This window comes from Mesoplodon densirostris, chromosome 12, assembly GCF_025265405.1.
Source record: "Mesoplodon densirostris isolate mMesDen1 chromosome 12, mMesDen1 primary haplotype, whole genome shotgun sequence".
Taxonomy (NCBI): domain Eukaryota; kingdom Metazoa; phylum Chordata; class Mammalia; order Artiodactyla; family Ziphiidae; genus Mesoplodon; species Mesoplodon densirostris.
This window is the reverse complement of record NC_082672.1, coordinates 39,493,000-39,637,178: the sequence shown is the minus strand read 5'-3', so window position 1 is coordinate 39,637,178 and position 144,179 is coordinate 39,493,000. Positions and strand designations below refer to the sequence as shown.

Here is a 144,179-nt window from a genome sequence, read left to right as displayed (position 1 = left end):
TTCTTTATGTTTTTTTGATATTTTCCAAGTCTTCTACCACAACAGCACTACTTTCATAATCATAAAATGTCACAAAGGTAATATAATGGAAAAGAGTATAATTTAATTTATATGTAAAAGTAAGTAAATTATAAGTCAAGAAACATTACAACATATATTTGTTTAAAAGGATATATTTAACATATTACATGTTGATTTTGTTAAGCTTTGATATGTTATCTCAAGCATTTTAAAATTAATTCTAACTCTCTTGGTTTTATGTGTAATTAAACAAAAGGAAAGCTACTAGAAGGAGAGAGAATCAGGCTAGATATGACATTTTAAGCATCATCTAAAGCATAAAGGCCTGGATGGCCTTGAGGTCTACCTCTAGCATCTGCACATTCATTTATTTAGGTATTTATTCATCAAACATTAGACCACTTACGTGTGACGTACTGGGCCAGGCATGAGGCATATAAGAATTAAGATGAGGTGGTGCCTCTTCAGAGATCTCACAATTTGATGGGAAGACGATGACTACACTATAACATTATCTATGGGGTTATGTAATACGTGTTGTTAGTGCACAGAGGCAGGAGCCACTCCTGCCTTGATTAAGGCATTCAGCCAAACAGTATCATAAGTATATTGCACATTAGGACTCCTAGAAAAGTGGATTAAAACCTGACTTATGTTATTTTTAGTATAGAAGTATATGGTGGAATAACTTTTTCCTGGAACGAGGGAAGCAGGGTTGGAGAAAGGTCAAAGAAAAAGCAATAAATTGACAGATCCTAACTATGGACCTCGAATTTGGACTTATTTTATGTACATTTTGTTCTAGGAATTTACAGTTCCATTGTTTTTCAAACGGATTTGCAGAACAAAGGTGATCAAGAGTTTCAGTTTGTGAGTTTGAAGGATAAATTGGAAGATTGGGATTGGCATATACACACTGCTATATATAAAATAGATAACTAATAAGGACCTACTGTATAGCACAGGGAACTCTACTCAATAATCTGTAATGGCCTCTATGGGAAAAGAATGTAAAAAAGAGTGGATATATGTATAAATGATTCACTTTGCTGTACACCTGAAACTAACACAACATTGTCAATCAACTATACTCCAATAAAAATTAAAAAAAAATAGCTTCCATTTGCTGTCAGATATAAGTGAAAGAAAATACAGAAACCAGTACTGAGAAAAAATGGAATGCTTTCTTCTCATTTTAATGGGAAAGACAAACATTTATTCAAAATGCATTAACTGGAAAGAAACAGAAAAGAGCGTAGTTAGGGGAAAAATAATTTCTCTGTAAAATTTAGGATAAAGGGGTAAAACTTAGTGGGCAGGTGCACCATTTAGGATGGTGTTAAAAGAGAGGAGAAATGTGATTAATGACAAACTGAGTTAGAAGGAAACATGGAGAAAAACAGTAAGAGCCAGGAAGATTGATTTCTACTTCAAATGTGAGTGAAATGAGACTGGGGAGCTGTGGAAAAAATAAAAAATAAAATCAAGGTTTAAGCAAGACATTTTTAAAGGGTTTGGCAAATAGTTAGCATCAGGTATGATGCTTCAAGCTTGTTAGGTTGCTACTTACACCAAAGGGGGGAAGAAAAAGTGATACAATTTTTGACTTCACCCCCTTGATATCTTTCTAGAATCTTGAATTCTACTTGTTCAAAACGGAACTCATCAATTTCCCACAAAACAACCCATTTTCCTCTGGACTTAACTATTACTATTAATTATAATACTATTTTTCTAGTTACCTAGGTGCCAAACTGTTACTTTGTCTTTTCCATTTCCTACATTCACTTATTTGCCTAGTTTCCCAGTTTCCCTTTGTCTAATCTATCTTTCCTTCTTTCCCATTTCCAAGGTCACTACCCTAATCTTGGTCTCTGTTACTTCTTGTCTGGGCTCTCAGACTCTGCCAGCTTTTCCCACAATGCACATGGTTGATGATGTAATCTTCTGATGGCCAGATCTGATCACATCACTCTACCTGCTCAAATCCTTCCCGTGTCTCCTCATTACTTCAGAGTAAAGTCAGGAGTTCAAGGCTGACATAATTTACCTACAGCTTACTTTCTCAGGTTTATTTCCAATTCCTTCCCTACAGTCTTCTTATATTCTAATCAAATAGGGTTTTTCACTGATGTACTGATACAACCCATGTTTTTCCATTCCCACATCTTTGCATTTGTGTTCTCTCTATATGGAATATCCTTCCTTTCCTTCTCTAGGCTACATGCCCTAACCTATTCTTCAAGACCCATCTTCAAATCCCTCTCTGAAGATCTTCCTGGTACATCAAATTCCTTGGAGTTGTTTTCTTATTTGAATTCTCTTATTTTTATGCCACTTTTTTACTATCTTTTCTTAGAATAATATATGAATTATTTTTATTTCCCATACTGGATTATAGCCTTTTCCAGAGTAGGGATTTGTGTATAACTCATCTTTTTGAATCTTCACATCAGATTAGGCACTCAATAAATATTTATTCAATCGCATGAGTATTAATCAATAATTAGTAACAAAGCAAAGTACTATTTACAAAAATAAATGCATTTGATAATTTGTTCATTCAAATTTTAAATTTTAAGATGTTCTATTTCCTAATGAAAACTACTATACAACAAAATAAAGGTAATCTTCTGGTATTTTCTCTGGGCCCCATGTATCAAGGTCAGATTGGAAACAATAAATATTATTCCTGAAAATAAAGTGGCAGTCTCCCCATAGTTCAGCTTGAGGAAATCTGAATTGTTCTCACAGAAGTAGCCACATCCAATAAATGATATGAATTAAACACTACCAGATGTTTCTCATTTAGAGTTCAGGTGCAAAGAAAAGACATTGTATGAAGACAGGTGATGTAGTTAGCCTTGTTCTGAAATTATTAAAAATTGGTGTTAAAGTGTTTCTATTCAGTGAAATCAACACATTTCTTAAATATTTCCAGTGAATTTATACTGCAATTATTTAACAACTATTTTATAGTTGACCAGTTTTACTAGTCTAATATATTAAAGGTTTTAAATTTGTTCTTCCCTCTTTGAAAATAGAGGGCTCTATGTGAATGCAGTTAAATTCAACCACTAAAATAATTTGCTTGAAGATTCTTCTATAGGTGCTGAAATGGTTCAAGTGGAGTCTAAACATGGAAATGCATGCTCCTTCTATATTAAACTGTGAATTACAGAAAACAAATCTTTAGAAGCTGGACCTTGGTTGATTTTGATGGGAAATTGGGAATTCTGGAAAATGATTTTGGCATGAAATTATGTTATTTGTTTTCATCTCTTCTATTAAATGGAGATAATTAGTATGTTACTCAGTAAGTGAATTAGAAATATATTTCTCCCACACAACTCTTTTCCTCATTCTCTTCTTCTTGAAAAATTAATTATCTTATTATTAATTAGCCTGTTAATGAAGTGGATCGTTTGCCTGTGTAGGGTTTGCCCAGCTTCACACTGTTAGTTAAGCATCCCTGAGCACTTGGCTTTTCATGTTGCTGCAACATTTGGGACTGGAATTTTCCTGTATCATGTCTGCAGGCATCATACACTGTAAGCAGCAGAGACTACTATTTGGTCTGGTATCTTCTCGGTTCTTGGCACACCAACATTTTCCCTCTTTTTTTATATTGAATCTGTTTTAGTGAGCCTCCAGAATGAAAAATTAATGGATAAGTAGAATAGTAAGGTTTATTTATTTTTACTGAATTGTGCTCAATATCTTGTCTGACAGCACCTGTGGTAAGTCTGCTTTTTTACTCCCTCTAGAAAACACGTGAATAAAAGCTGATGGAGAAACAAACATTACCATAAATTATTGTTGTCTCGGCTACCATAGGTGGATGGCACTGATTCTATATTACAGCCTGCCATATGCCCAGGATCCTCCATCAATCAGAGGCTTAAGGTGTACCTTGGGTCACACTAATGCCCAAGACATTTGGAGATCACCAGGATATCAAGTCAATCCTCAAATAGTCTTAGTAATTCTGTGGAAATAAAAATCTAACTTCTATATCACCCTGTGATTTGGAAGAATTGAACCATTATAATCTTATCACAATTTTTCTATATAAAGAATAGAATAGAGTTTTCAGGACTGAAGCAGTTTCTTGGTATTGAAACTTAATATCTCCTGGGAAATGCAGATCTCTGTTTAGAGAATTTCCTCCCCCTCTGTCATCTCAGAGTTGTTTTTATTATATTCTATTACAGTGTAAGATTTTCCTTTCCTCTTATGATTGCTAGTTATTATCAAAACTAGGCAATGTTGGATGGATCTAGAGACTGTCATACAGAGTGAAGTAAGTCAGAAAGAGAAAAACAAATACCGTTTATTAATGCATATATGCGGAACCTAGAAAAATGGTACAGACGAACCTGTTTGCAGGGCAGAAATAGAGACACAGATGTAGAGAACAAACGTATGGACACCAAGGGGGGAAAGTGGTGGGGGGTGGGGGGGTGGATGAATTGGGAAATTGGGATTGACATGTATACACTAGGGTTTCCCTGGTGGCGCAGTGGTTGAGAGCCCGCCTGCCGATGCAGGGGACGCGGGTTCGTGCCCCGGTCCGGGAAGACCCCACATGCCATGGAGCGGCTGGGCCCGTGAGCCATGGCTGCTGAGCCTGCGTGTCCAGAGCCTGTGCTCTGCAGTGGGAGAGGCCACAACAGTGAGAGGCCCGCGTACCGCAAAAACAACAACAACAACAACAACGACAACAGACATGTATACACTAATATGCATAAAATAGATAACTAATAAGAACCTGCTGTATAAAAAAATAAATAAAATAAAATTCAAAAAAAACACCAAAAAACAAAAAAACTAGGCAATGTTGAGCATGAAAAACTGAACAGAAAAGAAGTAATGCAAATTATTTGGTCAGAGAGCCTCTCAAAGGACTTAAATAGATTTGGAATGGAAGATACAAGACTAGGTTAAATTTCAAAAACCTGCCATATAAATGTTGAAAAACAATTACCAAATCTTTAAAATTTCAAGAACCAAGATTAACGATTTAAAAGAAATTCATTTTCTCTCTTACACAAACTTAATCCTCCTTTTAATATGTTTGTTCTTATAATTCTGTGATTTTATCATTTGTGGTATTTTTTTCTGTTTTTCTTCCTTATTATATCTTAATCTCTTTTGTAGGCAGGGACCATTGCAAATCTTTCATTGTGCCAGATGTCTCTGACTACTGAGTAAATATTAGTTGATTGATCCATGAGGCTACGTTTTAATGATTGCCATCTTTCTATACATAGCAATTATTAAGTTTTTATTCTAGATTTCTATTATTAAGTTTTTATTCTAGATTTCTATCTTGATAGATAAGAACGGTCTGAATGTGGAGTGGGGAGTGGGTGTAGGTGTGGAATATAACATCATTCTGTATTTTTAAAATGTTAATGCCCTTCTTTTACATCTATATGAACCATACATATACATAAACACATATGTGTATATGTATATATATACTTGCATACATATATGTCTGAATATCTATGTATTGAACCATGAACCATACATTGTCCATAGTTGTTTTATATATATATATATATGTATATATATATATATATATATATATATATATATATATACATATATATATATATATATATCCCCTGCCCCCTTGAGTGGAGAGACTATCTTTTATCACTATGAACCATACAATGTATGGTTCACAGTATAGAGTAGCTGCTCAAAAACTGTTTGTGCCTCTTGATGACAGATGAGAGGACTCTGTGGTTGTTTATTTTTGTTATCTCCATGGAACTGATACAATGACAGTTAACATCCTTATAAAAAAGTTGAAGTCCTAGATTCATCCAGGGCATCCTTGAGCCTTAAAGTGTCTCCCCAGAATCCAGTAAGTGTTCTTCACCAAGCAGGACCTATCAGTCACACCACTGGGCTTCTCTTTACTTTCTCCTATTTGCCATGAAAAAATAGAGGAATGTGAAAAGTGAGAACATAAGAGAGAAATAAGGAAATGTGGTTACTGTTTAACAACCCACACAGTTGTTGGCTTGTGGCTTTCATCCAGATGAGAATGACTGGGAATGATTTCAAAGACCAAAAGACGGTTTTACATGATAATATGTTATTTCAAGCAAATTATGAATAAAAACTTTGGTTCTTTTTCTCAAAAGTTCATAAATATGCCTTTCAAAGAGGTTGAAGCTAGGAATGATGTTACCTGCTGGAGAAGCGAGACAGATAGATACGTGACCAGCTGGCTTTTCTAACCTATGTTCCTGGGATGATAGCTGCTTTCTTTGTGGCAATGGATGGTGTTTGCAGAAGGCACAATTGTTTTGTACTGCCTGTGATAAAGGGCTTGATGACCATATTAATATATTATTATATACAAACATTTTTAAGTAGAGACTGGAATATAGGCTCCACAAAATCAATGATTGTTTGGTCTGTTTTGTTCTCTTACGTGACCTAAGACTCAAAACAGTAATTAACACAGTAGTCATGAAGGAAATTGTTATTAAATGAAAGATTAGAAATTATTGCACTTTCTGTCTTTGGCTATGCAAGTTGTGTTTTGTTTTCCTGATCTCATAATCATCTACTGAGTATTGATTAATACTGTGTAATATGAAGAGATATAAGATATGGAATAGTCTTAGCAATCAAAGTAGAAAAGCACTTCCATCATGAATGTTTTATTTCTTTTCTTTTTTGCTATTTCTCTCAAATAAGTTGGTTACGTGGGTTGCTGTTTGATTTCATTGCAAAATGCACTGTAGTAATCAAACAAACTAAGCTTTGGTGAAGATTACTTTGAACAAATTAGTATAGTAATAATTTTATTTAAAATTATATTTCAGAAACATATTTATTAGTGGCCTTAAAACAGAAATATTAATCATATCTTCTACATTATTCAGACAGCAAATGGTGAAACGGGCATGCCAAAGCACTTCTGTGGAAAGACTTACTCTCTCTCAATAGAAATATTCAATTATTCCTAGAATTGAGAATTTTTATTCTAATAATGACATGGGTAATAAGCCAATATGACACATATTAAAGATGAAACTCATAATTCATCTTGCAGAATACAATTTTTCACAAGTGATTCTCTGAAATGCTTTTTCAACAGTTTTCTTTGCTTACCAGGTTATTCCATTGAATCTTTGCTGCTTTTCCTTTGGGTGCTACCTTAGCACCACTCCCTTTCCTACCATTTACTTAAAGAAAATATACACACACCCACACACGTACATGTATCATGCAGTTATAATCCTAGGGTGTTTTTTCAGTTTTCTTCTAGGAACAAATACCAACTCTAATGGGCACCATTAATCATAATGATGATAATATTAAATAACAATTATAATAATCCATCTGAATTATTTTCATAGACTTAAATTTATTTTTTATTATTTTGGGGGGAGGGATGAGAGAAATATGTGAGGGAGATTAAGAGGTAAAGACTTCCAGTTATAAAATAAATGAGTCATAGGTATGAGGTATACGGTGTGGGGAATACACTCAATAATAATGCACTATCTTTGTATGGTGACAGATGGTAACTAGACTTACCATGGTGATCACTTTGAAATGTATAGCAATATCGAATCACTATGTTGTACACCAGGAACTAATATAGTGTTGTAGGTCATTTATACTTCAAAAACAAGCAAACCAACCAACAAACAAACTCATAGAAAAGGAGATCAGATTTGTGGTTACCAGAGGAGGTGGGTGGGGAGAGGGCGAAATGGATGAAGGTAACCAAAAGATACAAATATCCAGTTATAAGATAAATAAGCACTAGGGATGTAGAGTACAACATGATAAATATAATTAACACTGCTGTATGTTACACATGAAAGTTGTTAAGAGGACTTCCCGGGTGACACAGTGGTTAAGAATCTTCCTGTCAATGCAGGGGAAATGGGTTTGAGCCCTGGTCCAGGAAGATCCCACATGCCGCGGAGCAACTAAGCCCGTGTGCCACAACTACTGAAGCCTGCATGCCACAACTGCAGAAGCCTGTGCGCCTAGAGCTGGTGCTCCACAAGAGAAGCCACCACAATGAGAAGCCCGAGCACTGCAATGAAGAGTAACCCCCACTCGCTGCAACTGGAGAAAGCCCACGTGCAGCAACATAGACCCAACGCAGCCAAAAATAAATAAATTTTTTTAAAAAAGAAAAATTAAAAAAAAAAGTTAAAAAGTTGGTAAGAGAGTAATTCCTGAGGGTTCTCATCAGAAAAGAAAATATTTTTTTCTTTTTTCTTTTTCTTTTATTTTGTATCTGCATGTGATGATGGAGGTTCACTAAACTTATTGTGGTCATCATTTCATGATGTATTTAAGTCAAGTCACCATGCTGTACATCTTAAAATTACAGTGCTGTATGTCAATATATCACAATAAAACTGGAAGGAAAAAAATCATAAATTTAAATTTAAATTATTTTTCTCGACTTCAGAGGTAAACAGTTCCTTATGCTCCTCTGAGACTATATTGTCAACTATAGGTTGACAATAAATATAAAAGAAGTTCTAATTAAAACGTTTAGAAGCCAATCAGAAAGAAAATATGTTAAGAATGGAAAGAATGTAAGAATGGTTACACGTACAAGATTTTAAGGTAGTATCTCCACCTTATTGCTACATATTTCTTTAAATAAGTATTATTTTTTCTCATCTCATGGGAGATCAAATGCATAAGTTAAATTAAAATTTACATCTACAAACCAGAGGTTAAATATGTCAGTACAAAAGTTATATCATTTGGAAATTATAACTAATCTTAGATTAACTGAACCATGAATAGAATTCTAACCAGGTGTTTTATTTTTGCATAAATGAATTCAATAAATAAATAGCCCAGTAGCAAGCTATAGGCCTGTGATACACTGATTAAAGATCTAGTGGATTTTTTTTTTGCTACATTCCACATTTAGAAGAAAGATGCAAAAATACTAAGTAAAAATATCTCCTGTCTTAGATATTATTAACTTGACACCACTGAGATTTATGTAAAATTTTAAAAATAAACAGAACCAAAAAAATATTAAATTACATTTACCATATTATTTATTCATGGTCAGAAAAGTGGCCTTAGTTTATTAAGAAAGGATTTAAAAATGGAAGGTTGAGATTAAGTATGAGTTATCTGATGAATTTACCATTGTCCTAAAATATTAAATCCATTAAATACCTTACTTGAAAAGTATTATGATCAGTGGGAGAGTATTTATCCAATACAGTGAGGTAAGATATACAAAGAGCAGCAGATGGTCTACCGAATAATTGAACACCTTTTAACCTGACACGGTTTTCACTGAACTGACCTATCTGGGCTGCCTTTATCTGCTACTTTTCTACACAAACAACTGGAAGCCTAATAGCTGACTCAGTTGTTGGGTTAAAGCTGAAAGGGGCCATAGATTATTTAATTCTCTTCCTCTCTCACAGCTAAAGAATGTTAAGTCTATAGAAGTAAAATTAAATTATGGAAGTACAGTTGCCTTCCTTAACCGCATCTGCAGATTAACTCAACGTGGTTGGTTGGAACTGTGGAAGCCGAAACTTGGGTACAGCAGGAATGCTGTTTTATAAAAGGGACTAGAGCATCCCCGGATTTTGGTATCTGCACAGGTTGTTGCTGTTGGTGTGTTCTGTAACCAATCATGCTAAGTCCTTGAAAAATATATATGTAAACTGTTTCTCTCTCCCTCTTTGTTTTTCTTTTCTTTGATTAAAGATGACACACTCAAATTAATTTGGTTTTGAGATTTGAGAACTTTGAAATATTTCCAATGGAAGGTAAACTCTTTTTGGTAGGGGTCATGTTTTGTCATGTTTATGTCCCTAGCAATTACTAGAATGCTTAGGGCATGATAAATGTCCTCTGAGATGAATTAAACTTAACCAAATCGATGTAATTGAAAAAGGCTTAGTGAAATCATGCTTTGAAATCACCTATTCAGAGAGGGTTTCAACTTTCCACTTTTTGGGTGGGTAAGTTTCAGCTGTCTAAATTGAAAGTAAATTGATCTGTTGAGCCAAGGATGGCATTGACAGACAGGAACTTATTTATGATTCTGTCTTGGTTAGGTTTCTCATTATTCATTTGGTAATTATTAAATGCTGTCTTGATACCGTCATATGTTTTCCTCATTTTAATATAACTATATTTTATACAATTTATTTCTGGCTGTCCTCTCAGTGGACTGATAATTCAATGTTATAAATTACATTGTCTGTGTTTTGATTCATCTTTTTTTGTGTCCTCACGTAGTCTTTTTGCCTTTGAAGCTACTACAACTTCAAAGAAAGCTGAAATAAATGAAGAGACGTACAGGTTCAGTGCTAAATGAGAGGAATCTTTAAGAACTGGATAAAAATGGTTATAGTTTTCTTTTTTGTCTTTAACAAGTATTAAATTCATAAGTCTCTTCTTCAGTAAGGCTCTGCCCCATACTTTCTCCTTCCTGACCTTTTCTTTATTCAGTGTGTGTATAGACTACATACAGCTGAAGTTGTAGCAGATGAGAGGACTTGTATTTAGGGGAAAATCTGGATAAATAAAGCAAACTAAATAAATGATAAGTGTTTATCTTTTGTACCCCTTCTCTCTCTTTTTTTTTTTTTTTGAAAGCACACATTTTGTGGCCTAGATACATTTATTTAAATGATACCTATCTGTTTATACATTGTTTTGTTTCCTGGTATTATTTCTTGTTAAGTCCTTATGGGAACATTGTACATTCTTATATATGCCTTGTTTATGTTTATTGAATGAATGAATAAATGAAGAACAGAAATATGCCATGTAGATCTGAACATTTCTGAGAAATAAGTCCTCTAGTCCTATCCCATCCTAATACTATAGTTGAGGAAATGCAAGTCTGGAGAGGTTGCATAACTTCTAATTAGCCGCAGAGGGGAGTTAGTATCCATTTCCTTTGATTTTCATACAATATGTTTTCCATTGTAAAAATATTCAATACAACTGCTGCTAAATTGATAGACTTTTTACGACTCTTGACTCCAGGATTGAGGAAGTTCTTACTTTTGTGCCTGAACCTATTGACCCCAATATAACTTCCTACTATGGAAATATCTCTTAGAGTAAGACATATACCATAACCCAGAAATTCTACTTCTCAGTATCTACCCTAAAATAACACATGTATATAAGATACATAAAAATAAATGTTTATTTCAGCTACCTTTATAATAATAAAATCCTGAAAAGAACTCAAATGTTTTTCTGTATGGTGAGTGGTTAAATGAGTCTTGATATTTTTATTTTATGAAATACTATGCAACAATTAAAAAGAATAAGTCATACCTATGTTTGGTAACAGTAACAGAATTCTAAGACATTGTGCAACAAAAAATGAAAGCTGAAGACTATCTACAGTATGTAAAACACAGAGACGTGAAAAACAATATATATAGTAATTCTGGATCCACTTGACATCTCTGTAAAAGCATTAACAAAGGGTGGGGGACTTCCCTCGTGGTCCAGTGGGTAAGACCCCACGCTCCCAATGCAGGCGCCTGGGTTCAACCCCCTGGTGGGGGGGGAACTAGATCCCACATGCATGCCGCAACTAAGAGTTTGCATGCCGCAACTAAAAAGATCCTGTGTGCCACAACTAAGACCTGGTGCAGACTAAATAAATAAATAAATATTTAAAAATATCCACAAAGAGTGGGAAATAAATATGTTAAATTTTTGATAGACACAGTTATCTATGGAGAAGGTGGGACTAAAAGTTGAAGGTGGCTTTCATGGGTGGCTTGATTTCATCTCCATGTTTATAATTTGTAAAAAATAGGATATATTCATGAGTTATTTATGTAATGTAAAAAAAAGTTTTTAAAAAGTATGTTATCCAATAAAAACTTAATATGCCTCTATTCTGACATTCTTTTACACTAGGGGCTAGGAAAGAATATGCAGATATGCAAGAGGTGGTTGTCATTCCAAGCTGGCTCAAGTTCTATAAAAGAGATAACACAAATGAGATATTGATATTTAATTATTATAGGAAACAAAATTATAAAGACTAAGGGGGCAGTAATGAAAGAAGACGCCTAAATTGAGTATGCTTTTGTCAACAAAGAGTTATTTGTTAATAATAAGAAACCAATTTTTTTCAACTCTGGATAAGTAATCCTCAAATATTCACTATATCATATTCTCCCAAAAAGATCAGAATTTTCAAGCTTTGGCTATTCTGAAATATTTTATCATTTGCTGTTTCTGCCCTTAATCATTATGTATGTTTTGACATCAATGAAAATCAGAAGAAATGAGTAAAAATCAGGACCAGGAAAAAAGGGGGGATATTTAGACATATAGTTAGGAAGAAACAGTGAAGTATACAAAAATGCTAAATTATTGGTAAAGATGAGTGGTGTCCAATTAAAATATTTATCTTTCTGAGCTCTGAGCCTACTGCTAGCAAATATGATGTCTTAAAATGAAGCCTTATTTAGGAAGAGCTTCATGAATAGCTATTTTACACCAGATATGATTCACAGTGATACTTTGTGAGTTTCATTTGTGGGAAGTTATGTAGCGTGGAGGTTAAGATCACAGGCTTAGTGCTTAGTCATACCTAAGGTTTGAAACGTGATTCCACTGCTTAAAGGTTGTAAGATCTTGGGTAAGTTTTATTTAACTTATCTGTGCCTCAGTTTACTCTTTTGTTAAAGGCAATAACACTGCGTAACTCACAGATTGTTTTGGGGGGGTGGCGGAAGGTAATGAAAGAAAAGCACTTCGCTTAGCAGTGCTCAGTAATCTAGGGAAGAGTTACTTTTTCCCCTCCAGTGGAAGTGTATAAACGTAGACACAGTAAAATGATAGCCTTCTAACAGTGTTCTACAAAACAAAGTGTAGATCATTTTGCTCTTTAGTTAATTTGATTAATACAGACACAAAAGATATGATGGTTTAATCCCCAAGGTGAGCTTTTCGGGTTTTAGGTAAGAGCAGAGCAATCAGACATTTTTCTTAGTTTAGCTGGGCCAAGGAGAAAGGAAGAGTCAGAATGCGGCCAGAGAGAGACTGGAGATAATGGTGATAGTGGGAAGATGATGAATACTCACTGTTCTGTCATCAGGGCTGTCCTCTGCTCACAGATGATAACTGACGTCTATGGACAAGGATTGGGGGAGAAAATAGATTGAAGTAGGTAAAATTGTGAAGAGGATCTGCCAGTGGTAAACTACTCCACAGCTGTGTGGTTCCTTTAGAACTGCCCCTTCCCCTCATAGGTGTATCTATCATGAGTTTTACTTTAAAAAATCATGGATCTCATCCATATGGGCAGGTTACAGTTTATCTACGTCTTAAAGTTATCTTCAAGTGGGAAACAGCACACACTGCAGTTTCTCCTTGTTAAATAATTCTACAGTTAGGAAGACCTTTCATCTAATTCCTATTTCCCAACACACACACATATCCTCTCCCCCCACCTCCAATGCATATACACAGTTGTTACCTAATTAGGAAAACATTTTATGACTATATGCTTTTCCTCTGAATAACTAAAGGGCTACTGGAAAATATTGCTTTTCATTATTACTTTTTTGCATTAATAGACTGATTTCTACTGCTTCCTTTACTAGAAACAAAAAATATCTATTCACCCTTCTTTGTAAAATAACTGTCTGTAGATTAGAATGCATTGAAAATGAATTGTCAAGATAGTAGTTGGAATCCAAGTCAGGAACTCAGTATTCTGTTTCTGGTCTTAATACCAACATTGACATAAGATAAGCCAATACAAGTAAGTGTACATGAAAACTATTGGTTCTCAAAGTGTCTTCATCTGGGGAAGGACAGAGCAAAAAGCACTGTATTTTCATAATACCAGTTGTTTCATGGATACCTAACCAGAAGGTTTTGGCCAGGTAGATATAACTTTATCAAACATTAGGAAGTCAAAGTTTAAAATTTTTATTTTGTAAAAAATTAAACCTTTGCTCCTACCAGTTTCATTTATTCAGGATTTAGCCAATGAGATTTGGATTCTTCTTGTATATTAGACTTTATCCAACAGTTAGAATGACATTGAACTAAATTTAAGCATCTTCCATTTAACTGCAGAAATATAACCCTTCAGATAAAAGTTTGGTTCAAAAGAGTGATTATCTATACAGAAGGTTTTAAAAAATGAAATGAACTCTGTTGTTATTAATATCCCCAACTGGGATTCTATACATGGGGTTGCAAAAGCTAACTTGCTTTACACTCTGTTTTGTTTACCTTTTTTGCTTTAATTTCCAAGAGGTGAAGAACAAAATTTAATGTTTAATCACAGTAGACATAGGCAAAGTGGTTGATATATTTATTTCATTGCCTTTATACATTGTTATACAAATCTAGCTTAATTTTATTTTATAGAGGGTCTTCTATAATAATAAATTCTTTTTGGAAGCTGATAGGATATCAGTTAAATAGAGGATAAATAATGCAATTTTTTTTTATCGCAAATTATCAATACTACCCTTTAAATGCAAGAGGTTGTGGTCTAAAACAGGAGAACTAACTAAACTCTAGCATCCTTTCCTGATCTAAATTTCTAGTATTAAGAAAGGTTTTGAGGTTTTGAACAACTATATACAACCTTTCCATCAGAACAATTAAAATTGGTTTTATTTTAAGTTAGGGGCTTGAGTAAATTCTGGAAAATTCTAATCATTGAAAGAATCATGAAGGAGTTGCAATTTTAATATTGTGTAGTCATATACAGTGTCTGATATTTCAAGAGATCTGGGACACATTCTCAGGAAAGAAAGAACCTTGCTTTCTTGAATGGTTTTCCACAGCACCTCATCCACCCACTGGAAACTTTGCCTGTAAGTTGCATTTGTCATCACAGAAATCAGATTCAATTCATTCAGCACTAGGATTGTTGTACAATGACAGGAGGTACAACGTCTCTTAGAGTAAGAGAAGTACAGTTTATCTAGAATAAAACCTCAAGCTTAATGATTGAGTTTAAAGATGCAAGGTGATGTATAGCAGTGCTTCTTAAACTTCAACATGTATAGGAATCACTTGAGGCTCTTGTTAGATGCACATTGTGACTTAGTAGGTCAGGGTGGGGTCTGAGATCTTACCTTTCTAACAAGTTCCCTGTTGGTACAAATTCTACTGGTCGGGAATCTAGCATAACAATGATGAACATAACTCTGATATTTAGGGTCAGGTAAAGTTAATATTTTTTATCTGAAACCTAAGAATGTTTGGATTTGAAATCTAAGAATGTTTGGAGGTCACTTTCTCTCATGAACTTTCATAGACTAAAAGTATTGATGGCAAAGGTGTGCAGTGCCAGGCTAATATTTTCAGCCATAAGTCATCCCTTTACTGAGAGGATTTGTTTACTGGAATGAAACTAAATCTTCTAACAAATCAAGCCAACTGTGCTTACAGATCTGTGCACATGGATTTTGGGATATATACAGAATTCTTTCATGTATCTGTGTTATTTAATTTTCCTTATTTTGGACACCCCAGATGGCATGATATGAACCAGGGGAAGGGTGGGAAAACAGTTGGATGCAGCAAGTTTATATGCTTTTAATTTTCTTTTGAAATACAGCAGAGATTTGTATAAGCTGTTTATAAATATCATAGAAATGTTTGTGGAAAAATGGGAACATTTATTAATAAGGACCCATTAAGTCATTAAGTTAACGTAAAAGCTGAGAATAATATCACTGTTGAACTGAGAAATAATTTTTATTTGTTCCCCTCCTTGAGATGTAGCCTCATGTTGCTATTAACAGCGATTTTATCAGGTGATTCCTGGAGCATGACTTGGAATCAGCTCCTTTTCTGGTAATGAATAATTTATAAACACCTAACATTCACAATTGTAAAAGTACTTCAAAAGCAATATAGATAGAATTTCAATATAATCCTAGTTAAGACTATCCTTGTTTGACCTAACATAAAAAACCTTTCTTAATTTTAGAGAGGAAGGCCAACACCCATTACCGTTTTATATGAAAATTTAGGCATAAAACTCTGTTCCTAACAACTTCTGTTCCACAGAAGTTGTTAGGAACAGAGTTGAGAATAGAACTGGTTATCTCAGAATTGTGTCCTCCACTAAATTCTCCAGATAAGTTTTCCTCTGAGCAAAATGTTGGTGAACAGAATTTGCCCTTTTTCTTGAAGATTTATTTCATTCAATCCAAAACATTTATAAAAGTGCATTGTGTGCAGTGAATTTATAAAAGTGCATTGTGTGCGGTGAATTATTACTAAGTGTTTAGGGGAGAAGGATTTATATGGAAAACAAAACAACTAAAACTAAACAGCAAAAACAAATTACTAAATGGACTTCTGCATCTAGTTAAGATGGAGTGATAAGGAACAGATTTACTCTCCTTCCTGAAACAACTATAAAAGCAGACAAGGGCTTCCCTGGTGGTGCAGTGGTTGAGAGTCCGCCTGCCGATGCAGGGGATACGGGTTCGTGCCCCGGTCTGGGAGGATCCCATATGCCGCGGAGCGGCTGGGCCCGTGAGCCATGGCCGCTGAGCCTGCGCGTTCGGAGCCTGTGCTCCGCAACGGGAGAGGCCACAACAGTGAGAGGCCCGCATACTGCAAAAAAAAAAAAAAAGAAAAAAAAAGAAAAAAAAAAGCAGACAAGATACATGGAACAAGGTTTTTCAGATATTGAACATCAGGCACCACAGGATAGTGATCCCTGAGAAAGAGGAAACAAATAAGGTAGGCACTATGATTCCCTTAGCTCAGTGTCTGAAGAGAGATTCCAGGTGATAGTGCAGGGAGGGGGAACTCATGCTGAGTCTCGTTATCTCTTAGAGTTGAAGAAACAGAACTGACCATCTCGGGAGCCAGAGCACCTAGAAGGTGCAAGGCAGAGTTCCTGTGCATAGACATCTTCACAGAGAAAACTCCTGAAATCTCCAGAAGATCCCCTCATGTCTTCAGCTGGGTACAAATCAGTTTACTCATGTAAGGAAACAAGAACCACCTGCAGGAGTAGAATGACCAATCACCAAAGGTCACACCGAGCTGAGAGTAGTTCATGTTCCTAAGCATGGGATTTTAGTCATAATTCAAGAGACATTCAATAGACCCCAAAAGTTATTACTTCAGCAGTAGAGCACAGTAAGCCCTAGACTAATGGCTTCTCTTTAATCCTAACTTATAAAACTTAATGGAAAGCCTCAAAAGGATAAACTCTTTCCAAGTAACTTAACTATGGCCAAGAACAAAGTTCAAGAATACTAATAGGAATACAAAAATATCCATCACCCATCCTACAAGGCAAAATCATAATGTCTGACATCCAATTAAAAATTACCAGGCATGTACAGAAGCAGGGAAATATAGTGAAGAGAAAACACAATCAATAGAAACAATCCAAAATTAACACAGGGAATGGAATTAGTATGTGATGACATTATAAAACTCATTGTAGTTATATCCCATATGCTTATGAAAGTAGAGGAAAGATTGAGCATATTAATGTGGAAGACATGAAAAAGACTGAGATCATACTTACTGAGATGAAAAATCTAATATCTTGAGATGAAACACTGATTAGAATTAACAAATTAAACACTACAGAGCAAAACAAATAAGTGAGCTTGAAGGCATAGCAACAGAACTATTAAAACAAACAAACAAACAAACAGAGACATAAAGACCAAAAACAAACGAACATCAATGATATGTGGGACAACTTCAAGCAGCTTAAGCATATGAGTTAATTGGAATCCTCAAGAAGGGGTGAGCAGAAAAATTATTTGAAGAAATAAATGTTTCTAGCCCAAGAAGTGCAATGGACCTGAAGTGCACAAAACATGAGAGAAACTATACCAAAAACATCATAATAAAATTACTTAAAATCACTGGTAAAGGGCTTCCCTGGTGGCGCAGTGGTTAAGAATTCACCTGCCAATGCAGGGGACACGGGTTCGAGCCCTGGTCCGGGAAGATCCCACATGCTGCGGAGCAACTAGGCCTGTGCGCCACAACTACTGAAGCCCACGCACCTAGAGCCCGTGCTCCGCAACAAGAGAAGCCACTGCAATGAGAAGCGGGCGCACCGCAACGAAGAGTAGCCCACATTCGCCGCAACTAGAGAAAGCCCGCATGCAGCAACGAAGACCCAGTGCAGCCAATAATAAAATAAATTTTAAAAAATCACTGGTAAAGAGAAACTCTTAAAAACAGAAAGTAAAAGACATATTTTATACATAGGATGAAACACAGCAAGTCCTTTAAACTATGGGGGAAAAAAATTCTGTCAACCCAGAATTCTATATCAAAGTCTTCCTTTTTACTTAAGGAAAGGAATCGTCATTAAATAGATTGAAATCAGGAAAGCATGGGTCTTGTCTGGTAAATCTTTAACATGACTGATTGCAGTCACTCCTTCTTTCCAGAAGTTAAGGAGAGGGTCAGTGTGTTTAGAAAATCTACTCACTCCTCACAGGAGAACCTCAAATGGTTGGAAAAGAAGAAAAAGATGCAGAAAGGGGATAGGCTCTATTTATTTTAAAATTTTATCTGGCACTGCATCTAATAAGGAGAATCATGGCTAAGATGCATCTAATCCAAGATACCCAGTGAAATGTTAATGCTAAAGATTATATTTCAACTCTTAAAATACTTTAAATTAAGGAATACATTTTTTTGTTGTGATCTGCCTTAGATTTATGGGCTAATGCTAATTTTTATAGCTTTTCTAACTCCTGTACAGTGTAAGGAAAATTACCAAAAAAAGTGTCCCAGTTGGGTTAAGTTTAAATTCTCAGTTCTCAAGGAAATTTTTAAGAGGCTAGCCTTCAAATCCAAATACCCCAGGAACATCTCAGAAGCTTCCGTTTTTAGAAGATTCCACCCACCCTAAATTCTTTCAGTGATGTTAAATTAGAGTTTTCCCCATATCAAAAAAGACCCAACTTGTAAGACAGCTTAGCATTCATTATATTTATCCATAGTTATTGAATAATTCAGGACCATAATAAATATCTACTATGAATAATATAATAGATATTATGAAAATTTTACTGGAGTTCTGATAAAACGTATATTTTCTAATATACTAAGAGACAAATTTAGGGACACCAAGATCCCCTATGTTAGAAGTTATGAGTTAATTTTTTAATTTTTATGATCATCTAATCTTAAATCGTGCATCTCTGATTTTATGAATCTGTGCATGGAAGCAATTCATATAAAAATATATTAAAATGTTTTCAACTATTTCTTATATATGTTGTTAAAAATAAAGCTTATTTGGGCAAATAAATTACCACATACTGGTGAATCACAAAGGTATCTTTGTTAACTTTTAGACTTCTTTAACTTTTTATTCTTTTGCCAAGTGTTAAATTCATTATATTGAACAAAGGAGGGAGAACGGTTGGTGGTTTTGTGTGTAATTATATAACTATGAGCAGAAAGGTGAGAATTTGCTTATATGTTCATGCAAAAATAGTTACTGAATGCTTACCCTGGACCCACCACCTGTTGATGCTGTATCATTGCTCAATAGCTAGCAATTTTTAAAACTAATCGTAAAGCATTCAGAATTGTCTCAATTATTGGAAGAAATTAGAAAGTACTATTATGGAATATAAGAGCTTCATGCTAAGAAACATACAGTATAATTAGGAGGAATTAATACACATGAAAAGGTTTTAAGGATGTGGCAAAAACTAAAGAGAATAATATTTTATTTTAATTTAAAATTGCTGTACTCCTCAAACACATGGAAGAAAGGCTATAACATTTAGATAGTAACTTGGCACATGTTTGAATGAATTGATCAGGGGTGGAAAAAAATTTCATCAGTAGCTCTCCATCAGTAGGTTATTTGTGAACAGGAGTTTGAAGAAATTAAGTGACACTGCTGAAGAGTGGAAGATAGTAAAAAACACATCCTCCTGCACCAGTTATGAATGTTGGAATGAGAAAGTCACAAGGAGTGGCAAATGGATTAGCTTATCTGGAAAACAGGATTTGTACTGGAAAATGATAAGAACAGAAATGAGATAGAGATGGGTGGGTAAAGCGTTCTAAAAGTTGGGCTGAGGAGTTTGAATTTAATAAGGAAGCAAATTCAGAGACTTAAGAGAATTTTAGAGCAGGGCAATCCTTTAGTCCTAGCCTTCCCTTCAGAGAAAACTGCCGTTACCGAAATCTCACCCCGTCAGTGGCATTGCCACTTGGGATTAGAACCCAAGATTCTCAGTGTTCTTTCCATATACCCTGACACTCTGCAAAGCGATGCCCCATTGACCAGGAACAGGAGAGATGTGTGAGTACAAAGATAATTTGGAATACTTTCCTAGGAAATTTCTACTTTAAATACTAAAAGGAAAGCAGTCTCTTCCTCTTCCTCTGCCTCTCAAGCTACAGCCTCTGATCTCCTGAAAGCCAATGGTGCCCCATTCTTTTCAATGCCCAACCTCTCCCTTGGTGGATGTGGGTCTGTGGCATCATTTCTGTCACACAACAGGAGCAGGGTCAACAGCGGGCAGCTCAGGCTCCACTCCCTTCTGCCATCTGCCAGTATATTACCCAGGCTTGATCTCAGGGCAACTTCCTTAGTGGGGATGGGATGTTGCTCTTATGGGCTCCAAACTTCAATGTAGCTGTGCTGCTGCTCCACTGCCACAGTCTAGGATCTTCTCACTGTCAACACTTAGAAAATAATGGATGGAACTTATGGTTCCTCTTCTGTCATGAGCAGAAGGGAGCAAGGCCCAATGAGTGTGATGCTTTTTAAGGAGAGCTCCATTTGGCTCCGGCTATTCAACTAACTCTCAGAGTGCCTGCCAGCTGGAGGAGAATAAACTTAACAGCACAGTTAGCACAGTAACACAGTTTCAACATTTCTTCCTCTCCCCACCCCCACCCCCAGGGTTAAGATTGTCCTCCACAAGGCATGGCTTGGGAAGCTAGCTGGGTCTCTGCCACAGAGGCACAAGGTCACTCCTCCGGTCCTTCTAAAGCTCATATGTATGGAGAGGGACGAAATGTGGTCATCCCGTAAGCTATCCTTTTGTATCAGGGAAGCACATGTGTCCTCTGGAATGGAGAGTGGCTGAAGAGGAGGAGTGGAGAATCTCATTTCCTCAATTCCCTATAACCAGACTTGGCACGATCCAAGGTACACGACTTCTCTCCTCAGTCTCATTTTGTCCCCAAGGACAGATAGCTGCCTCTAGGGATATGAAGTCTCTCTGGGCAGTGTTAATCTTCTAGATTTTGTATGTATTAAATTTCACAGCTGGAAAGCTTTAGAAACACTGGTAAGCTTCATATTATTATAAATATCTTGGTTTGCCAAACAGACCTGAAAAGTTATCAGCTGCCAGTGTCATCCAGCCTGGCTCTTCCTGTGGCCTCAGCCAACCTTGCTGTAGTGGACCGAATGCTGGTCTCAGACCAGCATTCAAAAGGTATGTCCAAGTCCTAACCCCAGTACCTGTGAATGTAGCCTTACTTGGAAAAGGGTCTCTGAAGATGGTATTAAGGTAAGGAGCTCCAGATGAGATCATCCTGGATTAACCTGGGTGGACCTTGATCCTAAAGTGTCCTTGTAAGGAGAGGAGAATACAGACAGTAGGGAAGAAACACAGAGGATCTGTGAAGATGAAGGCAAAGATTGGAGTTATGCAGTCACAAACCAAGGAATACCAAAGATTACCTACAGCCACCAAAAGCTAAAGAGGCAAAATAGGATTATCCCCTAAGGCCTTCAGAGGGGGCACTGCTCTGCCAGCACCTTGATTCTGAACTCCTGGTTTCCAGAACGGTGAGAGAATAAAATTATGCTGGCTCAAATCACAAAATCTGTGGTAATTTGTTACAGCAAACCGTAGCAAATGAATACACTACACAGACCTGGAAGAGGCTGATGGGGACTGCTGACTGCCTCTCCCACCCAGGTCTCAGCTAGCCTGCCCTAAAGAGAGGGAACCTAGATGTTATTGGAACCTTGCAGCCACACCCCTTCTCCCACCATTCTTGGTCTCTCCTCAAAACACAACCTCCTGCATTTAATCTCTCCCATAATTTCTTCCTCAGAAGGTTGGTGCTACTTCTTGCTTCACCTACGCTCCCATTTCTCCACTTCTTCTAAACAGGACTGGCTACATAATTTGTGGGGACCAATGCAAAATGCACATGTGGGGTCACTTGTTTAAAACTTATTAAGAATTTCAAGGCAGGGACAGCAGAACACTAAGACAAGCACAGGGCTTTCTTAGAAGTAGAGCCATGTCCTACTGCACAGATTCTAGTGCCATGAAGCTGGCCCTACCTCCTGAAATCCACCCTTTGTGACCTTGTGGAATCCTTGTTCAATATTGAAAAAATCCCTTCACCTTCATAACTTAGTCACACAATGCTTCCTCCATTGTCTTGCTTTAGGTAAAAATCAGCCTTCTTCTGAGAATAGTTTCCTCTGGATCTCCCTCCAATGTAGACCGCTCATTATCTCACACCCTAGGACCATGAGAGCCAGCGCTGGCATCCTTGTAGCTCCCCAGTATTGCTTTTGAACCGTGCACCCCCTCTTACACCAGCCCTTGATCCATTTAGGCTCTTGTTCCCTGGATATGTACCTTCTATCCCAATCCTGTACAGTCATCCACTCAGTTCCTGATCATTCCACCACAGTCATGAAAGCCTTTGGTGTCTGACTCATTCCTTCTCCACCCCATGGCATCACCATTGGTGGCTTCAATGTCCATGTGGATAGCCTCTCCAATACCTTAGTCTCCAATTGCTTGATCTTCATTCTAAGGAGAGCAGCTAACCCCAGCCACAGCTCTTCCACAACCCTGCCATTATTCTGCTACTAAATCCTTCAAGAAAACCATCCCCCCTCCTGACTACAACTTCTTATTTTTCCATCTCTCTTATTTGATTGAGATTTGTACTTCTTTGCCTGCTTTTTCCCTCCCCTTTTATGTCTTCACTTATTTTCCCATGTAGTATCAAGTGAGCCTCACAGCTCTGTCCTTCAACCATTCACTTAAAAATAGCATCCGAGCTTTCTCCTTGCCTTTCCATCAAATCACTTGGCAAAATCCCCAAGTGGGATTAGTGAAACTTTCTGCATTTACTGTCATATATTTTACACAAATTCACAGTTGTGTGGAACTACTGCTATCACCAATTCCTGACTCAAAAGATTTTTTTTTTTTGTACTTATAGTCAGGTTTTTGCTACCATTCCCAACAGCAGCTACTACAAACCTTCAGGCTCTTTACCCGATTCCTTCATCTTCCTTACTTTCATAGTAGAAATGAGAAGCTATCAAAAATCTTCAATCTACTATAAACAGACAAAAGCAAACTAAAAGTAGTGTTTTCTTAAGTCGTTATTTTGTCTTAACTGAAGAAAATGAGGTTCTATTTATTCATTTAAAAACTGCTTATTAAGCAGCTATTTTGTACAGGTACTATTCTAGCTACCGAAGATATAGCTTTCATGGAGCGTACATTCAAGTGGCTCAGATGATTTCAAATACGTAACTTTAAAGTGCATCAGTGAGGGCTAACAGTTTTATCAAACCTGCCCCAAAATACAGGTTTTACAAGAAAAATTTTGTGAGTATAAGGAGTACAGTTTCAGAATTATAAAAATCCAATCATTGCACTGTAACTCTTAAATCCAAACATTTTAGCATCTCTAACACAGGCTCTCTAAAATAAATAGGCTTTAGAATAATTTGCCTTAAATAATAATATATTTTATTATACACTTGAAATTACGCTAAAGATATAAATAACTCTCAATCTCTTTAATTACTATTTGTATGACCATACAAATCACCATGTTTTTATAAAACAAAGTGTACCAGTGTTGGCATTTAGAAAAATCATAAGTTTTACTAACAAGGTATAATTTAAAGAATGTCAACCTTAAAGGCACGAAGACTTGAGCTCAGAAACTGACTTGAAGATTTCCTAGCGATTTCACTTTATTCAAATTATTTAACCTTGCTGAGCCTCACTTTATTTATCTGAAAACAGAGGTGTTATTACCACATTGTGGGGGTAGGAATATTAAATAATTTAAAGAGCCTAAGGGTAGCACCACTGGCAGATACATTAAATAAAACATTTTTCCATATCACATAGCCTATGAAAATATTGGAAGTAGTCAGTAGGGAAATGGCCGGTGTCATAGACTTGGGTAGGAAGCCAGAGCACAGTATCTGTGAACATATTGGTGTTAAGCAGATTTGGTACACTAATAATGTCTTTCAGGAAACCAGAGGGGATCTCAGGACTTCAGTGAGGAGAAACCACCTTCTCAGGAAGCAGAGAAGAGCATCTTAATTTTAAGAGCAGTATCATCATCTCTCTATTATGCTTTCTAAAAGACACAATGAGACCTTAATAGTAAGGACTTCATTTTTCTTAGTGAGAACCTTTTAGTGAAACTCGATAGACGTTGATTTCTGCTTTTCTTTGTCCAAAAGTTGTCTACATTGCACATGGCTTCTCAATCTGTTAAAATGATGCGTTAAAAAAACACGAATACCCACATTCCGGGTGCAGATAGGAAAACCATGCACATTCCTACCTTCTCCAATGAGCCACGAGTAAAGTGCAACCGTAGGACACTTGGAGCACAAACGCTCAGGGGCGCGCACAAATGGGTCAGAGGAAGCCTCCGGGAGCAGGGAGGGACGCGAAATTCCATCAGTCACATCAGGTAAATTCTTAGTAGAACCTTAACCCTGCCCCAGGGGAACTGAGAGTGGTAGGCGAGGAGGGCACGGGTTCTGTGATGATCTCTGATGATTAATTGTTAACGCGCACGCAGGAAAAAGAACGTTGCCCAGGGAGCCAAAGGACTAGAACCACCGTCGCGCCGGCCCAGAGAGCCCCTTGGCGGCAGTGGCTGCACAGAGAGCAAGACCCGGGTGGGGGGAGAGGGGAGGGACACTTCAAGCTCGGGGGCGGGTCCCGGCAGCCGCTCTCTCCGCCCCCGGAGTCGCTGCCACTTCCTGGCTGCGCCCCAGCCCAGCAGCTCAGACGCGGTCGCACCCTCGTGGACGGTAGAGGCGGCAGCGAGCTAGAGCCCGCGTTGCAGTTCGCGGCCACGTAGAGGCCGGGCGAGCCCGGGCACCGGGACCTGGCCCAGGCTCGGAAAGCAGCTCTGCGCGCGGCTGGTACGTACGTAGTGGAGGGGAGTCGGGAGTGGTGGGGGTCTCTGGAGCGAAGATGGAGGGAAAGGACTTGGGCAGTCAGGGGAGACTGAGAGAGCGAAGATGTGGTTATAGCAACTTTCCTATTTTCCGGCCAGTCCGCACGAGCATGGGGGGAATTCAAAGTGGAAGCCTCTTTGGCCAGAGCGACCACATCATTTAACATGCAGAGGTACTTGCAGAGTGGAAGGGGACGCTCAGGCCAACAGGCGTAACCAGGGAGGTCTGGTCACCTCTTTTTGCCCACTCTGCCCTGAAGCTGGACATTGGTGATCTCCTCTCATAAGTTGCTGAGCCTTCGCCTCTCGCACGGGCAATGCCACGTCGTTTCCCATGGGCTGCGCGTTCCCAGCCCCAGGCAGCCGCTCGCGGCCGCCGGGTCAGCAGAGACCAGTGTTCTAGCCGGCTCTGCCCGCGTCGAGCTGTGTGGCTTTAGCCCAGTCACCTCATCTCACCAGTCTCCATCCATTATTTGATAAAACATGGGAATGATTAGATCGGGTCAAATCAAGAGTTCTCTGCAACTACTGGGTTTTCACTGAGCCTAGGACACCGGCCGGCAGCCAGGGAGGGACGGGAGTGCAGTGTGGTCGCAGGAGCTCAGGAGATGGAGGGCATGGGTCCTGACTGCTGATGCCGTAGCAACTCGTTGCCTTCAGGGGGAGATGACCCCGATTTACCAGCTGTCCTGACCGGCAGCCCCTGACGAGTGAGGCTGAGATGAACGGGCCAGTTTCATCTTCGTAGAGCTCATCCCAGGGAACACATCCGAACACGGTTCCTTTGGAAGAGCGCTTGGTACAAGTGGGGCACACAGGAAACACTAAGAAAACAAAAACCAAAAAAAAAAAACGGCAGGTGAAATTATTAGAGTCTGTGCAGGACTGTAAAATGGAGATTCGATGCCGATGACCACTTAAACATTCAACTAGAAAAACTAAATACTAAAACACTCATATTAATGGTTTGGATACTGAAAAAGTATGGATTAGAACTACTGTTGAGTATTGCATTTCTCTTGGTGTACATGTAGATTCAAAATCCATCTGTCCACTTTATCTCTTCACAAGATGCCTTTCTTATTGACAATGCTACACATAAAAAAATTCCTTCTGGGATTTAATATTCAGAAAGCTCAGAATTTGGATTGTTAAAATGAGATCTGATGGCCATAAATCTCACAGGAAGTGCTGTAATGGCGTAGGTTCTGGATCAAGGTTAGTTAGACCAGCAATTTGAAAACCTTGTTTTCCTGTTAGTATGTCAGGTGCTGGTCAATATCCCTCTGCTGACACTATGTTAAGGGATTTCATTTTCTAAAACAGTGTTTTGGAAGATCAAATGATTTAATTTTGAAGCAAAGTATATATTGGAAAAAAGTTTTCAAAAAGTTTTTAGTAATTGACTTTTTAGTTTTATCTTTACCACAACTTTCTTCAACAAAATATCAAAGACTAATGGAATACCTTATGCAGGATATTTAAAATTGTGTCAAATTTCATTCTTTGTTAAAGATTTTTCTCTCCTCTTTAGTTAATTTTAAACTAGAAGTTTAAATTTTTAGAAATTTACCCCTTTCAATGATTTTTAAAGAAATTTTGCCAAGTTGTAAAACCATCACCATAATTCAGTTTTAGAACATTTTCATCACCCCAATAAGATCCCTCATGCCCATTTATAATTAATCTCTGCTCACCTTCAGGCAACCACTAATCTAATTTCAGTATCTATAGATTTGCCTTCTCTGGACATTTTATATCAATGGAATCATAAAGTATGTGATCTTTTGTTTATGGCGTTTTTCACTTAACATAATGTTTTTGAGATTCATCTATATTGTAGCATGTATCAGTATTTCATTCCTCTTTATTGTTGAAGTTTTCCATTGTATGGATATACCACATTTTGTCTATCCATTCGCCAGTGGATGGACATTTGGGTTGTTTTCAGCTTGAGGCTATTGTGAATCATGATGCTAAGAACATTCGCATGCAAGTCTTTGTGAGTACATGTTTTCATTTCTCTTGGATAGATATTTAGCAGTGCAATTGCTGGGTTGTATGATAAAGGTATGTCTAACTTTTTAAGAGCATTATAGAGTGAATTTTATGTAGAAGTTATGTATTTACAAAATGTAGAACATTCTGGACAAATAAATATTTCTTACTAGATCATATATGATTTGATATATACATAGAGAGAAGGTTGGACAGGAAACACTGCTTCCTTTCAAATTTAGAGCTCAGATATAGCAAACAAATTTGCAAAAAAGTGGAACATTTCTCAAAAATAAAATATTTCTAAAGACAGTTTTTTTTGGAGCAGTTTTAGATTCACAGCAAAATTGAAAGGAAGGTACAGATTTCCCAAATACCCCCTACCCCTACACACGCATAGCCTCCCTCACTCACCAGACTGGTATGTTTGCTACAATAGATGAACCTACATTGACATATCATAGTCACCCAAAGTCCGTAGTTTATCTTAGGGTTCACTCTTGTTGTTGTACATTATATGGCTTTGGACAAACACATAATGACATGTATTCATCTATCATAGGGAGTATTTTCACTGCCCTAAAAATCCTCTGTTCTCTGCCTATTCATCCCTTTCCCCAGTATCTTTTTTTTTTAATGCGAAATGAGAGTAAATCAGGCTTAATTAAGACTAAATTTCCAGCAGTCTCCATTGAGAATGGGAAATAAAGCAATTTGAAAATCGTATTTTAGGACGTTGATGAGACTCAGACCTGAATGGCTTGATAGTAAATTCAGTGGTTTTCCATTCCTTAAACACAAGATTTTAATTGAGTTAGAAAAAAAAATTCCGTTCTGAATATCAGAAAAACCCTATAAATCCTATGATGAAATAAGCATCCGTAATTATGATGCCACATAATTCTTCTAAGTACTAATTAAACATATTTCACTACATATAGAGATCTAAGGCCCAAGTTTAAGTGATTGACATGTGCAAAAATCATGTATTAGGGATAAATCCAGGGCTCCTATCTTACTGTTTTAAAACTTCTGTGGTTAGTACATGCTCTCTGAAACCTGTTGGTCTCAGTAATTTTTATATTAATAGGCTCAATGTACTTTTTATAAGTCATTATCAGTTAGTGACATTACATAAAGAGAATACTTGAACATACCCAGAAAACCAAAGTGGTTATTATTATTTTTCTTTTTATTGGAAGTACAAATGACTTTGAGAAATCAAATAGGTAGTCTACTTTATACTCAAGTGGGATATATTTTTCATTCATGCTCTCAAAGGCAAATAGCAGTTTTATGCATCTCTCCAGGTATAAAGCATGCTACGGACTTTATAAATCAGAGTAGATTTGTGTTCTCCAATAACTCCTATTCTTAAAAAGTGATGGTGTCCAAGAGTTGGGTGCTTGGTTGGAAAAAAAGTTCAGAGCTGTCTATATAAGAATAAAGTAATTCACATTTGTACATGTTCCTGAATAGGAGGAAGTGATCTCACCTAGGATCCTGGATCAGTTAGATTAGGATTTCTGAGACTGGAAAGTGGGCCAAGGGAATAGAAATACTTTAAGACTGTGTAGTCTGGAGCCAACACAGCCTGAACACTTGTTTGGGGGAGCAACAGCAGAAGCGTTTATAGACAATATAAATGGAGCTAAATGCCTTCCTCTGTCTCCTGGATTCCGCCTCCTTATAGCCCCTATTTCCTGCTAAGCCCTAAAATCTACTGTGCTGATGAAAAAGAATCCCCTTTGGGAGTGTGGAAATTAGCATGGTTAACTGTAAGTTTTCACTTTTTGGGTGAAGGAAAGGAAGAAACTGAGGTTCAGTGTGATAGCTTCAGGAATAAATTTGTGGAAGACAGGAAGGAGTTAAGCTGTCTTCCCAAACATGCTTATATCAAATGACTATGAAGTGATTTATTTCTACATTAATCTTTATGGGCTGGGTTAATATGTCTCAGAAGAAAACACTGTTCTTAAAATCAGTTGTGTACGTGTGTGTGTGTGTGTGTGTGTAAACAAGGATGGCTTATAACTCATGCAATTACATTCATTTATTATTTTTGTTTATTTAAAAAATGAGAATAAGTACTATTATCATGGGGCTTCTGGAGCCAGGTATAATATTAAATCTCAAAACACTGAAATAAGCCCCTCTTGTCTGTCTTTCCCAAATCGAATAAAATCTATAAAAAGCTAGATTATAGATATAATGGATTTTGTTGCATTCTGAAGGTTTGTAAAGAATCTGTCAAGTCAGGAGAAGATGTTACAAAGAACAGGGATTGCACACAAACCACTCTGCCTCTCGGTTTTGGTATCCCTGAAGAAGGATGTCTATCATAATTATGCTCATTGCTGTAAAGAAGCAGAAGTTTTCACGGTAGTGAAAAATTAGAAAAACAAACCAAAAAAAGCAACTGTACATCTTTCTAACATGCCATGAAGCTGTATGTATATATCTATATATACTCTTGTAGCTTGGAGAAGATTGGATTTGAGGAGTATTGGACAGACTGTTGTAGCCCAAGCAAGAGGTGCTAGAGAGTGATTCAGGGATTAGGGATAAACAGGAGTATCAGAGTCTAGAAATATTAAGAGTGGAAAATGATCAGGCTTGATGATAACTGGGATATGAATTTAAAGGGAGGTGGGAATGAAGGGTGGGTCTCAGCTTCTTGGCTTGAGGTTGAGGACTAGCACTATATACAGAGATGGCAATAGAAGAATGAAGGCAGGTTTGGTGGGTTTACTGGGTCGGATAATGTCTCCCTAAAATTCATGTACTTCCTGGAACCTCAGAATGAGACCTTATTTAGAAATAGGTCATTGCAGTTGTAATTGGTTAATATGAGGTCATACTGGAGTAGGGTGGGCCCTTAACCCAGTATGACTGGTGTCCTTATAAGAAGAAGAGAAGAGACACAGAGACAGAGACTCATAGAGGGAAGGCAAGCTTGTGACAGTGGAAGTGGAGATTGGAGTTATGCAGATGTAAGGGATTCCAAGACTTGCCAGCCACCACCAGAAGCTAGGAGAGAGGCATGGAACAGATTCTCCTGAGTTCCCAAGAAGAAACCAACCTTGCTGATACCTGGATTTTGGATTGCTAGCCACTTGAAATGTGTCCATCTTCAGTATCAGTTGTAAAGATGGTTACAAAATAAGCAGTGTGATAACTTGGGCAGTGCATCCATCGTCCCTCTGCCACCAACCCAGCCATAGATATAAATGAGGTCATTTCAGGTTTTCCATTCATTTTGCACCATATGGGTTTGACAGTATGGGTATGGGACCAGTCTGCAACATGGGGGACATAGTTTGTATTTGTTTGCCTCAGGGAGGAGTGGGAGAACGTTTTCAGGGGAAGTGGGGAATACTTTCTTCACAGGGTAGACCTGGGTCAGCTCCCTGAGATGTTTGTGGATTTTTGCCAAAGGATATTAAACTTCAAGTAAAACCCGGCATAGGTTGTTCCAACTCTGAGAAGTCCATGTTTGGGTTGTAGGTTTGAATGCTTGAAAGGAAATATAAACTTTTCGGGTGTAACTGCAAAATGGGAGGAAACAAAGCATTTTTTTTTACTCATAGATGCTTATTTTTACCAACTCTTTCAAAAAGTACCTTAATTTACCTAATTTGTTGAAAACTTTTCATATTACCTGTCAATAATTATTATTGGTCCTAATAGCAAATTGGTTCAGTTCTTCACTTTGTGGGTTTTGTCTCAATGTAATCCACTTAAAATATGGATTCATGAAATATGATTCTGACTAAGGACAGCAGTTTCAGTTATATCTAAGGACATCTCAAATTATCTTATAAAAGCATTGTTAAAAGTTTACTTTATTAGTTAGCTTCTTTCTTTCAGATATTTTTTATCATAAAACCATCACACTATTAAGAACACTGAAAGATTTTAAAATTCCAATTCTAATATTCAAACATAATTGCTTCAGTATTGAGTATCTTCCAGTCTTTGTCCATTTGTAAGAATGTTTTTATATTAATGTAATAATGGTATACAGTTTGTAAATTATTTTTTTCTTCTTAAAATTATTATTACCAGAATACAAATGAATAGGAAGAGCAAATTTTAAAAAAATAACGTTTTTCAGGCTCCTCTGGTGGCACAGTGGTTGAGAGTCCGCCTGCCGATGCAGGGGACATGGGTTCGTGCCCCGGTCCGGGAGGATCCAACATGCCGCGGAGCGGCTGTGCCCGTGAGCCATGGCCGCTGAGCCTGCGCGTCCGGAGCCTGTGCTCCGCAACGGGAGAGGCCACAACAGTGAGAGGCCCACATATCGCAAAAAAAAAAAAAAAAAAAATTAAAAAAATAACGTTTTTCTTATTATTCAAAGTGACCCATGAAATAGTTTTTGGCTAGATAAAATTTAAGCTCTTAAGGGTATGAAACAGAATTTTCCAGTTAGGCCACATTTTAAGTTTGCTGCACCCTGTGGTAATCATCAGTTTAACACAGAAATAAGAAAAGGAAAACAAATCATTAAAATGCATTGCTTTAAATATTGGCAATGTTCAAATGTAGAATTCAGTTTTTCCAAGGACAATATATGCTTGCTATTATAAATTATTCACCAAGAATCACAGATGTGAAAATATAATCAGGTGATTTTTTTCTTTCAGTCTCATCCTTTTGTCAACTCCCTATTATTACATTATAACGGGTTATTCCACATGTAACTTTTCTGAGCAAGTTATGTTTGCCACTTAAAATACCACTAAGTTTTAGGGCCTCCCTGGTGGCGCAAGTGGTTGAGAGTCCGCCTGCCGATGCAGGGGATACGGGTTCGTGCCCCGGTCTGGGAGGATCCCATATGCCGCGGAGCGGCTGGGCCCGTGAGCCATGGCCGCTGAGCCTGCGCGTCTGGAGCCTGCGCGTCCGGAGCCTGTGCTCCGCAACGGGGGAGGCCACAACAGTGAGAGGCCCGCATACCGCAAAAAAAAAAAAAAAAAAAAAAAATACCACTAAGTTTTAAACTTTAAAATTTTGAAATAGTGTTTCTGAGACCATACACATTGCAGTGAAAATCAGAAATATTCAGAATTGTATTAAGAGGAAAATAATGTCCGCCTAAATTTCACCATTAGTTATAAAATTCTTTGCATATATGTAGATTTTAAAAAGAAAAGTGATATATCATATTCCCTTAATATTTCATCTTACTATATCTTGTCAAGGTGCTAAATCATATTTTTAATGGCTACATAGTGTTCTATTAAAATTTTAACTAACCCCTATTGGTAAATATGCAGAATGTTCCCAAATTTGGTTTTATAAGCAATACCATAGTAGATAACTCTGTTTGTGATCTTTATACACTGTACATGGCTGTTTTATTAATCTCTTTGAATAAACTTCTAGACATGGACTTGCTAGGTCATTGGATATTCACTTGTTAACCATTTTTGACACATTTTGCAAAATTCCTTTCCAGGAAGCCTGCAGCAATTTATACTCAAAATTTTTACCAACATACTAATACTGTTTAAAAATTTTTAATTTAGAAATCAGTAGGAAAAGATACCTCATATTTGTATTTCTTTGATTGCTAATGAGGCTGAATATTTTTAGTTAGTCAGTATATTTATTGGATGTTTTGGATTTATTTTTACGAATTGCTTTTTAGTATTCTTTGCCTGTTTTTAATCCTTTTTTGTTTGTTTCAAGAGCTTTTTATTCATTAGGATATTAACTCTTTGTATGTCTGTTATGTTGCAATTTTTTAATCAGTTTCGTTTGTTTGCCATTAACTATTTTAGGGAGCATTGCTTTGTAAAATCCTTAAATTTTGTAGATGTGAAAGCTGTCAATTTCTTCTCGCATAGTTTCTGAGAAGGACTTTCCCCTTTAAACATATTCATCTACGTTTTTAATAGTACTGTTGATGTCTTTTTTAATTTAAAGTTTTAATCCTTAAGAAGTTACTTTAGTAGGGGATGAAGTAGGTAATCTAATTTTATTATTAACATTTTTTAATCACTAGTCTTGTCTCAAATTCGTTTGTTCTGTCATTGATTCCTTCACCACTGATTTGAAATAGCATCCCATGCCCCTGCACCTCCTTGGAGCCCACCTCGTTATAACTGGCCCTATCATCCTGAAGTCCCACAGAATTCCCTCTCACATGCCTTGCTGGCCACCATTCCTACACATGACTGCAGGCTCTTTGATTGCCTCCCTAAACTGCCTTGACCCACGTTTGTCACTCACCACCTCATCCCAGGAGGAAAAGGAATTCCACATCCCACATCATAGCTGCTAGCTCTTCCTAAATTCCCACGTTACCAGTTTTGGAACATGTAATTGTGTTAGCCTTGCAAAACAGTTAATTTTCTAATGCTTCAAATCTCTGTTTTTATCGTTTGTCTACTCATTTCTCCTCTCTGCCTTGAAACTTTATTATGCTTTGGCTGCCTCTCCCTGACCTAATCTCTGCTTTTTATTCTTCCTTCAAAACCATTTTGTCATGCCCTCTGGAATACCTGCTCAGTCCCAGTAAACTCCTCTTAACCTCCACTTTTTTCTCTAGCCCTGAATCTTGACTCTCCCATGGGTATCCCACTTCCCCGTGAGTCCTTCCTGTTGGAGACTGCTGATTACTCCATAGTTCATGAATCTCAGGGTAGGGAGGTGGGACACATGCCCGCCATACACCCTCCCACCTGTAGACCATTGTTTCTCTACACCCTTATGCTCATTCCTGTTCCTCTGAGCCAGCTGGCTATGCTATCAACTACCATTGCTCATTCCTGTGATGTACTCACCACCTGAACAAACCCCTCCTTCACTGAACACTCCAGCAACAGGTGTACAGTCATCTTCTCCCACCTGTCTCCTGTCCTCAATCTGGATGACTTCATGTCTACACCCAACACCACAGCCTCTCAGTTTGTGACCTCTACAATTTCAAGCGGTAGTCTTCTCTTTTACTTCTTTTCACCCAGCCCCTTCCGTAGTCACAACCTGGACTTATCATATGAAATTGTTCCTTCCTAAAATCTCAAATTCTGAAACTCTCTGGACATAGCATCCTATATTCGTTTTGTTTTTTTTTTACACCAATCCAAAGATTCACACCTACACTTGTCCTTTGGCTTCATTGGGATGGCCGCTTCTTTGATCCATCTATTTTTTACTCTCCATGCTCTGATTGCTCGGAGTAAGATGTTTCTCAGTGGATTGCACATTTCCAATTAGTACAAGTCAATGGAGAACCTAAGAATTCTGTGTGCTTACCACACTCTCCCCTACAAGTACAGCAACCTCAGAGCCTCACCACCACCTGCCTTGAGTCCTCTGTGACCTAATGACCCCTTATCTTCTTGTTTATGCAAATCACTGCAAGAATCTCTGTGCTCCCAAATAGCATGGCAACTATCCTGGTTTTTCTGGGACTGAGAGGTTTCCCAGGATGCTATGTGGAGTAAGTCCTTGACTAAAAGGCTCCACATTTTTGAAATTCCTTACTTTCTATTTTTACATATTACCTGTCTTCATCATCACTTTTAAACCGTAAGCTGCTACTTCATCTGCTGTATGTAATAGCTCTTACTGTTCACTCTCTTTATGACCTTTTGAATCTGTTGTGGGTTGAGAAAGTCAGATACCTGAGTGCATTAGTTAGGAATGTTACAGTTGCTCACGATAGCAAATCCACTTCAAACTGGTTTAAGGAGAATGGGAGAATTTATCAGATTAATGTAACCCAGCTTTCAGTCACAGCTTGATCTAGAGCTCACATTATTTTGTAAGGACCCTATTCCCTTCTACTTCTTGGCTCTGCTCTCTTTCAACTTGGCTTCATTATCAGGCTCTGCTTGGTGACAAAATTGCTATCAACAGCTCCAGGCCTAACTCCTCAAGTTTAAATTCAAAGAGAAAAAAGTGTCTTCACTTAGTAGCTTTGGCACCAGTCCTAAGGTGGATTAACTTGCACCACAAACCCAGTCTTTCAGCATTTGCTGGGTTGGAAAAACGTAATAATAAGCCTGTTGAGGCAGGTTTGTGTCACGTATCACTTCTGAGCCAGTCACTGTGGCTCAGGGCACTTGGAACTTGGATATGTCAGGTCGGAGTCTCAACTTCATTCTCGGAAACAACGAATCACATGCAGTGACTATAGGAGGAAAGGCTCCTCAAGGGGAAACGGATGTTGGGCAGGCAAAACTTTTACTACCCTCTAAACTGGTGACAAGAGGTTAAAAACAAACCAGAGTCATAAACAGGCTCTGATTCAATCTGTAGTACTGGCTTATAAGTAAAGACCATGAATATTATTAGCGTATAGGTTTTACGACATAGGTTTTATGACATTTATTTTGACTGAACAACATTTGTTAATATCCTGACTCTTGACTGTTGTCTTTGTAGTTAAGTTGCAAAATAAGTAAGATTTGTATAAATAAACTTTGTGTATTATAATCCTCTTTAATCATCATTAATGAATTTTATTTTAAATTCTACCTGTACAAATAATAATTTGAAGATTATTAATATATAAGAAAGAAGAGAATATTTCTCTCGTACATAAATATTTTTACAGCTAATATTTATGAAAACGTATCGACACATGATTTGGATGATAATAGTAGAGAAAAATAACTAAGCTAGAAATTAGAAAGCTTTGTTGTAAGGCCAACTCAGCTTTTAATTAGTCATGTGACCCTGAAGAAGTCTCTTAATCTCTTGAGATTTCAGCTTTTGTCAACATGATTACACCAATATGAATGATGCGATTTCAGTTCATCATGAGATCAATACAGTGAAAAAAGTACCTGTATTATTCTAAACAGAGCCTATAATTCCATATTTTAGTGCTATATGTACCCATTGATATTCAGGTTCTTTTCTGTGGTTGGTTATAGATATTCTTTATTTAAATTTTTAATGAATTTTGGAACTCAGTACATGCATCTCTGAGATGAATAGTTAACTAAATTCAAATAAACATCTGTTAAAAAGCACCCTCCTGGATTCAGCTACTGTGTTTAGTGATATATTGCAAAGTGGAATGAGACTCCATCTTTTTTAAAGAAATTTAGGATTCTATCTGTTTGGGTGAGGTAAGGAAAAATAATATACATACCTTTCCTGTGAGGCAGACTGTAATAAGTACTACGAAAGAACTAAAAAAAAGCTGTGGGGTTTCAAAGAAGAAGATAAACTTTGAAATTAATCAGAAAGACTTTAAAGGCAATGTAGTAGTTGGGATGGTCCTTGAAGGACTGATAAAATTTCAATGAGTGGGCAAAGCATTCTTGATTGAGAGGACAGCATAAATAAAGGTACAAATACAGAAAAGAGTGAGACAGAGCTGTGTAGAATTTTAGGGGCTGGGTGGAAAGATACATTGAGGCTGTAGTGAAGAATCTTAAGTGTTGGGATGAAAACTTTGGACTTAAATTTGTAGCTAATTTTTTTTTTTTTTTTTTTTTTGCGGTACACGGGCCTCTCACTGTTGTGGTCTCTCCCGTTGAGGAGCACAGGCTCCGGACGCGCAGGCTCAGCGGCCATGGCTCACGGGCCCAGCTGCTCCACGGCATGTGGGATCTTCCCAGACCAGGGCACGAACCCGTGTCCCCTGCATCGGCAGGCGGACTCTCAACCACTGCGCCACCAGGGAAGCCCCTGTAGCTAATTTTTATCCTTGAAAGTAGTAGAGAGTCATATAATCTATGACTCTATGAATAAAAATTTATTTTGACAGGTTGTTTATATGTAGGTAAATACAAGAGTTGTATACATTTTTAAAAAGAAACCAGTTAGAGAAGAAATGGTTATTAGCAGAATCTGTTAAAACAATACTAAAGAATTTTGGTTAATGGCCAGTTCAATATAATGTCAAGTGGTTGTCCAACATAGGTAGGATATTTTTAAGTTGTATCAATAGCAGTATCTTATCCAGAGCAAAGGAAGTGACGGCCCAACTCTGTTCTTCCACGGCCAAATTGTTCTGGATATTTTACTCTTACCAATAAATACACACACATGTACATTGATCAGGGTGGTCTGTTATTGCAGAAGTGATGGAAGGAATAGTTGTAAAATGGAGATATTTCGCTAGGAGAAATGAACACCTGGGAAAGTGGGCATGGAAATGTAGTATAACATGATGTATAAAGAAAGAGAAAAACAAGCACAAGCTTTGGAGTTAGCTCAGCTCTGCTCCTAATGAGCTGTGCTATTTTGGGAAAGTTGCTTTTCCTTTTGTAGGCTGTTTGCTTTCCCACTCTCCTTCCCCTTACCCCCTCCCCCTTTCTCCTCCTCTTCATCTACTTCTTCTTTTTTTGTAGAATAAAGATGATACTATTTACCTGCAGTTTTATTTTTTGATTAATGATTGTCAAGTACCCAGCACATTTCCTGGCATCCAGTATGCCTCCATTACTTGTGACTATTATGTTTATTTGAAGGACGGTCTTACATATATAGGAGTTTAGACTGGTCCTGTGAGGTACCTGCAGAATGATTTAGGACTGTTGGAGAGAGAAATGTTTTTGCTTCAAAATAAAAAAGATGTCATAAAGGTTAAGTTCCAATAAAAAAAAGTAATGGTATGTCTAAGTATGGTAGCACTTTTTGAGTTCAGTGGTCATGGTATGCTAGAGCCAAGGTGATATATATTTTTTACATGAAAGTAATGTTTTCCTCAACATCTAGGAGGGAATCCCCTAGAGTAGGGCTTCTCACGCTTTTCCATCAAAGAACTCCCAGAAATCTAGAGGCATAACTCAAAGTGCTCCATAGAAAAGTACAAAGTTTCTTTGACATTTCATATTCATCTTACATATTTGTATACATTATGCACTCTATAATGTGTTCATTTTGTTTTAGTATAAAAACATGCTTTAAATATATACTGTCAAGTAAGACTCCTTTGGTAAACAAAATTTATCATGTGGTTGTGAGTACATTCTGGGATTTCCAAGGGTGCAGGTTTCCTAGTTTTGAGGAAGCACAGACTTGGGGGTATTTATAACCACAAGCTTGTAATAGACTAAGAATTCCCTCTCAGCTTAACACAGATAAGCTAAAAATTTAGATGTCCGTTGATTAGAATTTGGATTGCATGGATTATTTTAGACAATCACATTACTGCTAATATCAAAAATTTGGCAGTATCTTACATAAACACATATGTGAACCTAAGAAGTTGTAGAAAAAGCATAAAAGCATTGTTATATTTGAAAATGGAGGCCTATATCTTTAGCTACTGAAGTGCTGAAGTAAGAGGTTGAGGCTTCATGCTGTTACTCTTGGCTGCTGCATTTGTGGGCTTTTGTGTGTTGTTTGCTCATGTTCCTTTTTTTTTTTTAAATTAGTGCTTTGCAGGAGACAGATGTTGAGTAAATGCTGTTTTGTGAAATATTTTTTAGGAGGTTTTTAAAATTAGAAGAGCTTTTTCTTGCTTTCTATTTAGCTCTAATTTTTTTGGTTTCTTTTCTACTCTCTTCCCTATTTTACTTGCACCAAGTTTCCTGCAAAAACTGCTTTAAGAGTTGCTAATCTGAATGGGAAATTATCTTCCCTGAGACCAGCTCCAGACCACCTTTTAGTGATTTGGTTACCTGGCCATGTAGCTCCCTTGAATTTCATGTTATTATGATTATAATAAAGGGGACACAGGAAATCTGATTATTTTAGCCATATTACTGGATGGATTGGATCACTGCAGAGGTACCTACTTATTTGCCCTCAATGATTCATCATAATTTAGGAAGAGAACCAGCCCAGAAGTCAGGAGATTAAGTTTTTGTTTTGATTTGAATTGCTTTATTACCCATCCCTGATTAATTAAGAGGTTAAAAATGCCCACTCCTCATCTATTTTACAATTTTGCCTAGGAGTTTTGTTCTCTAATCATTAATAAAGCCATAGTGTAAACAACTTCTTAATGCAAAGGAATATGCCAGGCACCAAGGAGACCAAGTTGAACAGAACAAGGCCCTGGCCCTTGAAGGACATGGGATTAATGTTGAGTAAGTAAATTACTGTGAAACAGTGTGACTAATGCCGCTATAGCAGTGTGAATCAGGTAGAAGATGCTCAGAGATGGTTATAAGAAATTCTAAAACCAGGGACAGTGTCTCAGAGGAGGTGATGTTATTGCTAGATCTTGAAAGATAATCACTAGTTTGCCAGGCAGAGAGGAATATGTCCTAGGAAGAGGAAAGGGGCTTAAAATGTGTGATGTATTTAGGGAACTATAATTAAATCAGTATATTGGACAGCTGCGGATATGGGTGGAAGTTCAAAGGGAAGTAGATTCAGAAGTGCCTTGCATTTCACGATAAATTGCTTGGACTTGACTGAAGGTTTTGACTAAGTGGAGCAGTAGAATTGTATTTGTACTGTGGTAGACTGGCTGTGAGTCCATATTTCTTGGAGCACACATCTCTTTTTCCACAACAAAGAGGTAAGTGACAGTAGAGGAGATGGGAGCAAGACTGGACTCATGTTTCCATGTGTGGGTAAGTTTTTAGGTTGGTTGACTGGGTTGTTGCCCTTGTCCTAAAAGGTAGGTCAGCTAACGGATGGAAAAATATGCCTAATTTCTATTTGTTAAAAGTCTAGAACTAAGAAGACATAAATGTGTGTTAAACTATAGATAAGAATTGAAGATCTTTCCTAGAAATTGCTATACTTAGAGTTATGTGTTAAGCTATTTAAGGAACAGTCTTACCACAAAAGTAAGTGGTTTAATATGTTTTCCCCATTTTGGGGGGTCTGTTAACAGAAAGTATGTAAATAGTAAAATTCTTTGAAATTAAGAAAGGTTTGAAAGTCATATTTTAAATGTGATTAAAAAAAGAATGGCCTCCTTGATGTATGTGTGTGTTTTTTTTTAATAGACTGTTTTTGGCCAGATTTTGACTCTGATGCATTAGTTTTCTGTCAGCTTCTCTAAAGATTTAAGGGTAGAGTTTAAATTAAGGATACGGTCAAGGGTACCCTTCAGGATAGGAACTAACTCTGCTCTGATTTTTTAGTTGGAGAGCATCCTGAGAAATGTGTTAGATTATGTAACTAGTCACTTAGGGCCCTTGGCCTCCTGTTAACCTGGCCCTCTTGAGAGGCAGTGCCTGGGAGCAGCTGGGTCAGGCTCAGTGCTGTTGCCTAGTAGTCCAAGAGGAGCAGTCATAAGGGGTTGTTGCTGAGCAACCAGGGGGCTGCTGGTGTCGCATTGTCCCCCATGGAGTTGTATAGTCATGGTGGGCCCATCCCCATGGGAGAAGCAGTACAGTCTGGCAGAGGACAAAGCCTCCCTCAGAGGCACAAGGGTTGTTAGCAGTAAGTATCTGACCTTAGAATCAAAGATGATAACTTAAGTTCTATGAACATGCAAGCAATTTATGGAATTACTGATGTAAATTTAATTAAACATGAACTTAGAGCAAGGTAGGTAGCTGTGGCAGCCAGAGTTCTCTTTTCAAATACTCTCATTCCAGTTCCTTTCTCCTTCAGGCATAGTTGCAAGGTAAGTTTTCTGGGTCAATGGAAAGTAATTTTTCTTTATGCCTCATGGAATATGTAACTTTCCCTATTAACAAAGCAAATATTTATATTTGAGAAAAACTAGCAAGCTAACTCCAATCTGGTCAAGTGGGCCTGCATGGCAGAGTATTTGACTCAATATCAATGCAAGAACTTGCTACTAATATTTGAGATACTGCTTTGAGTTTTCTCTCTGTTGTAGAAGATTCACCAGGACCACATCTTACTTTATTTTTTAGTATTTAACACAGCCCATAAATGACTCTTCAGGAGAGTGGATAAAATGTCAAAACTAATCAGCTCTTGTAAGAAGGGTAAGTTCTCCTTTTAGGATTTAAAGTTGCCCATATTAAGTAAACCTTTTCCTGGAGATCCAGAAACATATCTTAACAGCCAAAATTGAGCTCTTTCAATATTTTGGAATAACACACAGCTGCATGAAAGGCTAAAGTGTGAAGAAGAGGAATGAACATCCATCACAGAGAAATAATTAACACTGGCCAGCTAGAGAGAAGTGACGTAAACTTTTCTTATCTCCTTCTCTCCCTATTTTTTCATTCAGTATTTCTGGCCTTGTGCTGTAACTGTTTGCCTGTTAAGGTTTCAGGAAGCAGGGCTTTGGGCACAAAGTGAGAGGTTTCTCTGTTGGCATTGGGGTCTGCGCTCTTTGAGGGACCTATATTCTTTTTGAAAAAAATACTTAAAAACTTTAAAATTCCTCATAAGAATTGCACACAGATTTTTGTTTTACACATGTACATGCACACACACTAATATGTCTAAGCCATTCAATAAGAATACAACTGAGATAGTATATCAACAGTAAGAAAATTTAAGTGTTTTTTAAGATGCCTTATTTTTTAATTTTATTATTATTTTTTTTGCGGTACGCGGGCCTCTCACTGTTGTGGCCTCTCGCGTTGCAGAGCACAGGCTCCGGATGCGCAGGCTCAATGGCCATGGCTCAGGGGCCTAGCTGCTCCGCGTCATGTGGGATCTTCCCGGACCGGGGCACGAACCCGTGTCCCCTGCATCGGCAGGTGGACTCTCAACCACTGCGCCACCAGGGAAGCCCAAGATGCCTTATTTTTTTTTTTTTTTTTTGCGGTATGCGGGCCTCTCACTGTTGTGGCCTCCCCCGCTGCAGAGCACAGGCTCCGGACGCGCAGGCTCCGGACGCGCAGGCCCAGCGGTCACGGCCCACGGGCCCAGCCGCCCCGCGGCACATGGGATCCTCCCAGACCGGGGCACGAACCCGCATCCCCTGCATCGGCAGGCGGACTCTCAACCACTTGCGCCACCAGGGAGGCCCGATGCCTTATTTTTAAAGCTACTTAATTAACATTTAAATGTGAACTTTTTATTGTTTTTATCATATGTATCATTCATATCATAAGCATTCTATTTATCTTTGTTATATAAGAGTATTAATAAATCTAAAGCATATTAAGCACAGTATGTGCCAGGTACTGTTCTGTACAAATTAAATTTAGTATGTCATTTAACTCCTCAACAACTGTATATGAGAGGTACTATTATTATGGATATTTTACATGTGGAGAAGTCTAGGCCTGCCCAGAAAGGTCAAGTAACCAGGCCAAATGTATACACTAAAGATTTATAATCAGAAAGTCTGTCTTCAGAATCTCTGCTTCTCAATCATTATGCTATACTTTGAGCACCATATTATTTCATGAGGGCAACATGAAATGGTATTCACAACAAACGTGTTTTTAGGTTATAATGATATAATGAGAGAATGCAAGAGAGTGAAAACTATGAAATCTTTTACTAAACAAAGTCTGTTTAATTTATTCTTTGGGTCTGTAGTCCACAGCCAGAAGCCTTTTAAATCAAAGTTTTTTATATCCATCCAAATTCTATGAATTTGCAAAATAAATTCAGTAGGCATTTAGCACTGAAGTAGTTTCTCTTCAGGATGAGATGTGAGGTATATTTTCTTTGGTATATGAGATGTGAAGGAAGAGGAAATGGTTAAAAGAAAAAATATAGGAAATGAATAAGTGAATTGTTTTTGATCAATTCTCCAAAAAAGTCATGTTTCTTAGAGCTCTGAGATACAAGGCATCAAGGAATTGCCGTTTAGTCATGAGAAAAATAATACAGGTGAAAAGTTGTATGTAAAACTAGGTCAACAGTCCAGGAATATTGTGAAGCAATGATGCATAGTGGATCACGCGGGCTTTCCAGTCAGACAGAGCTGAACTTGAACCCTGCCTCTGTGACTTATTAGCTGTGTGACTTTAGGGAGGTAACTTACCATCTTTAAGCTTTGAAAAAAGTCCATTTTTCTTTTTTTTAAAAAAAGAATGATTAATTGTGATTAAGTGGAATAAAATGCAAAGTGTCTAGCAAGGCTCATGGTACAGAACAGGTGTTCATTAAATGCTAAAATCTTTTTTTCTCCTCTCCCAGCAGCAGCAAAAATAAAGTAAAAAGAGGGTTATCCTACGGACCTAAAGGGTCAAGGGAGTTTCATAGTGGGATTGTGGGGTCAAAGCTGGTCAATGTTTTAAAGACTCTTGGTCAACTTTGCCAAGTTGTTATGTAAAAGCAATATTACAATTCAGGCATTACATTTTTAATTATTAGAAAACCTGATGTTTTTAACATCTTTATTAGAGTGTAATTGCTTTACAATGGTGTGTTAGTTTATGCTGTATAACAAAGTGTATCAGCTATACATAAACATATATCCCCATATCTCCTCCCTCTTGCATCTCCCTCTCTCCCACCCTCCCTATCCCACCACTCTAGGTGGTCTCAAAGCACTGAGCTGATCTCCCTGTGCTATGCGGCTGCTTCCCACTAGCTATCTATTTTACGTTTGGTAGTGTATATATGTCCATACCACTCTCTCACTTTGTCCCAGCTTACCCTTTACCCTCCCCGTATCCTCAAGTCCATTCTCTAGTAGGTCTGTGTCTTTATTCCTGTCTTGCCCCTAGGCTCTTCATGACCATTTTCTTTCTTTTTTTTTAGATTCCATATACATGTGTTAGCATACGGTATTTGTTTTTCTCTTTCTGACTTACTTCACTCTGTATGACAGACTCTAAGTCCATCCACCTCACTACATATAACTCAACTTCATTTCTTTTTATGGCTGAGTAATATTCCATTGTATATATGTGCCACATCTTCTTATCCATTCATCTGTTGATGGGCACTTAGGTTGCTTCCATGTCCTGGCTATTGTAAATAGAGCTGCAATGAACATTTTGGTACATGACTCTTTTTGAATTATGGTTTTCTCAGGGTATATGCCCAGTACTGGGATTGCTGGGTTATATGGGAGTTCTATTTGTAGTTTTTTAAGGAACCTCCATACTGTTCTCCATAGTGGCTGTATCAATTTACATTCCCACCAGCAGTGCAAGAGTGTTCCCTTTTCGCCACACCCTCTCCAGCATTTATTGTTTGTAGATTTTTTGATGATGACCATTCTGACCAGTGTGAGATGATATCTCATTGTAGTTTTGATTTACATTTCTCGAATGATTAATGGTGTTGAGCATTCTTTCATGTGTTTGTTGCCAATCTGTATATCTTCTTTGGAGAAATGTCTGTTTACGTCTTCTGCCCATTTTTGGAAGAGGGAACTTTCCTCAACATAATAAAGGCCATATATGACAAACCCACAGCCAACATCATCCTCAATGGTGAAAAACTGAAACCATTTCCACTAAGATCAGGAACAAGACAAGGTTGCCCACTCTCGCCACTGTTATTCAACATAGTTTTAGAAGTTTTAACCACAGCAGTCAGAGAAGAAAAAGAAATAAAAGGAATCCAAATGGGAAAAGACGAAGTAAAGCTGTCACTGTTTGCAGATGACATGATACTATACATAGAGAATCCTAAAGATGCTACCGGAAAACTACTAGAGCTAATCAATGAATTTGGTAAAGTTGCAGGATACAAAATTAATACACAGAAATCTCTTGCATTCCTATGCACTAATGATAAAAAATCTGAAAGTGAAATTAAGAAAACACTCCCATTTACCATTGAAACAAAAAGAATAAAATATCTAGGAATAAACCTACCTAAGGAGACAAAAGACCTGTATGCAGAAAATTATAAGACACTGATGAAAGAAATTAAAGATGATACAAATAGATGGAGAGATATACCATGTTCTTGGATTGGAAGAATCAACATTGTGAAAATGACTCTACTACCCAAAGCAATCTGCAGATTCAGTGCAATCCCTATCAAACGACCACTGGCATTTTTCACAGAACTAGAACAAAAGATTTCACAATTTGTATGGAAACACAAAAGACCCCGAATAGCCAAAGCAATCTTGACAAAGAAAAACGGAGCTGGTGGAATCAGGCTCCCGGACTTCAGACTATACTACAAAGCTACAGTAACCAAGACAGTATGGTACTGGCACAAAAACAGAAATATATGTCATTGGAACAGGATAGATAGCCCAGAGATAAACCCACACACATATGGTCACCTTATCTTTGATAAAGGAGGCAAGAATATACAGTGGGGAAAAGACAGCCTCTTCAATAAGTGGTGCTGGGAAAACTGGACGGCTACATGTAAATGAATGAAATTAGAACGCTCCCTAACACCATACACAAAAATAAACTCAAAATGGATTAAAGACCTAAATGTAAGGCCAGACACTATAAAACTCTTAGAGGAAAACAGGCGGAACACTCTATGACATAAATCACAGCAAGATCCTTTTTGACCCACCTCCTAGAGAAATGGAAATAAAAAGAAAAATAAACAAATGGGACCTAATGAAACTTAAAAGCTTTTGCACATCAAAGGAAACCATAAACAAGATGAAAAGGCAACCATCAGAATGGGAGAAAATATTTGCAAATGAAGCAACTGACAAAGGATTAATCTCCAAAATTTGCAAGCAGCTCACGCACCTCAATATCAAAAAACAAGAAAACCTGATTTTACTTTGCCTGTGGTTATGGTATTGACTTGAATCTTATGAGACAGACAGGATGTTTAACTATTAGTATTAAATGAATATGAAGCATGATTGTATTTCTGATTCTTAGTCATTTTCATCAGTTCCTCTTAATTCATTCTTCAGCTACTGAGGCTTCATTCAAAAAAATTTTTTTAATTAATAATTTTAGATAAATTAGAGATATGGCACTTAGATTTCTGATTTTGGTCATTTGTGTATATTTCTTATCACCTGCTTTAGCTGTAACCCTCTGTCCCCTGAAACAGGGTCTTTGTTTTCTCTGTGGCATCTACCACATGGTAGGTAATAATATTTGCTGAATGATGGAATGGATAAAACAGGTTATTTGCAATTTTATGTACACAATAGCTATTAAAGCTTTTGAAAATGTAGCAGTTGCCAAGGATCTGGTTAGTAGGTTAGTTTAAAAACTATCACAATTATAGAAATCAAGCATATACAAATCAATCAATATTTGTATAGGAAAAAATAGAGGATACTAATCTAAGGTCAGAAGAGGGAAACTTAAGAATAAGTAAATAAAGGAATTTGAAGAGAATAATGCTAATTTGGTTGTGACGACTTTTATAAATACATGAATTTTCCATATTTTCACAAAGGTATAAGTTCATGGTATAAATTCATCTTTTTAGAGCTACATGTAGCAAGAATAAGTGTAAAATATTTGCAACTCTTCATTTTAAAGTTATGCTATACCTTTTGCTCATGCAAGTAAAGATGTATGAATTTTCCATTCAATAATCACTAACTAAGTACCTACAATATATTGTGCCAAGTGCTGTAGATGGATGAATAAAAAATTGCCATTCAAGATGTTCACAGCCTTCTAGGGGAGACTGACACACATAGAGCTGTCATGTGAAGTCAACCGTGATAAGTGCATCAGAGAGTTATGAACAAAGTGATTTAGGGGCAGGGGTTATGACTCATAACATACTTGTGCAGTTCCAAAGAGCTTTACAAAAGCAGCAACCTTTGAGTTGGGCTTTTAAGGATGGCCCAGAGCCTACTAGTGAGGGCACAGGGGGATGATATGTATTCTCGTTGGAAGAAACAGGAAGTTTTTAATATGGCCTATTTGTGCAATTCTTTTGGTATTTGTTGCTAGCCCCATGTGGCCAAGGGGTTCAAACCAGCACATTTTATCACATCTTGTACAAAGTCTAATCAGTACGTATTGTTTTTTGAATATCTGGATGAATGAATGAACAAACTTACCTTCTTAATATGGGACAATAATTTCAAATAAAAAATTCATACTTCAGTGAGGGTTGTGTTTCTTTACTTGATTATACCTATGCAGTTCAAAGGAAAATTTAAACTTTGTGAACTTTGATTAACATTCCTCTCACCGGATTTTAAGAAAACACAGCTGTGGACTTTATTCCTACCATTCTCTGCTTCCCCTTCTGCACTTAATTTCTACACTTTCATTGGTCTGTTTAGATGCATGAGTTCAAATATATGCCTTTGGTGTTTTTTTTAGTCTAAAATAAAACCTACTTAAACGAAGGCTACAGTCCTGCTTATATGTGAAGTGATATTCAGGTTGATATTTTTTATTTCCTCTTCAGAAGCAAAATGAACTCATCCTATTGTACACATTATACATTCTCCGATTAAAAACCTACAATACAGTGATAGGGAATGGGCATGTATTTCCTATTGCAAAGTGTCCAGTGATATCTGGAGGATTCAGCTGGGTTTTAAAGAGATTGTATTAACATTTGTGCCATAAGTGACAGTTGAGTTATTTTAATTAAATGGCAGTTTCAGCCAATTAAGATTTGTCATTGTTTTGAGTCCCTTTTGTTTTCTTCCTCTTTTCGATTTCAATATGTCTTGGGAATTCAAATATGTTAGAGTATGATTCCTTTGGTATTTTATTTTTCCTTTGGAAGCCAAAACAAAACTCATTAGACCACACAATCCCAAAAGGAAGCTGTAAGTCTTGGGAGTGTGATCACAGCTACCTTTCTAGGACCCCCAAACTGAATCTAGTGTTAAACACAAGAAACAGATTTTTTGCTTTTGTAGTACTTCAGGAAGAGTAATAAAATAACATTGCATATGTGTATTTTATTGTATGTGATCTTTCTTGATTCCCAAAACAACGTGGAGACATAGGCAGGGTAAATATTTCCATCCCATTTGATAAGCAAGGCTCTGTCATTTACCCACAAAAAAGATGATTCCTCAAAGTCAACAGCTGATACAGGGATGAGCTGGAATTAGAATTGAGTTCAGTGCTTCTCCCTATGTGTTACAAGCCCTGAGGACTTTCTTTTACTGGCTTACTTGTAAGCTATAAGAAAATGTGGGGAGCAGAGGAAAGAAGAGTAATGAAATTATTTACAGATGAACTTGAAAGATGGCTAACAGGATGCTGTTGGCATTTGGAGAAAAAGACTTTTTGAGAATCATGGTGAAATACTTCTACCACGTATAATTCCTGGGTTTTATACCAATCACAAGTTCAGTTATTATCCCAACGTGAGTGGTGGGCTGTGGAATATGCACTGGAAGGGGCGTTTCTCAAACCAGGGAGACTAGTGAGAGATGTCATAATCTCTGTAAGAATTGATGGGATGGAGGCAGGTGTGGATGAGGAGGGTGGAATTAGATGGTGCCTGTGGGAATGGAATTGGAAGGAAGAGTGAGTTCAAGGACAATTTGGAGCCTGGAATAGACAGTTTGGTGGTTTATTAGAAAGGAGAGAAGAAAACAGCAAACAGCACTAGACTCTCTCCTGCTCTGAATAACCCTAGTAAAGTTAGCATATACAAGCATAGGAATATTGACATTCCTGGCTTCACGCTTTATAGAAAAAGGAACAGATGATTTCCATAACAGGGAAGAAACATGGCTCTCTCATCTAGGACAACTAAGCATTTGTTATGTGTCTGCTCAAATATGTAGACTGCCTGAGTTAAAGGGAGCCTGGTTTACCCAGCGATCGGTTGTAGCCACCTCTTCAGGAGTATATATGGGAATGAAAATGACTCAGTTGGTTTCTGTGTTATTAGTTTTAAAATGGGGGCTTTTGATATAGAAATATCTAAAAGAATAGGAACAGGAAAACTATGCAAGTGCATCAGATGCCTATTCATAGCAAAATTTCAAGTTACCTTTTGATGCTGAGGCATTATGTGTGGACCAGGTTTTATTGGGTGGATTTTCTCTTCCAGAGTTCCAATCTCCATATTATATAATTGAGGAAAACAATGTCCTTGCTCCTTGGCATTGAAATTCAAAAGCAGGGGTTTATGGCTTTTAAAGTCACACATCTGAGAAAGGCTGTCACTCAGCTAGTGAAACTATTTTCAATGGAAAGTTGAAAAGCTGAAGAAAAATATTTTGCTATACTATTGATTTTACTATTTAGTAGGTATGTCTCTGACTGCCTATGTTACACAGTCTTGGGGGCAAAACACAAGAAAGATTGATCAGAATACAATTGGTGGGTTTGAAAAGGGAACAAAATAATAAGAAACACACTCATTTATGAGACTGCTGAGCTGCTTACTCAAGGAAATTTATCGTGCTCCTGTTATAAATCAGAGACGTATGAAAGAAATCAGGATGAGGAATGAAAAAATAACAATGAACGTTGTTTTAAAATTGTGTGTCATTTTGTCACTAAATTGGATGTTGCTGCTCAAGGAACCATTTGTTCTTTCCCGAAAGAGACAAGGAATGAGGATGTTTATCTTAATACATCTTTTTTTCCCTTTGTTTCCTTCAGGGGTCATGGTATACTGAAAAAGCACTCAAGAGAAATCTGGGGGGAGCTGGAAACTATCAAGTTATTGAGGCCACACAGGGGGCAGAAAAGATAGAGGTGGGTACACTTTTGATCCATCAGTCCTGCTATTGAGGATGTCCCTGAAAATATCTTTGTTGTTATAAAGCCAGAGGACAGCAAGGAAAAGGTATAACGTGGGAGATCTTTATTTTAGAAAACAGATCAATATGGTTAAATGGAAGCTTGATAGAGTCTATTGTTAATGTCAAATTAATAGCATGCATGCCGAGAACTTGAGCTACACACTTCCATTCTGTATCTGCCAGGGGCCAGTGATTAGTACAGAGACTGAGCTTGGTTTGATATTTACATTCTTAGCTGAGCTTATTTAAATTGTTCTCAACAGAGGCAGCTAGCCCACCAAAATAAGGTTTTAAATTTATATCCTTTAAAACAGAAGAAAAGCTTATAGTATTACCGATCAGATCCTATAAACTTACTACTCTCCTAATACTGATCTCCTTAGAGACCATAGTGACAGCTTTATTATCAATACATACAAGTAAATAGTCTTGATGACACTGACTGGTGGACATAAATCTCCAATGCTTTTTTGAGAAGCAGTTTTCTGTGTGCTGCTGATGTATTTGAGGCCCCTCCAATCCCTCAGGGCTGTGTTTTCCCACTCAGAGTGAGAGATTTGCTCCCCTGTTGCAGTGAAGATGGCAGGTCAGAGACCGTGGAGTAAACCTCAGCCTGCGGGAAGCTTCCTCCCACTCTTGAATTCCCATGAGAACAAAGCTCCAAGGGAACAGGAAAGAGTGGAAGACTGTTACATTTGGTTTAGGCTCATTGCCTGGTTTTCTGAAAACCAGTACAGTTTTACTATTAACCCATTGCGATTTCATTTAGACAGTGGCAGTGGGTTCATTTTCTTGTGTTATCTGAGCATTTTACTACTTTCTTGTCAACTTTTTAAGTTTGTGTCAGTGGAGAATAACATGTTTTAATTGAAATCTACCTTTTATTATGAACTAATGTCATGAAAAAATTGTATCAAAAAGCATTTATATTTCTATATAAACAATTGAAATCTCCATACTAAGAAAAAACAGCAAGTACATTTGTAAACATTAATTTTGTATTTAAAGAAAATTAAGACTAACATAAAATAGAGCCTTTATTGTGAGTGGGGTGGATAGTGCAATCTCATGTAATCCTCACGATAACTGTGTGGGAAAACTAAGCAAGGCATAGTTAGTCCCTGTGACAAAAGTGTACCTTGCCAAGTGCACACATTTAGCTAGTGGGTGGTGAAATTAGGATTTGAGCCAGATTTTGTCTGATGCTTAAGCCTATGTCCTTGACCAGCTTGGATAGGGAGATTGGGCAGGAGCTAAAATACTCTGTTTAGATGAGCAAAGTATCTTGTTTGCATCAGGTATTTATAATCGATGGTTGAAAATACACATTTTTGAGGAACATATTATCCCATACTCTGTGAACTTTACAAAAGAGGTGAAACGTTTTTCTGATTCATTTAATGAAAAACACTTAACTAAAAAAACAGTTAACTAAACAAAAAAATTAAAAACACTAAAAAAGTAGCACAAAAAAGAAAACCACAAAAATTCACTGAAATACTAAATACAGGAATGTAGAAATCAACAAAATAGAATAATACAAGAAAATCGTGTTTATTCTAGGAATGTACACGTAGTTCAATATTGAGAAATTTATTATAATTTCATAGTCAATAGACTAAAGGATAAAACTGCTATTTTTACCTCCTAATAGATTTCAAATGACATTTGATAAAATGTAACTATATTTCTTTTAAGAACATGTATATATACAACATAGTAATTTAGGTATAGAGAGAGATTTTTAAATTGTGAAAAAGCAGAAAAAACAGAAAAACCGTAGACACTTAGTACATGCCCTATTTCATAACTTATAGTTAACATCATTCTATAAATTCTAGCCAATGCAATAAAATTTTTTAAATGACTAACATTTTAAAAGTTCTTAATATATATACTAGAAACTGTTCTAAATACTTTACAAATATTAATTCATTTAATCTTCATAACAATCCTAGGGAATATTGACTACTATAATTCTCATTTTACAAATAAGGAAGTTGAGGCCCAGAGAAGCTAAGTAACTTGGCCAAGGTCACACAGCTAATAAGTGGTAGAGATGAATAAGCACTCAAGTGGCTTAACTCATGAATCTTTAATTTTAAATCCTATCATATGCTGTCTCTCAAAGTTTACAATTATTAGAAAAGAGATGACATCTTTTTTCCTTAAAAAAGTATATATATATATATATATATATACACACACACATATATGTGTGTGTGTGTGTGTGTATATGAATTTACTACAAATCTCAAGAAAATCAACTGGAGAACTATTAGAATAAGGGACTTCAGTTAAGTGGTCATACAAAAGATAAATGTGTATAAATCAATCGACTTTTCTATAAGAGCTACAAATAGAAAACATGATGAAAAAAATCCCATTTATAATAATGAAATATCATATATCTATGAGTAAGCTATAATAGAAATGTACAAGACTTAAATGAAGAAAATAACATTTTGTTTAGAAACACAAAATAAGATTAGCAGTAATGGAGATTGATACTGTATTCCTGGATGAGAATAATAAATATTGTAATGATGTTAGCTTCCCCAAATTAATTTATAAAGTTAATGCATTTTCATATAGAACCACAAAGAGATTTTTAGGGAGAGATTCGCAAAATGATTATTAAAATTCATCTGGAGGAATGAACAGACTGGGAAAGGCAAATTTTTGAAAAAGAAGAATAATGAAGAAAGAACTTCTAATTCCAACTATTAAAACATATTATAAAATTACTATTACTAAGGCAGTATGTTACTTTTTACTAAAATAGAGACTTAGGAGAGGCTAAATCATCTTGAAAATTCCCCAAATAGACTTAAGCATATAAGGGTAACATAATAAACACAGAATTTCATGTTGGTGGAGAAGGTATTGATTATTACAAGAACACAATTCAAATAATTAGTTATTGTTAGGAAAAATTATAAAGTTGAATCTTTTATTTATACAAAATACAGATAAATATCAGATTAATTGAAGAAGAATAATGAGATATAACTGAAAATAGGTGAATAATTTATAATCTTGTCTAATATGACATCAAAGGCAAAAACCATAATTAAAGATTGATAGACTTGACTATGAGACATATTAAAACCTTTTTACATACAAATAGAAAGGAGACTCAAGCAGCATGCCTAGCACTGTGTTTGAAAATGCTTTTCTTGATTTTTTGGGGGTTAGAATTAATAAATCAGCAAGTTCTGACTAATATTCCAAATACACTACTGTTTGAAGGCTTAAAAAAGGGAAGCCCATTCTGGGATATTGTGCTATAGACACAGAGCAAATTTCAAAGATGGAATTCTAGAGAAGACCAAATAATGACATGAAAGTCAGGATTGTTCCATCTAAAAAGGTCGGCTGAATTTGAATTATAGCATCCAAGAGAGTAAAGGATTTCAACTAGATAGTTTTATAATTCATACAAGTATATATAAAGAAATATAAACATATATATAAAGAAAGGAGGTGGTCATTGACAGTTTAGCACTAATTGTTAGTGATCGAAATAGCTGCCATTTAATGTTCATAGTGTTTGCAAAACTCATTTTCTCATTCCTTCATTCAGTATTTATTGAGCACTTGCCCCATTTACTCTGTGCCAGTTGTGAGCACTGAGGATGCAGAGCTGAGGATACTTTGCGATTCCCCGGGGTTGGTAAACTGCAGGATCTAGAGATACAGAGAAAAATTGACTACAGGACCATGAGGAGACCCAGAGAGGGTCACATCAAGAGTGGCTGACGTTTAATGCTTTGGGAAGGTCCTCAGGGATGACATGCTAACTTTCTTCAATTATATGAGGAATATCATCTGTATGATTGAAAAGGCAAAACTAGATTGAGTGGATGGGAATCAGAGAAAGACATATTTTTATTTAATTAAAGGAACGGCTGTCTGAAATTATAACAGGCTACCTCTGGTACCTGAGATGGTTCCAGAAGCTTGGTACCACTAGGAAGGAAAGTAGCACAAGGAATTCATACATGAAATGGTGAGGGGCTGCGGATGGAGAGTTGGTGATTAACTCATCTCTGAAGATAAAATGTTCTTGGATCTGTTATTGAGATCGTCGATGTGGGAAGGGCTCCCTTGAAGACAATACAATGAGGGGCTCTAGGGAGTCAGGCCCACCAGCTTTACACTTAACTCTTAGACTCAAAGTTTTAGTAATCCATGTTCTATGTTTTATTAGTATAATTTATATATTGAGGCATTTAAACAATGCTAAGAAGAACAAAGAATAAAATCAACTCCCACCTCTCAGAATTAACACATTTCATTTTATAATATTTGCTTAGTCTTCTGTTTTAAAGAAATAAAATGGCACAATGAGTTAAGTCTCCTTTCAGAAGCATCTGTGAATTAATGTGTATTGTTCCCGTCCATTTTATGCTTTTACCCACGTATTTAGGCAACCATTCCAATATTTAGTCCTGGTTTGTGTTTTTAAAATTTACAAAAATAATATCACTGCTTTTCACAACACTGTGTTTTTGAGATCTATATAGTTATATATATATAGTTCTAGCTCTGTTCTCCTAGGTGAAATTTGTGGGGTTTTTGTTTTTTTGGTTTTTTTGCAGTACGCGGGCCTCTCACTGTTGTGGCCTCTCCCGTTGCGGAGCACAGGCTCCGGATGCGCAGGCTCAGTGGCCATGGCTCACGGGCCTAGCCGCTCCGCGGCATGTGGGATCTTCCCGGACCGGGGCACAAACCCGTGTCCCCTGCATCGGCAGGCGGACTCTCAATCACTGCGCCACCAGGGAAGCCCTGTGGGGTTTTTTTGATAAGACATTTACTATTCACGTTTAGTGGCCTTCCTTACTCCGAAATTTGGCCTGTGGATGACAGGATGTTATTGCTGGAAGATTTAGGAGAAAACGTTATTTTCATTTATGTCTTTATATATTGTCAACACCGAGACTTTTTGAAAATGACAAAAGCTAAGCCAGAGGGGAAGTCAGGACAATGTAAATAAACTAGGCAAACCAGAATGGAGGATTAGCCTGCATATGAAGAAAACAAGGCTGCAGGAGGAGAAATGACTTTCTGGGCTACACAGCTTGTTAGTGACAGTCCTCTAAATACCAGCCCAAATCACAGAATCAAGCAGTTGCATGGGATAAGATATATGTAGAATGCTTTCCAGTTCATTGTTCTTTTCATCATGGCGTTTCTTATGTTTAATAAAGATGTAGAGAAGTAAGATAATAGATTCCTAGGGCCAAATTGCCTGATATCCTGCCTTCAGAATGGCTGGTTATAGTCTAGATTTAATCCATCAAATTTTTTTCTTATGATTGCTCTCTCCTTGCCCAGGTAAATATAATTATCACCTCTTTCCACTGGATAAAGTATCCTGTCCCATTTGTCCCACTAAGTAGCAGAATGTGGCCAGGTAAATCAGTTTTCACTGGTGATTAGAAGTCAGCCCTTCCATTTGCTTGTCAGCTAACCTTTGCCCTATACTTGTCCTGTTAACAGCTGGCTAGTTAGTGAATGTGACATGGCTGTTTCTGCAAGGTTTGGACGTGCCAAGATTGTACAGAAGACAGAGAACTGACTCACTAATTAAGCAGGGGTTTTTAGTGCCAGCTTAGGTCTGCAATTTCCTTAACCAGACCCAGTCTCAGGTGTTCTTCATAGTGAGGTGGTCTTGAAATTATATCATTTATACTACATGCAGTTAGGACAAATAATTCATCATTTCATTATTTACTTTAAACTTTTAAACCAATACAACTCCTAGGATTGAAAGGCTTGCAAATACTTTTAAAGTTTTACTCATATTAAATTTGTTTTTGTGTTTCCAATATATTTTTTGTTTGTTTGTTTTTGTCTTTTGTCGTTTTTTTGTTTTTTGTTTTTTTTTGCGGTACGCGGGCCTCTCACTGTTGTGGCCTCTCCCGTTGCGGAGCACAGGCTCCGGATGCGCAGGCTCAGCGGCCATGGCTCACAGGCCCAGCCGCTCCGCGGCATGTGGGATCCTCCCGGACTGGGGCACGAACCTGTGTCCCCTGCATCGGCAGGCGGACTCTCAACCACTGTGCCACCAGGGAAGCCCTTTCCAATATATTTTATACATTTATAAGGTACATAAAACCAGTCTTCTTGACTATCTGCTGGCAATAATATTTGATTGCTAAAGTAGTCTATAGAAGTTAAGTGATATAGGGTTGGCCAAAAAGTTCATTCGTGTTTTTTCCATAATATCTTACAGGAAAACCCAAACTTTTTGGCCAACCCAATACATTGAAAGTGAAGATTTATCATGTGAAAAGTATCAAGTTTCATCTGATTATGTTCTTAAAAAATTATGGTAATTTGATCATCTTACAAATAAGTTCAGTCTGTAAAATCCTAATTTACAAATGCTTGAGAAAACAAAATACTTTTGATTAATTTAATGTCAACCTATTATCCTACCATGTAAATATCGTAGACATTGTAACTATAGTCACAAAAAATAAGAATCCATTGGAAAGGAAGTGTAGTGCTTTTGGCTGTTTCTAAACACAGCCGTAAAAGGTCAAGGATATCATTACTGAGAAAATGAACTCATTGTCCAAAAGTTGCACATGAGCTGATTTTTGTTACTTGTCTCAAGTGGTGTATCTTCAGATTGCTGGAAGACATCATGAATATTTTAGCTGCAATTATTATTAAAGTGTTCAGTGTGTAACGGTTCCATGTGTGGGTATGGTTGCTGCAAGGTGGCTAAAAGGACAATGTCCCTCAAGGTCATATCCACATTGCCTATCTGTGATGGCTCCTCTTTGGTTTAGTTTGGTTGGTGGTTTTATGCTATTTTTATGGCATGTGGAACATGGCTCAACTTTGTGAGCTGACTGCTAGGGGGCCACTTAATCCACTTTTCTTAAAATTATGCCATATGTTAGTCTCTAAAGTTTGCTTTTAGTATTTAAATGCATATCATAGCTTAATCACATCACATCAAGTTGTAATTTCAACAGTACTTTATAATTTTTCTTTGGCTGTTTTGCTTGTGGCTATTTATTAGTCCATCGCATGACGTTTCATAGTTTTTCTGACACTAGCTGAATATTTAAAGGACATGGAAGAATTGGTGGAAAGAGCACTGAATGTTGGAAGTCACATCTCTATTCTGGACCTCATTTTGCCCCCATCCAGCTGCATGAGTCTTAGCAAGTCATTCTGAGATATGGCACAGTGCAGTGGATCAAATCATTGACTACCAAATTTGAGTCCAACTTGTGCCATTTATTAGTTGGTAAATTTCTTAACCTCTCTGTGTCAACTTTAGGTTCTCATCTGTAAAATGGAACTGACAATAGTTCCTGTCTTATAAAATTATTAAGAAGATTACATCAATGGATATTTATAAAGCACTTAGAATAGTGCCTATATGACTGATTGTTTAATAAAACTTTACTGTGATTGGACTTCATTGGGTTTGATTTCTATATGAGTATTTCCAGTTTGAAGATTACATTAAGTGTCTGTTTCTTGCCTTTGTTTTCAATGTACCTTTAACTTACTAAGCTGATGCTGGTGAAAATATTGTTTCTATGCAAAGTATTAGTGGCTATATGGACTAACAGCAATGATTTGTTGTTGTTGTTTGTTTTAAATTAAGGCACATGTGCAAAACTAAAGAATTTTTAAAAATATAGCCCAAATAGCTATATACCTCATAGTTGTATTGACTGAGACAGTCTCTATAACTGGGCTTGGAACTTGTGTTTGTATTGTGTAGACATTTTGTTTACCTTCTGAAGGGTTAATTTATTTCATTTTTCAATTTCTGTCTTTATACATGTGCTATTGGATGAAAGGCTATTTGGAAAACTGAATTTGATTATTACTTTTCACCTCTGTAGTGTCACTGAAAAAATTCCACTGTTTATCAGGTTTCCTTGGTACAGGCTGGTACATGACTTCTATCTTTTTAAGCTTATCACACACCCATAACTATGAGCTTGAAGCTTGTTAAAATTGAAATATTTTGTAGTGCATAGAGCAGTCTAATGTCAAAATAAGAGCTTGGTGGTAGAAAGACAGATTAGTTCGTTTCTTAAAAACAGGACATACCCAGCGGGGTGAAAGAGGCCACTGAAATTGGAACTCGTTTTAGCCCATGGGAGAAAGTCCAGCTAAGCTAGTGGCCTTATCATCTAGAGAGAATGATGACAGCAAAAGGAGGCTGTTCTGATAGGCAGGGGGTCGGAGTCCGAGTTGACCAGCAAGGTGCAGCAGATGGTGTCCCAGCAGGTGGGTGGGCGATGGTGACGCAGTCTGGGAATGGGTGATATCCAGGCAGATAAACAGGGAGGTCTGTTCACAGATAGTATGGCCCCAGGGTTGGGGCTGGGGTTTCGGAATGAAATTCAGGCCCTGGGAAAACTGGATAGACTAGTGCAGAGGCCTGTTTTGGAGGGACTAGGGTACTATCAAGGGCATTGGAGCACAGAGTTTGTTACGTGGGACCACAGGTTAAAGGGGACTTGCGGCACCCTCATTTTGGGGGGTTGTGTGGCCTGGAAGGATGCTGGAGTAGGGAATCAGGCCAGTCTTTTTTTTTTTTTTTTTTTTTTTTTTGCAGTACGCGGGCCTCTCACTGTTGTGGCCTCTCCCGTTGCGGAGCACAGGCTCCGGACGCGCAGGCTCAGCGGCCATGGCTCACGGGCCCAGCTGCTCCGTGGCATGTGGGATACTTCTGGACCGGGGCACCAACCCGTGTCCCTTGCATCGGCAGGCGGACTCTCGACCACTGCACCACCAGGGAAGCCCCAGGCCAGTCTTTACAGATGCTGACTTTGATAGTCCTTGGTATAGATTCATGTGTCTGTCTTTTGAAAATTGAAACACTGAGATGTGTTGATTACTCAACTGTGCTTGACTTTATTGCTAACAAATTAGATTAGAAGGCAACTCTGAGGTAATCAGGCTTGCCTCTTTTTTCTTTCTTTCTTTCTTTTATAAAGCTTGCCGTACCTTTCAGATCAGAATGAATTCCATGCAGTTGAAACTGCTCACATGGGGCTTAGGTTAAGTGAAGCATATAATATGGAGGTGGTGTTATTTCCTACTCTTCTTGGATTTATCCTGAGGAAGAAGTCATGTATCAGAGAAGAGAGTATAAAATGAGAGGATTAGCAAGTAAGTGGTTGTTTCTGGCTGCGCTTTGCTTGAAATGGAGGAGAAAATGGCATGGAAGTTGCTAAAATTAATTTCCTTATAATGACATGGAGTGTTAAATGGCCCTTTCCCTAGAAGTCGTTTCAGGCTTAGTTATGTTACTTGGGAGTGCTCTTTCTCAAATCAGGACCTCCACCTCCAAGGAATAAGAGAGAAAATTGAATTTTGACTCTTTTGCTCGTGTCTTAGCTTTTAACAGCTTTCTGCTTTTGATCTAGATTTTATGCCTACTGCCATCTTTGTGATTAAAGGAAAAAACCCTCAAATAAAATAAAATCGAAGCATTCCTGTTCCTTATATTTTGAAATAAATCTTAGGCTGATGTCCCCTGTAAAAAAATTTTTACTTGGTTATTATGAAATTCCAAAGCTTCATCACTGTTTCTCCAAATACTATTTTCAACAGAAGAAAATCCATGGTTCTTTCTAATAGACTTTCTTTATAATGGTGAATATTGTGTAGAGAAACTAAGCATTCATTTATCAAATGAAAGTTCATTTATGTAACTAAGGTCAAGATAAACTCGGCTGTCATGAAATCTAGCTTAAAATTCTGACTTTCTGTGTGACTTTGGGGCAAGTTATTTACTCTACTGGATTTTAGTTTCATATCTCAGTTTCTACCATGTTCATAGAAACGCTTTATTTCTGGTACACCCTTGGGAATCACAATGGATAACAAAGTTTTCCTTTTTTTTAATGGAATTTTTTTTTTGGTGAAAATCATTTTAATATGCCCTCATCATTTGAACATAATTATATTAGAGTTCCACCAGATAAACAGAACCAGCAGGAAAACTATATCAAAAGGCTTACTGAAAGGGATTGGCTTACGTATTTGTGGAGGCTGCCTAGCAGAGTCTGAAATCTTCAGGCAGGAAGTGCAGACTGGAAACTCTGGGGCAGGAGCTGATGCCACAGGTGGTATTTCCTCTTCCTCAAGGAAACCAGTTCTGCTCTTAAGACCTTTCAAATGATGGGACCAGGCCCACCCAGATCATTGAGAATACTCTCCTTTACTTCAATCAGTTTATTGTAGACGCTAACCACATCTACACAATTCCTTCACAGCAATACCTAATTCACTGTTTGATTGAATAACTGGGGATCACAGCTTAAGCTGACCCTCACAGTCCACTCCTTGTCAACTTGGCATCCATACACATTTCCTTAAATCATACCTAATCTCAAAATAATGACAACAATAAAATCATACTTCCACCTGACATGATTAAAGCTATCCTGTATGTAACTGAAATCATGCTAACCCTTTCCCCAGAAGAGGTGCAGGGTCATTGGGGGTTTACTCTTCTGATATCCCATAACTTAAAATACCGTGATATAAAGTTCACTATTATTAATATATCTTATGTTAGAAGACAGGCACTTGAGAGGGAAGAAAGAGACACATATTTGAGACACACACACAAACATTTATAACAGAAAAAGGAAGGGTACGAATAACTTAATAGTCCTCATTTCTGGAACTGGTCACATGGTCATAGCTGGTATTTATAACTTCTTTCTTCTACTACCCAAGCCATACATTCCATATTCCCTTTGCTCTCAAGCAGGTACCTCAGCTTATTATGGTTCTTTGCCTGGCAGGGTGACCCAAACCTTCCTTCCTAAAGGGTCTGGGCCATTAGCTGTTGTTTTATGGTTTTCACTGACTTGTGAATTGAATTGTGGTTTTCATTGATCTTAGTCACAGAACCTGGTAGTAACAAGAGATGCCCTAGGGATCTCCTGTATTACAGACATACTCTTCCTTACTCCATTGTGTAGTACAGCCCAGTTGTCCCTTGATAATCTGGATCAATCACCCCAGCCAATATAGAAACTCCTTTTTATTTTTTATTTTTTGTGGTACGCAGGCCTCTCACTGTTGTGGCCTCTCCCGTTGCGGAACACAGGCTCCGGACTCGCAGGCTCAGTGGCCATGGCTCACGGGCCCAGCCGCTCCGCGGCATGTGGGATCTTCCCGGACCAGGGCACGAACCCATGTCCTCTGCATCGACAGGCGGACTCTCAACCACTGCGCCACCAGGGAAGCCCTAGAAACTCCATTTTTGCCTATTTATTCAGAGGCCTGAGAAGCCCACAGTGACTGGTGGCAGTCTTTACTCTCAGTTCAATGGAATTGTTGTTGTGTCTCCTGGTAGAAGCATTCTTTTCTTTGAAACTAAGACCTCTCAACCAGCAAAACAAAAGATCACAGGGACGGGAAGCAAAATTTTACTAGCAGATTGCTAGGGATAATACTGAGTGGTGTCACTCCCATTTCCACCCCTTGATTCCTGGACCCATGAATCCTGGCTATGGGAGACAGAGTATCACATATTGGATGCTGATTTATAGTATTTATAGCCTCTTTCCAGAGCCGGGGCACATACTGCCACCTCGCTAGCACTGTAACTGAGTCTTCAAAGGCCATTCCACTCTTCTATCATGCTTTCTGCTTCAGGATGATGGAGAAAATTGTAATACCAGTGAATGAGCATTGTCGGACTTCATTTGCTGTGAAGTGAACTCCTTGATCAGAAACAATGCTGTGTGGAATACCATGACGGTGGATGAGGCATTCTGTAAATCCACGGATGGTAGTTTTGGCAGAAATACTGCTTGCAGGGAAAGCAGCTCTATATCCAGGGTGTCTGTTATATTAGGAACAAAGCACCACCCTATCCATGATGGAAGCAGTCCAGTAAAATAAACCTGCCACCAGATAGCTGGCTGATCATCCCATGGAATCATGCCATATTGGGAAGTCAGTGTTGTATTTGCTACTGAAAGGTTGGGCACTTAGCAGTGGCTGTAGCCAGGCTAGCCTTGGTGAGTGCAATTCCATGTTGCTGAGTCCGTGTATAATTTTTACCTCTGCCATAAAGGTCACTGTTCATGAGCCCATTGGGCAATGACAGTAGTGGCTGGGAAAAGAGGCACATCCACAAAATAGGTCATCCTGTCCATTTGATTATTAAAATCCTCATCTGCTGAGGTCACCCTTTGGTGGACATTCATATGGGACATAAATATCTTCAGATTATTTGCCCATTCAGAGGGCATATACTTCTTCCCCAAATTTCTTTGTATCAATTTTCTGATCATTTTCTTTCCAAATTGCTGACCATCCAGTCAAACCATTGGCCACAGCCTATGAGTTAGTACAGCTTTATACCTCTGGCCATTTCTCCTTCCAAGCAATAGGAACATCTAGCAGTTCTGTTCCCTGGGAGGATTTCCCTTCACCATCGTCCTTCAGAGATGTATTAGAAAGGGGCTGTCGTGTAATAGCTGTTCACTTTCTGTTGGTGCCCGCATATCATACACACCATTTGTAAACCAGGCCCACATTTTCTATTCCTCAGTGAACAGGTTTTAGGGAACTCCCCATGAGGCAAAAGTATGGATTGGTAGAGGATAGGTAATGTAGCAGGAGTAGGGCCCATGGGCATTTGGACAACTTCCTCATGTGATTTACTTATGCCTTCAGGGCCTGCTTGAGCTCAATCTCATATGTACCTCTTCCAGTTGATATTGGCGTGCTGCTGTGCACTCCCAGCTTTATAGCTTGGTGGATCAGACAGCAGCCAGTTCATGATGGGCAGCTCAGGTGTCATGGTAATTTGGTGGCCCATGATTAGACATTCATTTTCTACTCAGGCCCAGGAGCAAGCCAAAATCTCAGAAAGAGAGTAGATACCTGCGGAGGAAGATAGGGCTTTGTTACAAAAGCCTCGGAGTTTGCATTTTGATTCACCAATAGGGGCCTGCCAGATCTCCAAACAGCATCTCTAGCTCCCACTGGCGCTCATAGGGAAAAGGCTAGGAGAAAGATCAACAATATGATTGTTTGGCAGTACGGCAGGTTCTCAAGGGCAGTTAGCCTCCCCTTCATTCAAGGGGTTCTTGGTCTGTAAACCAGGTCAAGACTAGGAATTGATGGAGACGTTTCCACTGTTTTTTGTTTGTTTGTTTGTTTGCTTTTTTTTTCGGTACGCGGGCCTCTCACCGTTGTGACCTCTCCCCTTGCGGAGCACAGGCTCCGGACGCGCAGGCTCAGCGGCCATGGCTCACGGGCCCAGCCGCTCCGCGGCATGTGGGATCTTTCCCGGACCGGGGCACGAACCTGCGTCCCCTGCATCGGCAGGCGGACTCCCAACCACTGCGCCACCAGGGAAGCCCCGTTTCCACTGTTTTGATGATTCAAGATAGACCTCTGTTCGGTAGTCCTAGAAATCTTATGCTTATACAGATCAAGTAGCATTGATTAGCTTGCCCATCTATTTATTTTGTAGGGACACCGTGATCAAACCATAGGTCTCTCTCTGCAAGACAGACTGTTCTGGTTACTGCTTTGGCTCTGCTGTCCATTATAGTAACCACATCTGTCTTTGGTGATTAAGTGCTGCCACTTGACCCTGCCACCCTGGCACCCAACTTTCCCCACTGTATTTAGGGATCCCAGTTCAGTGGCAGCGATTCCCACTATAATTTCTGACCTATAGAAAAGAGTGACCCCAGAGTTTTTCAGGGATGCTGGGGCTCTTCTCACAAATGTATTTCTTACAGTCATAGTTAAAAGTGTGTCCTTTGGACCCTCCTGGGGTAGGTAAGCAGGTTTTACATGATAAAGCTGTTTTAACATTCTACAGTATACCAAGGCAGTCAGTTCTGGCATTTTGATTTCATTTAATGTTGGCCCATGTCTCAACCAACCAAACAAAATGCTAGACCCCTTTCTAGCCCCTTGAGCTAAAACATTGAATCCAGAATCTGTTTAGTGAGCCCATATCAATAAATTCATTCTGATTTAACTTTATGTTCCTTCCACAATTATCCAACACACTTCATATCCATTCATTCATGCACATATTCCCCAGATTTCTATCTGGGGAGTAAATTGGAAAAATCATGCATTTCTTTTGGTGCGTAGCACACTTCCACATGGGTTACACGTGTAACTCACCCTTTGAAGCCTGCTGGAACATGAGTCTACTTATAAATCTAGAAGCAAAGAGGGGTGGCAGGGATAAATCCTGAGGAGAATCAGTGGTGTCTTGCAAGGCAGATGCCTCAGGAGAGACTATTACAGGTTCATCAGACAAAGCAGGGGTTAACTGCTTCACGCAGAGGTGGAGGGTGGCTTTTGTTGGCAAATGACTCAGAAGAATTTAGGGATTTGAAATCCTCAGTTTCCCTGGATTTCCCAGATGTATCTATTTCAATTTTCAGGATTCTATTCCTTCTCAGTCAGTGCCCTCACTTTAATAATGATGTTCTGCAAGGTTGGGAATTCAATTTATATTGTAATTCAGCAATTTACAGCTTGAAATTCTGGGTTTGAAATCTCAACCCTACAGCTACAGGAGATAAGGGTTTTTCCTTCTGGGCAGACATAGATACTTTCGGGTCCTTTATACAGAGCTTGAACTAGGAATTTCAAGGCTTGAGTGTGTCCTTTTCTTTCCCTTTTCTACAGCACGGTTTGGAGCAACCAACCAAGAAAGAGATTATATGATTATGGTTTATGTGATTATGGAGGCTGGTTAGGCAAGTCCAAAAGTCAGGTTGGCAGGCTGGGAACTCTCTGGCAGGAACTGAAGCCGTAACCTACAGGTAGAATTTCTTCTTCCTCGGAAAAACCTCTGTTTTGGCCTTTCCATTGATTGGATCAGGCCCAACCAGATTAACTGAGGATCATCTCCTTAATTTATCTTATTTATTTATTTATTTTTTTTGTGGTACACGGGCCTCTCCCATTGCAGAGCACAGGCTGCGGAAGCACAGGCTCAGCGGCCATGGCTCACGGTCCCAGCCGCTCCGCCGTATGTGGGATCTTCCCGGACCGGGGCACGAACCCGTGCCCCCTGCATCAGCAGGTGGACTCTTAGCCACCAGGGAAGCCCATCCTTAATTTAAATCAGTTGATTATAGATGTTTCTCCTAGATTAGTGTTTGCTTGAATAACTGGGGACTATAGCCAAGTTGGCCCATAAAATTGACCGTTCCAGTAGTCCAATTTTATTCTTGATGACTCATAGTCATCACACGTATAGGCAGATGTAAAGGATGTATACGCAAAGATTATGGCTAATTACCCAAGCTCTAAAACTTGGTTTCTTGAAAAACTTCTAGATAATAGTTTGTTCTTTAGTCATTTATTTTTCCTTAAAAATAGAATGAAGTGTTGCAGCTACAATATGCTCTTTGGTGGCACGATGTGATTCATTTTGTTTTGCAAAAAGAGCTGTAGTGGCTTTTTCTCAACAGATTTTCTCACCCTCCCAAAAATCATCTTATTTGTGGTCTGTGGCTATTATTATCTTTGAATTAGTGCACTGTTAAAACATCCATAATAGAGTGGGTCAGCTTTGATCTTTGGGACTGGACCAGTAAGTTTTTCTATTGTGTTCATTCATTGTTGCCTATTGAGGGACTGATTCGGAATTTAGTTTTGTTCAACTAAGAATTCTAGAATTTGAAAATTCAGAAAGCTGTTCCCTGGATAGCTGAGCATTCTCAGTATGTTGTTTTAAAATGTACTTAAAAAAAAAAAGTTAGGTCGGCATGTAACTAAAATATCTCTGCTGAGGGAAAGGGGCACATTCCTGAGTGAACATTTGGTTGCTAATCACATGACAAGGTGACAGGGCTTCCTGGATTGATTGCTCCAGGTGACTACAACCTTCAACCAAGCTCGTGTGACTTGTTTATTTGGAATAATGGTGTGTGTTGGGCCATCTTCTCATGTATGCTCCAGTGACCAAGAGGCAAGATATTAATTGCTTTGACAAGATTTCAGGTGCAATCTATGGCTGTGACAGAGATTTTTGTGAGAAACCTCTGGGGCAGTTTACCTGGTGCTTTATAATTCAGACCAGTGGTAGTGGGGAGAGTGGAGGAGGGGGAATCTGATTCCAGAACATGTACTTCTCTCCTCTATATTAACACCTCACATTCTATTTAGTACAATTAAATGAAACTCAATGAAAGGATTGTTTGAAGAAAAAAAAGAATTGGGGGGGTGACTTCCTGGAAGTGATCAGCCACCCCCTCCCTCTTCCCTGTCTCCATAGGTCATAAGCAGAACATCACCTCTGATTTTATTTTATTTCTTTTATTTAACATCTTTATTGGAGTATAATTGCTCTACAATGTTGTGTTAGTTTATGCTGTATAACAAAGTGAATCAGTTATACATATACATATATCCCCATATCTCTTCCCTCTTGCGTCTCCCTCCCTCCCACCCTCCCTATCCCACCCCTCTAAGTGTTCACAAAGCACCATGCTGATCTCCCTGTGCTATGTGGCTGCTTCCCACTAGCTATTTTACATTTGGTAGTGTATGTATGTCCATGCCACTCTCTCACTTCGTCCCAGCTTACCCTTCCCCCTCCCCGTGTCCTCAAGTCCATTCTCTACGTCTGCATCTTTATTCCTGTCCTGCCCCTAGGTTTGTCAGAACCTTTTATTTTTTTTTTAGATTCCATATATATGTGTTAGCATACGGTATTTGTTTTTCTCCTTCTGACTTACTTCACTCTGTATGACAGACTCTAGGTCCATCCACCTCATTACAAATAACTCAATTTCATTTCTTTTTATGGCTGAGTTATATTCCATTGTATATATGTGCCACCTCTTCTTTATTCATTCATCTGCCGATGGACACTTAGGTTGCTTCCATGTCCTGGTTATTGTAAATAGAGCTGCAGTGAACATTGTGGTACATGACTCTTTTTGAATTATGGTTTTCTCATCACCTCTGATTTTAGACCAGATAATCTTAGGGCTTGAGGCCAAGCTAATTCCATCTGTCTCCTCTCCAGTCTTTCTCAAGCTCTCGTTGGATATTCTGCTCCGGCAGTGTGATGTAGTATAAAGAAGTTGAGCTTTGGAGTCAGTTAGACCAGGATTTGGGTTCTTACTACCTTAAGAGGTTAGTAACATTTTCTAAACCTTGGTTTCCTCATAAAGAAAGTGCAGATAATTCAGAGCATTATGTTGGAATAAGACCATGTGTAGGAAAACTGCGTGGTACAGTGTAGGCACTTAAAATGTATTTTCCTTGCTGTTCCCCACCCCCGACTTCCTGAACATAGAATTATGTACAAAAATAGCACTTAGGGTGGAGATGAGAGTTCTCATTCCTGCCATTTCCTCCAGTACTTCAACTGTGGCTCCATAATTTACATTCTAAGGGCAAACCCATGCTAGTTACCATTTACCTCTAGTATATTGTGTGTATTAATAGGCTTTTCTTGAAAGTCTACTATGTTCAGGGTTTTGAACCAAGGCTAAGGAGAAGCATAAATACCAATTGGCATTATTGTGCGATTGTAGATTTCAAGAATGTAACCGACATTTTGGTAGTCGGCTAGACTACCAAACTATCAAACTCTAAAGTCAGATGTAAGCCTTGTTCCCAGTCCTTACTTGTTACATTTTTCTGTATTGATTTACTTATAACCTGTTGGAATATATTACACTATCTTTTTATTTCTTTTTAATTCCATACCCTCTCACAACGTTAGTTTTGGGAAGGGAAATTTTGATATCTTCTAAACACTTTGGATTTATTGGTATCATGTACAAGAAAAATATGGCTCGGCTCAGTTCACCTTTTTGATTATACTGCTAATATAGTTAAAATTTTAAATTATTTTTGGCCTTCATGTTTTCCTTCCTGCATTTCAGCTTCTATCCCAAGATTTTTAATTCTTATACTTAAGTACCTTATATATAGTCTGTTTATCGTCATGAGTATTCATTCATTCAGTAAAAATATATTGAGGGACTAGTAGGGCCTGAGGATATGAAACAAAAATAGAAATGGTATCTGCCTTCATGGAGGTAACAGTCTAGTAGAGAAGACAGACATAAATAAACATACAAACATATAGCTACTAATTGTGATGAATATTATGGGAAGAAATGTAGATGGCTAGAGAGAATACACTTAATAGTACTAACAAAAGTAACGTAATTTTAAAAAAGCAACTTAGCCTATATAAAGAAGTTCAGGGCTTCCCTGGTGGTGCAGTGGTCGAGAGTCCGCCTGCCGACGCAGGGGACATGGGTTCATGCCCCGGTCCGGGAGGATCCCGCATGCCGCGGAGCGGCTGGGCTCGTGGGCCATGGCCGCTGGGCCTGCGCGTCCGGAGCCTGTGCTCCGCAATGGGAGAGGCCACAACAGTGAGAGGCCTGCATACCACAAAAAAAAAGTTCATAGGAAAACAGTCATTTTACATTTTATTCTTCTATCTTTAAAACACTGAAAAAGAAAGAATTATTTATGTTCTGTCCAGCTGTAGGGCTTTGAAATTTACTTAAGAAGGTGCTTGAAATTGCAAAATTTGAGCCCAATGACAATAGTATTATTATAATATAGCATTTTTTTCTACCTTGTTAGTAAGTCATTTTCATGTTATTATGAGTTTTGTTTGCCTGGATGTACAATATTCTTAGGAGAGTTTTTTTTTCTTTCTAATTAGGAATATTCTGGTTTAGCCTATGCAAATGCTTATAACGAAAAACAGTTGGTCATTGAGCTACTACGTATGCCAGCAGAGTCTGACTAGGGTAATGTTTATCTCCATTAAATAACAGATCTGGTAAATCCTTTACATAAAAGAATATTGTGTTGTAGACATGATATCGTCAAACTTTAAATACTCTTTTAAAGAATAGTAACAACAGCATAAATCTCATTTTTGATTTAGGTAAGCTGAACACTAAGACTTTAAGCATAAATAATCAGAAAGAATCAGTTCATAGGGAATTAAATAAAAATTTTGTTTACTTAAATAGATTTTAAATATAATACTTGAATTTGAGAAAAGTAAATTTTGCCTAACAATTGTGGTAAGGACTAGCTCCTATAACATCAGGGAAAGCTTTTTAGTCAAACTGATTTATCTGTGCTGAGATTTGTCTCTGTGTGTGTCACCTGGCTGGTTCTCACGCCTCTGACTCTGACATCATAGTGCAGCAGCAGGACCACGGAGTTACAGCTTTACACAGGCAGTCAGCCAGCGTGAAGCCTAGCTAGGGGAGCTGAAGGGGCAAAGAGATTGAAGGAGGAGTTGGGACTCCTGGGAGTAGAAGAGATGGGAGACAAGGCCATTCCTGAATTGTAGGTGTGGTTCTGAGGGTGTAGAGGCAGGACTGGCAGGTAGGTGAAAGTCAATCACTGTATCCATGGAGACAAGGTCACCAGTGATCCTTATATTTGCTCCACAGCTCACTTGGTATATTTGCCACGTACAGCTCCATCTGGTTCATCTCCTCAGAGAGGCTATCTCTCCGTCTAATTAAGATTGTCCTGAATTCTAATTATTCTCTAACAACCTATTTTCCCCCTTCATAACCTTCATCAAAACTAAATTATGGGTTTGATTATTTACATGTTCTGTAATCTCCTTTGTTTTTAGCGTCTTGTCTTTCTTGTTTAGGTTACCCCCTACTAGCTTCTAGTTGCTCAATACATAACTGTTAAATGAATTACGATCAAAACTTTCAATTGCTTGCTCTTGGCTTTAACCTTTATTCAGTAGAACTTGAGTCAGAAAGAGAAAGACAAATACCATATGTTATCACTTATATGTGGAATCTAAACTATGACACAAATGAACTTATCTACAAAACAGAAACAGACTCACAGATGTAGAGAACAGACTGTGGTTGACAAGGGGGAGGGCGAAGAGATGCATTGGGAGTTTGAGTTTAGCAGATGCAAACTATTAAAAATAAAATAAAATAAATTGCTGTTCTTACCATTTATTTGGATCTCTCATGAACATAACCAAAATGCTCAGAAATGTCCATGTTTTTTTCAGAGTGGTTATTCAGTTGGCTTGCAATAGATGTTGGTGATTGCTTACAACAAAAATGCAGCTATTCATCCTAGTTTAGTATCATGATTTATGTTAGTTTTATTAATTGCTTTTTATTGATACCAACGACTGATTTAAAATGATATTTTGGGGTTAATTTAGCTTTAGTCTTGAGAATAATATGTAGACTTGGTAATGAGGAGAATTTATGAGTGAATGATTATAGAGCAGTTTGGCTTGTCTCTGGTTTTGGAGGTATCTGCACGCTGCTTCCTTTTTCATCGTTGTTAATGAAGAGCTGCTTGGGATCTTCCTTATATTGATGTTTCCAGTGAACTCTGTTGATATTTACTGAGCTCTTTTTCAGCTGTGTGTTTCTTAGCTTTGAAAGATTAGGGAGTAATTCAACTTAAACATTGGCTTTCAGCCACATCTCAATGTACTCATAGAGTCAGTAAAAGTTCTCTCAGCCCCACTTCACTACGAACAATGCAGCTCTTGCTAGAGAAATTAAGGAACATAACTAAAGATAAGGGCTTTGTCAAATACCAAATATGTGGTGGTGTGTATGCTAACCTTAAAGAAATACTCGCGAATTCTAAATCTCTGCTATTGTCCTGAATCTCTGAATTAAGTTCTTTACATCATGTTGACTAAGATATACATTAGAATTATATTTACTAATCTTTCATGCAAATTTTAAAGAAAAACCTGCCTGGAACCTTGGTTTGTTAATTAGGAATAATTAGGAATATTATGTACTTTTAATCTTTTGCAGGTCTAAATGTTTTTGGAATAAGTTGGTTTTGTCCTAGTTCTGGAATAATTAGTAGGAAATACTAAATATAACTTATATTTGCAGAAGTGGTTTGGGTGAAGTCATTTATATTATGCCTTGACAGCACCTGCACATATGGGCACTGGATTAGTTACTATATAATTATGATAATTGAATGGTCCTTACTAAATTATGTCAGATTCGAATTAACATTCAGAAAAGTAATGATATATAGAAGTTTTAGTTACATATTACTCTGAAATAGAGTAGGAAATGTATTGGCTTAGGTTGCCTAGTGATTTAAGATTATGACTTAAATACTATCCCTTCAAGTGCAATAAAACGGGTTGTCTGACTTTGAACTTCTCACTAATTGCCTTCATTCATTTATACACTCATTTTTCCTTTTTTTCAAGCTAGCAATTATTGCTCTCATTATGATGTAATTTGCACATCACTGTAGAAGTTTAACAAGGTTGGAATTCAAACTTGACTTTTCCTTAGTTCTACTAAGGACCCTTTCTGTGCAGAACTCTCGCTAACTTAAGGCCAGGGGAGAGTTTCGTGTTCTTGGCAAGAGCATATCTGACTCTGGACCAGCACTGGCTGCTACATCTTCTTACCTTAAATCTGAACCAGGGTTCACTGAAGGCAAAGCGTGGAGGAAATATGATCTTTTCAATAGGGAAGTTCAGCATTTGTTTTAATTGTGCCTTTGCCTCTGTACTGCATCACAAAGCAGACAAAGACTGTATTGTTATCTCAGAGAAGTTGTAAGAAATAGTGAGATATTCCTAGGAATGGATTTGTTCGACTTTGGATGTGATAAAACGTGAAAAATGTAAAGCTATAAGGCATTAACATTACTAAAGGCAAATGGAAGAGTTTATATTCCTTGAGAAGGAGGAGTGAAAACAAATTAGGTAACCATTAATGGTTTTGTTATCCAGGAAGTATTCTGGGTTCTCTATTGAAAAGAATCCCAGTGATATGTGCCCCTTCTGTCTTTATTGCTTTGATGTGTCATTGAAGTCACAGTGGTAAGGCTTGTAGAGAAGAGGCTGCTTTTTGGGAGAGTTCAAGAATGGGTTAGTTCTCGTTGTCAAAGCTCTAGGAAAATCTTTATCCCCAGAAAATGAGAAGTACCAGTAATAATTGGATAGTGTGTTTGGATTGGACTCAAACCTGAGTTTGAATCTTGACCCTGGCACTAACCAAGCCTGTGGCTTGGGTAGTCTCTCCCAGCCTGTTTCCTCATCAAAGAAATGAGGATAATCATACCTATCTTGAGAATCTCAGGAGGACTCTGATAATAATACATGTTATTTGCCTAGCATATTTCAGTTTCTCAGTAGAAGATATTTTTATTATATGTTTATGCCTTGTCCAGGGTCCCACCAGAAGCAGGACTTAAGACAAAGTTTTTGGGGAAGACCATAACTATGCCTTTCTTCTTTGGCTTATTACTCAAAAAAGGCCATAATAAGAACAAGCCTAATAATTGGAAATAATTGAGGGGAAACCAGAAAAACATTCTGTGTGCTCACCTGTAAATTGGGGATAGTTGTATCTGATTTATAAGATTGTTGTGAGGATTAGATGAGTTAACATATGTGAAGGCGTAAAATCATGGTACACGGGCTTCCCTGGTGGCGCAGTGGTTGAGAGTCCACCTGCCGATGCAGGGGACACGGGTTCGTGCCCCGGTCTGGGAGGATCCCGCATGCCGCAGAGAGGCTGGGCCCGTGAGCCATGGCCGCTGAGCCTGCGCGTCCGGAGCCTGTGCTCCGCAACGGGAGAGGCCACAACAGTGAGAGGCCCACGTACCGCAAAAAAAAAAAAAAAGAAAAGAAAATCATGGTACACAGGAATGGCTCAATGGTATTATTATTATTATTATCTCATTGCTAGTATTGTTGTTGTTACTGTAGAATAGAGATTAAGCTCAGGCTCTATAGTTAGGGAGAACTGTGTTTAAATCCCTAAACTTTCTAAATGGGCAACCTTAACCTTGGTTATTAACTTAGCCTCTCTGAACTTAGTCTCATCTATAAAATGAAGATGATAGTGGTTCTTCTCCAGTAGGGCTGTTTGAGAATGAAAAGCAAGAAAATAGAGAGTTTAGCATAGTTCCTGGCACATTTGAAGCACTTGGTAATGTTAGATTTTGTATTAACAGTGACAGCTATTCATTTATTTAGCATTAATTTGACAAATTCTTATTAAACACCTACTTACTATTTGCCAGGCATTCTTCTAGACACTGGGGATATAGTGTGAAATACAACAGAATCATAGCCTAATAGAACTAACATTATATAATATTAAACAGTAGGCTTGAATTATTTAATATTTTTAATCAAAGCAATTTTTTTCATAAGGAACAAAAACTAGACTTTACCAAATAGAAATCATATGGACTTTTTAAGTGAATAAAGATGTTTTTATTTTCATATCATTTACACGAAAATGGATGCTTCTAAATACTTTAAAATAATTTGTTTTCTTGAAAAGTTTGAAGATCTCTACTTCTCATTAGAATTTTATTTACTCTATTAATTTACATAATAAAATTAATACGTCTTTATATACATACATAAAATATACTTGAATGTATTTAAATTTTTCTAGATATAGAGTTAGTACATAGTTTCAAAATTGTTGGCCTCGGGGATATTCAGCTCTTACCATGCTTTTTCCCTCAGAGATGATGCAAATTTAATTATGCTTTCAAAAAACATTGTGAATGATGAATCTATTGATAAGTCAAACTAAGTGTAAAATCATTATGCAAGACCATTTTGCTGTTATGTGATTTATTTATAGATACTTGATTTATTTTTTCCACACAATCACTGAGTAAATTTTAACTTAGTAAAGGAGAATACTATTCTGTCACCCTTAAGGCTCATGGCAAGGATTTCACTGTTTGAAAGGAGATATATTCTTAACTAGCATTTAAAATTGTAATTTGGTAAAGTTTCAGTTTCAGACTTTTTTGGGGTTATGTTGTCTATGTGAATAGCATTGACTTAATGAAGTAGCAAGAGGGGAATTTTTAAATGCAGAAATGAAGTAATTTGAAAATCTATTAGCTGAGAGAATTGTGCTCATGCTATCTTTAGAGGACACAAAGGAAAAAAGTAAAAAAACAAGAACCAAGAACCTTTTATAAAAAGAGACATAGAGAATGACAGTCAACAATAGAAAGACCTGCACAAAAGAAAGTAAAAAGTGAAAACATTTATCCTGAGCTGCATGATATTAAAATATCCTGAAAGAGCATGAAAATTAATTATCTACTTTAGTTTGCCTTTACAAATGTCAAACACGTTTCTGTATGAATGAGAAGGCTAAGCACGGAATCATTTGTGGTTGTTTTCTGAACACAGCAGAACCTAGAGGATTCTGGCATGCATAAGAAAGCCCCTTAAAACACGGTGGGTTTATCATACTTGTGTGCATTTTTCATTGTTGTTGACAACATAGTCAAGAGCAAAGAAACCCATGTTGCGTTATGCATTGAAAGACAAGATGATGGGGCTTCCCTGGTGGCGCAGTGGTTGAGAGTCCACCTGCCGATGCAGGGGACGCGGGTTCGTGCCCCGGTCCGGGAGGATCCCACATGCCGTGGAGCGGCCGGGCCCGTGAGCCGTGGCCACTGAGCCTGTGCATCCGGAGCCTGTGCTCCGCAACGGGAGAGGCCACAACAGTGAGAAGCCCACGTACCGCAAAAAAAAAAAAAAAAAAAAAAGAAAGAAAGAAAGACAAGATGATGTAAAAAAAAAACACTGGGGAGGATTCAGAAGCCCTGGGTTCTAATTCTTGCTCTATTCTTCATCTTGGCAACTTATTCAGGACCTCAGTATATAGGGCCTCAGTTCTGAAATTAGAGGACTGAGATTAAAGAGTTAAATATATTCTTCTCTAAGGCTCCTGCCAACTCTAGTATTCTGTAGCTCTGTATTCTGCTGTTCTCTTACAAACTAAACTGTAGACGCAGTAGCATCCTCCTTGCTTAGACTTCATGGCCAAAAGAGCTTACTTTATGTTTAGAATGCTAATCACTGGAAAGCATAAAAGGCATGAATATCTTGGAATTAAATAAGCACATGGTTACTTACACTAGAAAGTTCCTGTTCCACTAAGCAGATATTCTTGATCAGAATAAGGGGAGGCAACACCCTCCCCATGCTGTTTTATAGTCTAAAGGATGATTGTGTATGTTAGTTATTAAGTGACCAAAGAGAGCATGCTTTCATATGGAAACTTGTGCCTTCTTCAGGAAAGCAGATTTGGAACTGAATTATAAATAAAAGAGAAAATCTCAGTGATTGACATATTCCCGCATTCAATATTATTACCATTCATCTAAAAAAAAAACATTTACTAAACCTTTCTATATACAAAACATTTATATTTGCAGATTGAATATTCATACTTAGGCATTTCTCACTATTTTAGAAGAATAATCAAAAGATAGAACATATACAAGATAAGTAAAATGTAACAAACTGGCATCCTAATCCTACAGTCTGTGTTTAGAAAAAAGAAAACAAGCTCAAGTTGGGATCTATAATCAATGTGTTTTTCAAAATGCTTTTAGGAATAAATGGCTCTATGGATAAACATGATTGGCATACTGTACATTAATCCCCTTTCAGATATTCACACTGAACATTAACATCCTCTGAGAATGTTTTGCGGTAAATTTACTTTAAACAAATCTTTATTGACGTATAACTCACATATCATAAAAGTCTTCCATTTAAAGTATACAATTCAATGATTTCTAGTATGTTCATTCATCGTCACCACAGTCACCTTTAGATCATTTTCTTAACTACAAGAGAAACCTGAAAACCATTAGTTGTGACTCCTCAATTCACTGAAAACCACTCCCCCTCCAGCTCTAGGAAACCACAAATCTACTTAGTCTCTATAAACTTGTATGTATTGGACATCCTATGTAAATAGAACCATACATGTGTTTTCTTTCATATAGTGTAATGTTACCAAGGATCATCAATGATTTAGTACTTCATTCCTTTATTGCCAAATAATACTATGTTATAAGGATAAACTACACTTTGTTTATATACTCATCAATTGATGATCATTTGGGTTGTTTCCTCTTTTTGGCTATTTTGAAGGGCATTGCTATGAAGCAATATTACAATGTTATCCCCATGAAAGTTTTTATGTGGATATATGCTTTCATTAGTCATTGTTATAAACCTAGGAGTAAAATAGCTGGGTCATATAGTAACTCTGTTTAACAATTTGAAGAATTGGCAAGCTATTTTCCAATGAAACTGCACCATTTTATATTCTAACCAGCATTGAAGGAGGCTTTCAGTTTCTCCACGTCCTTGTCAACACTTGTCATTTTCCATCTTTTTTATTATAGCCATTCTGGTGGGTGTGAAGTGGTATTTCATTGTGGTTTTAATTTGCATCTTCTAATGGCTAATGATGTTGCTCATCTTTTCATGTTCTTATTGGCCATTTGAATAGCTTCTTTGGAGAAATGTCTCCTAATATCCATTGCCCATTTTCTAAATTAGGTCATCTTTTATTAATTTAGTTGTAATAATTCTTATTTATATACTCTAGATACAAGTCACTTATCAGATAAGTGATTGGCAAATAGTTTCTCCACTTCTGTGGGTAACTTTTCACTTTTTGATGGTGTCTTTTAATGCACAAAAGTTTTTAATTTTGGTGAAGTTTAATTTATATATATTTTTTGTCATTTGTGTGTTTGGTGTCATATCTAAGAAACTGTTGCCTAAACCAAGGTTACGAAGCTTTACTGTTATTTTTCTTTTAAAAGTTTTATAGTTTTAGCTCTTACATTTAGATTTGTGGTCCGTTTTCAGTTAATTCTTGTGTGTGGTATGAGGTATGGGTCCAAATTCTTTCTTTTGCATCTGATATCCAGTTGTCCCGGCACCATTTGTTGAAAAGACTATTCTTTCCCCCATTGAATTATTTTGGCACTTTTGCTGAAAATCAATTGACCATAATCTATGCTCTTTTCCCTAGAGTCTCAATTCTATTGCCTTAATCTACTTGTCTGTCTTTATGTCAGTATCATATTATCTTGATTACAATAGCTTTGTAGTGAGTTTTAAAACAAGATGTGTGACTCCTCCAACTTTGTTCTTTTTCAAGATTGTTTGGCCATTTTATGTTTTTTACATTCCAGTTGGATTTTGGAATCAATTTTCAAATTCTGAAAAAAAGCAAGCTGGGATTTTGATGGAGCTTGTGCTTGAATCTGTAGATCCATTTGGGGAGTATTGCCATCTTAACCATATTAAATCTTCAGATCCAAAATCTATCTATAAACTCTATCTTCCTTTCTTGAATGGACCCATTTCAAGGTGAAGGAAAATCTCTAGTGACATTCTCCATAGCTCTGTTCTTGGCAGAACTCTGCTTAATATTAGAAGACATTTTTTCACCTTTCTTGATTACGCAAGACTGGGGAGGGCAGCATTTAGTAGAATTGATATTTACCTCAGACCAGACTGGTGAACTATAATCAACAATGTGAAATTTGTAAGCCTTAAAAGTAAATATATTTAGGTTAAAAAATTTAACTTCTCAACAACAGTTTGGAAGAGGTTTTGAAAATATCAAATTATGTATTGCTTATACTTATTTTAGTTTGAGAAGAAAAGACTTAGGGCATGATGGCTGGCCTTTTAGGGATCTGAAATTCCACATATGGAAGGTGAAACAAAATGAAGCAAAAGAATAGGATGATGTCATAAGGGAATTGATTCAGTACTATGAGCATGCTTTGTACATTGTAAGAGGCTATTTTGATACATTTATTAAAGTATTATTTTTAAAATATCCTAATAATATTTGCTACTCTGAATAATGACCATCAAAAACTGCAGGAGGCTGAAAGATTAAAAAAGATACTGTCATGTCCAGTATCTTCTATTTACCAAACAGGAGAAATGGATTAGAACATTTTAGAATGATTCTTATCAACAAAATTTGTAAAGGTTTTGCTCTTTCTGTCCAATTGCATATAGTCCAAGAGAGACTATGGCACTATGGGTACTTTTTGGAGTCGACCCATTTGGTAGCTGGCTTTATTTCTTTCTGGTTTAGAAACAGAAAGCAGAGGCCTGGAGGAATATCTCTTCCATGAGTGAAATGGCAATTTTAGCTAACATTGAGATTAGTCATAAGAAGAGTTGCTGATAATTACCAAATGATTTCTTTATAAAGTTGGTAGCATTATTAGTCTCATTTATTAATGATTGAATTGAAGTTTAGAGATGGTATATAACTTGCCTACAGACATAAAGCTAATTAATAGTGGAGCTAGCATGACTCAAGGGTGTCTGAGTCTAGCTGTTATGTTTTACCACCTTCCAAGATAAAAGCTTAAGCAAGATTATGAAGGTTTAGTTTAATGGCTTAATCTCTTAAGCATATTTCTTATTTCCCTTATTCTGATTGTACCATTTCTGTTGCACTTCCTTGGCTTTGAAAAACTTTATGGAAATAGGTAATGTAGTGATTCTAATACACCTGTTTGTTCTTTTGAGTGTGTTGGAACTTCTAGGCATGAGTAAATATGGTGACAGCTTGATATCTGTTAATACCAGCAGGTCATGAGATATCAGGAAGCACTAGACATGCAAGTTGTTAAGGGATATCTGGTTCATCTCAAGCCAGTTTTATGTATTTGTTAATCTAAGACCTGTTAGTCTGATCCTGATTTTGTTTATCCTCAGTTATCTACACCCTTGGGGGTGCTTTGATTTGAGAAAAGTCTGAGTAAATGTGGCTTGAAAGAAGAGTTTATTCAGTCACTATGGTTCCCTAAGTCAACACACTTTATACCCATGCCCTCTAGGAGCTGCTGATATTCTTTCACCATCCCCAGATGGATGCCCCAAAAGGGATGCTGTAACAAGGTACCACAAACTGGTACTTAAAACAACAGAAATGTATTATTTCACAGTGTTGACAGGAATACGCACTCTCCAAAGCCTCTAGGGGAGGATCCTTCATGGTCCCTTCTGGCAGCCACAGGTATTCCTTGGCTTGTAGATGTATCACTCCAGTCTCTGCCTCTATCTTCACACGATGTTCTTCCTGTGTCTCTGTGTCTTCACATTTTCCCCCCCTCTTTTAAAAAAAATTGTTGAAGTATCGTTGATTTATTTACAATATTGCATAAGTTTCAGGTGTATAGCACAACGATTCAGATATATATATATATATATATATATATATATATATATATATATATATATATATATATATTCTTTTTCAGATTCTTTTCCCATATAGATTATTACAGAGTAATGAGTAGAGTTCTCTGCACTATACAGTAGGTCCTTGTTGGTTATCTATTTTATATGTAGTAGTGTGTACATGTTAATCCCAGCCTCCCAATTTATCCCTCCCCCCACCTCCCTTTCCCTTTTCCCCCTCTTTTTATAAGGACACCAGTTATATTGGATTAAAGGCCTACCCTGCAATAGTATGACCTCATTTTAACTTGGTTACATCTACAAGTAAGATCACAGTCATAGGTACTGGGGTTTGGACTTCAGCATTTCTTTTTGAGGGTCAAAATTCAACCCATAACACCAAATCTGGTACTTATAATACTGCTGGAGTGTGACTGACTGAGGTCAGTCCCTCAGAGCAATGAGAGGTGGATAGGATCACACTACTGAAAATAAGCTAGTCTCTTAGCATTTAGAATGATTGCTCTTTTCATCAGCTCCTTCACAAAATGGTTGTATTTTCATGATTATGCGGATTTTCTCATTTTTGAGGGTCCACAAGATGATGTTATTTCAACTAGTGCAGCATGATATGACAACAGTAATACTGCAATGCGATGCAGATATCAACAACCACACAATCAGTAGACTAAGCAGATGATGTGCCTGAACTAGCTGTGACAATCAGCAAATGATTGATGTGTGAAGCACAGCTTTTAGCAGCAGCTGCTTCACTGAGAATTAGTTTTCGTGAATCACCACTGCAGCTGCCATTTTTCTCTGAGCCAGATAAATCCTGACATGAACGAGGTGCTGGTAGAGGAGGTGTAAATTCAGCTAGTAATAAATGTCTCTGACCTCAGTATGAGACATGTAGTCATTCTTAAATTCAAGGAACGGAAGGAAGTAGGTAATTTTGACATTAAATATATCTTTGTTGAGTTTTGTCTCTTTTTTTGTCCTGTCCATAATCTTCTTGCCTTGAATTTAATGTCTTAAAGTGAAGCATATTTAAATAAGTTAATTCATCTTCTAAAAAACAAATTTAATGTAAAGAATTTAGTGTGTCAGCAACACTCTAGGGAAAAATACATCTTTGTAGAAAAGCATATTCAGACTTTCCTTTATTCTAATTTTGTACTTTAATGATGTCAGCAGTTTTAAAATTCAGCTGAGTGTTGGGCTCCAGTCATGAAGTGCATTCTATACAGCCTAATGTATTAGTCTGCTATAAATGTATCTCCAGTTCTAGATAGATCATGAATTAGGAAAGTGAAGGTTTTTTTTAGTTGACCCATATACCTGGATTTAAAAAAAAAATCCTCACATTGGTGCCATCGACAACAATGACAAAGAGAAACAAGGCTGGGCTGCATCCCTTAGTAAAGGTAAATAGGAAAACCAAAAATGAGCATTTCAGCCTAAGCCTACTTATTGATGAACTAAGTTTGAAATCTTGGTGGGTTTGCTCTTCAGAGATAGTTCTTATAGATAGTGCCCAAGAGTCACTCTTCAAAAGACCCTTTAAGAATGAATTTATCTCAAAATGCTATTTCAGATTTTTTAAATGCTATTCTAAAATATCGAACTAACAATCTATTTTTTAGTTAGGTAGAAGCATCTAAATCTGCAGGATGTTAAATAGTTAGCAAAGATATATGCCTCAGAATAAGACTTCTCTAATACATTTTTTTCTACATGTGTTTTTCCTAGACTGTAGGAGAAAGAAATACCCATGACTGAGAATATTAGGACAAAGTAGATTAAAAAGGGAGCCCTTCGGCCCAAGAAATAACAGGATCAAGACCACATAGGAATTCATACAGAGTTAGTTTTGAAAGGAAATGGAGGTCAGGAAGAGGAAAAAAAGTTGGCTATAAACCAATTTTATTAATGAAAAAAATATCTAAATTTGATATCTTCACAGACCTTTTCTGGTCCTTTGTTGGTTATTGGTTATTTAGAGGCAATTTGGTTTTAGATGAAGCTGAGTTTATACTCCTTTGCCCCCAGTAAAGTAATGGCCTGTGATCTTGTGCTACTCATTAACCTTCTACAGTGCAGTTTCTCCTTTGGTACAAAGAACATCCTAATAATAATGACTATCATTTATTAGGGCATTTATTCTAAGTACTTTTCAGACATTGTCTCATTGTCTCATTTAATCTTTGTGACACTGCCTCTCAACCGGACTCGAAGGTTAACATTGCAAAAACCCATAAAGCTCCCACAGGTTATCTGTGCAGATATGGAAACTGAAGTCCAAAGGCTTTACTATTTTGTAAGAGATCATTATGTCCATTTCCTAAGGGCATCTTGCCTTACTCCAGAGGGCACCAAATCTATTTCAAAAACAATTTTTAAAAATTGGGGATCTATTATGTTTTTTTTGTACTCCTCCCCCATCTCCCACCTGTGTTACTCTAGGAGTCTGTCAAATCACTTTCTGGTGGTTTTACCAGGTGACAGCACATTTAATGCTAGTCCTGAACTGCCTTCAAGGACATTGCTGTGCTTTTTTAAAAAAACAGATTGGGTTCCTTTGAACAGGTTACTGATCTTATCAAGGTGAGGATGGAGCATCTGGTGTTAAAATATAATGCTAATAGGATGACTCATCAAAACCACTTTGAAAAAAAATAGGTGGCCTATCCAAAGTGACCTCTAAAGTAGAGTTCATCAGCTCTGCTCTCCCATGTGTTTACTCTGTGCTGCTCCTGTGGGTTGACTTAGTCAAGCACCACTATCACTACTGAGTTAGTCTGACTTTGTGGGTTCCAATCCTGACACTGCTTGGCACTGGCTTTGTTATAATCTTGGAATTCCTCAGGTATCCAATGGTATTAATGTTTACCTCTGAGGGCTTTCTTAAGGATTCAGTGAGAGAATGTTTAAGATGTAGTTGGAAAATCACGGGCACTCAGCAGTTGTTTGCTCCCTTCCCTCCCAATGAGTTGGTATATTCACTTTCATATATGAGTTTTCATCGGCTTTCTTTTGTGAGCATAAATATTTGAATACCAGATCTAAATCTGCTGGTGTGACTATCACAACATTGGATTTAGTACTTAAAATTTTAACTGTTTTATTATTAACATAAAAATTACGTATTAACTGTGTTGCCTAACAGTTTTCTCTTTAGACCCAGGCATACCTATTAAAATACCGTAAGTCATATGGAACACATGTGAGGCTTATGATTTCCTGCTGTTTACAGATTATAATACAGGCAAGAAAGTAATATAGGCTAAGAAGTTTAATGTTGTTGGAGAAATTTAAAAGGTACTTCCTTTATTAAAGCTTTATAAAGAAACATTATGAAACAGTGGGTAGTTTAGAATAAATATGTGTCTGGTGCTTTTATGGTGTGGTTTTTATATGACACATGGTAAGACGGTGGAGAAAGGGGCTTTACTGAATGCTCAGTGGCTTTCAGATTTTGTGTTAAATGCCAGGAATTACAGAACCACGTAAGCCACACCTGAGGGGTTAGGCAGAACAGATGGATGTGAGGCTAGGCAGTTGTCCACATTGAATGCTAAGCCCCAAGAAGGGCAGTCCTCCCTCCTGCCCCCACCCGTGGAACACACACATACACTCTTCCCTGATACCAACTTCAAGGTAAGAAAAAAACTATTTTTTCCGCAAGCTAATTTGATGATGTACAGCAACCTTTGTTTAGGTATTTTGCAACCATTTATAAGGGAGAGGTCATTTGGAGGCAGGCCCTCCCACTCTGATTTACGTGGAGGAATGAATAGTAATGTCTGGTCATTATGTAAAAAAAAAAAAAGAAAAAAAAAGAGGGGCTGTGGAATCCCAAAGTTCAAGCCAGTATTAAGAACTTGAGAAGACTGATTATGAAACTCAACTATAATGCTAGAAACAACAAGGACAAAACTATCCCCCAAACATTTTAAAGACCATGGATAATACCATCACTATGTGCAGAGGAAAAGATTGCTAACAGACATCTCCTCAAAGGAGAGGAGGGGACTATCAGTTTCTCATACAAAGCGAATTAGTATGATTGGTTGCAATGAAAATGTAGTGGTAAAGAATCCTGGCGTTTTCCTGGATGTCTTTTGGGTAGCTGAAATGTACATTCTTCAGGCTAAAGTAGAGAGAAAATAATCTTAAGAAAAAGCTACGATGGTGAGCTTCATCAATGTGAAGTGGACAGTGGAATGAAAAAAACCAGAAATCTTTGGTTTGACTCCTTCCTAAAAAATACCCTTCTGGTTGGATGGCCGAGGCCAGGTGGGGAAGAAGGACTGTTCGAGGGCGTGGTACCACAACATTGCCTGAATATTTTGGAATACCGGTGACCTTTCAGCAACTGGAATGCGTCTGGTAAGTGATACAGGTTGCATTCCCAAGCTTTTGCTTCTTATAAGTAGCAGTTGACTTCCATGTTGCCAAACTTAGATGAACTTTAAGGTTTAAATGTGCAATTTAGATCCACTACATCTTTGAAGGTAAATTAATAAGAGTTGGGGAGGAGGCTTCTGTTTCGTTTTGTCATTTCTACACTTGTAAACATCAGCCTCCTAGAAAGGATAAGGGCAGTCGCAAAACACTTCTGCGTCCATTTTCCTTTTTTCCCTTCACCTCATTGCTTCCTCTCTTGTGAGAATGATACAAGGAGACAATAAGTATCTGTCGTTTGTTCTTTGCCCTCTTGAAACTCTGGAGGTTTAAGTTGAAACTAAAGCATGATTGAGACCTGACCTGTTCAGAACTCTGATGAATGCTTTTCTATTTCAAGAAATGATTAATTTTTCATGATACCTTTAAACAGATTTAAGAAGTTTTGACCACATCAGATTCCTTTTAAATTTGCTTGCCATCTAGGATCAAGGTTAATTCTATTATTCCATGTTTTCAGTCATTACCCTCCTCTTTATTAAGATAATAATGTTATTTTTTTCCTTTTCTGATTACTGCTTCTTCTGTTGTCTCCTGTGAGAACACGCTATTATTCATTGACACACTCTGATCTCTTTCAGTCTGAGATTCTATCAATGCTCATCTTGTCAACTCTATATACTATACAAAATTGCTGAAATTTCCAGTTTTAATTTTCTCCTCTTGTCTGAGTTCCAGGCCCGTAGTTCCAGTTACTTACTCTGCTGTCCCCTTGGCAAGGTTGCCAGCATCTAAACTTACTAGCTCTTCTTCTCATCTGTTATTTTGTTAGTGATTCTGTGATCCAGTTCCCTAAACATAAAACCTTGCAGTTGTTTCAGCTCATTGCCCTCCTTCATTCACCTTGGCCTATTACCACATTCCATGGATTTTTCCATTTTGAAATGTTTTTTTTATTCATCTGAATTAGTTAAGATATCGGTTTGGCAGTTATAATAAAGTCCCAAAATAACAGTGGATTAAACACAATGGAGGTTTAGTTCTGTCTTATTACAGCCCAGGTAGATGGTACAGAGGTGGTATAATGGCTCAATCATGTTAGGGATACAGGCTCCTTCCATCTTGTTGCTTCGTCATCCCCAAAGTGGTGTCCTTGTTCACGTGGTGAATATCACCACACAGATACAGTCCAGTTTTCCGAAAGGGGAAAAGAAGAGGGAGGGGCCACACTCCCCTCTCTTTTAGAGTATAACCTAGAACTGCATACATCACTTCTGCTCATAGCTCATGTTTAAATGAGAAAATCCATTTGCATGGCCATATCTAGCAGCACGGGAAGCTTGGCAATGTGGTCCTTAGCTATGTACCCATCTAAACTTTCTATTTCTTAGAGAGGAAGGCGAGAAGAGCTATTGGGAGCCCAACTAGCAGTCTCTGCCACACCTTCCTTAATCCAATTTTACTGTCTTCCCCTTTGGTGGGCCTTTATTGCCACTGCCAAGATTACTTCTAGAGACTTGCAGCTGGATTTACTGTTTGCTTATTATCAACTCACCCATTCTTTATTTTAAAGAGCCACTTTTTTTTTCTTGTTAAACCTCAGCTTAGAAGCCTACAGCATAACGTCTCTGTTTCAAAGTTCTTTATAATCTGGTCCTATTTTACCTGCTTCTGATCTTTCTTCAACTTTCATTCATTCCTTCATTCTTCGTTTATCCAGTAAATATGTGTTGAGTGCCTACCCTGTGTCAGGCATAGAGTCATTTGTTTTCCTAAGCTAGTTCATTTGAGTTCTATGGATAGAAAACATCCTCATGAATGTCTGTGCTCTCTCATGTCACAGTGATTCATCTTTTGATGGTTGTTTTCATCTTTATAATGCTTGAGCGATTAAATGCATCTTAAGGAGACAGCCTTTTAAAACTGGGTCTTGCAGTTGAAGTGGTCGATTTGCTTTTAGGAATCAGATGAAGTTCAACTGACATTTTGAATGTTCAGGTCTTTACACATTTTAGAACTATGACTTGCCTTTAAAAACAGAAGTGGAAAATAATGCCCCTTGAAGCAGCTATAACTATATTTAGTAACTCATTGAAATCGTAAAATAGCTCAGTGCAACCATGGACTGAGTATTACCTCATGTGTTGTAGTTCTCTAGATGCTTATTTGTTCTCAAACAACTTAACTTTATCTTCAGTCCTACAGACTGAGGCGTAAGGTCTATATTGCAGAGCACACCTTGACTGGGCTTTTCCTCCAAACAACATTTCCTTCTCCTACAATCCTAGGTATTATAGAGGCAGACATTTACTTAATACAACTAACCAGACATCATTTTTATGTTTGTACTTCACTTTTTCAAAGAAGTTCCCAGACCAGGTCCAGGGCTAGGGTGAGGTACGTGAGGCCAAGTTGTGTAAGTGCAGAGTAAGATCTTTATTTTAAAATTTGATGTTTTTCATCATAGGTCTTTTGCACTAATTTTGATTTTTTAAAAACTATTGCTTTAAATATTATTTATCCTGATTTTTGAGGTTGCAGGACCCCCTGAAATCTTGCGTATGAAAGTGCACTGGATCCTTCTTCTTTATGCAGATTTTTGCATATTGACATGGCTGACTGCTTGAGTCATGAAAACTTTCAAGTTAGAAAATATATATATTTCAAAGAAAAAAATAAGTATTCATTATTTTACCAAACTCTAGAAGCAAAAATACCTTAAATCTTACCAGATCATACTTTAAAAATTTATATTTGCAAATGAGATCAGATGGGGAATGTGCAGGGAAGCCAGTTCATGAAGGCAAGGCAGGGGCATCTAAAGGGAATATAGCCAAGTGTCCAGGCTTAATAATTTCAGCTACTTTATCTATTACATTGTCTTAAAATGGCCTCTCTTGTTCCATGTTCAGCTTGGTAGCCTTATCTCTAAAATGACAATATTGTCAAGCAATTTTCAAACTGCACTCCTGGAGGGAGAGGAGAGGAGGAAGGAGAGAGAGTGGGCAGAGACTGAAGCTGCTTTAGCCAGAGCCCTTATGCTTATATCTGTCTTATATATTGGCCACCTGCTAAAGAGTTCATTTGGGAAAAAAAAATTTTTTAATAGTTTGAAAATCACTGAACTAGCCGATTTTCAAAATATCTGCTAATTCACAACCCTGTGTGTGCATGTGTTTCTAATATGATGAATTTCTGCTGAACCACTCATATCTTGATCTGCTCCCCTTGCAAAGCCTATAATAACTTTTGCTGAGACCATTGGCCTTTTCCCCTTGGGAATCTCTTAGCCATTATATGTTATATGTATATCGCTATTTAACTGTAGTTCCAAGAGATAATGGAGAGAGAATTAGATCTTGTGTAGTAGCAATGTCTTATAAATTCTGCATGCAATCTGGAAGTTCAGGAAGAACATAGTAGAACACCTAGTTATATTTACAGCATTCTTATCTTATTTTACATTTCTGTTAATGTATTTAACATACATGATAATGATAATATAACATAAAAATTATACTAGTCATTAGAAGAGTGATACTTATAATTTATAAAAATAAATATTCATAGATAAGAGATGTATGCTCAAAACAACTTGTTGTTCTTGTTGTTAAGGGCATGCCACTGTTCTTAAAACCTTTTCAGGAATTACTTCTCTTTTGTTAGTAAAGTTTTGGATAATTGATAATTTAAAGGATAAGTAGAGACTCAGTCTCTTAATATTTAGCATATTTGTGTTTAGCATATCCTCCATAAATCTGAATTTTGATGTATATGAGGAATCAAAAATTCATGTGGATATTATTTTTAAAGTCCATTGCATGAATATATTTGAATGTAACAAGCTGCAGCTGCAAAGAAGTGGAGAGGGAAAAATAACTATGCCACTCTTCTTTCTTTCTTTGGTTCTAGTACAATGGGCAGAGATAGGTGGAAATTTGTAAAATAAAACCAAATTTAATCCTGGAAAAAGTATAAAATTATAGAGATTTTTTTAAATATGCATTTTAAAGACAAATAACAGTGTTTAGTTTTATCTAACTGACTTTAAACTGGATTCCTGTTTACAGTTTCTACTAGATCATTGCCAAGAGCCATATGCAAATGTTTGAAAAATTAGGACTAGAAAAGTATTTTTCTTAATCTTGCTCTTTTAGGGGTGCATATTTGCATTATGTTACATAAATTTTGAAGCTTATAAATTTTAAAACTTTGTTCCTACTTCCCGTAAGATCATTTGTTCATTTATTTTTCAATTCCTCTTCTCAGTTCCTTTATTCAGTCTAAACAAATAGGACTCATTTGGAAGGGAAATGGTCTCAGGTACACAGTGAGAGGAACAGTAAAAACCATATAGGAAGCTGGGTAGAGGAACATGGTTAAAAGATGTCTGCTTTGGTTTTAAAATTCTTCCACAGTGATAAGTATGCATTCAAGCAACTCTGAGTCTGAAAAGCACCTCACAAACCTTGACATTCAACAGATATTTATTGCATCCTTCCTACCATGTGCAAGATGAATGAGTCACAGTCTATACCCTCAAAAGTCTTTAAAAAACTTGTGTGAGGTGGGAGGTGAGAGGCAGGCACTAATCAGAAATTAATAATATAGGTGATAAGTTCAACAATAGAGATAGGCCAGAGTGTTTTCGAGCACAGAGGAGGGAACCTGCCTTGTCCAAGGGGGCATAGAAGCCTTCTGAGAAAGGGGCATACAAATGAACCCTGAGTGGATGAATATGTGTTAACCAGAGGATGGGGAGGGGATTGAGGGCAAAGAACCTCAGCCAGCAGGGCAGTATAGACAAGGCACAGGGGGTCTTAGGCAAGGTGTGACTGCAGAGCTTTAGGACTAGCCCAGATCAGGCATGGGTGAAAATGAAGGAGAGGTAGATTGGGGCCAACTTCTGGAGGGCATCGTGTACCCTGTGAAGGGGTTTGGACTTGATCCTATAGGTGGTGGGGAGGCTGTGAAGGATTAGTTAATCATAGAATGCTCATGCACAGATTTACTTTGAAATAATTCCACCTGACATCTGTGTAAAGAATGGATTTGCAGGAAGCAAGAATGCATAGAAGAAAGTCATTTGGGATGTTGTTGCAAAGCTCCAGTAAGAGTGAACAGCAGGCTGAGCTAGGGCAGTGAGTGTGGTGGAGAGTATTTGCAAAGTGCCCTGTTGCTATCAGTGGCTGATGTAAATACCCATGGTTTATACTCCTGCTATTTTTCACCTTTCTTGGGTCAGATGCTCAGCCCTGAGATACAGGGCCCAATCTGTAAAGAAGAATTATATGTACATAGTTTATCTTCATTTCTGGGAGCAAGATGCTTGGATTTCTTCCACGTGGTCTCCATGTGGGTATTAGGAATACTGGTACAGAACTTCAAGGCACTTGAGAAAGATGTAAAAGATTCTCTACAGTCATATCCCCAAAGTGCAGTATGTTTTGCCAAATAAAGGTGTAGTTACGCCAAATATTTTTTACAGTCATTTTCTGTGACTACAAATGTTTGCTGTAATGGATGGTTATTTTTATGTGATGACTTTCTTAACCTGACATTAATCCCTAATAGCACTGATGCAGTAATTATTCATTGTATTTTGTAGCTGGCAGTCCTAGGTACTAACACTTGTTATTTGAAATGAAGCCTCTTAACTTTTAATTGAAAATTTTATTGTAGAATTGGAGGCTCTGCTTTTCTGAAGAAAGTCAAACAAGTCATAGTGTTTACCAGTTTTAAGTTTAAAAAAGACACAATGATTAAAATTTGATAATCTAAATCAATTTTCACCTTTTCTGGTTCTTCATAGTTTTTTTTTTAATTTACAGGAAAAAAAAATTTATCAAAATTTCTTGCTAAACCTGTCTTAGAAATAGCAGCATATTTTAATCAGAGATTTGTAAGTATTGTTTTCTTTATTTAGGAAATTAGATATTGATTTTGTGGAAGAAGTGGCTTCCACAGTAAAACACTTGACAGGATATAGCAATACAATCTGAGTTGGCATGCAAAATTTGAATGAGAGCAAAACAGACACAAAACTCACCCTTCATAAAACAAAACAAACCAAATCCTCAGTCAGAAAGCCTTCACCAAATCTATCTACAGCTAGTGAATGTTTAAGTTATTTTCTTGAAATTTCTCTTTCTTGATGTCATTTTCCTTTTTTCCCTTTGTGAGAATATCTGTGTGTTCACATATTTTAGAGAGTCTATAACGTCAGCGGGAAGGAAGAGAAAAAGAGTAGGGTATGAAAACAGGAAAAGGGAAGAATTTGAATTCCGTTAAAAGTTATATGGCTTTGGACAACTTGGTCTTTTCCATTAATGCTTTTAGTGAATTTTTTTTTTAAATCAAAGCTAGATCTCATAATAGCTATGGTCCATTTGGTTTCATCATATTTATGAAATGCTTATTATTGTGCTATACCCAAAACTGGTCAACTCAAGAATGGGGACTCTAGGAGACATTTCCTATTTCAGTTTAGCAAGAGATCAAGACAAGCACATCTTTTCACAAACATATTTTATTAGACGAATTGAGAAGAACCAATGAGGGTGGAAAAAAGCTTTGTCCTAAAAAATCTATCTGTAGAAATAGCATTTTTTATTGTATTCTCTGAAAGATATTTCAAGTCTAATGTAGTCCTATTCTAGCACTGAAGCAAACAGTCGGCATGCTGAGTTGAAGGGCACACAGTCTAGGGCCCGTGGTATAAAGACAGATTAATGAAGCAGAGTCAGGTAACTAAGGTCTGGAGCTGGGTGGGCTCTTCGCCAGCTGGGTGAGACCTTGGACAGCATACTTCTGGGCTTCTCAACAGTAAATATTTGTTTTGAAGGTTGTTGACTAGAAATGGTGACTACCTTGGATCATTTTATGATTCTAGGATGTCCCTTAAATATTGTTGCTTAGTAGTTACTAGTCTATCTTGGCTAATCTATGATTATTATAATGACATTAACATTTGTGATGTAGCTAATAAAACCAACCAACAGGAACTGAGACATATTTCTAACTTGCTTCCTCAGATAAGATCTCAGCAAATTGTTTAATTAAAAGGTTGTACTGAACTTTTTTTTTTTTTTTTTTTTTTGCGGTACGCAGGCCTCTCACTGTTGTGGCCTCTCCCGTTGCGGAGCACAGGCTGCGGACGTGCAGGCTCAGCGGCCATGGCTCACAGGCCCAGCCGCTCCACAGCGTGTGGGATCTTCCCGGATCAGGGCACGAACCCGTGTTCCCTGCATCGGCAGGTGGACTCTCAACCACTGCGCCACCAGGGAAGACCCCCAGATATTTTTAATAAGCATCTTAGATACCCTTTGAGAAACACTAATTTTCCTTTATAAATGAGCCCCAAACTAGTTGATCATCAAAATCACCTGAGAGCTTTGTAAAAAACATTCCTAGGGTTCCATCTTGAAGGTTCTGATTTGGCATATCTGGTGCAAGGTGTTGGAACTTGTTTTCCAAAAGTTACCACACTGATTTTGATATTTGCAAACCACTGCTTTACAGCATTACTGTATCTCTAATTTTTTATTCATAAAGCTTTTGGTTGTGCTTACTGTGTATGAACGAGGAAATACTGCTGTGGATGCGTGCTTCAACTAGTCCACATCAAGTTACAGGAGTGAAGAGGATGAGGTTGCATGTCTGCATTTGCGTGCATTACCCAGATCAACAGTCTTCTTACCCTTGGTTGTATAGCTGCATTAACTAAATCCAAGTGCTGAGCCCATACATCAAAGAATCCCTGCATGAGAAAGGACTATAGGAGACCATCTAGTTCAAACCTCTTATATTTCACAGAGGAGGAAAATGAGGCCCAGAGCTTTGCCCAAGGCTATGGACAAGACTAGGACCAACAACACTTGGATTTCTGCCCCCAGCTCAGTTCCATTTCCATCACAGTCCGCTGACTCTGATTCTGCCGTTTCAGGAACTTGCAGCACCTATGAAACCAGTTTCTCTAGTGTTGGCTGTAGGCTTCCCAGCAAGCATAGAAAGTGCTCTGTGACTCAGCTCTCTTACTTACCTGACCAGCTGTCTGAAAGTGAGAGCTTCTTCTTTTCTGACTCCAGTTCTCTGTCCTGAATAAAAAGAAGCAGGAAGGTCTCTGAGGGACTGAAGGTTCTCACTAGGAGAGGCAGCCTGTTCCAGCAGTGGCATCATCTCCTCAATCACCTTCTCAATTCTTCATCTCAGCCAGAGCCATCTGTGCCTTTTCTCAAACTCCATATCTCTATATAGCAGAGCCATCATCACCTTAGTCTGTCTTCTTATTCTTTTTTTTTTTTTTAAAGGGCTTCAAATGCTTGGCTTTTATTTATTTATTTATTTACTTTTGGCTGTGTTGGGTCTTCGTTTCTGTGTGAGAGCTTTCTCTAGTTGTGGCAAGCGGGGGCCACTTCATTGTGGTGCACGGGCCTCTCACTATCGTGGCCTCTCTTGTTGTGGAGCACAGGCTCCAGACGCGCAGGCTCAGTAGTTGTGGCTCATGGGCCTAGTTGCTCCGTGGCATGTGGGATCTTCCCAGACCAGGGCTCGAACCCATGTCCCCTGCATTAGCAGGCAGATTCTCAACCACTGTGCCACCAGGGAAGCCCGTGTCTTCTTATTCTTGCATCATTTTTTCCCCCTGGCATTCCTTACATCACTTTAGTTGCCCTTATTTGGATACTGTTCAGCTCTGAAGAGCCATTACAATCAACAAATATTAAGTACCACTACTCTGCCCCAAGAACAGTCTTGGGTATCAGAGATGTAAAATGAAGCCAGCATGGTCCTAGTTTCGGAAGAATTCACGGTATCACAGGGAGGGAGAGCAGTATAACAGATGCTACAGGAGTGCTTGAGAGTGTCACACGAGCCACGGCTACCACTTCTTAGGGGAGTCCAGGAAGGCTTTTGGAAGGAGGGGACATTGGTCTGTTTTGAGTGCAAAAACTATAACCCTCAGAATAAATGAGCAGTATTTTGCAACCACATGAAGAGAATGTTTCAAAGGCTTAATGAGGAGAGCCAATGCAATTGAGATTAATAAGGCAAAATGTCAGCATGATGGAGAGAAGGGGACACTGCAACATGTGGCCAAAGACCTGGATCTCCTCCTCACGGTAAGCCCTAACCTATGTAGCCTTGGCCAATCCAATCAGACTCCTTAGACCTCACTCGACTGCTTATTCAATTCATTCAAATAATGAAATTCATTTTATAGGCTGTCCAACATACTTGGGATACAGTCAAGTGGAGCAAAAGTGCCTCCCAGACACTTTTTTTTTTTTTCTGAGCTGAGGCTCAGTGTTGAGTAGTTGTTGACCTAGTCAAGAGAAGCTTTGGAGAGAGAGTGCTCCAGCCGGTGGCCTGAATGTGGAGGTGAAGGGAGTATGTCTGAGAGTTACACGTCCTGAGTGGGGAGCAGTTTCTTTCACCTGCCAGACCCAAGGTGGGGGGAGGAGTGGCAAGAGGTGAGGATGGGAAGTAAGCTGAGTGTAGATCAGGGAGGGTGTTGTTAGCCATGCTAAGGAACTGGATGACGTTTTGTTGGCATAAGGGGAGTAGTCAGAGAACTGAGATAGTGATATTTGCTTGGCTAGTGTAAAGAATGGACTAGGGGACAATAAAATGGAGGCAGGGTAATGAGTGAAGAGGGTCATCTAATCTAGAGAGGCTGGTGCCCTAGGGTAGTGAAAGAGCAGAGCAGTCGGTCCATTGGTTCAAGAGCTATTTAGAGAATAGACTTTGTATGACTTGATGATCATGGAAGGTGAGGGGAAAGGATGCCTGCTGGGTTTCTGACTTGTGCAACTGGAGGGATTATAGTGCTATTCACTGAGAAAGAAAACACAGGAGGAGGAACAAGTTTCAAAAGGAAGATGAAGATCTGTAACAGGAGGGGATGAGACCCGCTGATGTGTGCTGGGCTCTTCAGTGTTAACTGGCCTTCCATGCTGAGAACATCACACACATTGTCCCACTTAATCTTCTCAACTGTGGGAGGTATTATTATGTGCACTCAGAAGACGTGGGAGCTGAGGCTCAGAGAGCTTAATGCCTCACATGACATCCCTCAGCTAACAAGGAGTGGAGCCAAAAGTTCAGACCAGAATGCTAAGCCAGCTGTAGTTCCTTCTAAACCACACATACCTTCTATTCTATCACTCTGCTTTCCTTTTAGCTCAGACACATTTAATTCTTTGAAAATAGGTCACTTGTAGAACACAAATAACTGTAGACTTTATGGATTGTTAAATCGAAGGCATAAACTCTACCTTCTAATGTATTATGTCTCACTTGTAATACTGCAGCTGCCTCCAAACTCATCTCTTGAATCCACTCTTCTTTCTCAATCTATTCCATTTGCTGTAGCCAAAGTGATCTTTTTAAAATTCAATTTTGATTGTCACACTATTGCTTAAAAGACTTCAGTGGCTTCCCAATACTTTTAGAATAGTAGACCCAATCTTTAACACGCCTCAATGATGTAGCCCCTGTTAAGTGAGCTACTCCATCTTGTGCCATTTCTTACCTCCTTCTCTGCGTTTGGGCCACACTGGCCTTCCTTCAGTTCCTGAAATGTGCTGTGCTCTTCTCTTCTGCTTGAAATACTCTCTTTCTACCTCTACACCAGATGTTCCTTTTCTCCATATCTCAGCTCATATTATCAATGCGTCAGGTTCTGATACACTCACATAAGTCCTCATAATTTTTCATCTACGACTTACCACAGTTTGTATTCATACACGGATTTGTGTTGATTATTTTTTTCTCACCCATTAGATTCCATGAAAGTAGTTATATAATTCTTGCCAGGCATATCATTGGCACTCAGTAGATATTTTCTAAGTGAATTAATAAATTTATAAATGAATGAACATGATTCTGTATTAACTAATTTATGTTTGATTATGTATTTGGTATATTACTGTTTCGAATTTAAAAAGAACATTTTTTTGATTCCTATGAAATAAACTGAGTTTCAGTCATATACAATATTATTTTTTAATACCTCAATGATACAGTATTTCCCCTGGTATTATATTTTCATCGTTTTTCCCTTTCAGAAGTCGGTTTTCCTTTGCTCGATAAATGAAGGTAATTCCAATAGCATAGGGGTAATTATCGTATTGACATTTCTTTGGATAAAACTAATTAAACCAAGGCAATTAAAACTTGGAAATGGCAACTATAAAAGAACAATATGTCATTATTCAGTGTTCCAATGAAGGTTGGAAATGTGTTATAATTTGTTTTTAAATGTCACATCTTTATTGCACTTGCTAATTGAGACTTTCCATCCCAGCCTTGCTGAAAATAATTTAGAGTTTTCAGGAGTGATATCTTATTTTTTTCCCCTCAAGAATGATTCTCTGTCATGTGACTATCATAGTCTAACAAATGACGCTTGGATAAGGGAAGGATGCCATTAATGTGTAAGCCCACAGCCCGAAACTGGAGGTGGGCTGTCAGTACTCAAAATAGGCTCCCAGGACTCTGGGCTGAACAAATGATGGGACTGTGGGATGGAATCTAGCATGAGAGAATTTTGCATTCTACTCTACCCATATATTGCTGAGACCCTCTGGAATTGTCTACTGAACATTGACAATCATGGTTATCTAGGCTTTCGATCTCTAAGAGCTATCTGAGGGCCTTAGATTACCCAACTGTTAAACATTTTTTTTAAACTTGAAGAGCCTATAATTGCACATGGAAGAAGGGTGGAATTAAAGGTAGGTAGAAGAAGGCTGACAAGTTAGTGATTAAAATTATGGCTGTTACAGGAGATGGGTGCTGGCCACTAGGGCCAGGATTTATGATACAATCCAGTGTTTGCCAACAATGAATATCCTGATCCCCTAGAATTCTATAGAATTAGTCGAGGGGGTCCACAAAGCCATGCATCTGTGTCTGAATAAATACTGTCACATATCATATATACTAACATTTTTCAAATGTATATAGATTATTGTTATAAAAATAAGGGTTAATTTCTTTAAAATGTTTATTTTATAGTATCTTTTCAACTGTTAAATGTTTTCTCAATCAACAGATATCTAAAAAGTGTAGGTTCTTCAACTTTGAGGAGTCATCTTGCTATTAAACCTCAATAAACATAGTCGTAGCTTCCACACTCCAGGATGTACAATCTGTTCTGTCTGTTTGTTTTCCCCACACCTACTATTTCTGAGAATCCTCAGAGTCTATGAATCTACCCTGGGTGCTAGCTGTCACTTTTTCTGGTCTGGTGCTCTGGTCTCCCTGCTCACCATTCCCTGCTGTCTCCTAAAGCGTTTTGATGCTGTTGCAACTCTCTCTAGTCTATGTCATCTTAGACTGTCCCCAGGGTACTCCCTTAGTTGCCCAAAGCAGAGATATCACTAAGATGGTTGTAGTGCATAGTAAACTTTACCAAAGACTTGAGGATAATATGAGAGAATTATAGTGCAGAAAAAAGAAACCTAGAATTAGATATTCAACATCATTACTACACAAGTCCATTCATTGTGCCCATTCGCTGGGGCCCGCTACTGGTTGGCTCTCTCCTTAGTATGCAGCCGACCACCTTGTTTCAGGTGTCTGCCCACCTTCCACAGGCAAGGTTACTTCAGTCTTGTTCTGCCTCCCTGGAATCTAGGCTAGAATCCCTCTCCCTACACATAGAGAAATCAGTATATGTTATGATCATTATATTTTTGGCATTTATGCAATTCATACCCCAATGAATACAACTTTTAAATTACAACAGTAAGTAACTGTTAGGGCCTGAATCTCATCATTCCAAACTGGAATTCTCATGTAACTAAGCCTCTTTCCACCCCAACAGTCTACTCCCAAGCAAGAGGGCTTTCCAGTCAAAGAGGTGAATGCTTTTCTTTTTTTTTATAAAGCCTTAGAAGAACGCAGAAATCACTTCTAAGCAAGGCTCAAGGTCATGATATGAACATGTGCTTCCCTAATAGACTTTACAAGCAGAAACCTTCCCCTAACCACAGGAAGGCCTGACCTTCATCGAGAGTGCGGTAGCAGAAGGGCTGCCTTGCTCTCCTGCACACACCCCAGAGGCTGGGCCTTTTCCCCTTACAAATTACACCCACCATATCCACTAGTGATATGATGTTAAAAAGTACTTTTTATCCTTGAAAAAAAATTAGAAACCGTCATTATTGTGGGATAAGTACTGGCCCAGATGTCCAGTGACATGATGTCTAGACTTGATTCTGAAATTAACCATATCTCCATCATACCTGCAATCTGGTCTCTTCCTCGTCTTTGAATTCAGGGTTGCTTTTTGTTTGTTTGTTTGTCTGTTTGCTTAATTTTTGTTTATTAATTTGCTGATGACCAGAGTTCCTTCTAGCCCCCAAATTCTCAGATATTTCCAAGTTACTTATACATTGTCATTTTTTGGTTTCTCTTGACAGTCTTTAATGGCATTGATTCGTTTGACTTTGCATCAATTCCATTAATTTGTAAAATAGGAAAAAGAAGCTAGATTAGGTATGCTGTGGTTAAGGTCACATTGGGACTCATGAGTCTCTTGTGTAAAATGCTACATTTCAATTTTTTAAATTAGCCTATTGAAATATTTCTATATATTTTTGAATTTGGAAAGCATACTTATTAATCTTCACCCAGCTACTGAACTTCACAGGTCATTAAAAATGTGTTATGAGAAGTTAGTCACTTGCCCCCAGTTATAGATGGTGATAGAATTAGAAAATGAATCATATGTTTACATATTACCCTTAATTTTAAAAATGGAAGTTACCACTGGAATAAATTAAAGGGAGAGACAGCCAGATTGCAGCTAATATTTTAAAAATGCAGTTTTAAGAAGACTAAAAATTCTATTTACAGTTATAATTACTACTATGGATATGAAAAATAGAGATGAGAATGACTCAACATATGTTTCTCAGATAACCTCTGGAGGCAGGTTATAGAAAGGATTAAAAGAAAGAGAACACTCTTAAGCTCAAAAGAGTTTACGTCATGCATAGAATGCAGCAGCAAAATGGCCATTCTACTTGGCCTCAGTTGAACAAATGCCTGTGGGGAAAAACATAGCGAAAATATTCTGCTTTGACTGGGCTAACTTATCTTAAATTAAAAATACATCAAAGAAACATAGTGTTTCAGACTACAGAAAGCCTCCTGATTTAGAATTTACTGGGAAACAGTTTTCAAATTTTAATCTTGGCAATTAAAATACTTTAAAATATGAAGACTATTCAAGTTAACAGATGATAGGTACTTCTGCTTTCTATCCATGCTTCAGAGAGGTTTTGCTGCGGAAAGTGACATACATGAGTAGGTAAAGAACAAAGAAACAAAAAACCCCCCAAACCTATGAACACTTGTATTGTTTTCATTGTTTCCACACCTGTGATAGGGGCTTCTGAAAATGCCAGAACACTTCACTCTCCATACCCTATGAAGTATGATTACATATCATCACTATCCTGCAGACCCCAGCGTGCAAAGTTTTGAGATTTTCAGAAACCTCAGTGCTCTAAGGTGGAGTATGTAGCTTGGAATTTAAGAGTCAACACCCCTGAGACTGAAAGACTCAGGGACGGTTGCCTGGTGACACATGAGTAACGTGAACCAGAGCACTCGTAGTTCAAATGAAACTAGAGCTGTCATATACATTCTGGATGGATTTTTCTTTAAGCTCACACTTTTCAGTAGAAGTAAAATTTTTTTAGTAAAATTTATCCATCTAGCTCAGAAAATTCCAAGTTTTGGGGGTTATTGCAGCAAATACACCTAGTCCAGAGGTCTTAAAAGTGAAACAAATTGGCTTTTAAAATTTTATAAATGAATTAGAATAGCTTTAATCACTGCTTTCCCCTTCCTTTCCTGGCTATTTTTGTTAAATGATTGGGACGTTTATGTGGGTTTAAGTGTGTAAGGTTAGAGGAGTGAAAGAGGTAACAACTGAAAGCTACTTAATTACTAGAAATAAAACTGTAAGAATCTAAGTTCTCCTGCCTACACTGCAAATGAAAAATAAGGGCATACTTTAGTCGTTGAAGAAACATTGCATGACAGGGACTAGGGAAACTAAGCCTCAAAGAGGTTAAAGAATCTGCCCAATGTCATGCAATTTGTGGTACCAAGAGCACAGATTAGACTCCAACACCCCCCACCAACCTTACAAACAGGCGGAAGATAAAATGCTGAGAATTCAGGAAAGTCTTTGCTCTGTCTTTCCCAAATACCACTCCTCTTCCATCAGCTAATTTGTGGAAGTGCCACAATTGACAGTTTGCTTCTTTGGTCTGAGACTTTGGAGTTTTCCTTGTAGGGAACCACACATAGATCATATTCCTGTGAACAAATTAAGTAAATATTTTCCAAAAGCTGCTTTGGGTAGGATGAAAGAGAAGAGGACATTGGAAGGTCTATGGCAGGAGCAGGGCCTGGGGAGGAGAACAAGAGGAAATGGATGAAGGAAGACGGTGAAGGTTGCAAAGCATTTGGTCTGGGAGAATCTGCAGTTGACCAGAGGTTAGATATATTGTTGTAATGAAATTGTGCTCCAGGATGTGTTCATGCTGTGTCTCCCTTACTCTCTGCCTTTATGTACTCATTTTCAGTGTTTGTCCTATTATAAACAGCTGTTTTACATTGACCACATTTGAAAACATTACTTATGATCTTTTTTATTCAGAGGGTGCACATCTGTAAATGATACTCCCCCCAAATATAGTTGACTTAAATGAGATCTTCTTCAATCTTGACTTTTTCTTAGTCCATTTTTTTTACAATCTCTTTGAGAGACTCAGAGAGATATTTTAGTCAATATCATCCAGGATGTTCTGGCCTCTCAAAATGACTCTCCAGCGTCAACAAGCTTTAGTGAGTAGTTCTTTCTGCTATTTTTAATGTGTCCATGTATTTATCCATGCTTCCTTTTCGCTTCACTTTACCCCTGCTAGTGAGGATCTCTGAGAATTTTCTGTAATTATTCTACTCTTCAGATAATTACAAACAGAGTCAGCTTTTTAGTGTTTCCTTCAGTTATTTTAATTACGATGAATTTGGGGGAATTTTTCTATACTAAAATTCATCAATATCCTTAATCAAATGTCAAAGGATAACAATAAAAATCTGATGTGAAATGGATCAAAGTGGCAGGATGACTTGAAAGGTCTTTCTTGGTTCAGGAACACTGCCAGCCTAGGTTTTAAAGCAGCAATGCTTAAAATGCCAACACAGAGCACTTTTATCAAATTGAATAACATAAGCTTCCTATCTGCACAGACAGGATCTGCAGATGATGTGGACTGCACAGTTAGATCGATGTGGAGTTAACCCAAAAAGCACTCATTGAACACCTACTAGCCACTGTCCACACTTAGACCCCACTTGTTCTTGCCACCCTAGAGGTATGATCTTCTGTGGGTAAAACAAATCACCAACATAGAACATTTAGTGAAAACCATATTAAACTAATTTAGTGGTGAACTTCAGGGTTGGTTATCGAAGTAAAAGGTGAAAGAGCCAGCCCAAGGGATGACTGATGTAACCAAGGCCATCAGTATATGTCCTGATAGAGCAAGTCTGGACAAAGTTAGTTTTATAATTTAATTTTTAATTTACTACAGGGTAATTTTAATAAGGTCGAAGATTGGATGTGTAGATCTCCAAGGCTGTGTGCATGTGTTGGTATACTTTGCTAAAACCACCAGTAAACAGTCCATTCTTTTGGGTGATACATACTGTTAGACCCTGAAGCAACATCATTTATAGATCTTTTTTCAGTGTATTATTAGAGAAAGATGGAGAAGAATCTGACCTAACCTTTACTCCAGTTCAGTTATTCTCAGACTTGTGTGAGAGTAAGAATCTTCCAGAGTGTTTGCAATACATATGGTGTCAAACACACAGGATTCAAGGTTCTAGGGAAGGCACTGAGAACCCGTATTGTTAACGAACTTCCCATGTGAGTCTTCTGAGCAGGCAGGTTTGGGAAACACTGCTCTAGCTCATCTGGCATAAGATTAATTTTAGGTAAATAGGCTTTTTACCCACCCTCTCTTCCTCTATTTCTCCCGCTCTCCCCCATTAGAATTTTTTTTTAATCTTAAGCGCTAATTTGCTTTAAATTCACTGTGTTAGTCTCCAGGCATAGGCGAGCTAACAGTTTTCCCAGAGACCTCATGTTTTTTGCCTGCTTTTTCCCACAAGTTAATCAAGCGTTAAGGTGAAAAATCTAGTTCTTCTCTGTGGAGTGGCTCATAACAAAGAAGAAGAATTAAGTTACACTGCCTAGTGTCAGAATGTAATATGATTACGTTGGCAAAGCTATAAAAAGAAATATCCAAACCTCATAAAAAAAAATTCAAAAGAGGTCACTGTTACAGCAGATGGATGAAGCAGAGTGCTTGATCATTTAGTAGTTACTGAGCTAAAAGTATATTCAGGCCAAGGTGTATACAGCTAGGGTGGCTGGGAGAAGGTCACCAAATCATAATTACAGCTTTCAAGGGTAGAGTTCAGAATTTTACAGTAAAATGCATATTTATCTGTATAAAATGAAAAATTAAAAATGTATAAAGATGACTAAAAGATCTGGTAAATACAGTGCAGTCAACTGTCAGTTACCCCTATGGAATGTAATAGTGGGTTTCCTTTGCTGCATTCTTTGGGGTCTTCTCTACTTAGTAATCAGAAAATGTCTTTGCATAAAGTGTAAACTTCTTTGCAGTTTTTGGTTAAAATATGAAAAGAAAAAGTACAGCAAAAATTAATAAAGTCTGAAATTAAACCAAGAAAAATCTTAGAATCTTTTTTTTTAATCTTTTTTTAACATCTTTATTGGAGTATAATTGCTTTACAGTGGTGTGTTAGTTTCTGCTTTGTAACAAAGTGAATCCGCTATACATATACATATACATATATCCCCATATCTTCTCCCTCTTGCATCTCCCTCCCACCCTCCCTATCCCACCCCTCTAGGTGGTCACAAAGCACAGAGCTGATCTCCCTATGCTATGCGGCTGCTTCCCACTAGCTATCTGTTTTACATATGGTAGTATATATAAGTCCATGTCACTCTCTCACTGCATCCCAGCTTACTGTTCCCTCTCCCCTTGTCCTCAAGTACATTATCTACGTCTGCGTCTTTATTCCTGTCCTGCCCATAGGTTCTTCATGACCTTTTTTTTTTTTTTTAATTAATTAATTTTTTTTTTTTTTTGCGGTACGCAGACCTCTCACTGTTGTGGCCTCTCCCGTTGCGGAGCACAGGCTGCGGATGCACAGGCTCAGTGGCCATGGCTCACGGGCCCAGCCGCTCCGCGGCATGTGGGATCTTCCCGGACCGGGGCACAAACCCGCGTCCCCTGCATCGGCAGGCGGACTCTCAACCACTGTGCCACCAGGGAAGCCCAAGTTCACTTAACTTTTTGATTAGCTTTTTAAAATGGAAACAAAGAGCACAGTTTTGCAAGTCAAAGTTATCTCTAGAAAATAACTTCACTTTTTGAGAGCAAAAGCTTTTATTGAGCCATCTGAGACTAGAGAACTGAGAACAGACCTTAGAGTGAGAGAGAGTATATAATGACATTAAGAGTTCCTTTTGATATTTCTGGGAGGGAAATGAATCACTAACTAGCTGGTAGGAGAAGAATTCAAGACGTGAGGAGACCGTAGGCAATGTCTGAGTCTTTGGGATGGTGCCCAGGACTCACTGAGTTGAGCCAGAGGAGGATTAAGCAGTAGAAATTTGAATGGGGTTAGGAAATACAAGTGTAGAAAGGACTAGGTCTTAATTCCCAGGGAAATTGAGCATTTTAAAGAAGCTCCATATCCTGTATAACCTTAGAAAGAGAAGCAATGGTGAGCTTCAGCAGATGGGCCTGAGTGCTGCTTCATGGAGTTCCCACGCCCTCAGAGGGGTGCAGGAGAGACTGAAATGACCTCAAGAAGGACACAGAGTGCTTTAAATAGGCCATGGACCCTAAATATCCTGAGGTTGGAGCAAAGAGGATACAGCTGCACTTACCTCTAGTTGAGGTTATGGTTGTACCTGAGATAGCAGCAGTAGATCCCAGTGTACAGTGATGAAACGGGACAAGCTGCAACTCAGTGAGGGTTAGCATGGACACAAAATATATGTGAACCTGATGCCTTGCCCTCCTTATACTTACGGTTCCCTTTCAAGAGGGAAAGGAAAGTGGTATTGGTGGTAGGGTATTTAAATTGACTCCTGTTTACCCCATTGGTGAGAGAGGGATTCCCACCCTGGGGTTATGGGGATGGCTAAATACATAACACCTGGCACTGGACAGGCGAGATCAGGTGAAATGGACAGCAGTTTATTCATCATATATACTCACAGCCTGGGGGAAGAGGACACCATGCAGGACCACACAGGGGATACACTTGGGAACAAAGTGAACAACCAGGGCTGTGAGAGGCAGGCTTTGCAGTAGTAAGGGTGGGGTGCTTCTTGGTTCCTGTGGGAGGATATGATTGGCTTGTTTGAATAATTCTGCTACTCGGAGATGAGCAGGAATTGTGCCTGATGCCTTTAATAAGGAGGGTGTTTGGCTAGGGGACGTTATCCATGGGAACTGAGTGGGGAAGGGAACTTGGGTTAGGCCATTCGAGACCTATTTTATCAAATGTCAAGGCACCACGTTATACTAATCCTTAAGTTTTGGTTTTGTGCCACAAGTGACCCCTTGATCCCTTGACATCAATTTAAACCTTGGTGATGACTGAGACTTTTAGGGAACGAAGTAGGCACCTGACCAGGAACTTTAGAGGTGTCCCCATCTGCAATCAATAAAGGCAACTGAGAGGTCCATGTGGCATGGGTGTAAGGAGTAGGTATCTCCAGGAGGTGAGCAAGAATTCTCCACTTTGTGACAAATAGGAATTCTTTAAGAAACCCATTAAGCCTCTCAATTTCACCAGCTGCCTGGAGCTGACTGCCTGGGGCCCCAGGGGAGGTGGAAGTTTGACTGAATGTCTTCTTCAAGAGCCCAGCACTGTGTATTCTGGAAGTGAAATGAGTGTCTTGGTCACTCTTGGTAGTATCTCGAACTCCAAAGAGGATACAGAGCATCCTGCAGAGGACTTGTATTGTGGCCTTAGTATATGTAGAGTAATCTGTTACCTTGATTTATTCTGAGTAACTGTGGAGCAAGAGATTCCCTGAGTTCTTTACCCCAAAGGGGGCAACTCTTAGGTCATGGCCTAAGAATTTGTAAAAATGTATAGATGGCATCAAATGTCGATTGCCTGAAGTGTGCCAGTTGTACTGACTCTTGGGTCCTATCTTTTATCAGGGACATTTTGGTTAAATGATGAGAAGGAGCAGCTCTCCTCTGAGCTCCATCATTTATCATGGTGGCAACAGCTTTAGTAAAGTGTACAGACTTCCATTGCTGTCCATTCAGTTCATCCCCGAAAGGCTCCCCAGGTATCAAAGGGCTCTGGGATAGAGGTGACCTCTTCTAGCATAGTGGTATTAGTGAAGGGACTGAGAACAGGGGAGGCCACCCCCTCCAACAGATGAAATGTGCCAGAAGGCCCAGGTGTGACTCCATCTTGTAGCAAGGAAGGCTCAGGAGCCATGCCTCAAGCTGTTGAAGTGCTGCTTGGATAACTCAAGGCATAGTGGGTAGCTGGGTACAGAGGGTTGCAGGCTCAAGGTTTGTGATAGCCTCTATTTCCAGAAGAGGCCAGTATGTGGCTATCCTAATGGTGTATAGTGCAAGGCTGAGAAAGGCAGTTTCTTGTGTCAGAAGTCCATGGGCAACTTACAACCTTCATAGGTGGTCCAGAGACTCCAGGAGGCAAGAGAGGAGGTTGCTGAAGCTACAGTAAAGAGGGCTCTGAGGGCACAAACTAGAGTGCTTGTTGATTTCAATTTGGACAGATTTCTAGAGCTTTTTTTGGAAGGAGTCCCCTCTGAGGTAGGCTAATTTAGAAGAAACAGCATCAAAGACATTAAGTAAAATTTGTAAATGAGGAATATGCTGCCTCCAGCACCTAAAAGGGGCTAAAAGTTGTTGAATTTGTACTGACCTTGTGGTTGTGAGAGGGTCAATACCTGTTTCATGACAATGTCAGAGTACCTTCAATTTACCAAGTAACTTTCAGAAATTTAATGGAAGTGGCAGGGCCTTGCACTATGTGTGGGACAATGGTCCATCCCCTTTTGGGGAGCTCCTTTGTGAGTATTTGTATGTCTTTGATGAGTATGTCAAACAAATCTCCTTGGAGGAGGATGTCATTGATGTAATGTCATATCTGGAGAAAGGTGGATACAGTTAAGATCTTGCCTGTGGAGACTGTGTGCAATGGTAAGGATGCTGAGGTATCCCATGGGTATCCTTGTAAAGGCGGATTGTGTCCCTTCAGTGGTAAAGGCAAACTGTGGCTGAGAGGCTGTTGAACTAGGCCTTGTACAGAACATATTAGCCAAATTTATAGCAGCAAAATATAGACCGATTGCTGATTGGATGGAGTCAGCAATTTTAATAATTAAGTTGTTGGGTACAGAGGCCTTAATGGGATGGGGCCATGGCTTTACAGTTGCAGCAATCCACTATGGGGCACCATTCTTTTGTTCCAGGTTTAACAGGCCAAATAGGACTGTTAAATGCAGAAACAGTGGGAATAACAACCCTTCACTCAGTTCCTCTTATAAAACAAGTTTTAATACTGGAAGACCCTGTTTTAAATTACCTTGAGTCATATTAACTATTTTAACTGGGGGAAGGGGTGGGGGAGGTCATGGGTTCTCATTTTGTCAAACCAATTTGTAAGTGTCAAAGACTTAATTTAATTTTCATTTATTTTTCATTGGGTCAGAGTATCCATGCCCATGCCCAAGGGATATTTTAGAGTGACGAGTGCTCTAACCATGGGGAATTTAAGCAAGACAAAGTTCTGATGGTTAAGGTGAAGCATACCTATTTGTCCTCTTTTATATTCAGTAACTCCCATAGGTAAATACCCCATTATGGGGGATACGATGTTTAAATTAATGGAATTCCCAGGTATAATTGTAATTTTAGCCTGAGTATTGGTTAAAGCCATAAATGTTTGCCACTTGGTGAACTTCAGCAGATATTAGAGTCAATTCAGAGCCTATATGGAGAGGCACAGAAGGCAATCAGTGAACTTCCATCATTTGCTATATAAATTCGTTCAGTAAATTTTGTATTTTCAATTGGGTCAAATTGTGGGCCTTTGTTTTAGGTTGTTTTTTTTCTTAGTGTCCTCCTCCCTGTATCCAGGTTTCTTTCTTTCCTTATTTTGTTTATCTTATTATTGTTTTTGGTCACTGGATATACTTGGGGGTGGGGGGGATCCTCTCTACCCTGATTATATTTATAAGTTGCTTCCTCCAGAGACCCTCAAATTAGTATTGACAGAGTTAGCAATGGTTGATTTATATGATCTAAAGACCCTGGGCCTAGATTGGGTTTGAATCTGGCACCACAAGGGCACCATGAGTATTTCCCTATAATCCCAAGAATTAGAATCTTTGTTGCAACAGACATAAGCAGCAGAGTGGTGCGGGAAGAAGTGCTGGCCTACAACCCAGACTTGATGGATCAAAACCATCCTCTCTCTGCTACAGTCCCTTTCCTATCATGTGGGCTTCCTGTCTTGTTTTTCTTTTTTTTCCTCTGTACAAATTTCCTGGGAATATTTTGGGTTTCTAGCCATGTAAAGTTGAAGTTTTCAGCTGTGTCTGCACTATCACCTGTGGTGCAGGCCTTCTGGGTGGTTATGGGGAAGGTTCAGGAGCTTAATGGCCTCCCTCATCAGTGAGCATCTCTTCCTCCAGGGAATGACAGTATCCCTGGGATAAGAGTCCACATCTAGTAGAGTCATTTTGCCTATGACTTGGATGGAGACCATAAGGCCCATGATTGCAAGCTTAGCCCTTTGGTCTTCTGGAAAGCAGGAGTGCTAAGCAAAGCCTAGGTGCATTGGCTATGGGATTTACATTGGGAGAGCAGTTGAATACCAAATGCTCCTTCCTCCCTGTTCCCTTTTTTTTTTATCAGCCCCCAGGCCATAGACCACCATGGATGTGCACCTCGATAACCCTGGGGGTCAGGAGAGCACAAGCAACAGCGGCAAGGGAAGCAGCAGCACAGGAAACCAGCAAGGTCACTACCCTTTCGTGAACAAAAACGTCAACCAGGATGCCATGCTTAATTCTGTGTGGGGTGGCAGCCTCCTTCTTGTTACAGACCTCACAGAAGTTTGTCTCTGGGCCTGTTCCAGAGGTGCACAGTTACAAACGATGTCTGTGTAGCTTCTCCAAGCAGCCAGTGACAGTCACCAGGCTAGACTCAGTGACCTAGCTTGACCTTGGTAAACAAGAGAAGCACTGACTAGTTATCGTGCTGCGTTTTCACTGCCTTTACAGGTGGGAGCCTCAGAGACCAACTGCCAAACACAGGCTAAACCTGACAGCACCATTGTGCTGGGTATAGTCAGTTAACAATTCTATTATACTAGTACACAGCACCCTAAAAGGTAGGATAAAATATTTTCAAAACTCTTTTTAAATGAACGTTTGTATTGGCAAATAAGAGAATACTTCATAAACCCAGAACAATGAGAAACCACGCATCTAGAGGCAGGTGAGTACTGTACTCAGAGGCTTCCCTGGGTTCCCTAGTGACTCACAACTTTTGTTTTAAAGAGCTGTGATCTGCGGACAAGGAAAGAAACTTTTAGGACCCACTCAAGTTGGGAAATCAGCATAAGTTTTAGTCTGTTCAGTGGGTAATATGGCAAAACCCCTAACCTTCAAAGGAAGACAGTAAGAATACTTGCCGGTCTTGGCATTGCCTTGGGTGGTAAAGAGGAAAGGGCTGTCCTGATCATTTATTACCAAAAGTGGAACCTCACACAGGTTTGCAGCTCTGTAGCCTGTCTAGTCTGAAAAATTCCATGCTGAGAATTTAAAGCTAACGAATTTGGTAGTTCTCCAGACACCCAGTGGAGGCAAATTCAGAGCCTGTGTAGAGGAAAATACTTTAAGTCAGGTCTCACATAATTTCAAGGAAAAAGTTTTAAAAAACATGAGCTTACAACCCAAAATCATAGAACATGTAGGGAAATAAGCCACCGTGAGAGAGATTCTACATAAACAATAAATAACAGGATCAGACTAGTATAAAGAATTCAGATATTGGAATTACTTATATAGCATTTAAAAACATAGGTTTAGTATATTTGAAAAGAATAAATGAGTATATTTAAATTATGTGTAACCAAGGAATAAGATACTATAATACAATGAAGCAGACTTGAAAAAGAGCCAGATTGTCTAAAAATGAAAAATATAATAATTAGAAATTACAACTTGGTGCATAGCTTATACAGCAGATTAGATGCAGATGAACTCTTAATATATATGTCTAGATGTATATTTATTTATTATAAGAAGTTGGCTCATGCTTTTATGGAGACTGAGAAATCCCAAGCCCTGTAGTCAGCAAGCTGGAGACCCAGGAACTGATGGTATAGTTCTGGTCCAAGTCTGAAGGCCTGAGAAGCAGGAGAGCTGATAATGTAAGTTCCAGTCAAGTCTGAGTCTGAAGATAGGGTAACATGTATGGATGTCTTAGAAAACAGTCAGGCAGAAGGCGTATTCCCTCTGACTCAGCCTTTTGTTCCATTAAGGCCTTCAGTGGATTAGATTATATTGGAGCAGGCAATCTGCTTTACTCGGTCTATTGATTCAAATCTTATCCAGAAACACCCTCATAGACACACCCGGGATAATGTTTAAGCAAATATCTCTCAGTACCCTGTTGCCTAGTCAAGTTGACACGTAAAATTAACCATCACAATCAGCAAATGTCCTGACGACAAAAAAGGGATAAAGGAGGATAGTATCATGAAGTGCTTGTAGAATGTAACTTCAACCTAGAGTGGTATACCTTGCAAGAATGAAGATAAAATAGTTTTTTTCAGACTTGCAAAAACCAATGATCATCCCCTGCAAAAATTCCTAAAGGCTGGATTATATCCAGGAAAAAGGGGGAATTATGTCACAATTGCAATGTGCAAAAAAGAACATTGTGGAACTATGTTATTATGGATATATAGAAGAATGTAATTCTTAAGACGTGCTAAAATATTAGACATGAAAGTGTCGTGTTAGCAGCTTGCTTTCAATTGGTTGAACGAGGATTGTGTGTGTGTATGTTTAGAGAGAGATTAAATATAGCAAACTGTTAACAATTGTTGAAATCAAGTGGAGGTTATACCTTGTTCTTTCAACTTGTATGAAAATATTTAAATACAAGATTCACAGGAATACACTATAACTTGAAGCCATTTATTTACTAATCCTAGAATTTTATTGTATTCATATGTAGTCATATATTAAGAACCATTTTTTCCATGATTGACAATCTTCCCATCAATATCTAGCTTCCTGTCTGTGAATCTTCGAAGTCCACCAACAATAGTTAAACCCTTACCATAGTTACAAGAGACCACATTAGTAGTTGCTCCCTTTGTCACAAATCAAGGAACCATATGTATATGTGTCTATTTCTGGAATCTCTATTTTATTCTATTTTTCTATTTGTCTATCCTTGAAGAATACCACACTATCTTAATAACTCACATACTGTAATGAATTTTCATGTCTGAAAGTATAAATTCTGAAACTTTGTAATGAATCTTCAGAACTGATGGTGCCCTATCTTTTTTCTTCTTTTTTAAAAAAGAAGCTATTTTTGGTCTGTGTATTTACAGATACTTTTTGTAAAGAGCTTATCCCTCCTATTATGGTGGGTTTGCTTACAGATGTCCCTTTTTAATAGCCTTCTAATCTCCTTCACTTCAGTTTCAGTTTTTAAACAACGCATCTAGTACACATCCTTATTATGTGACTTAGAAAGTTTCATGGTTCCCCAGGGCTCACAGGAATAAATACAGTATCCTTTATAATAGAATTCATTTCATTGCAACTTGGGTTCTAGTTATGACCATGGTCCAACTTATTTTTCCAGCTCTATATGGCATAATACTCTATTATAGCCCATGTTTCCTTTTCCTTTATTTGTAATTTGCCTTCTACGCTCCCATCTTCATGATTTAGCTAAAGATTTCTTTGGCTTGGTAAAACCTTTTTATTTTCTTTCTACCCTCTCAAATATTAAGTGTTCCACAGCTTCTGTGAAGTCTCTTCTTAATAGCCCCCAAATTCAATAACATTTCTACATTTTATAGTATTTTCATTTATACCACTTATTTAAATATATCATATATTGACTTCTATTTTTACATTTCTTTTAATGGTGTGTATTTTATTTGTATATTAGGTCACAGGCTTTTCCAGAGTGAGGACCTTGTATTATGCTTGTTTTGTGTATCCCCACTGTGTCTATCACAGTCTTTAGTCTTATTTGGCACTATTTACCCAGAATTCTGCACCGAGTTAAGGATATATTAGATGCTTCGTAACAGTTGGTTGAATGAAGACTGAGTCTTTCTTCAACAAATATTTGGTGAGGTGTAATAGAAGGAGCAAGGAATGAGGTGTCAGATATTGGATTGACCGTAAGTTCTGTTACGGAAAAACCCAAATGAACTTTTTGGCTAACCCAATAAAATGGGTTCTGGTTGTGCTATGTCACTTGCTAGCTGGGTTGCTTGTAGCCAAATCATTTTACTTCTATGATCCTCAATTTCCTCACCTTTAAAATAAAGACAATAATGACTTCCCTACAGCACAGAATCTCATAAGCTTATTCTCATTAAAAGGCTTTAAAACAGTACTCAACACATGTTTGTGCCATTTTTAATATTATAAAAATCTTCATTATAGAAAATTTGGAAAACACAATCAAGTTCAAAGAAAAAGATAGAAAACATTTATAGTAATACTACCAAGAAAGGACTACTGCTAAAATTTTGGTGTATTTCCCTTGCCATGTTTTTCTGTGCATATATTTTTAATATTAGTATTATGTGTATATATATACATCTATGTATAGGTTTTTGAACATTTTTATTTGTTATGTCAGTTGAATATATTTTAGATACAATTTTTCATGAGGACTTTTTCTTTTGAGCTTATATAATAAATAAATATAATAACAGAATCTTTTTATTTTTAAAAAGTTTTCTATAAAAGTTAAATGCATCCATATGAATAATTTTACTTCTATTAACTTAATTGTAGGTTAATACCAATATACATAATTTGATGAACAAAAATATTTCAGTGGTATGATTTTTCTTTCTGAAGTATTTGCTATTTGGGAATTTGTTTTGCCCGTATGACCCAGAAAATCCTCAAAATAACGTTAAAATTTTTGCCACTGTGATTTTGATTGAATATTGGGCTTAATAAAACTCTACAGTGATTTCTTCTCCTGTGAAGAAAAATAAATTACTGAAGAGAACTTAGAGAACAAATCATAGCTTGAAAAGGCTCAATTATTTTCCCCCTTTTCTCAGTTGGAAGAAAAAGAAAAGATGAAAATTAAATTCGTTCAAAAAGGCACTAAGAGACATCCCAAAGAATTTTTCTTTAAGTTGAGGAAATAGAAGAAAAAGACACTACTGGAACTTTTAAAGTTGTGTACACTTACAAAAGCCTTTTACTTATATATTAACTTTATTCAGTTTAATTAAGGAAAGGTTTGTGAATGATTTCAGTCCTTAGCCATGTCCCTTACTTTTGCTATTGCATTTGGCTTTTGGCTATGCATATTTTATAGTCAGTATACATCCTGAAATTTTAGCTTTCTAGAAATTTTTCTTTTTTCAAAACTTTTACTAAAAATTTAGAATTATCTTGGCCTGGAAAAGATTGTAGTTTTAAGATATAATAGCAACATGATATAAAATAAATATAATCTAACTTCAAAATACATACTTATAAGATATGTATGTGATATGCTTGTGTATGTGAACACTGAAAACCTTCTGGAAGGATATGCACCAAAATTATAACAGTGCTGTCACTGGATAATGGGATATAAGGCAATTTGTTTTCTCTCTTTTATGCTTTTCAGAATCGTCATTTTACCCCAATAATGAACATGTATTATTTTCATATGCAAAAAGAAAAGAATTCATTTTGAAAAAGAAAAATGAAAAGATAATTGTTCCATTCAATAAACTAACTTTACACAGTACCTACTAAGTGCCAGGCATAGCTTTAGTGCATAGATCAGTGAAAAATCTACAGAAAGCCTTTGTAGAGCTTACATCCCAGTGGAGGGAGACAGTAAACAACAAGTACAATCCTAGTAAGTTATAATTATAATATGTGTTGGAAGCTACTAAGAGCTCAGGGAAAGGAGAGAGAGGCAAGGAAGCTCAGGAGCTATGGGTAGGAACACCATTTAATGGGGTGGTCAGGACAAGCCTCACTGCGAAAGCAGAGCTCTCTCACATGATCTTTTGCGACCCTTCTATCCTCACCATATTATGTCATTATGTTGTTACTCAGATGAAGAATTCTTTTTCAGGCATCACGAAGAAATTGAGAATTTCAATCCCATATTACCTATTAAGGAAACACTTAGACAGGGTTTGCGCTGAAAGTATATGGGGAGTTCACCTTCTGGGAGAAACTCTCTAATGAACAGTGTAAGGGAGATGTGGCTTTCTGTGACAGGTGGCTTATCTGGTACAGCTGTTGCACAAAAGTAGCCAACTCTGAGGGGTGTGTGTGTGTGTCTGTGGGGCTGGGTTGGTCAATGGGGAGGTGGAAGGGAGGTTGTAAACAATTTTTTTTTTTTTAATGTTCTTTCTGTTTTTAAACACCAAGTTTCTGGCAAGGTCTCAGTGTTAATCTCTTTTTGTCTTTGTAACTCACATCATCAGAGGCCGTCTCCAGAGCCACATCAACACCATAGTTTAACAGGGTAATTGATGTTCATAATGATAATCTATTATAGTGCCTACAAATTAATATGACTGATTTCTAAACAAATTTCATTTGTGTAGTTGTTAACCAAGCACATTTATATTCATTAGTTCGGTTCTAAGGTAGTAGAATAGGTAATACTGATCCTACTTCTGATAAATGTGGAAACAATGAACTGAGAAGCCTTGCTGGAAGTTGAAAGTCTATTAGAAGGCAATGCAGGATTCAACATCAGGGATGTACACTTTTAGATGGACAAACTTTTCATTGCTCCATATGGACTGCTTAACAAACATAAGGACTAATTTAAAGACACTCATCCCAAGGGTGTACTAATGTAGTTCAGTAATGCTGTCACTGCTCAAAACTACTTTGAAATCTTCAGAAAACTTAAAATTCAGTTTTCTTCTGAATATATGCAAATCTAAATTACTTAAGGAGGCTTTGAAAAGAAACTGAAGTGCAATGAAAGAGATGGGCGAACAAATGGGACACACAGTTGGTAATTAAGAACTATAATTAAAAACTGTAAAATATAATGTTGCATTTTAAAAATAATATTTTATCATTATATTATATATGAATATAAAATGAGCTGCACTTATGAAGTCACAAAAATATTTTGAGAGGTGGAATAAATATGTAGCTTCCTAAAATTCCTTTGAAGGATGTGGTACACATTTACATGTATAAATTTTTGTATGTTAATAAAAAGAGTTCTATTGTTTTGTATCACACTGCATTTTTCCTTTTGAAGACAGATAAGCATATATGCTATGAAGTTTTCTGAAATAAAAGCATGTAATTGAAAGTGTCCATGCTTAAGATATTGCTTTAAATTACCTTTAAATTGGAAGAGTAATTATGGGACTATATTTTGTCATCAGTGGGTCACTCTCGATAGTAATCGTAGGCAAAGAAAATAAGCCCAGAGGATAAAAGGGCTTTATTTTTCCCCTTGTTGAGCATGAAAATGGTAAAGGAGAATTAAGACGATAGGATCTGGTCTTTTAAAGTATTAGAGGATTGCATATTTGTACAAGGGAAGCCTGATGAATTATGTGTAACTGACTTCAGGTTGGCAAGTCTATTCACAGCAGACATTTGGTCCTGTCCAAAGCTCCATGAGACATTTGGTCCATGTCTAAATATCCTTGAAATTTAGTTCTATACAAATCATCCATGAGCATATTTGGTCCATGCCAAAAGGTTTTGGACATGACCAAATATCAAGACCAAATAAATGTCTCCATGGATGTTTTGGAAAGGACCAAATATGAACAAATATCAAGGACCTTTTGGTGTAGAACAAATGTCTTGCGGATGTTTCAGACAGGATTGAGTGGTCCTGCATGCAAGGCTGTTGACAGTTTAATGTATATGGATCTTTTCCAGAGAGGACTGGTGTCTGGAGAGTATGTCTATCCAGATGCCCTGGATGAGGGTGGTTCTATAAGAGTTTGTGCTTTAACTACTGTTCTGCATATGACTGTCAGTGTTACTTACACCTGCAAGGCATTGTATTTGCCAAAGTCCACAGCCTGCCTCCAAAGCTATTTTAATGTTAATGTAACAGATTTCATTTTAATATTGAATAATTGAACTTTCAGCTTTTATTAAGAATATTAATAATTAAAAACACCTTCACAGGCTATGTTTGCCTGCTCATAATTTATAGGTATCAGCTATTAATTAAACTTTTATTGAATTTATTAGACAACTGTGTCCCAGTCCATGTACCAGGCAGAGGGATACAAAGCCATCTCTACTGTGACCACATTGGTCAGAGTTAACTTCCCCTTCTCCCCTTCCTTCTGATGTCATCAAAAGTCACTTGACATTTAAAAACCACTGTCTCATTAAAAGGGGAACCAACTTCTCAGGGTCCTGTGTTCACGGTGAGACAGGAAGGGTGCAGAACAGACCACATGAACCTCAAAATTGTATGATTTTCTTACCAGTGCAAAACTTGGGCTTCTGTGAGCTTGGAGAGTCTTTGTACCCCTTTCGAAATATAGGAACACTTTGTGTCCAAGAGTGGCTGGAAAGGGCCAAGATAAGAAGTGGATGGCCTGAGAGCATCCTCTCACTGGCACTTGCTTACTCATTCTCTGGGACCCTACTCAGAGGCTGTTTTCCCATGAAGTCTGGCCCCCTTCTCTCTTGTGGAGTTAACCACTCCTCCTCTGTGCGTGTGGAGGAGCTGCCTGCCATGCCACCGTCCCAGGTCTTCAGGCGGGGCGGGGGAGTCCTTACTGATTGTGGCAAATCTCATAGTGACTGTGACTCCCACGCTCAAGGAGGTTGCATGGTTTGCTGCAGTTAATCTTTTTCATCTATAGCCACATCAGCCTATATTATTATTCTAAGTGGCCCTGTCTTAGTATAGCAAGTATCACTGTGAGGGAAAGGTACTCAGATTTGTTTACTGCTTTACCTGGAAGATTATGGGAAAACGAGTTTGACTTTGCGTTTTGAATTTTTAGGTTTAAGCTGTCAGAAATTCTCTGTGATAAAAATAGCTTCCATGTACATATCAATATGTGTTGGAAGAATCTGTAATATTAGCAAGCAAGAACCTAAGCACAGAAAAAAAACGTGTGTCAACAGGCAAAAGTTAGGATTCCCTTTGGCTTGTACTTGAGGCACAGAAATTTGGAAGAATTTTTAAGAAGAGAAAGGTCTCTAAGTTAAAAAAACAAGTTTTATACATGTATACATTCCATGTAAGCTCTGTTTAGCCTAAAATTGTCTTGATACTGAGTTGAATAGGAGCTACATTAAAGGATTCACATTTTAGAGGTGGATACTTTTACTTTACTTCCAAAGAATAAGATTTAAGATCAAGAAAGGTAATTGAAAAGACCAGAATGTGTTTGATTTCACCAGACTATGGGTTCATCTCTGTAGATTGTGAGCCTAGCACAGGGCCTGGCACGTAATAATTTAGTAGGAGCTTGATAAATGTTGACTGGATGAATAAATAATTATCTGTGTTCATTGGTCCACATTAAGAAGCAACTGTTATAGTTCTTTTACCTTGTTTGGAAGAGGTTTGCATATTCCGAAACAGAAAATCAAACGAGAGAAATCTAGCATAAGGTATTAAGATTTTGAAAGCTGGGGAGAGACAGATGATATATTTGGTTATCAGCTGAGACCGGTGTGTGTCTCCCTCCCTCTCTTTCTGTCTTTTGGCCGGAAAACCACTGACTTTCCAAAATACATGTTATTCTTTTGTTTGTTTACTTTAAGTGTTTTCTCAGATAGCCTGACTCATACTTCAGAGAACTGATTTAGAGGGTAAAGAGTTTATTCCAAGTCCTACATGCAGAATGAGTAGTGGTTTCACTGAGGAGGATGACGTGACTGACATGGATGCAGAGATTAGAAAAAAAGGTATCCGCCTCCTTGTGGTCTGGGCTTCAATAATGAACTTTGAGAAAAGAATGAGTGTGAGCTAAGAAGATGGACCGTGTCAGTTGAAAGGGAAAGAGGTTGCAAAAATTTCTATTTGTTTATAATTATGCTTATAACATAGTAACATACTCCTAGCAGGCAATTTTTAGCCCACTGGAAGCTGACTAGTGCTTTCTTTATATATAAATATATATATTTCTCCAGTGCTCCATTTAGCTTGAATGTCTTTGTCTTCTTCAGCTATGCTGGTGTTGCATTTTCATATTTTGGAGACTGCAAAGATCCTGGCATGTGTGTATATGTGGCTGTGTAATGGTATTTTGTTAAGGCATCCTGAAAATTGTGTATTTTCAGTAGAGAAGAAAGTGTGTCCCAGGCATTTGTAAATCACATTATCTTGCTATGGGCCATGCAAGGACTTCTGTGAAATCTCCCAATGTCCCCATGGTTTCAGCTCCTGTAAGCAGCCACAGGTGACAAAGCAGAACTCATACAAATCCCACTGCTAATTCTGTAGAAGAAAAAGAGGAAGATTTGCTAGTGAGTCAGCTGCCTTGGTTAACAAACATAGACACAATTAGCTTTAAGCCCAGAAAATTGAAAGAACGTGGAAGTTAATCTCTCTTTTGTTTCTCTTCATAGTGTTTCCTCATCTTTCTATGGGTTATATATTGTTTTAAATGTCACAAAGCATTGAAGAGAGCAATTCTCTCTATATGTATGTATGTATATATATATATATATATATATATATATATATATATATATATATAAAATATGTGTGTATATATATATTGACTGCATATGCAATCAGTGTTGCATAGGATAATAACAGTAGACAAGTAGAATGGCTAGTTGGGGTAGTGAGAGACTTTCACTTGAAGATATACTATTTTGGGTAAAATTATCAAAATGTTACTTTAGAGACATTCAGTGTTCGAATACCTGTGTATTCATAATTTTGCCAGGTGAATGTGTTTCAAGTCCTTTATATATTATTTTAACACATTATTACAAGGTAAAATATGTAAGGAGATACCAACAGTGGTTGGTATTCTCCTTGTTCTCTCTTAAATTCCGAACTAGAATTTTTATTCTTTTTACAAAGTTGAGATTACATTACATTCATTACTTTTTCTCCTTTCCCCTCATGCTGTAAATATTTCTTTTTAAACTTGCTTTATTTCACAGTGTGTCAAGAACTATCTCAGTAAGTAGATCTGACTGGATCTAACACATTCTTTTTAAGAGCCATATAAAATTCCATAATATATATGGTTTATTCAATCATTCCTTTTCTGATGCACTTCCAGATTATTTCTAGTGCTGCAATAAATTTTCTTACCAAGGGATTAAAAGAGCCCAGTTAAGAATCACCCTATGCATTCAGACTGTCTTCCCAGTGATCTCTAAGTCACCGGCACATTCTGTCAGGAAGATCAGATGACTTCACTACAGAAAGCTCCCTGTCCCTACAGCCCTGTGGGTCTGGGCTAGGCAAACTATCCATCTTGTGGTGGAGCCTGACATCCTGGTCACTCAGCATCAGTGACAGGCTCTGAAAGCAAGATGGTGCCTAATAAGAGTTTGGAAAAGGACCAAGGAAAGCTCTGGAGTAAAGTAACTTGTTGCTTGACCTCCCTGCCTATCCAGTTTTGTTTTGATTTTAAAATGGTAATTAATGAGTATAATGTTGACAAACTTTTAGATGGCTTGTGATGGTCTTGTTTTCTAACACCAATCAACAAAAAAGGACTCATTTAGAAAGCCTATGCCAGAAATAATAGTATAAAGGCAAAAGCAAAAACTTTCAAGATAGGAGCCAATAGCAAAGAAAAAACTTGGAGCCCAGAATGTCTTCTTCCATGTTGATGGCCCACTCTACAGGCCACCTTTTGGAAGTTTTCTGACAATATGCAAATTCTAACTCAGTACTCCTTTGACAAATCCCATTTTGCTAAACATAAAATATATAGCATTCAAGTTTTTTTTTTGTTTTGTTTTTTGTTTTTTTGCGGTACACAGGCCTCTCACTGTTGTGGCCTCTCCCGTTGCGGAGCACAGGCCCCGGACGCGCAGGCTCAGCGGCCATGGCCCACGGGCCTAGCCGCTCCGCGGCATGTGGGATCTTCCCGGACCGGGGCACGAACCCGTTGTCTCCTGCATTGGCAGGTGGACTCTCAACCACTGCGCCACCAGGGAAGCCCACATTCAAGTATTTTAAAGAGTGTATCTTAATATTCTTATATCTATTGTTGTCTTCACTTTTACGATTTTGGACTATCAGGACAGTAATAATCAAGGTATTCGTGGAGCTTCTCCTCCAAGCTTAGTATAGTTAGCTTCTTTGCAATTACACAGGAAGATGCTTCACAGAAATAAACACTTCATCATAGCCATGGCTTTTGATATGATGTTAGTTGGCTGGGGACAGAATGGGGGCCTGCACATGGGGTCTGTTTCCAAACTGGTGTCAAGTACTCCTCACGAGCTATAAAGAAGCGATCTCTAATTGAAATTTGTGTGTCATGGGGAGTAGTGTGGGGGGCTCACAGATAACCAAACATTCGAGCCAGAGAGGAATACCTATGAAAAGACAGGGAATCTCTTTCTTTTTCACACACACATATATATACAGTTGACCCTTAAACAACATGGAGGTTGGGGCACCGACTTCCATATAGCCAAAAACCTGTGTATAACTTTACAATCCAACCTCCATATCTGCAGTTCCCCATCTCTGGATTCAACTAACTGTGGACTGTGTAGCACTGTAGTACATGTTAATTGAAAAAAATCCACATATAAGTGTGCTTGTGCAGTTTAAACTGGTGTCATTCAAGGGTTAACTGTATATAATTTTTTCTATTTAAAAAGTAATGAAAGGCAGAATCTGAAGTAGCTGTTGTTTGGCTGTCTATATGTATCACTGGGATTTAGAAAGATAGTTTTGTGGTAATCCATGTCATCTTGCTTTCAGAGTGAACTGAAACTGGATTTGCATCCTTGTGTGTTAGGTTAGCAGTTGTTCAGCTTAAAATAAGTCATTTAACCTTTCTTAGCCCCAGTTACCACAACCATATAGTGAGGGTTATTTCGCACTACCTCACAAGGATTATTGGGAGGTTTATCTGAGATAATAGATATGGAAGTGTTCATGTAGTATTGAATAAATTCTGGTTTCCCTTTTAAAAAACTCAAGAGGTCTTTCAATAGGAAGATGTTTCTTGTTAGGACTAAGGGGGTTACATAGGAGGTGGTGGTGTAAATAAAACTTAGTGAGAAATGAACAGTGATGCTGGTAATCAAACATACGGTTTTATAGTTACAAAGAGTTTCCATGTTCTTTATCTCATTTGTTCTTCACTAGAATTCTGTGAATCAGTCAGGCTAATGTTTATATCCATTATATAGGGGAGGAACTGTGACTCAGAGAAATTAACCAATATCACCTTGCAAGCCTGTAATGGAGTGTTCTTTTTGACTAACAGTCCAGTGCTCTTTACTTTATGTTGTCAATACCAGACAACTGGCCAATACTCAACAGTTAGAAGTCCAAAATTATGTCTGAAAATCTAGCATTGTTCTCAAATTGTCCATGACTCCTGCAAAGATGAGACCATCTGGGGAAGTAGCCTAGACTCTACTCCTGGACTCCTGAGGCCCACACTAAGCTCGATGTGCATTTCTTGGTTGCTATGGACCAAAGAAATTGTGTTTCTAATATCAAATGCACAATATTTTGTGACTGTTTCACTTCATTTTTAGCATTTCCTGAATTGCAGTTAACTGATTGGAAAGGGCTCCCTTCTGAGGTGAAAAGTTTGGTTTGCTTCGTGTAGGCCAAGGTTCATATATTTCGGCCCTCACGTATCACAAATGAGTATCTCCATCTCTTGGTTGATACTCAGCACATTCTGTGTATGATGTTATCTATCCTTGTATGTAAACCTTTTTTCTCCCCTTGGAGAGTACAAGTCCCCTAAAAAAGGAGAATAAATCATTCCTCTGTACTCTCAAGGCCCCAGCTGAGAGCCTAGCATTTAATGGGTTCTCAAAAAAAAAAAAAAAGTTTGCTGCTGCTTTTGAGGTACTCTTCAGTGTTGACTTCTTAGGAAAGATTCATTAGAAAACTTCATATAAAAGAGAGGGCTAGGGCTTCCCTGGTGGCGCAGTGGTTGACAGTCCTCCTGCTGATGCAGGGGACGCAGGTTCGTGCCCCGGTCCGGGAAGATCCCACATGCCGCGGAGCGGCTGGGCCCGTGAGCCATTGCCACTGAGCCTGTGCGTCCGGAGCCTGTGCTCCGCAACGGGAGAGGCCACGACAGTGAGAGGCCCGTGTACCGCAAAAAAAAAAATAAAAATAAAAGAGAGGGCTAGTTTTAGAATAAGCAATGTCTGCTACCTCCCTCGCTGTATAGTGAATGGTCTCTTGAGAATTCTTTCATAGAGGGAGAGAATTGCTAGGAAGATAAAGGATGCTTAGAAAAGCACTAGTTATTACCATGTCCACTTGAAGGCAAGAAAAGGTAACACAGGTTCTACTCTCCCAAACACGGACATGAATCTATTGAAAATTAGGTCTGAGACCAGAGCAGATAGAGATACACAGCTGCCCCTGGGGTAAAAAGCCTTTGAGATAAAGTTGAATTTCTTATTTCTAAAGAGTAAGAAAAAAGTGTGTTTTGTTTGGTCCTTACAAATTATAGTGATTTGTTTTCAGCCTAAGCAAGCACTACAAGCAAATACTGGCAGGCAGAGTCTCCACAGGAGTGGCCAAGCAAGTCAGTTTGCATTTCCTTCTAAGCCCTCCTTTGGCTGATCCACCCATAGAAAAGCAGAATAAAAGGCAAGAGATTACTGCACCCTAAAGCATCCAAGTGGCTCCTTTGTCTCTGAGGTTATTTATAGCAATCTGGCTCACACTGAGGCCTTCCTGCTTTATTCAGCGAGTGTACAAAAGTTCAAATAGAAGCTCCAGGACCTTAGCATAGACATAGATGCAGGGTACGATCAATGATTAGATATTCAAAGCTTCAATGTTGTTGATGTAGCCATGCCTTTTAACCCCCACCAGTGTGAACATGGACCTTGGACTAGGCTCATCCTCTTCTTCATGTGCACATTCTATTTGTAGATGTTGCTATGAGGACAGATTCATCAAAAATGACGGATGTGGAGCCTGTGGTCAACAATTTTGCATCATCAGCAAGGGCAGGCCGCCGGAATGCTCTACCAGACATCCAGGGTTCAGCTGCCACGGGCGGAACCTTGGAGTTGCTCCTCAAACCAGAGGTCCTCTCCGTGAAGGAAGGTAACACTCAAAATCCTCTTAAAATCAGCAGCATTTCTCTCTTCTTCATCCTTCCCTCTGGAACAGTCTCCCTTTTAACTAGTTAAGCTTGTTTACTAAAGCTTCTCAGCTTTTGTTTAAAGCTAAGTAAATTTTTTTTCAGCCTTTCTAAAAGTGGACTTTTCCTCTTATTATCTCCTAGATTAAATGTGGAAACTGAACATTTATTTATTCGTTGGCTGTGTATAGTTATGCACAGGGCTAATGATTGGGAATACAAAGGTGAACAAATACAATCCATTCCTTCAAACAGCTTACAAAATTTCTTGAGAAGCTCTCAGAAATAAAGTCATTTTTCTTCTGCCATCCATTGGCAAATCACTTTGGAAGCTTCTGCTTCATTGTAGTATTCTACAGGCTCTTCTATTTCTCATAGCTAAGAATAGGTTTATTATCAACTAGAGATGGGAACTTTAAAAGTTGATCATTATTTAATCAGTGGAAAAAGTTGAATTCAGAAAAAACGAGAGCTATCAAACCAATGAAGGAAAATCTTGGGTCTTTTACCCTGTTGCTTACATACAGTTCATAAAGCTTCCAGCGTTTAGTCTTGTGAAAATAAATATAATAACACTTACAGTAAAGTGTTAAGAGTCCCTTCACTTAAAAACATTCAAATAGCTTAAAGAGAGTTTTAGTACCAAGCCATTACCAACATACCTGTGCTTTGTACCCTATTTTAGACTTCAAAGTGGACTCCAGTGTGTGTGTAGAAATTTATTACTGGTGGCATTGAGGCAAGAAAGAGCTGGAAGCTTCTGCACCTCCACCCTATTCATGTGAGCCCTAGAAGAGGGCTCTTAGTTCTTTGCTTCAGGAGGTGACTTTCTACCTGGTAAAATTACAAATGTTCCTGGTATGATCTTTATGAAATACTTATATCCTTCTTAGGCCAGGGACTGTGGCCAGACCTTGGAGTCCCATGGTTAGCTCACCTTTTTCTAAAAATCATTGTATGTATCATAAAGGGTACTAAAGTAATAGTAAAAAAGTATACACGTACATGTAAACTATCATAAGATAAAAGAAAAGATGGAGGAAATGAAAGAAGAGGAATAAAAATATGTGTAATGTTTTTGGCCTTTTAAGTTAAAAAATGTAATCTGATTATCAGGGCATGGTATTGCTGTGGAAGAGCCATCCTCAACTAGTGAGGTAGAGAAGATACGTTACTTGTTCATGTAACAGGCTTAATTAAAGTTGATAGCCGCTAAACACACACACAAAACCTTAATGCTTATTGACATTATTTAGTTAAACAAAAGAGAACAAATACACTGTAAGAAAGCTAGTAGTGTCTTCATTTTATTGTGTTCCCTGAAGAGACCATTATCTGAAAGAATAGTGTTTCTATTTTTATATTTTTCTTTAAATCATTTTGAAATAAAGTTGAAGGTATTAACTAAGAAACTCAAAATGTTAAAAAGTGAATCAACATAGTAACACCGGACGTTAAAGAATACACAAAAGGAAGTAAGTTTATGTAGGTAGATGGCATAGACAATGTGTCACTAACAAAGCTATACATAAATAGCTTTAAGGTCTATCTTCTTTTTTTATTAGCTAAGCACAGACATTAAGGATTTAAAATGAATAGTTTTCAATTGCTAATAGTAGCAAAAATCTAGGGCCTGTCTCAGACATTATGATTTCAATGTTTTAGTCATTTAAAAATAGAAATTCTGGGACAGATCTGCAAGTTTCCCTCAGATCAATCCTCTTTCGTTTTTGTTTTTTGATATTCTTAAGTGGGAAGAAATCTAGGATCTCAGACATCCTGCATCCTGTGTGAAATTAACCTGCCTGAAATCTTCCTAGTTTATAATCCATCTTAGTCTATCCCTTACAAATTGATAACCATGGTAGGGAGGACAATGATGCCCTGTAACATATCAGCAAGAGGTGACAGAGGGTAGAAGCTTAGGAAACTGTAAATGTCACAAAGGGCCTTTCTCACCTCCCACCATCACTAACTATTCATTTGATCCACCATTCAACTTAGTGCCAAGTGCTAGGCACCATTCTAAAAGCCGGCCATATAGTAGTGAATAAGACAGACATAAACTCTTACTGTTATGCATCTTATATTCCAATGGGAGAGTTAGAGTGTAAACAAATAAATACGTAAGTCAACAGTGATATGTTCCATCAGAGAATTAAAATAGGATGCTGCGTTAGAGACTTACTGGGTGGCTACTTTAGACTGAGAAATTCCAGATGTCCTAACTGAAATCTGAATGGCAACAGTAGGTTTTGAATAACAACTGAATGGTCCAGGCACAGGAAAATCAGAGGGAAGAGCATTCTTTGCAGAAGGAGCAGCTTGTAAAAAGCTCTTAGAGTGGAACAAGGTGGACGTGTCAAGAAGCATAAAATCTGGCCACCATGGCTCGGAGGCAGCGGGTAAGAGGGAGATTGGTAGAGGTGACACTGCAGAGGAGGCAAGGACTAGATCTCTTAGGGCTTCAGAAACCTGGATGAATAAAGAGGATATTATTCTAAATGTGAGGGTTTTCATCAGGGGAGTGATGTTCCTGTTTGAATATCCACTTTGTTATGTGGAGAATGGATTGTAGAAGAGAAATAATGGATATAGTTGAGTTAGGAGGTGTAGTCCCCATTAGGAAATGTTTTGGGGCCAAATGAAACATTCAGACTCATAAGACCACATCTGGTGCCAGTCTGTGCAGAAGTATACAGGTTTAGAAACACAGCAGGCCAGAAGGGCTGCATTACACCACCTCCTTCTGTGGAAGTCCTTGCAGCGAACCACGTAAGCAGTCCTGGGGGCCAGTCTCTATGCACCTCCACCCCACCACTCACTGAGAACTCAGGTGCAAGGGGACAAGATCTGCACCAATGGGGGCAACGAGTTAGAAGCCCCATGTCCCATGGGGGCTAATACTTTGTAACAAGTCCTTGGACACTGCTTCCTAACTTCTCTGCAAGGGACATGCTCAGTTATAAGTGTCATGGCATTTACAGAATCCCAGTGCTATGGTTTCCTACCAGGTATTTACAGTTATCATATAGTTTCTCTCAGTATAGTTGTACTTTACCATTAGGGTCATTTTTACCATACACTTAGTAACCAGGCTGACATTCCACCTGAATCCAGTTCCCAGGGTAACAGAGCTAGAAAATTAACCCCAAGTCAAATTTGTCCTTAGAGAAGGATAAAGGGCTTTGTTGACTTTACCTGTGGGGCACTTGCCGTAGTCCAGTGAAAGACGATGGCTCTGAGTAGGCAGTGAAGATGGAGGAAGGTGGGTGGATTTGGGATATATTTTATAGGCAGAATTCATAGGACTTGCTGATGAATTGGAGGTGGTGGAGATGACTACAAGTAATGAAGAAGAGAAATGGAGGATAATTCCTGGAGCAGCAGGGTAGATGGTGATGCCATATACTGAGAAGGGCCAGCATGGACGAAAAGCAATTTTCAGGGTTAGAGGAGTGATATCTGCTTCCCGCACATTCCATCTAAGAGGCCTATGAGACATTCAAGTGCTGTCAGCTCTACTTTCAAAATTGGTTCAGAAATCTGCCATTTTCTCCTTCAAAGATCTAGTCTCTTGGTACCTCTCCAACCCCATTTTCCATCCTTTCTTTCTCTGCACAGTCCCAATTGCAGTTCTTCCTGCACGTTGCTGCCTTTGACCTTGACGTTTTCTCTTCTTGGAATGCTCTTCTCCCTGCTACCCAACTAGCAAACTCCCTCACCCCCTCAGGTCTTTACTCATGTGACCCCTTCTCAGTGAGGCATTCCCAGCCAACCCTATCTAAAATTGCAACCTCCAGGCCCCAAGACTTCTTGACAATTCCTGATCTTTAATTTCCTCTGTAGCACTTCTCACTTCCCACATGCCACTCATTTTACTTATTTTAGTTATTGTCCATATTCCTCACAAGAAGTTCCCTGAGAGCTGGAATGTATGTTTGGTTTTTTTTTTTTTTTTTTTTTTTTCACTGCTTGGTACATAGTGCTTGAAAGTTGGAGAACTGAATGGTCTATCAGATTTCTTTTCAAAGATGCCATTGATGATTTTGGCGGGACCCATTTTGCGGAAGTAGTAGAAACAATAGTTTTGTTTTAAAATGATGACAGCAAAAGATATAATATATTTTAAAGGATAAAAGAAAAGCCAGTAAGTGGAGGAATTGCAGTCAAAAGAAGGCCTTTGTTAGTTTGAAGATGGTAGTGACTTGAGGAAATGAAGGAGCCAGGAGAAAGAGCAAAAGTCAGATGAAATGCAGGGATTAGAGATGATCTTGAGAATGCTGTTGAGGCAGAAATGGATAAGATCCTGGATTATGAAGAAATTAGACCTGGACAGTAGGAGCAGCACCAGGGCCAGCCACAAGGGCGTGCTGGGTGGGCAGCTGCACAGGGCCTCGGGCTCATAAGAGGCTCGCCCTTGGTTTTGTTCTACTGTTGCTGCCTTGAAATTTTCCATATTTTTTGAATAAGGGGTGCTGTGTTTTCACTTTGCACTAGATTCCAACAACTTATGTAGTCAGTCTGAGGAGCACATCTTCCATTGTAACATGGGCAGAAGGAAAAAGTCGAGACTGCAAGGGATTTTAGAGGTTTGGTGGCAGAAAGTTGAGCTTGTGTGATCTGATTGTTTGACTTTTTTTCCTGGAAGTAGAAAGTGCGATTAAGTCCTAAGAGCAAAGGAGATAAAAAGTGTGAGGAAGCTAGAGAGAGTGTGATCCAGCATCGAGAGATGGGGAAGGGCAGGGTCAGTCAGTCTGCATCCAAATTGTGGCTCTGTCACTAGCTCGGCGACTTTGGGCAAGTCACTTAACCTGTTTATGCTTCAGTAAACTAATCTATAAATGGAGATTGTAATAATACCTTTGAAGACCGCCTGGCACATAATAATTCTGGAGAAGAGGAGAGAAAGGTAACTAAGAGACAGACCCATATCTCTTTCCTTTGTGTAGTTTCTACATCTGCACTGATGGCAAAGTATGTCCTAATCAAGTAGAAAATGACTAGGGTGCCTAAAGGAAAAACCAACTGTTTTATTCCAATATAATACAAAGTAGATTTCAGTATATTCTCTATATGATGGAAAACTATTTGTTTTTTTAGATGTGAAAACGAAAGATAAAGAAACAGCACAAGACCAATTGGAAAAGCCCAAAGATGAAGGAAAATGAAGGCTCATTACCTATCAAAAGTGCTGAATTTCTGCACATTGAAAGACTTAGTGGCTCTGCTTTCCTGAGATGTTTGATCTGGTAGTAACTATGGTAACATTGCTGCCCTAAGCAACATGTGTGTACTAGATAATGTTGTTGTGACGCTACTCACTTGGATTGCAACCGTGATGTCCAGTGTAGGTTATTAAAAAGCAGATTACTTCCAAATTGCACCCAAGAGAGAGGTTAAGAATGCATGGTCACTTAAATACATATCATTGTCTATAAACCCAACAAAATCCAACGTTCTCTTTTGGATTTCTTTAGCCAGATATATTTTTAATTCCATTTTTATGGTGATGGGTAAATCATTTCTTGGTAAATATCAGCCAAACACTATTAATTTAAAACTTCATGGGATTTGTAGGAAATTGTGGTTTTGGTGAGAAAGAATGATAGAATAGTAAAAAATGAATCAGTAAAAGTATGTTTGTTTTTTATCCAAAAATACACCATTTCTTTCTCAAACCTTACAAAGATTTGGAAAAGTAGTAAAATTTGACAACTCAGACATCTCTAGGAAGTTTTTGTTTGATGTATTTTGCTTCTAGTCTCTGCATACTGATTTTTCATGTGGACTCCTAAAACGGAAAATTTGTGATGAGTAGTTTATATGGAATATGCCTATTAAATGAATCTCGCGCTCTTCCTTAACTTCAGTGTGTGTGTGTGCATATATTTTTCTTTAATGTGAATTACACAAAACACTTTACTAGTTGCTTTATACTGTCCTTTCTTATTGTTAGGGCTTTTGTGTATGTGACGTGTTTCTAAAATAATTTCCTCAGGAATGCAGACATTAATTTTTATATCTTTCCTAAACTAGCTAACGTAATAGTAAGCACTTAAGTATTTAGTGAATGGTGTAGGTAGAAATAGCAAAATACTTAATTTTAATATTTATTTAAGTATATATTTTAAAAGGAATGAAACCAAAACCAAAGCTTTAGTAAATTTTGATTTATTAGACATTTTAGGAAAATCATAGAATTCTGAATTTTTAAAGAAAATCTGACTAATGAATTTATTTTTATTTTCAGATATATATGCATGCCATATTTTATTTGATTGTTGATTTAGGCCATGTCTGTATACAGTAATCAAATAAACTCTTTCACTATTAAAGAAACTTCTTACTGACACAAGGCTTCTTCATTTTCTCTCCTATAGAATAACAGGTGAAAAACAGTGACATATTTTAGCAAGGGAAGTTAATAGTCTTTGCGATATAAAACACCTCCTGCTTCTCATTTCATTGACAAAGTTTATCTTTAAATCTGAGAATACACCAAAGGGGTAGATTTCAAAAATTCTTGTTATAAGTTCGTAAACATAAATTTTTCTTTAAAAAATAATCAAAAGTAATATTTTGGGTGTAGTACTAATTTAACATTCAATAAAATGTCTTATAGCCATTAAAATTAGGTTTCTGGAAGTTATTTAATGACAAGATATTATATAATCAGTATAAAGAGGAGTTAGGGTAGAGTTTTCAAGTTTGGGGGGAGTAGCAATTTTGCCTTCTGGAGGACATCTGGTAACATCTGGAGACATTTCTGGCTGCCACTAGTAGGGGGGGGCCAGGAAGAGAAGGTGCTACTGGCATCTAGTTGGCAGAGCCAGGGATGCTGCTAAGCTGCTAAGCGTCCTTCAGTGCTGCAGGGCAGACCCTCACAGCGAAGAACTATCTAGCCACGAGTGTCAATAGTGCTGAGGCTGAAAAACCCTGGAATAGAGTGAAACTGTCAAGCATGTGGATTTTGGATTCAAATGACCTGGGTTTGAATTCTAGCTCTGCTACTCATTACCTGTCTGATCTTGGGCAATTTACATCATGTCTCTAAGTTTTATCCTCTTGGAATGGTATTAATAATAGTACATACTTTATAGGGTGAGTGGAAGTAGTAAATGCAATAGAATAGGTAAGACACTTGGCTAATGTCTGGCAAAGAATAATTATTCAATCAATATTAGCTATCATCATCATTGTTTTTATTCTAGATGTTTTTGCCATTATTTTCTGGTAGTGGAGGTGGTGGGCAGCTGGATTTGTTAACTTGGCTATCTTCTGCCTTCCTCTGTGATTTCACAAACATCCCCAATCTCAGGGCTGGGAGAAGACACTCTGATGGAAATTGACAATTCATGGTAATTACCACATTAGTGCCTATTCAATCATGCTAATGAGCCACTGACAGGTGATGAGTATTACCTTTTAACAATGAGTCACCTCCCTAGTGTTTTATGACAGTTACTGACACAGAATTTTGATTCAGTATTTAAATGAGTAGTAGCGTGTTCCACGAAAATGTAGAAGAGAAAAAGTAACAGATCTTGAGTCATAGTATTTATCTCTCACTTGGAAGGTATTTATCTCTCATTGAGAAGACCAGAAATGAAGCCATGTCCCTCCTCATCATTGCTAGTAATGACATATAGTCTTAATCATGTATATCCTGAATCACTTTTTCATCACAACACACATAAATGTCTCATTTTATACATGTAATATTTTGTACTACACAAGGTATCAGGCTTGTTGAATATTTGCCAACAAAAGGATTTTTTGGCTGAGAAGGAATACGCACAAAGAAGAATGAGAGGTCAGTAGTACTTTAAAGACAAAATTGACTTTGCCAACCAACTTTAAAAAAATCAACCTCTTTTAGAGAACCTATAGTATTTTGTCATAGCAAGTAGCCGCTTTTAACAAAGCCCCTAGTTGGGGCTCATTAAAGAAAGTCTTCATGCTCATTCTTGCTATTGTCTTTTTACAAGTCACTTGCTTTAGTCAATAGCTATAAAGTCTTAATACTGTCAGAGAAACCAGGACAAAAGGGGCAATAGAACTATAAAGGGACTATATGGAAACTTGACTCTATACATAAGAGGAGAAAGAGCAAAAACCATTCTGTGTCATGTGCCCAGAGATCTTGTATGTGTGCGATCTGGACTGGAAAGGCTTGAACCTTCTCAGAATGTGCGTGGCTACAGGGAGAGGCATCCTCTTTGCAAGAGGAAACACTGCATTAGCTTTCGGTTTTGCCAGCTCAGATGGCTTGGGCAGCTTGGGCAGATGATGGTGGAGAGAGAGAGAGAAAAAGAACAGAGAGGGAGAACAAGAGGAAGAATTACCGAAGCATACTAGCCTGTTGCCTTATCTGTGGAACCTGACACCTCAAGTTCAAATTACAGCTCTGCCATTTGTGCTCATGACTTTGGTTATTTTACTCTCTGTGTTTCAACTTCTTCACTCTATAAAATGGTGAATTATTATGAGAATTAAATGAGTGAATACTGGTAAATTGCTAAGGAAAGTGCCTGATACATAACAAAAGCTTATTATTAGTTATTATCATTATTACTTGCATGAGCATAAAGGGTGGTGGAGACTTCAAGGTGAATGCCCTAGGAGGTCTGTTGACTCTATGTTATTAACCCAGGTAGATTTTTCTGCTATTCCTTCACTCTCTTTTCTTTCCATGAGCAGTACCTCCTTAGCTAAAACTAGGACTGATTTATCAGAATGCACTCCAGTTTTTTCCAGAGTTACTCTTGATGACTCTCAGAACATCAAAAATCTGCAGCTATTTAAAAATGGAAGCATTGGCTCAAACAAAGGGCTAGAGGATGTATTGCTGCTACCTGTTAAAATCCTAGAACAGATTGCTCATTGAGCACACAGTAATAGGAAAAATTATTATTATTATAGCCATACTTTGAGTGACTGGTGATTACTTAGCACCCTAGTAGATCCTTTTGAAGCTTCATAATAATAATCATACAAAATGGTTGTTAATGTTTCTCATTTTACAGATGAAGAAAATGGATTCAGGGAGTGACTTTGGGAATTCACTCAAGTAAGAAAATGGCAACAGTGGTCTCGGATAGGGCTCTCAGAACCAGGATATGCACTGCCTCTACTGCTCTAAGTGGCCCCTTTGCCTCAGACCATCCCATCCACAACTCTTATTAAATTTGTCTGAATTCCACTTAGGATTCCTAAGAAAATTGAAAAGTTGTACATAGGCAGAAGACATTGATATCTTAGCATGAGCAATTTTATTTATTTATTTGGCCTGTATTCATTCAGTCACTCCTTCATTAATTCATATTTTACCTTTTTCCAGAAAAGATTTTATAGGGCAAGCACAATTACCATTTAATTTGCCATTAACTTGGGAGACCCTGAAGGAAAGGAAAATTGATGAGGAGCCTATGGCGCTGTAGGGTGGGAGGAAGTACCCGGAAATGAGGCAAAGGGGATAAAGCTGAAGTGAAAAGAAGAGAGGCACCATGCTCACACTTGATTCATTTCATGTTTGTGCTGGGGCTGGTCATGATTGTGAAAAGGGCACACTGACATTCTGTAGGAGACACAAAAATAATCTGGCATGAACTAACTATAAGTATCTTAAAAGTAGGGCCACATAGGTGAATGAAATGACTTCCCTTATTCCATGTAGCTGCAGTTCAGAGGCTGAATAATATTTGCCAGTACTGATGGCAGAGAAGCCCCTAAAGTGCTAGATGGGGATGGGGATGGCTACAGAGGTCTTGGGAACCATTCTTCTCAGAGCTAGAAACTAGGAAAAAGCTTTTGCCCCAACTTAGAGTGTATGGAATTGACTTCAGCAGCTCTGTGAAGGCTCTCGTGGTGCTTTAGATATGTTAGACATTCAAAATTCTTGTTTTATAATAAAATTTTCACCTAAATTGGATTTCTGCTAGTGGAAGGGATTTGCTTTTTAAATCTTTCCTTTCTTTGATATTTGAAAATTGTGTATAACAATAAGGAAAAAAAGCAGAGAGCCATCAGTCAAGAAATGTGGATTTGGTTCAAGGATTTTTAACTTAAATTTAACCTAAATTGACTGTAGGCCTCTAGGGAAATTATTTTCCTTTTTAATTTTCAGTTTTAGGAATTACTCAAAATCGACACTAGGTGGCGCCAGCATCACATCTCTTACGAATTTCACAAAAGTCAAATTTAATCAGGTTTCCTAAGGTTTTCAATTTGTTTTGTTTTGTTTTACCAATTCTGCGACTTGTATTGCTCAGGATTGTTGCAAAAATAAACCAACAGCAGGAAACAAAACCCACAGTGTTTTAAACACGATTTTTTTCTAAGAGACAGTTTAGAACGGAAATTATAATAAAAAGTCTGCTAATCCCTGGCTGATTGTTTAGTACACCTTATGCTCTTAGATACCAAAAGAGGGTGCTATAATACATTTTAAAAATGCGCTTCTTAGGAATAAAAAAGCTACAACTTTTTCTTCTATGCAACAAAACGTTCCTTTTTTCTGTATAACAGGGTTGACTGGATTTCTTTCATTCTTTTTTTTTTTTTTTTTTTTTTTTTTTTTTGCGGTACGCGGGCCTCTCACTGTGGTGGCCTCTCCTGTTGCGGAGCACAGGCTCTGGACGCTCAGGCTCAGCGGCCATGGCTCACGGGCCCAGCCGCTCCACAGCATGTGGGATGCTCCCGGACCGGGGCATGAACCCGTGTCTCCTGCATCGGCAGGCAGACTCTCAACCACTGCGCCACCAGGGAAGCCCTCTTTCTTCTTTTTTTAAATTTAAGATAGCTATGCACAAATGCTTTATTCATTAAAATAAAATAAAAAAACAGTTCTCAATTCTCTACAATCTTAGATTAAAAGTTGACCTTTGATTTTTTTTTCCAAGTTAAAAGCACTGTTTTCAGTTGTGACTTTGAGACTTTGAAAAGCCCCTAGCAGTAAATGGTATGTGAATGTGTGGCTATATTTTTGATTTAATTCAAAATATCTTCTATCACTTAACAGTTTCCCCCTCCACTTAGGAGAAAGGTGGGTCTCATGAAAACCAAATGAGGATTATCCTAGTGATTATTCCTGGTCTACCAAGTGCAGGAAGGGAAATAGGGGAAACTTTCCCCACAAATCCCTCTGTCTGTTGTGTGGGAAAGTTGGGTGCACAAAGGAGATGCTGGCCAAATAGTCTTGGCAAGGACCCTGCTGGGGTAAGAGACCCTGAGCACAGCTTCTTGATATCCCTGGAGTGTTTTCACTGGATGCGAAGTTCCCCATGCAGTGATGGGCCACCTGTGGGTGAAGAGGGAGGAGAAGGGACAGATAATGCAAGAACAGCTAACGCTTAATATGCGTTAAAGACTGTGCCCAGTGCTTTATGTGTGTTTGTTGAATTCTAACCGTAGCGCTACATGTGAAAAAACAGGCCTGGACGAGTTGTTGCCCAAGGTCACACTAGCCTGAGGTTTCAGAACAGGCCTCCCCAAGATAAGCCACTTGGGCATGTAAATTATTTTGAGCTAAAGGCCATGGAGACCCTATGGGTTCAAGAGGAATTACGCCCCTCCCTTAACTCCCTAAAAGGATTTAAGTTGGGGATTTTTCTGAGAAAAAGAGTTATTACCACAGATAAATTTTATCTAAGTGGCCCCATCTGTATGGCGGGGCAAACATTTTATTATCCAACATCTGCTCTTCCTCATATGTCATGTGAAAGACCCTCCTCTCCTTGGAAGCCCCAGGCCCCAATCCCATTCCCTAGCTCGGGATGGCATATAAACCTCATCTTACCTTCCTGTCTCTGACCCTCTCATGTACGTGGAGTTCTGTACTTAATGAAATTTAATTTGATTTTCTCCTGTTAACGTCTCACGTCCATTTAATTCTTAGACCAACCAGAAGAACGTAGAAGGGTAGAGGAGGTTTTCTTCCTCTCTGACACTAGTAAATAGCAAAGCCAAGTTTCAAACCAAAACAGGTTGAATCTAGAATCTGTGTTTTTACATATAACCTTATATCATCTCCCCAAATGAGAACGCTTATACAGCGACTACTATATGCCAGACACTGTTACTGTTCTAAGTGTCTTACCCATATTAACTCTTTTAATTCTCACAACCCCATGATACAGGTATTATTGTCCCTGTTTTATAGTTGGGGAAACAGGCACAGATTAGTTAAAAGGTTGAAATGATGATTGAAGTTGCGGGTGTGCTCAAAGACAAGACTTTAAGCCAGTCAATCAGCATATTTAGCTGGTGCAGAATTCAGCTCTGAACCTCTTCCCCCTTCTCCTTTTCCTTGGGGTTCTCTTACTTCCATCAATGTTGCCCCCTCCAGGCTGCTCCCCGCCCCCAGCCTGCCACACTGCCTCTTTTTGGTGGCTTTGGTTTAATCATGGGGATGAGTTTCTTCTCTTCGTGCCTCTTGTCACTCCTTAGATTTAAAACAAATATGACACTAAATGTAGAGAACAAGAAACACTAACTTCCTCTTCACTGAGTGTATAGCCCACCTGCTTCCCAGCTCCAGCCTTCCCTACACGGATGCCATCTTCCTACCAGGCGCCCACAGCCAAGATGGCCTTGGGTCTCCTCTAATGTTCATCCTCCTTCCTGGTAATTAAATGAATGGTCCCATTCTTCCAGTGTGAATGCCTGCTTCCCTGCAGCAATGGATGCTTAGGTGTTTGGCCAGGAGATAGTGTGAGGGGGGGGGGGCAACTTGCTCCATCAGAGCGCATAGACCCATAGAAAAAGAGGTTCTTTTCCATTCACAGATTTTTTTTTTTTCAAATACAAGCGTTCTTTATTTCTTGGACTTTAGCTTTCTTATATGTAGAATAAAGTTATTGAAAAGGCTTTTAAATAATTCTAATTCTGATAGCCTCTGATTTTTGTACTCATTTTAAGAGGTATTTTGAGAGAATAAAACTGTCAGCAGTAGTGGCATATATATTTTAACTTACAAATTCATATTTTGTTTTGTTTGTTTTTAATTTTTTCTGTGCTGCCTGTTTCAGTTTTCTGGCTGAGAAGAGACAGACTGGCCATTGTGTGTGCAGTCTTCACAACTGCATACTCAACAAATGATTGATAATATAAATTATCAACAATAAGTGAAGGAATTATCAGAATTTCTATAGCAAGTAATGCCATATAAAACTTTCACTTAATTTAATTCGGTTGAGTGGCTTCCAGAGCTGTCCTCACCCTCCCCTCACTGCTCCTTCGAGATATAGACATAGGCAGCTCCACATCGACACATGTCCTGATACATTACACATCACACTAGATACGGAGCCACCCCATCTGAGTGGCTAGCGACCATAAGGACGTTCCTCTCCCTTTCTTAAGACTTTCACCCTTCTAAATAATCTCCCTGTTCCTCCTCACCCCACCTGATCCCTATTCTTAGATGTCTCTGGACTTAACCACATTTGACGTCTTTTGGCAACAATGGTCAAAAGAGAGAGGATGGAAAACCATCAGTGGCTGCCTTGCTGGTTGCTCTTGTAGAGTATCTACTGCATCCCTGAATGAAGAGTGTGTTTCAGATGTGACCAAAGGCTGAGAGGAGGCGAAGTGCACATGTCCTATTTGGAGAGAAATGGGCCAGCGTGGTTGGCACTGAGGTAAACAGAGAAGTAGTGGGAGATATGGCAAATAAGATTAGAAATGAGATTCAGAGTACATTCTAGAGACTTGGAAAAGGCATCTGGACCTTATCCTATAGGCAACAGGAAAAAAATATATATGTTTTTTGAGTAGTGAACCAATGCAATGAAACTATCAAACTCCTTTATCTTCTTAAGTAATATAAATAAAATATTTTACACTTTATGCTCAGTCAATAAATGGGAAATGGGTGGCAACTAACCCAAACGGGCCGACTCTGTCAAAAAAATCTCCATATCAGAGAAAAGGACCTAGATGCTGCAAGAAACTTCAGTTCGTACAATGCCAGCTCAGCCTTCACACATCCCCTCCCAGTACAGGTGATGTATTTCTTGCATATCTAATTTACCTTAGCTAGTAATCTGCTAAAAAAGCAATCTCTCCTCTTTGCCCTTTCTCTTTGTTTTTGGCGTTAAGAAATTTCATTTCAAATGCCCTCAGTCTTCAGAGAAAGGCAGATGTAGAAATTAGAGTCTGAACCCCTCTTGTCTCTGTCACTAAGTCTTCTGCATTTTAATAAGCTGGGGACACAACCATGCTCTGGTAGCATAAGAGGGTAGAATTTCCAAATCCACGAAAGGCCTATGTGGATTTTCTAAAAAGGAAAGAAACAGTAACCAGATGGTAGTTAATAGGACAACTTTAAAGGCAAGTATTTGTTTTGAACTCTTTCCTAAAGGAAAGTTAGCTAATTAATGGAAGAAAAGAGAATAAGAGAAAAGCAAGAGGAGAAGAAGAAATACTAAAGATAATGAATAAAGAGAAATGTGAGGAGGAATGGATATTGGAAAATAAGGGGAACAAATTCGGCAGTTCTAGAAAAATAGAGAGAAAAAATATATTACTGCAGGTTTTTCACCAAGTGGTTGCCTAGGAAACTTAAGTAGGAATGGTTCTCTCTTTACTGAACAAGTATTGAAGAACACACCGAATTTAGAGTCAGTTGGCTCTACCAGTATCAACTGGAAAACAAACACGTTTCAGGCATATTAGTTATGAGCTGATATTAGTTATGAGCATATTAGTTATGCTCATTAGTTATGAGCACCATATTTTCTATATTATGCTTTTCTACGAACAGAAATGGTTGACGTCAACAATTTTGGAAGGTAATAGGAGAGGAACAGTAAAATTGAAACACAGGCATGGTGAGATTTTTTTTTTTATATAAATGTATTTATTTATTTTTGGCTGCTTTGGGTCTTCGTTGCTGCATGCGGTATTTCTCTAGTTGCGGTGAGCGGGGGCTACTCTTCGTTGTGTTGTGCGAGCTTCTCATTGCAGTGGCTTCTCTTGTTGTGGAGCACGGGCTCTAGGCACATGGGCCCAGCAGTTGTGGCTCGCAGGCTCTAGAGCGCAGGCTCCGTAGTTGTGGTGGTGCACGGGCTTAGTTGCTCTGCGGCATGTGGGATCTTCCCAGACCAGGGCTTGAACCCATGTCCCCTGCATTGGCAGGTGGATTCTTAACCACGGCGTCACCAGGGAAGTCCCGTGGTGAGATTTTTGAGAAGCCAGATTAGTCTAGGATGGCACAATAGTATGTGTAACATTGAGTAACAAACTGTGGAAAAAGTAAATTAGGAAGCAGCTGTGAGCCCATTTGGCAATGTGAGGTCATCTTTGCAGTTTGCCAAGTATGCTGTTGAAAAACATTTTTCCACTGTAAAGAGCTTGGTACACTTGAGGTCATGTATTGTAGAGTCAAAAAAAATTTTTTTCACATTACAAAGCAGTGTTTTACCTTCCATTAAAATGCAGCTCCTATTATCACTGTCACAAAGAACCAAAACATTAAACAATGCTTTACTGCTCCTGTTTGAATTTGTCTTTCCTATAACTTACTCTATTTTCCAGAAAATATTAATATTACATTGTTATATATAAACCCATTTCTACAATCTGTCCTGTTGTATTTTGAGGGCTGAATTCTCTGTTTTGTATATGTGTGTGGGGTGTGAGCATGTGTGTGGGGTGTGTTTGTGTGTTTGGAGTAGTGTGGAAGGGAGCAGGTGGCAACAGGAGTGAGAGGGATTGTCTTCCATGATGATTCACAACGTCTCTCTCTCTTTTTTTTTTTTTTTTTTTGCGGTACGCAGGCCTCTCACTGTTGTGGCCTCTCCCGTTGTGGAGCACAGGCTCAGCAGCCATGGCTCACGGGCCCAGCCACTCCGCGGCATGTGGGATCTTCCCGGACTGGGGCACGAACCCGTGTCCCCTGCGTCGGCAGGCGGACTCTCAACCACTGCGCCACCAGGGAAGCCCACAACGTCTCTTTTTGATAAACAAAGACAGGACTTAAGAGTGTGAGAATTTTTGCTGTTGTTTGGAAACATACCTTGCTTGTGTCACCCTATTTTTCCTTCACACGAACTGTTATCTATGAGGGAAACTTCCAAAATCATGTTCTATCTTGTGGGATAGAATAAACTCTAAATCATAAGTATTTATGCTTATAGACAACACATTGGAAAAGCTTAGCATAAAGCAAAAAAATTATCTTTTGCTTTTGGCAAATGTTTGGACTTCCTCCTTGGAATTCATTTTGTCAATTATTTATTCCTCCTTTCTTTCATCTAGCATAGAAAAAAAGTAAATCTAGAAGTTCACAGCAGGACTGGAAGCAAAGTAAATGTAATACTCAGCCTTTGGCCACCTATCTGGATCAAGGTCAAGATTTTCTCCAAAATAGGAATGAGGGAGAGAAAGCCAAGAAAATCATGGTGGCTTTTTGCTTTAATTGTATTTATTTATTCCTAGATCTAGATAGAAAATAGAAAATGAGGAAAAAAGTCATATATATATTACATATCTCTGCATATTTTATATCACTTAAACATAACTTATGTATGTATGTATACTTTTTTTAGTTCTTTTTATGTTTTAGTTGAGCAAGATAGCCACACATTTTAATTGTAAGTAAATCTTACAAAAGAGTTAAAAAAATGTAATTCAATAATGATCGTAATAAAACAGTTTGGAAAGTTCTGGTCAAATTAGGTATTATAATATTAATATAGTATATACTCTGCCTCCCAGGTTATACTCAGAGATTAGCAATTAGCTGAGTGTGTGACTTTGATTCTCCTCAAATATTACATGAAGGAATTAGCCTAGATGCTCTTCTAAAAATTCTATTCTGAAAAATGCTGTAGGTTTTATTATTTAAGAATTCATTATATAAAACAAAAGAAAGATAAAAATTAGGGAAATGTTTACACTTACACAATATAAAATAAACAATAAGAAAAGCATTTTTCAAATTAAAAAATAAATGAGTGATGATATCAGAAAATAGATCACAAAGGAGGAAAAACAAATGTCTGAAAAAAATAAGGGAATGTGAATAAAATACAATTTTTTTTTGACTACTGAATTAGCCCAGTTAAAGCAATATGGTGTGGTGGTTAAACGCATGAGACCTGAGACAGACAAACCCGACTGGAATAGCTGCTGTATCTCTTAAGATGGTAAACCTCAGGCAAGTCTCCGTTTTCCCATTGTAAAATGAAAATAACAGTAGCACGTACCTCATAAGGAGATTAACGATGGTTTAAGTGATATTACTGTAATGTGCTTAGCACAGAACCTAGTATATACTGAGTTTAATCTTAATAAGTTATTGTTTCATGCTGGTGGAATTGTTAAGACACAGATATTTTAATGAGCAGTTGGATAATGTTGGTAATGTATTGATGAAATATTAAGTAGTCCTTAACATGCTTCAAATAGTTTTTAATAACGCTGGAAAATGGGTCTAGCAATCCCATTTGGGGAACCACAATGAAAAATATTTCTAGATTTTTCCTTTAGCCAAGACTTAACTCTAGACTGTGTTGACTCAATACTTCATTCTATATGAAGAATGTATGTGTATTTATATACATATATGTATAGACATAAGTATATGCACATACATGTATATACAGTGCATATTTGCTGTAATACATGCCTCAACATATATGTATATATACACGTATGTAATATATATAAACAAAACAAAAATCTAAATAAAAAATTCAATGTTTGTTTTATCACCATTGTATATTAAATTCTGTATCTTATTTTGAAATTTTGAACATGAGATTCCATTTATGGAAATAAAGAAATTTATTTCAGGTGTATTTTCCCGAGGTATATTATTATTTTTTCAAATTTTATGGTAATGTCCACAGGTCTCTAAAATTCCTAGCTATATAGTTTTAAGAACTCAACTACTTGTAAGTTTACCTAAAAGTACTGACTTTTTCACTAGTCAAGTAACTGGATGGTGTAATTACATTGTTTATTTTTCTTTTCTTTTTTTTTTTTTGCGGTATGCGGGCCTCTCACTATTGTGGCCTCTCCCGTTGCGGAGCACAGGCTCCGGACGCGCAGGCTCAGCGGCCATGGCTCACGGGCTCAGCCGCTCTGCGGCATGTGGGATCCTCCTGGACCGGGGCACGAACCCGTGTCCCCTGCATCGGCAGGCAGACTCTCAACCACTGTGCCACCAGGGAAGCCCCACTGTTTATTTTTCATATAAGATTCTTGAGAGATTCTTTTATTTTTTTTGATATATTTACAATAAATCCATAGCTACTTATAATTAGACTACTTAATTTCCAACAAATATAGAGGTATTAGGCATAAAACATGTTTTTTTAACCAAGAACGTACTTTTTCTATTAGATGAGTTAAGCACATAGAACAAAACTACCATGTAATAATAAATAAATAAATAAATAAATAAATAAATTTATCTTATCTCTAGCTATATATTTCATAGTATCTTACAGAATTTTGAGAATATATTAAAAATAAAAGATATCCAGTAACTAAGATTTACCAAGCCTTAGATCAGTCATAAGTTTTTAATATGTGGTAAGAATGACAGGATACTTTTTTTTTTTATTGTGGTATGCGGACCTCTCACCGCTGCGGCCTCTCCTGCCGCGGAGCACAGGCTCTGGACATGCAGGCTCAGCAGCCATGGCTCACGGGCCCAGCCGCTCCGTGGCATGCGGGACCCTCCCCGACTGGGGCAAGAACCCGCATCCCCCGCATCGACAGGCAGACTCTCAACCACTGCGCCACCAGGGAAGCCCGACAGCATATTTTTAAAAACTGGCTATCACTGCGCTCTCATATATAACACCTTTTTCCTATGGTCATCCTTATTGCCTTTAAATCAGTGAAAAGATTTAAATCTTGATCTCTAATATACTGTCAAAAAACATTTTAATGTAATCAAATTAGTATTTTTCCGTGTCTCTTCAATAATGAATTAATTCAACTTTATTGTTGGGATTACATCATCACTTAAGCAATGATTATCAGGATTTTAAAACTTAATGATTTGTTATTCTAAGTTTGCTGTTTGTAGTCAAGCATATTTCACAATAAAGAAAAAAGCTGTATTTAATCTGTATTTTAATATTTCTTATATAGGTGCTAATGCTCACAGAGATTGGTAAATTAAAATGGTTTTTCCCAAGTATTCCATTTTCTTTTATTTTTCATAAATATTACTGCCTCAGTTTTCTCATTGTTATTTTTAAAAACATTTATCTGTCAAAGTAAGATAATTGGAATACTGCAACTTGTTCCACAAGTTCAGGATTTTGAGTTCTCTGGAAGGTGTGAACCAATAAGAAGGTGCTGGCAGCAGAGACGGGTTTCTGAAATGGTGACTTTTGGGAATTCCCTGGCGGTCCGGTGGTTAAGACTCTGCGCTTCCAATGCAGGGGGCTCGGGTTCAATCCCTGGTTGGAGAACTAAGATGCTACAAGCCTGTGGCAAGGCCAAAAAATAAAAGTGAAATGGTGACTTTCTTCTTCGTGTCATGCGATGTCATTCGTACCATGTACCTTTACTATTTTCAGACCTTTAATGAACTCTTAAACGTCTGTTATTTGAGGACACTAAACCAATTAACCTTTGCTTCACAGTTCACTTACTACTAACTAGCTGGGAGAGGGTCTGTAATGCACACTCTTTATGACGGTACAGTTTGCACCACCCACATCACCACTGAGGACAGAGCACACACTCCTGCTCCATCGTCCTCCACCTTGGCACACCTAAATAGTATCTAGACCCATCTGTTGTATGAATCAATAGTTAATCATCTTAATTGTGTTATTATAGATTAAAGTATTCATCAGTGCTCTTTGATTGCAAGATGCAATTGAATTTATGCAAAAATAACTTATTGATTTGTATAACTGTTAAGTCCAGAAGTGTAGCCAACTTGTAAAAAAGGGGGTCCAGAGCCTTCAATAATTCTGCTGGGCTCTGACTACACTTTTTAGCCCTCGTGTATGTGTTTGGTTTATTCATGGCTGTGGCCAGGAGCTCAAGCAAGTCAACAGGGCTCTGACCCTCTTGTTTAGTTCCGCTTACCTCTGCCTGACTTTGATTTTTCACACTAGGACCAGATGTATGATTGACAAGATGGCCACCAATGACTCCAGATGCATGACTTCCAGCTTAAACATCCCACAGGGGAAAGAGACTGTTGTTCCCCAACAGTTCCAGCAAATAATTTATGGAATACTTTGGTCAGTCTGACTTGAGACTTGTTCCAGTACTGAACCTTTTAGCTACAGAAAGAAGGTGCTTGGATTGGCCACGACTGACACTTGTTCTCTCCACAGTGGCAAGGAACAGAGCAATCTGTATTACTTTTAGATGTCATGTAAACTGTGAGACCAGTTCAACTAGATGAAAATTGAATGCTAGAATTATGAGTAGTTTAAAATTTATTAACATATATAATAAGATTATGTAAATTTTAAAATTAAATAAAACATTTAGTATTCATTAATTTTAATAAATTTAATATTCATTAATTTAAATTTGTATTTGCTTTATAATTTTAATAGATAAAATTGGATATTTCAGAAGAAAAATGCTTTAAAAACGTTGAAAATACTTTTAATTTTTTCTTTTAATTTTAATTTTTTCATTTTTGATGTTTGTAATCCAGTGGAGTTCTATGAGATTAGGGTGTTAGGATTACTAGAATCTACAGAATACGGTGGTATCTTTAAAAAATTTTTTTTTGAATTTTATTGAAATATAGTTGATTTACAATGTTGTTAATTTCTGCTATACAGCAAAGTGATTCAGTTAGACATATATATTCTTTTTCATATTCTTTTCCATTATGGTTTATCACAGGCTATTGAATATAGTTCCCTGTGCTATACAGTAGGACCTTATTGTTTATCTAATTTTAATTTATTTAAAAAAAAACTGTATTCAAACTTTGTATACTTTGAATATAAGTACATACTATCTTTTAATTCTCTGGAATAATTGCTGCCAATAGAACACAAAATAAGCGAAAAATCTTGATTATCACAATATAATTATTTTTCTTAAATGAACATAAGAAAATATATTTTTGAATAATTGTATAATTTATAAATTATGCTTTTCAATATTAGTCATCCATCCATTGATAGTTCATTAGCAGTGCAATCAGACGTGTGCAATAATAACAATTCTTTTGTCTTCGACATTTTGCTAATTTTCATCCTTATGAAATCATACAATTTTCATCCTTATGAAATCATACAATTACATATGTCTTTGGATTAGGAATGTGTATTTGTCAAGGCAGGGAATCATTATGAAGGTGTATTTGTCAAGGCAGGGAGACAGGACATATATTTAACAGCATGTGGGCCTCCATTTTTACTCTTACTCTGGGATCCAGCAGTGTTAAAGGCAGGACGAACAGAGAAGACAAGAAATTTGGTCTAAACCTGGATGTCATGAAAGAATTTAAGGTGTTGATAAGAGCAGGACTGGAATGATTTACTTTTGGGGAAGGCCCATGAAGAGAGATAAATGAAGTCAGGAGGTAACTAATAAATGGGATAATAAGGAAAAGTTAAAAGACTAGGTTTATGCTGTGGAGTTTTCCCTGTTCTTCTGGATTGCTTAAGTTACTCTGAGTTTTTCTATGTTTTTGTGCTAAATATGCTGTTACTTTGATTCTCAAGTACCTGTTATACATAATACCTCATAATTAAAAATTCACATTAGTCATCTTTTTAGTGAATTTAAATCTTTGTGTGAAAATTCAGCTATAATAAATTTATACACACATAAATGTACATGAATATATAGGTATACTGAAATTTTTTCTTTGATCACTCTAGTATAGAAGAGATCATGAAACTGATGTCAGTAAGTTCTACTTAATCTAAATTAATTCAGGATTTTTATCCTTAACCTCTGTGTGTCTGTTTCCTCATTTGTAAAATAGGTTTTATAGCAGTACCTACATCATAGGGTTGTTGTGAGAATTAAATGTGTTAATATATGTAAACTGCATAGAATAGTGCTCGGTCTAGAGAAAGCTCTATATGTTTTCTACTATTATTATTATCTCTGCCCTCATCCGTGATGTTGGTCCTAAGAGGTGATGGGTCATAGGGAAGCACGGTAGGTGGGGAAGCATCTCATCCTTGATTTTCATCATCTTTGCCTGCTTGCTAGCATCCTTGCTGATAAGTCACATTCCTTTAAAGTTTCTACTCAGGTTACTACCACATCCTGTCTACAAGGCCTTTCTGGTTTCACTTCACACTTAGCTATTTTCACACCTCTTTTCAGCACATTTAGCTTGGGAAAATGCTGGGTCAGACATGTTAGATAATACAAAAGGCCACTTTTATTTAATGCTCAGCTGTGCTGCTGGGTAAGAAGGGAACTCAACTCCTTTCACTCCATCTGAGCACCAAGGCACTGACTCTTTGTCTCTCAGATCCATCCAAATGTATAGTAGAGGATTTCTGTCCTGTATTCCACCTTAGAACTCGGCCAGGGAAAGGGAGCCGGTGGAGGACACTGGGCCTTAGCGGGGACTCACTAGCTCCCAAGCTCTCTGGCTTCCTGCTCCTCTTCCTTCTTTCTCTTTTCCCATCCTTTCCCCCCAGCCCAGGTAATCTTTACTTCCTATGGATCTTCTGAGGTCTGAGCTAACGGACTGGCTCTTATTTCCTCAGGCTTTCCTGCAGATCTATTGTTGATGTCCCTGGGTGCCCATACCCAAATGTTTTGGCTTCTGTAACTGAGAATCCACTGCCCCTCCCCAGCTTTCCACTCCAACACCCTCTCCCTGCTCTTCTCTGTGGGCACGGCTCCTCCCTGGAGGCTTAGCTGACTAGCAAAATAATTTACTAATCTGATTGCTAGAAGGCTAAGGAACAAAAAGAAAGAATCAATGATTTATATTGCAAAATATTATTTTGTTCTAATAAGTCTTTGTGTTCTGGGAAGAAAACTGACTTCTCCTGGAGGTATGTTTGTCCCTGTCTGCAGTCTCCAAAAGGGTGAAAACCAGTTTTTTATACAGAATCTATTTCATGAGAACAGTAACTTCCTCATGACACAATGCAGCCTGTGCTTCTCTGGGAGACATTTCCTCCCCTCGCTCTAGGGTTAAGCCTAAGTAGTGGCTTTCATATGCAATGCCCTTCACTAGCATTGACAGTCATTTTATAGGGGCTTTCCACCTTCACGTGCTGGCCTAAACTTCTCCCATCCTTTCTTGCCCGTCTCTGGGGACGTTGGCCATGATGCAGGTTGAAGCCATTCTTCAGAAATAAGCTCCAGTGAAAGCTCTTGCATAAGAGGTGAAGAGTTGGCTTTGCTTATACACAGGGTGCTTTGTACCCTTTCTCTAAGCTTCTGACACCTTTGAAAGGGATA

General features: G+C 38.0%; 1 protein-coding gene across 3 annotated transcripts; it reads left to right on the top strand.

Annotated features, from left to right (window-relative positions):
* Nucleotides 1-25,093: 25,093 nt before the first annotated feature.
* PKIB (cAMP-dependent protein kinase inhibitor beta) lies at nucleotides 25,094-126,954 on the top strand. 3 transcript variants are annotated; one of them, XM_060114994.1, is made up of 4 exons: nucleotides 25,094-25,219; nucleotides 49,512-49,607; nucleotides 120,575-120,751; nucleotides 125,892-126,953. In XM_060114994.1, exons 3-4 carry the CDS (start codon nucleotides 120,583-120,585, stop codon nucleotides 125,957-125,959), a joined length of 237 nt encoding a protein of 78 aa, XP_059970977.1. In that variant the 5' UTR covers nucleotides 25,094-25,219; nucleotides 49,512-49,607; nucleotides 120,575-120,582; the 3' UTR covers nucleotides 125,960-126,953. The 3 variants fall into 3 exon arrangements, with proteins under 3 accessions (XP_059970977.1, XP_059970979.1, XP_059970980.1); XM_060114996.1 differs by lacking the exon at nucleotides 49,512-49,607; XM_060114997.1 differs by lacking the exons at nucleotides 25,094-25,219; nucleotides 49,512-49,607 and having other exon boundaries at nucleotides 120,579-120,751; nucleotides 125,892-126,954.
* The last annotated feature ends 17,225 nt before the right edge of the window (nucleotides 126,955-144,179 follow it).

Excerpts from the sequence above, each read along its gene's own strand:
- PKIB (XM_060114997.1), top strand. The coding sequence starts at position 120,583 with ATGAGGACAGATTCATCAAAAATGACGGATGTGGAGCCTGTGGTCAAC. Across the intron at positions 120,752-125,891 it reads GGTCCTCTCCGTGAAGGAAG|ATGTGAAAACGAAAGATAAA; the intron begins GTAACACTCAAA and ends TTGTTTTTTTAG.